This window comes from Tasmannia lanceolata, unplaced genomic scaffold (assembly GCF_043159265.1).
Source record: "Tasmannia lanceolata isolate RefF3 unplaced genomic scaffold, GAP_Taslan_0.1 ptg000018l, whole genome shotgun sequence".
Classification (NCBI taxonomy): Eukaryota; Viridiplantae; Streptophyta; class Magnoliopsida; order Canellales; family Winteraceae; genus Tasmannia; species Tasmannia lanceolata.
The window spans coordinates 6,986,269-7,111,490 of record NW_027518695.1 but is presented as its reverse complement, the minus strand read 5'-3'; the positions used below and the strand labels follow the sequence as shown (position 1 = coordinate 7,111,490).

The 125,222-nt window shown below is 38.4% G+C and overlaps 9 protein-coding genes, 1 long non-coding RNA gene and 1 pseudogene across 16 annotated transcripts; 5 read left to right on the top strand and 6 right to left on the bottom strand.

Annotated features, from left to right (window-relative positions):
* Nucleotides 1-6,827: 6,827 nt before the first annotated feature.
* LOC143850951 (glycosyltransferase BC10-like) lies at nt 6,828-19,589 on the top strand. The gene is made up of 11 exons (XM_077360248.1): nt 6,828-7,057; nt 8,068-8,582; nt 11,298-11,396; nt 13,887-13,987; nt 14,095-14,166; nt 14,405-14,495; nt 16,287-16,367; nt 18,096-18,158; nt 18,259-18,381; nt 18,480-18,518; nt 19,357-19,589. The coding sequence occupies exons 2-11, from the start codon at nt 8,208-8,210 to the stop codon at nt 19,483-19,485; spliced, it is 1,173 nt and encodes a 390-aa protein (XP_077216363.1). The 5' UTR covers nt 6,828-7,057; nt 8,068-8,207; the 3' UTR covers nt 19,486-19,589.
* A 2,663-nt stretch (nt 19,590-22,252) lies between these two features.
* LOC143851224 (Ribosomal protein S16 family protein) lies at nt 22,253-50,697 on the bottom strand. Of its 2 annotated transcripts, none has more exons than XM_077360573.1 (4): nt 50,620-50,697; nt 32,379-32,592; nt 27,014-27,059; nt 22,253-22,765 (listed from the first exon to the last, which is right to left on the bottom strand). In XM_077360573.1, exons 2-4 carry the CDS (start codon nt 32,509-32,511, stop codon nt 22,534-22,536), a joined length of 411 nt encoding a protein of 136 aa, XP_077216688.1. In that variant the 5' UTR covers nt 32,512-32,592; nt 50,620-50,697; the 3' UTR covers nt 22,253-22,533. The 2 variants fall into 2 exon arrangements, with proteins under 2 accessions (XP_077216688.1, XP_077216686.1); XM_077360571.1 differs by lacking the exon at nt 50,620-50,697 and adding an exon at nt 33,719-33,909.
* Nucleotides 38,797-43,391, bottom strand: LOC143849961 (nucleolar GTP-binding protein 1-like). Its single transcript, XM_077359282.1, has 4 exons — nt 43,234-43,391; nt 40,418-42,489; nt 40,246-40,305; nt 38,797-39,014 (listed from the first exon to the last, which is right to left on the bottom strand). Exon 2 carries the CDS (start codon nt 42,466-42,468, stop codon nt 40,426-40,428), a length of 2,043 nt encoding a protein of 680 aa, XP_077215397.1. The 5' UTR covers nt 42,469-42,489; nt 43,234-43,391; the 3' UTR covers nt 38,797-39,014; nt 40,246-40,305; nt 40,418-40,425.
* A 2,359-nt stretch (nt 50,698-53,056) lies between the features above and the next one.
* On the top strand, nt 53,057-60,028 carry LOC143849708 (nucleolar GTP-binding protein 1 pseudogene; annotated as a pseudogene). The gene is made up of 4 exons (XR_013235789.1): nt 53,057-53,196; nt 54,488-56,559; nt 56,672-56,731; nt 59,897-60,028. The product of XR_013235789.1 is annotated as a nucleolar GTP-binding protein 1 pseudogene (transcript).
* A 4,972-nt stretch (nt 60,029-65,000) lies between these two features.
* On the top strand, nt 65,001-71,750 carry LOC143849530 (uncharacterized). Of its 2 annotated transcripts, XM_077358588.1 has the most exons (6): nt 65,007-65,122; nt 65,484-65,576; nt 67,791-67,888; nt 68,052-68,228; nt 68,651-70,566; nt 71,346-71,750. In XM_077358588.1, the coding sequence occupies exons 3-6, from the start codon at nt 67,861-67,863 to the stop codon at nt 71,496-71,498; spliced, it is 2,274 nt and encodes a 757-aa protein (XP_077214703.1). In that variant the 5' UTR covers nt 65,007-65,122; nt 65,484-65,576; nt 67,791-67,860; the 3' UTR covers nt 71,499-71,750. The 2 variants fall into 2 exon arrangements, with proteins under 2 accessions (XP_077214702.1, XP_077214703.1); XM_077358587.1 differs by having other exon boundaries at nt 65,001-65,576.
* Nucleotides 71,751-73,358: 1,608 nt separating this feature from the next.
* Nucleotides 73,359-80,052, bottom strand: LOC143849531 (uncharacterized). The gene is made up of 5 exons (XM_077358589.1): nt 79,896-80,052; nt 78,362-78,579; nt 75,488-75,712; nt 75,079-75,224; nt 73,359-73,770 (listed from the first exon to the last, which is right to left on the bottom strand). Exons 1-5 carry the CDS (start codon nt 79,986-79,988, stop codon nt 73,577-73,579), a joined length of 876 nt encoding a protein of 291 aa, XP_077214704.1. The 5' UTR covers nt 79,989-80,052; the 3' UTR covers nt 73,359-73,576.
* Nucleotides 80,053-81,685: 1,633 nt separating this feature from the next.
* LOC143849600 (putative ATP synthase 24 kDa subunit, mitochondrial) lies at nt 81,686-90,268 on the top strand. Its single transcript, XM_077358670.1, has 7 exons — nt 81,686-81,917; nt 82,860-82,953; nt 84,383-84,527; nt 88,425-88,535; nt 88,891-89,037; nt 89,572-89,694; nt 90,028-90,268. Exons 1-7 carry the CDS (start codon nt 81,879-81,881, stop codon nt 90,089-90,091), a joined length of 723 nt encoding a protein of 240 aa, XP_077214785.1. The 5' UTR covers nt 81,686-81,878; the 3' UTR covers nt 90,092-90,268.
* A 924-nt stretch (nt 90,269-91,192) lies between these two features.
* LOC143849601 (uncharacterized) lies at nt 91,193-94,475 on the bottom strand. The gene is made up of 3 exons (XM_077358671.1): nt 94,024-94,475; nt 92,746-92,861; nt 91,193-91,726 (listed from the first exon to the last, which is right to left on the bottom strand). The coding sequence occupies exons 1-2, from the start codon at nt 94,421-94,423 to the stop codon at nt 92,779-92,781; spliced, it is 483 nt and encodes a 160-aa protein (XP_077214786.1). The 5' UTR covers nt 94,424-94,475; the 3' UTR covers nt 91,193-91,726; nt 92,746-92,778.
* Nucleotides 94,476-94,955: 480 nt separating this feature from the next.
* Nucleotides 94,956-99,617, top strand: LOC143850999 (uncharacterized). The gene is made up of 2 exons (XM_077360311.1): nt 94,956-95,398; nt 99,425-99,617. Exon 1 carries the CDS (start codon nt 95,103-95,105, stop codon nt 95,373-95,375), a length of 273 nt encoding a protein of 90 aa, XP_077216426.1. The 5' UTR covers nt 94,956-95,102; the 3' UTR covers nt 95,376-95,398; nt 99,425-99,617.
* A 2,628-nt stretch (nt 99,618-102,245) lies between these two features.
* On the bottom strand, nt 102,246-105,621 carry LOC143851015 (uncharacterized). Its single transcript, XR_013236164.1, has 2 exons — nt 102,703-105,621; nt 102,246-102,491 (listed from the first exon to the last, which is right to left on the bottom strand). It is a non-coding gene; the product is annotated as an uncharacterized LOC143851015 (long non-coding RNA).
* Nucleotides 105,622-106,363: 742 nt separating this feature from the next.
* On the bottom strand, nt 106,364-121,549 carry LOC143851013 (uncharacterized). 4 transcript variants are annotated; one of them, XM_077360331.1, is made up of 7 exons: nt 121,396-121,549; nt 115,757-115,908; nt 114,126-115,535; nt 111,946-112,006; nt 109,766-109,884; nt 107,221-107,311; nt 106,364-106,450 (listed from the first exon to the last, which is right to left on the bottom strand). In XM_077360331.1, exons 2-7 carry the CDS (start codon nt 115,825-115,827, stop codon nt 106,379-106,381), a joined length of 1,824 nt encoding a protein of 607 aa, XP_077216446.1. In that variant the 5' UTR covers nt 115,828-115,908; nt 121,396-121,549; the 3' UTR covers nt 106,364-106,378. The 4 variants fall into 4 exon arrangements, with proteins under 4 accessions (XP_077216446.1, XP_077216447.1, XP_077216444.1 ...); XM_077360332.1 differs by having other exon boundaries at nt 121,356-121,509; XM_077360329.1 differs by having other exon boundaries at nt 114,126-115,908.
* Nucleotides 121,550-125,222: the final 3,673 nt, after the last annotated feature.

Sequence of the window (125,222 nt, the reverse complement as noted above, 5' to 3'; positions counted from 1 at the left end):
ACCATTTCCCTATATAATAATAATAATAATTATTATTTTCTATCATCGTGGTCCCCGAGTAATCAATCCGAAAAAAAGAAGTAACAGAAGATTTCAAATGGTGTTTGGATCTAGTGAAAAAATTATAGATAAAATTCCATGTAAAACAAAACTCTATAGCAGGTTTGCAATTTTCCTTAAAAACAGGGAAGATTTTATATTTTAGAAAAAAATTCTATGGAAATTGAGTTTACCAAAGGTGATCGAGTTCGACCTATTATCACAATATGCATGGTAGTGCCAATAACAGTAACCTAATTTTATTGTGTCATGCACAAAAAATCCCAAATGTCTCTAATGGAACCTGTTATCCATGGGATAGCAAGCCGGGGTTTGTTATATCCAGGGGCGATGGCACATGAAAGGGAAGGGGGACAATTGCCCCCCTTAATTTTTTGGAGGAAAAAAAAAGAGAGGAAGTCTAGCGTTTTGGGACTCTATTGGCCAATAGGGAAGGGGGACAATATGAAGCTATTCGGAACTCTATTGGCCATAATGTGCCTTGCTGGCTTTCCCTTCTAAAACTACAATTAATACATCAACAAAAAAATCGCCCATCTCCTCTTGACGCTAAAACTGACAGGCCGGCATTGTTTTTGAAATAAATCCTTCCTTTAAATACCACCAATAGAATCCTAAATAGTCGGCATTTTCCTCACAATCCAAATCGTTGATTTGTTGCGCCCTTGCCCATAAAATCATCTCCATTGGATGATCCTAACTCTTCAATCTATATATATTTCTTAATGTAATTTATCTACATATTAGAGGGTTAGGATCATCCTATGGAGATGATTTTTTCACCTGTGATTCCTAAATCAAAGTGTACTAATAGGACACACGCAGAATCTAATATTTGCACTCCATTTAATTGAAAGGTCTCAGATCCCTTAAGAGTTATCTTTCAGAGAGGGAGATTATATGATGGCCGGTCATGTATGAGGGTGCAGCCCAGACCCACATTATTTGGGTGATCCAAACTGTTCATTTGTTGGGCCCTAATGTATATAAGATGTGCCCCAAAATATCTTCTCCATTGGATGATCCTAACCCTCCAATTTATGGAGGTTTAAAATTGACGGTACAATATAGAAATCTGCACATAACAGAGGGTGAGGGTTCGAATGACCAGTATGGAGAAAGTTTTTTGGGATACACCCTATCTACATCTACGTAAGGCCCAAAAATTAATGGTTTTGATCAGCCAAACGATGCGGGGCGGCCACCATATATAATCTCGTTAGAGAGGGGTTTTTTTGGTGACTCAAATAAACCCCAACAAGTTGACACGTGATAACATAGAAGTCTCAAGTAACTATATTTACTCCGTCAATGCCCGTCAAGAATAACGCTATAACGAGAAAGGCTCATTAAATAATAGAGCATGGCCGACTATTTTGACCGATTTTTTTTGCCGATGTATTAATCGTAGTCAGAGAAGGGCAAACCAGCAAAGCGTATTATGGCCAATAGAATCCCGAGTACAAAATAAGTTTAAAATTTTAATTTTACCATTTTTATATCCCTTCCTTCTAAAAAATATCTTTTTCTCTTCCCAAGTGAGGGTTTTTCCCTTCCTTTTAAAAAAATATACCCCCTTTTAGGGATATAACAATGAACATATGATGGTTTTTTTTTTTTTGTAAACTATAATAATGCTTTCTTTTGTTTGGAGAACAAAATTACTATAATTTTTGCCCCCTTGTGCAAAATTTCTGGCATCGCCCCTGGTTATATCCTTGGATTGCTATTCACACAAGAACAGCGCCATTAGGCTAATCATTCCTCTTTTTTTAAATAAACCGATATACATTGTTCTGTGTAAAAGCCTACTTGCATGGGTGCACAAATTAGAGAAATTTTTAGCATGAGCAAGAACCAAAATTACAATAATAAATCCCCTTTGATAATCTATGTAAAACTAATATTAAGTGACCCATATATGCAATCCTTTCAAATCATCTTGGTCTCTTCTTCTCCTTTTTACACAAGAGCCTCTTCCTTTGTTTCCCGACAAGAAGCTTCTTACTTTTTCCGTATCTCCTATTCTCCCCTCGTTGTCCACGACTCGAAGAAGACACAGTCTTATCTTGGTTTAGAAACCTATTTTCATTTGGTCTTTTAAAAAAAAATTTATAAGGAAATGATTTCAGCACAACTATATTTTTATATATGCGCTCATGTAACTTGTCTTTTTAGTATTTAATTGTCTCTTAGGTGCTTTTTGGGAACCATAATAACACTTTTAAGCTCTTTAAATAATAGAAGACAAGATACATGAGCTCATATTATCAAAATATGTTAATACAGAAATCATTTCCCTTTTTATAAGGTGTCTCCACGTATATGCACACGTTTTAAAAATATATATATTAGGGCCCACATTTTTCAATGATCCAAAAAAATCATCCCTATGGATGGTACTAAATCCTTCGATTTGTAGAGGTTTCTTTAATGTGTCGTCCCTCTTCAGATCGTAGCCCTAGGATCATTCTATTGAGATGATCTTTGGAGCATTCCTTTCGATTTGTCTTGGTTTCTATAATGCCTCCTTCCTCTTCATATTGTACGGCTAGGGTCATCCTGTAGGGAACAAATGAACGGTTTGGATGATGAAAAAAGTGTCATTTTTTTTATAAAATGTTTACAAAGATTTACAAAGACACGAGATTTTATATCGTGTGCGTGTGAAGTCCAGTATTTTTCAAAAGGTACTGTGGGGCCACTTCATGTGAAGATCCAAAATGTTCATTTGTTGGCCCACAACATAAATAGGTCGTACCCTGAAAATCATCTCCGTGGGAGGGTTGGGATCAACCTATGATTTTTAGGGTAAATCCTATTGCCTATTGAACAAATGAATGGTTTGGATCTTCCTATGAACTCGGCCCCACAATATTTATAGAAAAATATTTGACTTCCACGCGCACACACCATAAAAAAATCTTTACGGACCCTATAAAAACTCCTCTTTAAATCTCTCTCTCTCTCTCCTTTCTGTTTTGGGTATTACCAACTCCAAAACCTAACTTAGTTTGGCGAGGTAGCTCAGTCATAAAGATAGACCACATGGCATGTGAAACAAGACAAAACTCAACCTTGTTTTTGGGATGCAGAATAGATGGAGTACGACTAGGAATACAACCAGTCAACCACCTTTGGGACCAATCCGAATGATCAAATTTTGGGTCCCACACACGGACATATTGATCATGGCGAACATCTTCTGGCAACCCACATGAACATAATGTTACGCCTAAAGAACGTCCCATCCTTAAGATAGAAAGCAATAAAGACCCTCAATTTAGCTCACCTTGGTCAAGGACCTAGGATCATCCAATCAAGGTGGGTTCAACGGCAATCGGACGGACTTTAATTGCTGGTTCGACCAACCAAATCCGGTACATAGGGTCCAAAAAAGGTTGTTAGGAAATATCTTGAAGTGAGGTGAGGTGGGTGGTTGACCAAACAAGATAATGTAACAACATTGTTTACAAGCCTTGGAAGCGAGCCTGTCTCTCGAAGAGGCCCCTTTTCTGAAGATGTGGAAGGCATGTCATCGCGGTGTTGGGATAGTACCGCAGTACATTCCTGCCAAGTACAGTAGGTCCCACTTCATAGGATGATCCAAACCGTTCATTTGTTGGGCTACAATGTAAATAGGCGGTACCTCATAAATCATCTCCATAGGATGATTCTAACCCTCCGATCTGGAGAGGTTTCTATCTGTAGTCCCTTCACAGATCTGAGGGTTAGGATCATCCTATGGATGAATTATGGGTACCGCCTATTTACACTGTAGCCCAAAAAACGAATGGTTTGGATCATCCTATGAAGGGGTCCCACTACTTTTTGAAAATTACTAAACTTCTCCTACACCGTATAAAATCTCCTCTTTGGATATGAACAAGTGGGCTCACTCATGAAGATCCAAATAAGTGGCAGTGTATCAAAACCCAATCTCATCGAATGACTCTAACCTTCCAAATAAGTAATATGGGCTCTAAACCGTTGCTTCTTTGTTTAAAGGGTAATGAAAAGCTCGTAAAACCAGGAAAATAAAAATTCAGTTTTTAATAGGTATTTTGTTTCACTAGTTTTTAAGGTTTTGTTACGCTATCTCAACTCGATTTAACTCTTGTTGATTTTTTGGGATTCAGGTTGAGCTTTTACCATAAAATGGGGTTTAGTTCTGGTTGATTTAAATTCATTTTTTAGCAAATGCTCAGTTGGACTTGACCCATGTTGCACCCCTACCCATAGCTACTCCTCCACTTCTTTCCTACAATTGAGCCAATAAATATTCCAAGGAATTGTTTTTTATGGTTGCCAAACATTGCCTTAATAAACTCATTTTTATGGATATTTTTCCCAAAATCAAATCGTGTTTTGATGATGGGGCGAACTCACCTGTCTTTTATTATTTAACCAGCTGTCAAAGGTTACTAAGATTCCCAAAAGGGGAGTGATAAATCGACCCCCAAATCTTAAATCGACTTCCCAATTGTCTATCTCTCTCTTCTTTCTCCCTCTAAATCGACCCCCAGAGGAGAGAGAAAGACAAATGGGTAGTCGATTTAAGATATATGGGAGTCGATTTATCACTCCCCATCCCAAAAAGCTCTTATAAGCCAACTAAAAAGAAAAACAAGGTGAGTTTCCCACATTATCAAAACATGGTAGTGTCAATAATAGTAGCCAATCGAAAATTCTCCTTATTTTTAAGAAAAATTACAAACCTGTTAGACCCCGGATTTTTTTTCCTTGAAATATTACTTTCCGTGAATATTTTCCCCTATGTCCAAGCACCTCCTTGGGGATGTATTTAGAATTTCAGATCTCAGAAAATTCTTCTCGTTCTGTTTTCAGGAAATAAGAATCCACAGTCAAAGGGTATTTTTGTAGTTTTACATAGCAGAAATAGCGTAAGCCCATTCGTACACGGTTCTGCCACTGAAACAACGTAGTCTCGGATAAGTAATGTGGATAAGGAAGAACTTGTAGCAACCCAGACCCAGGATGTGGGGCCCACTGGCCATTCTTGCTTGCTTGGGGGACAGACACGTCAAATGCATTATCCACCGTCTAATCTTGATCTGATAATGATTAGGTCTCACGCTCATGTATTTTTCGTTCTGAATATGAGTGTAGGGGCCCACTTCATAGGATGATCCAACACCCTACTTATGTTGTGGCCCAACAAATGAACGGTTCGGATCATCCTATGAAGTGGCCCCCACATTACTTTTTTGAAAAGTACTGTACTTCGACGCACACGGCACGTAAAGTCTTAGATAGATAGAAGAAAATTGAAAAGGAAAGAACAAAACTTCTTCATGTTGCTCACCAAATGGGTACCATCCTTTCTAGTTTCTAGAATAAATGAAATGCTTTTAGACGTTGGGCCCGCACAGGCCACAACACATTTGATAACCTACTACAAAACGGCAAGCGGGCCCACTCATCTTCAGTAGTCAAAACCGACACAAAATCAACTTCCCTTTCACGTGTTTGACAAGAACTTATTTTGTATCATAGATTTATAAAAAAAATTACCAAAATAATATTACCATTTTAACCCTCTTATCAAGTAGGTGATACGTTTTGAGAAATGACCAAATCAGCTGTCTATGAGGAAAAAGTCTTGTAAACCCTTTCGACGTAAAAATGGGTTTTTACGTCGAAAGAAATGGAGCCTATAAAGAACGAAGAAGAAAAGAGAGAATACTCCCTCTCCCTCAACGATTGTTTTCTATCATTTGTGTGGCGTCAAAATGCTTTTTTAGAAGTAGTGTTTGAAAGCACGGATGCGAAGAGTTTCGAGAGTGTCAAAAGAGTTTTTTATTGACTCTGCAAGGACAGAATGTGGCCAAGGTAAAAGAGACTCGACTCGGGGGAGTTATAAAACTATGATAAGAAGTAGTGTGATCGTTCAATAACCTAAAACGGTGTAAAATTTATACTCAGGTAAATTCCTTTCATCATTAAATCTCTATAGAGAGTAATATAACCGTTTGAGCATCCCGTCGATGTAGAATCTCAAACGAAGCAAATATGAGATAAGTTTTCTATGTACATAAATCCCTATCGATGTAAAATCACCATCGATGAAAAATCCCTATCAACGTAAATCTCCATCGACATGTACTTTTTCGCTAATGTGTCCGATTAAGTTGGTCATTTGTTATAACTTCTATCTCTTAATTAGTACTTAGTAGGAAATAGTGTATTATTTTGGTAAAATTTTCAAAATTTAAAGCATTTTTTTTGAATGATTCCTAAATTTAAAGCATAAACTTGTAAAAAAGTAAAATAAAGGATAAAGTTTAAGAATGACAACACAAAAAGTTTTATTTTTTGATGTTGATCCCTGCTCTTAGTATCTGTCCAAATTTTAGAATCTTTAAACTTTATAAAATTACAGGGATATTAAGGCATGAGCTATATATGCTGGGCCCAACGAACGAACGGTTTGATCACCCAATAATGTCGGGCCCACTATATTCGTCCCCCCTTTTTTTCCCGTCTACAAGTGCGCCCATAAAAAAAACATAGACTACAACGGGTGGCCCGGGGAAGAAAAGGGGGGATATATGTCATTTTCACTTTTCACTCGATTATTTTACCGTATTAGTTATACCCCCCACAATCTTGGAAGATTAACCAAAGAAAAAATGGTAACACCTATTCCTTCAAAAAATACGTAGAAAATACGGTGTACGGTTTCCTGTCTCTATATAATAATATAATATTGAAGTCGCCGTCTGAATTCTTCTTGTTGGAACGAGCGAAACGACTGCGAGAGAGAGAGGAGCGAAAAAGAAGAAAAATTGGACTTTTATTATATGTATATATATTTTTTATCTTTCTTTCTTCTTCTTCTAAGCGAGTTCTCTCTATTCTGCCCTAGATCTCGAAGAGACATTATTTTGGTCAAGATCTTTGACGAATTCTTTCCAATTTTCTTTAGATCTTTGGATCCATCGATCTTCAGTACCTCTACGCTTCGGATTATCTGGTATTCTTTCTCTCTTTCTCGAGATCTTAATCTTTCTCTCTCATTAATTCGCGCATTTTGATGAATTCGAGTCCTTGATTTGTTGAGGTAATGAATTTCTTGAAAGGATGAATTTTGGATCTTTAGTGGCGCAGAGAGTCCGATTTTTGTGTTGTTTTTGTGATTGATTGGATTTATTTTCTTGTGTTTGATAGAATATTAGGTTTTGATCTGTTTGTGTGGGATTTTCGTGGAGAGGTTTAGGTTTGTTTAATTTTGAGAGAGTTTGAGCTGGATATTACCTTTTTTGGATGGTTTTGTTTGGTGTTTGTTTTGATTTTTCAGGTTTTGAGTTGGATTTTGTAATTTGAGAGCTGGAAAAGCGGGAAACGGCATTAATTTTTTTTTAATTCGTTTTCTTTTTAGATATCTATTTTTGATCTTTTTTCTTTTTCCCCGCTTTTAGAATGTGATTTAGACTTCTCACTTTGTTAGCTGAAACTTCTGGGGAATGAATTTGATTATTTTTCTTTTTCTTTTTTCTTTTCCAGTTATTTTGATTTGTTTTAATGAATATTAAGTTATTAAGTATTTCAGTTGGATTTTTTGCGGTTTGGCAACTGATAATTATGGCAAAAATGGAACAAAGCCTTTGGCAGTCCTTATCTTCAAATAAGATTTCTACCTTCTTTTATTTTTTCATGTTAAGGTTACATTTTTTCCAATGTAGTAGTGGATATTCGGATTCTGCGATTCATAGTCTCTGGTTTAATTCATTTTCAAATAAGAAGTGAATATGAATTCTTATCCATAAAGTGCCCTTGTAGGAAATGAATCCAAATCTGTACATCAGATCTGTTGATCCAGATCATCTTTTTCTTCCTTTTTCAAATCGTTAGGTTTCCATTGAATTGGCATCTTTTTTTAATTATGTACTCTCTTGATTTTCAGAATGAACCTTTTGGTTTTAAAGGGTTAAATTTACAGTTACACCACAGCTAACAGATGCATTCTCCGTCTCATTGTTTCAGATTCTTTTGCATATCACTTGAGGGAAATTCAGCGGCTGAATTCATTGTATGGTAACCAGTCCTACTTAAGTCACATGGGTCAAGGATTCGAGGACAAGGAATACAGATTGAGTAAATTCTTCTTTGATGAGCTACATTAGATGAAGATACCTAAGGCGTGGCGGCTAGGCATTTCAGATATGCAGGTGCCTCGCCACAGACCTCCTTCTAAGAGACCACTATGGATCATTGTCTTGGTTTCTTTGGTTTGTGTGTCGCTGATCGGGGCTTATGTTTACCCACCCCGACACTATCCCGCTTGTTACTTCTTTGCTACAAGTGGTTGCAGTCCATTTACACAATGGCTTCCACCTACTCCTGCCAGGGTCTTTACTGATGAAGAGATCGCAGCTCGTGTTGTCTTTAGGGACATTCTGAACACACCTTCTCTTCATCCAAAGAATCCCAAAATCGCATTCATGTTCTTGACTCCGGGTTCGCTGCCTTTCGAAAAGCTGTGGGAGAAGTTCTTCCTTGTAAGATGCTTTCTTTATTTGATTATATGCCTAGTTGTGTTCTTATCAGCTTTTTTCATTTATAAGATTCTTTGCAGTTTTGTTTCATGTTTGTTCTGTAGATTCACAGGGATGTTTTCAGGCCTTCAGATAGAAAGTAAACTGGAATAACATTATATCTTCAGTAAATGTGTCTATAGTTAACATATGTTCAGTAAGCATATGGTCTTTTGATTTTACAAATCGAGTAGAAATCTCCTTGAATGCAACCGATTAGTTGGCAATCTACTTCATGCTCTGTCTTGTCAAGAAATATTGAATTTGATTCATTCTCTTCATCATATCTTTTTTCTTCTGAAGAAAAAATTTGATGAGATGTGCATGGTTGTCTAATTGTCACAAATTCACTCCGCAGTCACTCGGAGGGGCACCTCCTCTCCTATTCCTATATACAACAAAAAAATTTCCTGCAATGTAGAATTGAAACTAAATGCAATCTTAAAAGAATTGCACAATTTATGTCCAATAGAATGAATAGGAATCAGATGAGCTGGAACTTGCAAAGAATATGAGATCTTATTGGTATTGGTAGCATCACACAACCAAAACATGTAGCATTACACCATATTGATCTTGAGTCTCTCTGTCAAAAAAAAATTGTATTCTTCATATGTGAGTAAGACCCCTTGAAGCTTGAGTTCAATGCTGATCATTGGTTTTTTTTAAGAGTGTTCAAGGGAATATTGGTATATGTTGGAGGGTATTGTAGTCTCTGTACCATGTTGCCCTACTTTGGGCCTATATATACATCAAATTCATGAGAGGACTCTATGGAGACTCTCCATCCTTTCCATTCCTCTTCTTCTTCCTCTCTACCTTATCATCATTTCTAACATGGCATCAGAGTCAAAGGTCATGAGTTCAAACCTCCTTGATAGCAAAAATCCACATGCAATGGCCACATCCAAAAGAGGGGCTACATGTGCCACATATAGGGCAACCCTAAAAAGAGGAGGCCGCACGTGAGGGGGAGTGTTAAAGTAAAAGATTAAATAACGCCTTCTCCAATAGCTTAAGCTTTTGGAGTAACTGGTTGTTTCACATAACTGTTCGAGTTGCTTGATACTCCAACCGAGCACTGGAGGAGAGAAATAAAATAGTAAATCGCCTTGCTAAGAGCGATTCTCCCCCTAAAAGATCGACCAGGGGAGAGCTTCGTTTTCACTCTTTCAATCACGTTATCCCACAGAGCTTTGGGAGGCTGCCCAATACAAACAGAATCCCTAAATAGGAATTAGGGATCAATTCTGCCGTCCAGCTTCGATCGGTAGCCAATCTGCCAATGTCTCTATATGAACCCCTAAACACCGACTTGAGATGAATCACTTTTCCCTCATCTGCACAACTGAAAAGCAATGTGTCGTCCGCATATTATAAGTGAGTGATCCCAACTCTCGGGGAACCCAATCCGAAGCTAGCAATAAGGCCTAAGCACTTGGCCTTGTCAATCATTTGACTCAATCTCTGTCTCAACCACTATGAACTTTTGAAGAAGCCTCTAGGAGACCCATTCAGATGCACTGAATGCCAACCAAACAAAGGACACCCAAGAATGCATCCATTCTCTCGGGAGTTTTTAAAGTGAGTTGGCTTGGGCTAGTTGATAGTTGACTCGGGGAGTTTTTAAACAGTGAGACAAAGATCCTGATTTCTTCACCAAGTTTCTGATACTTTCTTATTTTCCGATGGAACTTTGTATTCTTAAGAATATCCCGCGGGTCAATGAGTGGAGGGAGAGTTGGTTAATGCAATCGCATGGACCTTCTAAGCAATAATGTGTATGAGCGATTGGTGAATGCCATTTTGGGAATATAACTTCTATCACGAGCTAGACATATCTTTCAAGCATATTCCAAGGCACGCAAATGGTTCGGCAGATACTCTGGATAGGGATGGTGTTGGTAGGGTGGCTTTAATTGTGGGCCAGGCTGTACTGCTTCAAGTTGATTGCTTGGTCAAGGGTGTAACATCATTGCTTGGTTGGATTTATTTTTTTTTCCCGGGGCCAACCCATGCCTTGCTTATGTTTGATGTACTTTTTAATATAGTTTGTTGTTTTTTACCTCGGAAGGAAAAAGAAAAGAAAAAAGAAGATTTAGTTTTCTTATGGGCCATCTGGTAGTACTTGATTTTCACTTTCTAGATAAAAAAGAAGGTTAGAGATATCAGAGGGCATTCTTGTAATTCAAATTTTAGCAGAATCTATATCCCATTGGAGTTCAATGTAAATATCGCATTAACTTTGAAATTCCTGTAAATTATCCCGGGCATCCCTTAGTGTTAATTCATTTCAACTTTCAAGTCAATTTAGTTATTAAGTTATGCAGGGTATTACAGTGGTACTGTGATTTTATTTTCATTTAAGTCATTTTGTTTGAATGGCTCATTTGAGTCATAATTATATACTCGCCTCTTTTGATCATTGATGAAATGAAACATAGCCCTCTCAGAATTTCCCCCCCCGAAAATGGTGGTTGTAGAGTAATTTTAGAAATTCCGCAGAAGTGTTGGTTAATATGTACTTCTTGCTGGTAGAAACCTTCTTGTTGGCACTTCCAACTCTGGTTTATGGAATATGAAGCACCATAGTTTTCAGTTTTGATGAAAGATTCTGATTAAGTGCTGATGCAATGTTACAATTATTCTGAATATGCATGTTTTCATCCATATTTCCAGGGCCATGATGAGAGATTCTCCATCTATCTACATGCATCTCGGGAAAAACCTGAACACGTGAGTCCATTATTTATCAATCAAGACATCCGCAGCGACAAGGTACCTTATTTTTTTCTGTGCACCTGATTTTCAGTTCATATTTGTGTGGACTCCCATTAGTTCATTTATATGAATTCTCTGGAACTCATGTTTACACATTAACATTCCTGTATTGTTGAACGCATGAGTACTGGATGAGTTCTGGTGCAGATTAGGAACCTCATCCTATTAAAAAAAATGTTATCTGATAATCAGTAATTTAAATGGTCTAACTTATTTGAGCCATGTCCATTTCACTGCATCTTTGTGTTGTTGAATGAAGCACTTTGAAAAGATTTGTGGCCTGTTTGTGTTCAATTGCAAATAAGATATTTTGTTATGACTGTGAAGTCACAGGCTACTGTCTTTATAAATCTCTGAAGAAGGGTAATGATTTCCGTAAATGTTTTTATGCATTAAATGATGTATTAATTTCACTACATCTACTTCAGATTTTCCAAGAAAGGCTTAAGCAACTTATATGGGTACGCAATCACATCAAAGAGGTTGGCTTGTTCATGATATTTCATTTAGGTGCTCTAAAGCACCCATGGATAGAAGCATACTCTCGCTGGTTTGTCATCTAGCCTAATTATATACTCCTCTCATGGGGGTCAATGTACCAATCAGTTTGTTGGTCATCACACTCCCATCATGAATGTGAAACCCCAGCGAGGTTACTCTGGTTTGTGAGCCACTAAAGAAACCAGAACAGGTTTTATTAGGAGATCCAAAGCCTTCGAGGATTTTATGAACTCCCCCGATAAATCTATATGCCCAAACTATGGATGTCTGTGAGACTTCTTTGTTTCATAATCAAGGCTATAAAAGAGGCATTGAGCAACTAAATAGAACTTTTTATATTCATCAAACTCCTCTTTACGAAAGTAATTTTCTGTTAGAGAATATCTTAAAAATCCAGGGAGAAAGCCATAGTGGAACCATATTTCATAATAAAGGGCACAATTTTAACATCCACCCTAGAGAAAGGGATTTCAAGTAGATCCCTAGCTTCATCAATCAAACATGGTCATCACTTTAAATTCGAGACCAAGATTTGATTCCATTTTGATTTTCGTAGTTTGGAGAAAAAATTGGATATAGCTTCTACCAAACTTTTACTAGCTTTGGAAGAGATACTATGTACCTGAATTTTCTCAATAGGTTTCTTTCTACCTTAGATGTTGTTATTGTAGAAGTACTGAAGAAGATGAAGTACGAGAATAAGAGGAAGAGGAGAGGAAGCACGCATTTCATGTGGTGTGTTTAATACTTTTATTCAATAATAATGAAATAATCATGTTATGTCACACACACACGCACACATATATGCGCATGCATGTGTGTGTGTATAGTTTTTATAAGGTTATATAGTCTTTATAAGGTGTCCGCACGCGCTTGCACACATTTAAAATGATACAGTGGGGCCCGCATTATTCTATGTTCCAAACCATTCATTTTTAGGCCCAATGTAAATATGCCATACCCGGAAAATCATATGATGATCCTAATTCTCCGATCTGTAGACGTTTCTATAATGTATCATCCCTCTACATATCCGAGGGTTAGGATCATCCTATGGAGATGTTTTTGTTTGCACAATTATTTATATTGGGGCACAACAAATGAATGATTTGGATCATCGAATAATGTGGGCCCATTGTATTTTTTTAAAATACTTGCATTTACACGAGGACACGAGTGTCAGTTTGAAGAATTCAGATATAGGAGGAAAGAAATATGGGCTTTTGAATTGAAGGATTTCGAGAGTATGATGCTTACCTTTTGATCTCGATGAAGGAAAGCAGATTGTACTGCAATCTTGCTTTAGTACCATGTAAAAATAATAAAATATTGAAGAATATGAAACATACTAAGAAGAAGAGGAGTGGAAGCACACACTTAATGCGCTGTACTATTCAGTAATAATGAAATAATCATGTGGCATCACTTATGTATCAATGTTATGAAAATGACCAACATAATGATTTCTAATGAAAATTCTATGAAGAAAGCCATGTTTCAGTCCCCTAGTCTTAGCCATATTGCTTTCAAGTCTTGACCCAATCTGTTGCTTCTTGATTGGTAATTCTAATCACTCTTGATTCACGTTGATTTCAGTTTCACTTTCGGGGCCGCCTGATAACAAACATATTTATTTCCTCCTGATCCAACATCCATGTCAAATTCTTTAGAAATCAGCATGTCATGATTTTGTAATCACTGGTGGTTGGCCTGGTTTATTATGAGAACTACTTAAACACTGGAATATTTGTGGTTGTGGTCGTTCATATTATTGTAATTAGTACTCTATGAATGAATTTATTTTAATGTTTTTGTTAAACATTTGTGGTTGTGGTCATTCATATTATTGTAATTAGTACTCTATGAATGATTTTTTTTCCCGGTTTGGTGGGGTGGGGGGTTGGCCTGGTTTAAAGTTCTATGTTATACTTGTTTGGTAGCTAATATTGAATTGGCAGATTGATGAAATGACCAAAATATCCGCAGGTGGTCTGGGGTAAAATTTCTATGGTTGATGCAGAGAAAAGGCTTTTGGCAAATGCACTCCAGGACACTGACAACCAGCATTTTGTCTTGCTTTCTGACAGGTGGTCAAGCTTATAGAATTGCATAGAATCCCCTCACATCTTGTTGAATTGCTGTTATGATGCTATTATCAACATGTTGAATAATTCTTTTTTTTCTTTCATTGCAGTTGTGTGCCACTACATGATTTTGATTATGTGTATAACTATCTGATGGATACGAATATGAGCTTTGTTGACTGGTATGCCAGCTGTGCTTTTGACTTGGAACCTATCTTGGTTTTGTTTCCCTTGTCATGTTTGCTGGTTCAAAGCGGTGACACTGCTTCCAGTTAATTATACTACATACTTCCGTGCTTTATGATGTTTGGGATATTTCAGTGTCAAGATCTAATTTTTCCGGTCTTTTGCAAAATTTTATCGTTTTGGATCTAAGGAACAAAATTATGTTTCCTCTAATTGAAGCATATCCCTTTTCAGCTTTGAAGATCCTGGCCCACTTGGATCAGGCAGGTATTCAGAACAGATGTTGCCTGAGGTTGAAATCAAGGACTTTAGGAAGGGCGCCCAGGTAATCATGCACAGTTACATTTATTTGATATAGAGACCGGTGGGTGCAATGGTGCCAGAAAAGTCGATATCTGTATGACTGTCAGCCAGTTGATATTTCCCAGAATGCAAATAAATTGATAGCTGAAAATATATTTACCAAAAGGAAAATTAAAAATTAATTGTTTTTATCGCAGTTTGACTAGGTTTGCACATCCCGTTGCTTTTAAGTTCCATGCTTGATTTACTTGGCAAGGCATCTGTCAGTCTACTGAGTACTAATATGATATCCTTTGATTCAAGCATGTCTACTTGTGTCGAATATAACGATTGATGGTCTGATGCATCAATGCCCAGATAGATCAATGTTTATGCATGCCTAGGAGATAGTCGATTGTTTTGAAAAAAGTACAAACAAATAAAATCATAGAATTATTTGGAATGTTAAGGACCAAACATGAAATTTTGAGCAGTTTGGCAATCTTATATGGGATCTTATACCCAACAATAAATCCAGTTTGCTAAGTAAACAAAAAATGTGATGTTAAACTCTCTATAGATCAATGTTTATTGTCGCTTTACGCATGAGCTGTGGTACTTCATCCTCTTCAGAGTAAGTTGGCTTCTCCCTGGTCATATCGTTGATCATTTCTAGTCGTGGAGTTTTACCCAATGATCTAGAGTTAGGACTCTGCGGAGCATATTCTTAGCTGCCACTATTTGGCTTGTTAAAAGGAATGGAACAAGAGAGTTTTTAAAGGCGTATCAAGAGGAGCACACAATATCCAGGGGTAAATTTTTTCTATAGTTGTTCTGTGGGCATCAAACCTATCTACTTTCAGCGGAATTTCAGTGACATTCTTCCACAAGTCTTGTGAGGTGATTGGGCTGTGGTGTTTTCATTCTGTGGGTCCCCACCCCAGATGGTACCCAGCCCCTCCTGGGAGGTTGAAGCGGAACTGTAATGAATCGAGTACTGCAACTCAGGCCCAGCTGACAAAGGGGTGCTTTGGGCTTTTCCGAGCCCAATTGGGGAGAAGGAGTCTAATGATGCAGAGATTTAGGCACTCCATAGTGGGATTCATTTTGCTAATCAGTCTCAACTAGATCATATCGGTCTCAGATTAGCTTTCCATGGAGATTCACAGACGCTAAGAGACGATTCCAAGACATTCTGGAAGACCACGCCATAAAGATTCGACATGTATGGAGAGTTGAGATTGGCTAACTCGGAAGTGTATTCATTGCTTGATCAAGTGTTGCCAGAGAGGTGGTTTTATTATTAAACCACTTGTATCCTTGAGAGTATTGTCTTTTGCGACGGTTTCTTTAATTGTTTTATCTTTCTTTTCTTTTTTCTCTTTATTTGCTTTTGTATTAATCCGCTCGACTGCCTCATTCATTGGGCTTTTGCCCCTTTTCTATAATAAAATTCTTGTCATTGAAAACCCAAACACAGATCATTCTGTAGATTATCTCAGATACAAATAGGGTGTTCGTCATGGTACGTGTTTACATGAATAACATTTAAGATGATATAAAGCTATTTCCAGTGTATTATATAATCTGCTTTTATGTGGGAACTTATCCACTATATTTTCTTCTTTTAGATAATTAAATTCTTTCCCCTAATTCCTGTGGATAATGGTCTAAAATATAATTATCTTTTTTATGCATGAATTCTTTTGCCCATATTCTTTCCAGCTTGCAATAGTTTGTCTTGACATGGTCCTACCATCTAAAAGAAATATTTGATTGTGGCAAGATTTTGATTCTCAATTGACTGTTGCTCTAACACATATCTGCATTGCAGTGGTTCTCCATGAAGCGGCAGCATGCTTTGCTAGTTTTGTCTGACAGCCTTTACTACAATAAATTCAAGCAATTTTGCAAGGTATGCCTAAATATGGTATTATTCTCTAATTACTTTTAGTTTGTTAAGATGATATTTTATTTCCCATGGAAAATTGCTTAATCTCTGTAGCTGACTAACAAAATGGTCAGAAATGCTTGTTTTTTATCTATACTGTCCTGGGTAATCTAGAAACACATGTTATACCATTTTGCTTTCCTCCAAGGTTAAAACATAATTCCCTGATTACCTTTCTGTACTCTTCAGATCTAAGCTAAATCTTGATATAGCTGACAGCAAGATAACTTTAAGGGTTTTCATGGCCAAAGGCTGTGAAACAATTTTGTATCAGGAAGCAAACTGGCGATATATCTAAATCTGCTTGAAGTTCTACTAAAAGCATTTTTGCTGATAGCCTATGGTTTCTTTTCATACTGTTCTCACGAGAAGCTTTATGACTTGGGCCTTCCATTTAACATCAACTATGCCCCAAATCATTGTATGCTCCTATAGTTCTAGTTGTTTCTTTCTCCTTTCATGCTTCCATTTTCTGGTTGATTCTATCTTCTTCTTTTTAATGGTAAAATATCATTAATAGGAGGAAGATCGAGATGGTCCACCCCGGAGAAGAATAGAATAGAAGAATATTACAAGAATAGAAACAACAAAAAGGAAAATTCTGTCAGGGGGGCAAGAAGTCAAACATCTCTAAACCTGATCTTGCAACCCCATCCCTTGCTAGTTTGTCAGCTTCGCTATTAGCATATCGCCTAACATGATTAAAGATAATGGAAACTCCATCGATACGATCCTGGATCTCTTAAAAAAACGCTTGCAAATCTCCAAGGGGGCACAACCGATCCTCTAAGCCACCGAATTGTGTTTAGAGAATCTCCCTCTACAACCGTGGAATCCAATAGAGCTTGGTCTAAAATCTTTTACCTCTGATGAACCGCTCTAACTTCAGCTTCACTAGCATCCGGGTGTCCTACGGTCCCCGAAAAAGCCCAAAGGACTCTACCACTAGAATCCCTCAACAATCCACTGATGCCTGCAGGACCAGGGTTTCCTATGCTAGAGCCATCAAAATTAAGTTTCACAATGCCTTCCGGAGGGCATTTCCAAGTTTGATTGATCTTTTGGCGGTTTTCCCTGCTAGCACACACCTCCTTCCATCCTTCCCAAAGATCGTAAGCCAAGACAAATTGGAACTTAGGGATGGATCGAGCCCACGCAATGACTTTGATACAGAGGAAGTGAGGAGATTTGGCTTTGCCCTCAAAGATCCTAGTATTTCTCTCTTTCCATACGATCCATATAGTTGCTAGCAAGCATAGGTCCCACAAAACTTTTCCTTCTTTTTTCCATGGATTTCCCGCCCAATTTTGCACCATCTCAGAAAATGTTAAAGGGAAAACTCATGAGATGCCAAACCCAGGTAAAATACATCCCCAAACCACGTTCTCCTTTCTAAGCTCTCTCTCTCTCTGGCTGCACTTTTCTTCTTTCTTAAAAAAGTTTTGATTGCCATGTAAAAAAAAGATTCTTTGCTACGTGATCAGCATTTTGTGTTGAATCTCAAGTAACAGAGAATGTAAGGTGTGGCTTTTCAAATTTCGATTAGCAGCATTTTTCACTTTTCAGTGCTTTATGTTGTATACATGTAGAAGGATGCAACTGAAATAAAGAATTTTTTTTAAATACACTAAGATTAATTGAGTATCTTGAATATTGTTCTGTTGTTGATATTTTTATGTTACTTTTTTGCAGCCAGGTATGGACGGCCACCGGAATTGCTATTCTGACGAACATTATTTGCCAACTCTTTTACATGTCAGCACATAAGACTTTGTACAGTAGTCTTCACCAAAACATATTATCTTTTCTCCTAAGCTTACTGGCAATCGCTGAATCTTTCTGTGGATATTTTCAGATGATTGATCCCAATGGAATTGCAAATTGGTCAGTGACTCATGTAGATTGGTCCGAAGGAAAATGGCATCCCAAAGCATACAGGGCTCAGGATGTTACATTTGAACTCATCAAGAATATTACCGTAAGACTCTGTTTTGTCCTTAAAATATACTATCTCGTTGTTGCATATAATTTGTTACAGTTTATAGATTTAGTTTCTGATATTATTGTTATTTGCAGTCTATTGATGAGAGTACGCATGTTACGAGCGACGAAAAGGTACACATTACACTTCCAATTCAAATATAATGCTTTCTCCAGCTTCAATTTTCGAAAGTATTGTGCATCAGGGTTTTCCTTTGATAGTAATTGTTGAAGAGAAAAATCCATATATATATATATATATATATATATTACAGTATTCATTATTTCTTGACCATTTTTCATTTTTCTATTTGTTCTTATTGGTTTATTTTTCTTTATTGCTTGTTTAATCTTGCATCTATTATGGACATCTTCGATGGTAGTCATGTTGTCTACAGAAACATGCCACATTTTAATTGGTTTCTGTACCATTGCATATTTTGATTTGTATGTGCATGTTTTTTCAATTGACAATTAAAAATTTCTGTAATTTTTGGATATCACCATCTGTAGAAACTAGTGCTTTTAAACTATCTCACTAAAACTCAACTACGCATGTTGTTGGATTTTGAGAATTATAAGGCCCTGTTCGTTTGAGATTGTGAAAACTGATTGTTATCCCCAAACCTATTATCGAACTTAACTAAGAGTCCATAACTGATTATTGGACTTAAAACTGCTATTAATTTTGAGTTACATATTCAGCTTTGGACTGAAAGTTCAAACCAAACAGGACCTTAAATTTGAGTCCAATAATCACTTTTGGACTCAAAATCATGTCTAAATATCCAACAGGGCCTAAGGAAAATCCAAGCATTCTGGGTCAATTGAAGTGTCCAATATTTTTTCTCGACAGTAGAATTTATAAGAAAATCTAATTCTACTGTATGTATTTGTTATCAATTGGAATGCTTGTATTTCGCTCGGAGATAAAAAAAAGAAAGATCACAAGTATATTTTTATGCACCTGCAGAAGGAAGTCCAACAGAAGCCGTGCTTGTGGAACGGGGTGAAGCGGCCATGTTATTTATTTGCGAGGAAATTCTACCCAGAAGCGCTCGACAACTTGATGCATCATTTCTCTAATTACACGACTATCTGAGCCGCAGCCACCCGGTGAAATATTATTCTTTGGTCGATCATTGTCTTTCGGCCACCCACGGTTTATTTTATATCAATGTTGTAAAATGAAATATTACAGATTAGCTCGAAGGGGGTGAGATTGGCAGAGCGACCGGGGTTGAACAGACTCCCAAGTGTTGAGCAGGGCAAAGCCCCGACTTGGCGCTCTTTGCTCTGCTCACTCTTGGAAGTAATTATTTTCCCCTTTTCATTTCTTGTTTCGGACTTTTTATTTTTATTTTTCCTACTGTGTTATCCTACATTTGAAACAGAAAATTTTTTGGTTACATGTTTCAACTGTTTTAGTGTTGATTTTTTTTTCTTTTGGTAATAGAAGGAAGTTAAATTTCACCTGTTCTGGATTTAAGTGTGCAGCAGTAAAGGGAATTCATATTTCAGGGATTGAGGACATGTTTGGCAACCATTCTCCTTCTCCCACTGCCCACTGGAGAGCGAACTAAATAAACAGGTAGTCTGAAATGAGAAATTGAGAATCGCTCGAATAAAATCTGTGTGGCTTAAAAATATCTGGCATCATTCAAAAAAAAATTGGGGAAAAAAATCCTTCTCCGCCACAGTTTTTGCAGTGATCTGGAGAAATAGGCTGAAACTGTATGGTCTAATTTTACGTCTTTTCTCATTCTCTGCGCGGCAAAAATGAGAGAAGCCCGGCAGAAAATGGTTGCCGAACAGCTTAACTGGTTGAGGTTTTTATTGAGGATGCAGGTTCAGTACCAGCTTACATGCCGAAAAATAAAATAAAAAATTATTTATTGGAAAATGAATTAAAAATACAAATCATTGGCACTAGAGAAATAAAAAGAAAAGAATTCAATAGCAGTTAGAAACTATTCTTGTTTTCTCATGAACATGCAGTAATTTTCACTTATTTATGTGTTTGTTTTAAAGGGCTGCCAGCAACATAGGGATGGTGACATTTTTTAGTAAAAACTCTGCTATGTTAGATATTTACACCCTATCTTTCTGATAGATTAAGTGATTAACCCTCCTTTGGTTTTAAATATTTTCTATTAGTTGTTACCGAGGTTTTGAATTTCAGTTTCGATTTTGATTTTTGACTTTGGTTGCCACAAAAATGGAAACTTTCGTCTTCATTTGAAAATGTCGTAAAATACAGTTAATAATACTGATGATATACTATAATACACTCATGATTTTAATTTGGGAAGTGATATATCCGCCCCCTATTTTTACTTGGGACAGCCAGCAGTAGTGTATCTATGTTCTACTTCACCTGGGAAGATTCAACGATTGCCACTCTGTCCCATGTATTTTTTTAATGTTAAAACTCCGCTACGTAAATATTAAGGTGCAAGCAGATATTTGCACCCCCCCTCTATATGACCACCTATGTTATTGAACATTAGAATTACATGACTGCCATGGGGGAATCAAACCAAGGCGTTTAAAATGGACGGCACAGATAAATCTAAGATGGGACCCACTAAACCGTATTGGACACATTACAATGAGGCCTTAGCACCCTATGAGCATTCCTCTTTGCATATAATCTTAGGGTTCAAATATGCAAATAATTTTATGTCTGTCTTTGTTAATAATGGGTCTTTAGAAGCCATTTGTAAATAAATAATTTTATTTGAAAATAAAGACTGATTTTGGTGGTTTCCAAAGGCGACCTTAAATTCTCAATGAGCTAAGTGTAGCTTGAATCCCAACACTTTGGCCGCAATCAAGCCGGAATTGCCCGCTCCGGCAAGTGTCCCGGGCCATATTGTATCAGACCATTTGGGATAGGTTCAAGAGGAGAAGCCATTGCTAGATACTGTAATCTGGGGGTTTTCTTTGAGGCAAGTGGCTCCAGTAGCAATCATGGAAGCCCAATGGATTAAGAGGTTGCTTTGTTGAGTCCCACAACTACTAGAATATGACAACTTTGGATTTAGTATTTCTCTAGTCTGGGTGGCCTCTCTGAGAAGCAACTTTCATTGTCCATGCAAGCAAGAGATTGGTAGAAAGAAAATAAAAATGCAAGATCCTAGATTACATAATGCAAAGCATTCTCTGGCTAGGGTGCAACATAGATTATGGCATTTGTGTTTGGGTTTGTTTGTGTGTGCATCTATAAATGAAAATGCCACGCATTCCATCAAGTGAACGGATTAATTGGGAGCATTTAGTCTCCTTGAGTTTCATCAATAATTTATTGTATGTACACATGTAGGCTGATTGACTGGATTGGTGCATGGATTCATGGTTGCAGACACAAGAGAATGCACACATATATAAAATTTAGGGAAAAATACACTTAGACCCCCTGTGGTTTTTGACACATTCAACTTAACCTCTAACGTTTAAAAAGTTACAAGCAGACCCCTGTGGTTTCAATTTGTGTAAGGTAGACCCCCTCAGTTGACGGTTCGTCCAAAGATTGAAGGGTTAGGATGATCCTATGGGGCTGACGTTTTGGGCACACCCTATCTATGTCAGGGCCCATCAAACGAACGCTTTGGATCATCCAAACAATGTGCGCCCACTATGTTTTTGGTAGTGTTTGGATTCGGGTATGGGGTTTGGAGGGGTGTATGGGGTCTTCATTAGCATTGATAGTGTTTCAAAAGAGGGGGGCTACCTTACACAAATTGAAACCACAGGGGGTCTACTTGTAACTTTTTACACATTAGGGGTTAAGTTGAATGTGTCAGCAACCACAGGGGGTCTAAGTGTATTTTTCCCTAAAATTTAATAGAAAATGGGGTCATTCAAACTTCTGCCAACTGAATAAAATTCCTTATTGAAGGTTCTAAGCTCAAGTACAAGTTTTTTTAACACTCCTAACTTTATAGAACTATATTTACTCCATGCCCTGCCATTTCTTAACAAAAAAAAGATCAAATTAAACCCACGCCTAAAGTAATCTGAGCACGAAATAAGGTAGACTGGGTAATGGTGCAAGAAGTTAAAGAGATTCAAGTGCAAGAAATGAGAGCATCAACTAGCATATAGTCAAACGATAGAGTTCTACTAGGTGCCCATGGGTAATGGATGCTCACGGGTCACGTTCAGCTTCATCACCTTCATCATCTTTTGGTTGATCATCAACAACAGCAGGGTCTTCCTTGGGGGATACAAAACGGCCGCTCATAGGGTCAATAAGACGGGTGTCACGAGGCCCACCTTTGTGAGCCATTGCAAGCATTGGAGGTGGCGGCAAAAGCCCTGCCCTGAAAAGAATGCGTTGGACAGGATCTGAAGGCTGCGCACCAACTGATAGCCAATATCTGCATTACCATCAAAGTGAAATTGGTGAAGAAGAAACAAAAGCTACAAGAAAGAATTGCATGAGTTCTAGAATTCATGTACACTAGAGTATAATTGTAGGTTGATGAAACAGTTTTCGATTTTTATCAAATACTTTCTAAAGACTGCGTACATCTAGCCCTCCCCAGGTGGTCAGGGGTGGTTGCGGGTTCGAGTCACTGAAACTCTCTGCAAAGTAGGGGTAAGGCTGTGTACATCTAGCCCTCCCCAGACCCCGCCATGGCGGGAGCCTCGTGCACTGGGCCGCCCTTTACTTTATAAAAACTTTAAAGCATGAAATTTCCCTAAAAAAAAACATAAAGGAACCAACAAACAACAGTGTATTACATAATCACCACATGGAATAATTTTCAGGTTGAACTACAAACTATGTTGACAAGAGTGGGGATTTTTTCTGTTAATCCTGAATTGTTTCGTTCTTTTTGTCATTATTTTGCCTCCTAAAAAGGAAAGACGTCAAGATTGAAATTTGAAGAGAAGATATTAGGAGATTTTAAAATGGGACAACAAGTACTAACGTCGGAATTCATAAAGTAAATGGAAGAGACATTGAGTAGCTCGAAAAATTCAGAAGAAGTACATGGAAGAGAGATTGAGCAGCTAGAAAAAGCCCGGGCTCGCTTATGGAAAGTGGAAATCCACAACTTGCTCCATATTTTGCCAACCAGTCAAGAGTTGCCTTTCCATTGATATGTGACATTCGGCCAATATTATGGAAAGGACAAAGTGCCTCATATTTGTCGACTCCGATGCGGTGTGGAACGCGGCCGTATAAAATCCTAGTCGGCCTCGATTAATGTGTCTGAGTACTCGGTTGACGCGACCATAATTCGAGGGAGTCAAAGGAGCTTTTATTGACTCTATAGGGCAAAATGTGGAAGGCAGATGCGGCGCAACTCGGAACGCGGCCAAGGTAAAAGGGAGTCGACTTGGACGCGACGTAGTTTTAAAACTATGCATTAAACCATGCAAGTATATAGCCTCTTCATGAAACTTCAAGAATAGTTTTCTACTGACATTCCCAGATTAATACAGACAACCGCAAACATATCGCATTAGCCAAATGCCTTGGGCGGGGCACAAATACACAAAAACCTTAGCCGATTCTCGTCCCTTTCTTCTTCTCTTCCCTTTCTTTCTTCTTTCTCCATCTCTTCTCTAGGTTAGATCTCTCTAAACACTTTCAAATGATAATGCCAAAAGAGTTTATTTAAAATTTAAAACTCGTCTTTTTTCAAAAAATAAAAAACTTATGTGGATCTTTTTCTTGAAACTAATATTACATCTACATGTTTTTTTATTTGCATGGCAAAAGATCTACTAAATGAGAAAGAGACTGAGATGGTCAATACAAGACAGGAAGAAATAGCAAAAGAAAGGGAAAAACAGATCCGAAAATAGAAAGAAAAAGAAACTCTCGGGTGGTTGGATTGGGTTGGGGGGGGGGGGGGGGAGGGGGGGGAGAGATAGTCGAACATTTCCAAAGATTCCTCAGTCACCCCTCCCTGGCCAGGCTATTGGCCAGGCTATTTGCAAATCTTCTAATGTGCTGAGAGACGATAGAAGGGGATCCCACCCAATCCTGAATCTCGTCAAAGAAGCACTCAAATCTCAATGGGTGGTGTTGAGAACAACTAATCCAACGAATTACAGTTAGTGAATCCCCTTCCACCACGACTATATCCGGGTTAGATCTACATGAATAAAACATATAAAACTTTAAATCCGTAAAACTTGTAATTCTAATCTGTCACAAATATCTCCGATATTTTCAAAATATAGTGTTTTTATCGCGAGATTTTGATAAAACAACAAAATCCCGACCGAATCCCCAGATTTTAAAAAAATAGCGATATTTTCGTTTTATCATAAAATATCCCGATATTTTTACGATATTTTCATTTTATATTTTTTTCTTAAATTTAACTTTTTTATATATTTTTTACATAATTTTATTTTTACCGTTTATTTCCCGATATAAAACCGAAAAAATTAATATATCCCGAGATTTTCCCTTGCCGAGAAATTCCTGAGAACGACATTTGTGACATAGATTCTTATCAGCCACATGGTTGACATTTTTGCTCCAACTTGAGGGAGAGTATTGTAATGTAGTGGGAGATGTACATTGTAATGTTAAGAGGCGCATATACATATATAAATTACATAATTATCCCTTAAGTCATAACTTAAGTGATTGTTAAGTGAGTGTGGGGTCCATTTGCAATAGATGAGTTTTCCCTCCTTTCACGATGTCAATAAATAGATAGTCGTGGGTTGTGCACAACATGGCCATATGAAAAACTCACCTCAACTCAACTTAGCCTTTGTCCCAAACTAGTTGGGGTCGGCTAATGAGTCCCTTAGAAAATTTCCATGAAGAAGGATTCAAGGAAATTTTCATGAAGAAGGATTCATGAAAATTTTCATGAATCCTCCTCCACTTTTCTATGAAATAAATCCTATAACATGACCACATGAACGCCTTCCCTTATTCATTTCCTTTCTTCTTTCTCCTTTGTTGCTTTCTTCTTCCTCCATCCTCTCTTCTCTAGGTTAGATCTCTTTAACCTCTTTCAATTGATAACACTGAAGGAATGTACTTAAAATTTAAAACTCATCTTGAGTTTCAAATAAAACTTATGTGGATCTTTTCCTCAAAACTATAATTAAATTTACATGAATAAAACATATAAAACTTTTAATCCATAAAACTTGTAATTCTAATCAACCACAAAGTTCCCTCTACTAATAGTAATCCTAAGCTACATTAAACCTTCCTCTCTAACCTACGATAACTCTTATATCCTTCTATACGGTTCACTTCCAATGAGGCTTATTACATGTTTCATTTTTACTTTCCATGGCACTCCTCACACTTTCCTCTTACTTTCGTTAGAGCTTTTTGTTTCCTACATTTTCTCTTTTCTAGATCTCTCACTTCCCACTTCCCACTCTGGCAGCTATGGTTCAAACTAATTTTTCCATAGATGTAGTGAAGGCAACTAGAGGAGAGTGGGTAGAATTGATTATAATAGCATGTGAACTCATGAAATGCTACTTGAAGTAAACACAACTGAAAAAGAAATTAAATAGCTCCTCATAAGACAGGCGCGGATTGCAAACTTATTTTTGTCTCCCTTGTAACTAACCGGAATTATCGGGTTACCATAAGGATCCACCTTGACCATATGCAGTTCAAGTTCACTGAAAATTCAGATTGCATGGAATGATTGCAAATATCCAAAATAATAGGAATTGTCGGGTTACCATAAGGATTCACCTTGCCCATATGCAGTTCAGGTTCATTGAATATTCAGATTATATGGAATGATTGCAAATATCCAAAATCTCTTATATCCATGGAGAAGGAATGTTGGTACCTGCTGGTCTACGGTATTCTATACAGTTTTTTTCTGCATAATATATCCACTTTTATGCTTTGTTTGGGGCTGAATATAGAAGCAAACCATCAATGGAGCAATTGAACTAACTTACAAAATAAAATTCCAAAATTAATTCTTCATAGCAATTGAACTCGCATGATTCATGTGCATGAAAGAAAAATGGCATCACTTGCACCATAGTCGGTGCAAATAATGGGATCCATATTGCAATACGAGGAACATATTGCTTATATGAGTGGAAGCAGAATGATGCACATTTTTTATCTGTGAAGGTGACACTAGCATCATGTTTTAGACTCCAAATTAGGGAGACTTTCACCTCCGTCACAACTAAGTGTGTCACCAAGAAATCAACTTTTCACTATTTTGTGAAGGACTGAAATTAAAAACGAAAACAGTTCACAAAGTGTATTTTTTTTAGTCTTGTCCCAGCACATGCCCTGCCAAAAGCAATCGGTGTTTGATGCCGAAGTACAAAAAGGTAAGTAAAGACCGTTCAATTCTAAAGTGAATTCCATGGCCTTATTAATAGGTTCTTCATCTATGCCATGGTGGTTAGATTCAGATAACTCCGAAAGACTAGCAACTAAGTGTAAAGAGGATGAAGGATGAAAGCCAAACGGGAGGAGCTCATCCCTTCACAGAAGTGTGAATGACTGGTTTCTTGGCTGACACACTTACTTGCAACGGATGTGAAAACAATCTCTCCAAATTATATTTCCATCAAATTAAAGTCTTAAGCACACAATATTGATTTGGAGAATTACAATGCACAAAAATTAGACTAAAATCAAAGCTTACTTCACTCTGTCGAAATTCAGACCCATGCGCTTACCACCATCCTGCCCTGAACAGTACCACAGGAGCAATCACAAGTCAGAATTGAGATTTCCGGAAATCGAATTGAAATGAAATCTAGAATGAATTGCAAGGCCCATAAAGTACTTAAAGATTAAAGAGAAAATAAATAATGAAAGAATTTTTTAATGGCATTAAAAGTGAAAAAAGGGTATTATTATTATACCAATAGACATAATAAAAAAGTGAAAAAGGGATTATTATGCCAATAGACATTGGAAAAATCAAATAACAAGCAAGAAAGTTAACTTAAGGCCTTGTTTGGATTCCAGGAAACTTCTGAAAAAGTTTGGCAAGGAAAATATTTCTATAATTTCGTACTTTTTTTTTTTTTGAAATGGTAGGATAATATCATTAAGAAAGGAGAGGGACGAGATGGACCCCAACCAAAAATACAAGAGAACAATACAACAAAAAACAAAAACAATACAATTCTTAAGGAGGAAGGAAGTCAAACCAATCTAATTGCAACCTCCTAACCCCACTCCTAGCCAAATAGTCCGCCTCTCCATTTGCGGACCTCCGAACATGATTAAAAACAATAGACGATTTCATAAAAAATAGAAGAAAATCTCCAAGGAGGCACCACCAACCCCTACAACCATCTAATCACATTCTCTACAATAGTGCTATCCATACAATCTCTAGCAAGCCTTTTTATGCCATGATAAGCTACAAACACCTCGGCCTCCGAGGCATCACAAACTCCAAGAGGGCCGGAGTAAGCCCATACAACTTCACCACGATCGTCCAGACACTCCCCCAACACCAGCCGGACCCGGGTTCCATAATGTGGAGCCATCAAAGTTAATTTTGAACATGTCACTTGGCGGAGCCTCCCATCTCTGAACGGATCGAGGCCGGATCTCCCTACTTAAGCAAATAACTCTCCAACCCTCCCATAAGTCAAAAGCCAATACAAAACGGAAAGCCGGTAAACTTTTCACCCATGAAATAGTGAGCGTTGTAATTTTCATATAGAGCCAATAAGGAGATTTTGCGACCCCTTCAAAGATACGAGAGTTCCTCTCTTTCCATATCACCCACCAAGTTGCTAGAAGACACAAATTCCACAAAACTTTACCTTTCTTCTTCCACGGCACAAAGGACTAATGAAGCATCAATTCCGGAATAGAAAAAGGAAAAATCCAACTAATACCAAATCTCAGAAATATCAAACTCCATATCTGACGCGAAAAAGAGCAATGCATGAAGAGATGGCCCACAGATTCACCATCCTTCAAGCAAAGTAGGCAATGGTCGACAAGCACCATACCACGCTTTCGGAGGAAATTAATCGTTTGAATTCGATCGCGACATACTGCCCACCCGAAGATACCAACTCAAGGCGGGCAATGAAAATTCCATACCTTGGCTGAAATAGAGGATACACTGCAAGGCAATAAGTTAAAATAGAAAGATTTGACAGAGAAAAAACCAGAAGATTCCACAGTCCATACTCTTTTGTCCAAACCGCTTCTCTTAATATAGCACCCATCTAAAAGCTTAAGAAATTGGACAACCGAATCTAACTCTCGATCAAAGAAGTTCCTTCTAAACCTAGGGGACAGACTATACTACCCCTCTCTCGAGTAAAATACTCAGAAACAAAAATATCTTTCTCAACGGCAACACTAAATAACTCCGGGAATAAAATCATAAGAGGCTCATTTGCCCACCACACATCCCTCCAAAATTTAATTCGCTCCCCCGAATACACCTTAAACCTAACCCTCAAATTAAAATCATAAGACATTTTCAAAATGGCATGCCAAACAGTCAATCCTTGTTTTTTGTATTGGTTATCAGATTCCCACTAACCCGGCTTGCACCCATATTTACTCCCAATAACTCTAACCCACAGCTGAGATTTTTCCTCTCCAAACCTCCATAACCATTTTCCCAACAAAGCATGGTTAAACTCTTTCACTCTCCTAATCCCCAAACCCCCATTCTTCACAGGAAGGCACACTTTCCGCCAACCCACCAAACAAATGCCATTTCTCTCCTCGTTGCCTCCCCATAAAAATCTGCGCCTACACTAGCCGGGCATTTGAACAAAGATAAAAAATAAATGGGAATATTGGCCCACACTGACTTAATCAACACTGCAGCCAATGCCCTTTCACCTCTTTTTTGCAAGGGCTCCTTTCAGTAGATCTTAATTTAAATTTTTTACTATTTTCCTAGTATAAAAAGAGGTCTTCAGTGGTCCTTTTACCACTCAAGAATCCCTCAAGAATTCCCTTCGTTTTTATCTATTTTCTTTCGAATCCTTTCAAGTAATGGCTTTTAGTTTGAAAAACGATGATTAGGACCATCACGACCAACCTCACTCTTTGTCGCCCCTTTTCGAAGGGGAAAGGTAGAGGAAGTCCTGGGAAAGATTAAAAAAATGAAGTTATTTAAAAAGAAGAGGGTAAAGGTGTATAAATGTCTGAGTTGTATTACTCGTAAGAATCGGCAACCGCCAGGGTTCTTCAACTCTGGTGGGTTAGACCAACATATTAAGCGCAAACATTCCTTTCTCACTTCTCCTTGTCCTATTTGTGAGAATGGCTTTGCTAGCGAGTGGCATGCCATCCTAGAGAACCACTTTTGCGTTCCTCCCGCCGAGTACAGGTATATTTTTTATTTTTTATTTATTTTTTTCTATAAACTTATATAATTTTTTATTAAGTTTTTTCCTATAAACTAATACATTTTTTTTGTAGGAGACTATTTGAGGAGGCAAAGGCAAAGGAGGCAAAGACATCGACGAGTCATGAAGGAAAGGTGGATGAGAAAAAGGAGGAAGGGGACCACGCGAAGAGGACTGGGGGAGAGGAAGCTGGGGAAATTGAAGAAGAACTTGAATGATTGTTCCTAGTTTTTTTTTTGTTCTGCATTGTAGTTTCTTTTTTTATGTAGTAGTGGAAACCTTTGGAGTTTGGATTGAAAAGGATTAATCTTCTATTATAGATCTCCTAAGAAAGGTTCGTTTTTATCTCTAATTAAAATCGTTTCCAATTTTTATCCTTTGGAAGTCTCTCCTCTCTCTCTCTCTAAACGTTTTTTACACTATTAGCTTACCCAACGATGAAGGTGGGGGTGAGAGACTTGAGAGGGACTGAGTGAGGAGAGGACAAGAAAAGGCTGAAAAACAGGGAAAAAAAACTCCACTCAAAAACATAAAACGGACCCTCCTGCCTGAAATCGAACCCCCCCCAGTTCGCCACCGGTATTATCTACATCCTATCGACAAACCCAGGATTGCTCCTTTCGGTCGAATCGGACATAACCGAGCTCAGATAAGCGCTCCTTGACGCCTAAAGTCTTATAGTGGATGGTCTTCATCATTTCTCTGATTCATTGAATGCTATCTCTTCGCCTGTGGTGTCATTTGTCGTTCAGGAAGTCAATTACCTTTTCTCTTCTATCTTTTTCCTTACCTTTGAAAAAGATGATTAGAACCATCACGACCAACCTCGCTCTTTGTCGCCCCTTTTCGAAGGGGAAAGGTAGAGGAAGTCCAGTGAAAGATTAAAAAAAAGGAAGTTATTTAAAAAGAAGGAGAAGGTGAATAAATGTCTGAGTTGTATTACTCGTAAGAATCGGCAGCCTCCAAGGTTCTTCAACTCTGCTGGGTTAGACCAAAATATTAAGCGCAAACATTCCTTTCTCACTTCTCGTTGTCCTCTTTGTGGGAATGGCGTTGCTAGCGAGTGGCATGCCATCCCAGAGAACCACTTTTGCGTTCCTCCTGCCGAGTACAGGTATATTTTTTTATTTTTTATTTATTTTTTTCTATAAACTTATATAATTTTTAATTAAGTTTTTTTCTATAAACTAATACATTTTTTTGTAGGAGACTATTTGAGGAGGCCAAGGCCAAGGAGGAGGCAAAGACATCGACGAGTGATGAAGGAAAGGTGGATGAGAAAAAGGAGGAAGGGGACCAGGCGAAGATGACTGGGCGAGAGGAAGCTGGGGAAATTGAAGAAGAGCTTGAATGATTGTTCCTAGTTTTTTTTTGTTCTGCATTGTAGTTTCTTTTTTCTCTTTTTATGTAGTAGTGGGAACCTTTGGAGGTCAAAAGGTTTGGATTGAAAAGGATTACTCTTCCATTATAGATCTCCTAAGAAAGGTTCGTTTTTATCTCTAATTAAAATCGTTTCCAATTTTTATCTTTTGGAAGTCTCTCTCTCTCCAAACGTTTTTGACACTATTAGCTTACCCAACGATGAAGGTGGAGGTGAGAGACTTGAGAGGGACTGAGTGAGGAGAGGACAAGAAAAGGCTGAAAAACAGGGGGGGAAAAACTCCACTCAAAAACATAAAACGGACCCTTCTGCCTAAACTCGGACCCCCCCCCCCCCCGATTCGCCACCGGTATTATCTACATCCTATCGACAAACCCAGGATTGCTCCTTTTGGTCGAATCAGACATAATCGAGCTCAGATAAGCGCTCCTTGAAGCCTAAAGTTTTATAGTGGATGGTCTTCATCATTTCTTTGATTCATTGAACGCTATCTCTTCGCCTGTGGTGCCACTTGTCGTTCAGGAAGTCAATTACCTTTTCTCTTTGCTCGGGGAAGAGAGTTTTAGCTAACTTTCCTTACCTTTCAACTTCATCAAACATGGGGGCTCTTCTATTTTCACGCCAAGCGAGAGTGCCACCTTGTTAAAATTAGCATTCATGGAAGCTAGGTGCCTTTTGATCTCCCTAATCGTCTCATCCCAAAGATCCATTGCTCCTTCGATTTTCTTCTCTACGGTGCCGGATCGTGCTACTCTGCTACCAATTGTTAAAAACGCGGATCGGTTCGCAACGGTTTTGATCTTCTTGGAGGGAAGATCAGCCTCTTGACCCACTTCGAGGGAAGGGTCCGTCCTCCTTCGTGTGCAGCGACACTGTTTAAGGTGTAAAATACTTCATTAATGGTGATAATAGAAACGTTACAATTAATAAACCTTCTAGGAGTCAAACGGCCAAACCTATCACTCCTAAAAACTAGGACCAATTCAAAATATAAGCCAATGAAAACTTTCCACAATCTTTATAACAAAGATTCCTTCTAACTAGTTAGTCTTATCATATCTTCCAAAAAAGATCCTATCAAATACTAATTAACTAATCTAATCTTTGTTCTATGCACGTAACAATTACCATCATGCAGATTCATGGGACCTCCAATTTATGATACTATCACTCTAAAATAACCATAATCATATCAGAAATGTTTTTCATGCAATCCAAACAGGGAAAAAATGAACAAATGGGCATAAATAAAATAAATAGATTGTGAAAAAAAAAAGAATAAAGACCTGGGAGTGGATTGTAATAACCCAAGACCTCCAAATGCTTCCCATCTCTTGGAGCTCTGCTATCAGCAGCCATAACTCTATAAAATGGTCGGTTTTTGCACCCAAATCTCGATAACCGAATCCTAACAACCATTTTCTTGAGTTTTGTTTTCCTTTTTTTCTTTGATGGGTGTTTTTCTTCTTCTTCTTTTTTCGTTTCTATAGGTTCTGATCTCTGTAAATAAATGGGAAAAATTAATAAAACGAAAAATTAGATAAACCCATCTGGAAAATAGATTGTATTCGTAAAATTACAGCAAGAAAATAAATGGGCTCAGTTCACGAAATCTTGGTAGGTTTTGTTTTGCTTCTGTAAAAACGCCTTTTGTGTGTGAGCTCTTGAGAGTTGCTGCTATGACGAAAATGCCCTTATGTTATTTTACACGACGAAATGCCCTTATGTTATTTTACATGACGAAAATACCCTAAATATTTTTAAAAAGTCCAACACAATCCTAACCCTACAAAAGCCTAAAACTCAATCAAGTATCAAATAGACAGAGACTTGCATCAAACGGTTTTAAAACTTGGAAAAAAAACACCCACAAAATACTCAAGCTAATATGCTAAGCTAAAATACATGGAGAGTTCAGTGTGAAGTGTTTCCTTCGTAGAACAAAAATTAGTCCAAGAAAAGCAACTAAAAAATACATGGGCCAACCAACAACAGGAAGACATTAGGAATACATGAAAAAGACATGGAGAGATTTGCGAAAAATGAATGAAAAAAATACAACTGATTTTGTAATAACCCCACAAATACAAATAACCAACTGATTTTATCATAGCCCTACAAATAACCAATTATCACTACTATAAACTGATTGTAGCAACCCTAGCATCCAAAAAATGGAGAGGAACAATCAAAATCCTAATTGAATACACAAAAACATCAAATGGAGAACTAGAATAAGTTGATTTTACAGTTTTAGAAAGCCTTAAATCTGTTTTAGAAACCATAAAAACAAAAAATCAGATTTCTGATTTTAGGGTTTTAGTTTTAGAAACCCTAAAATCAGATTTCTGATTTTGGAGATTTCAGATTTTCCATGGGGTATTGCTCACACCCATACTCGTTCAGAAAATCCGAAACCCTACAAATTCTGAAACCAAAACCCCAAAAAATGAAACCCTCAAAATCCGAAATCCTAACGCCTCAAAATATGTACATAAGAAGAAGGGGAGTGTTGAAAAGAGAAGAATAAGGAAATATCTCTATCGAATCGACCGAATCAGAGAGAGATAGAGCGAGAAAGAGAGAACCAGACGAGTGTGTGTGAGAGAGAAGGACAGAGTCTTACCGGAGAGGAAGGCCAGAGGCGACGAGGTGCAGCGGTGGAAAGGAAGGAAGGCGAGAATGAGAGGGTCTCTCGTGAGTTTTTGTCAAGGGAAACTATGGCAAAAGACAGGTTTCCGATAGTTGAGCTCGGAAACGGGCTTTCCTTTCACCCATTTACACGTATTCTTTTTCGTTTTCCACGTCGATTAAAAGAGTTTGCCGGTGCTGTGTTCTTTTGTTTTCCTTTCTCCGTGGTTTCCACATAAACCCAGCTTATTTTCCGTGGAAAACCAAAAAAAGCGTGTTTCTTTATTTTCCTAGAAACTTTTTTAATCTACGTGGAAAATGAAAAAAAATACGTGCCAATGAGGTTTCCTCGAGTGAAAGGAAACCCCATTTCCGAGCTCAACTATCGGAAACCCGTCTTTTGCCCTAGTTTTTCTTGACAAAAACTCACGAGAGAACTGCTGCACCTCCTTCCTCTTCGGTAAGACTCTGTCCTTCTCTCACTCTTTCTCCCTTGTCTGGTTCTCTCTCTCTATATATATGATTCGGTCAATTTTTTAGAGTAGAAGTCACACTATTGTTTCAACTGCTTTCCTTTTTTTTTGGTTGGTCCCCTGGAAGGGTTATTAAGATAAGTCTGTGAAAATGGGATTCAGCCTGGAAAGGGGTTATCATATATGAAAATTGGGTTATAAGGTCAAGGAAAATGGGGTTATCATATATGAAAATTGGGTTATAAGGTTAAGGAAAATGGGGTTATCATATATGTTCAGTCTGGAAAGGAGTTAGTAGGTCAAGGAAAATGAGGCTATCACATATGAAAATGGGGTTATCACATATGAAACCGGATTTATCATATCTGCAAAATATTCGGCTTTTGCCTGTTGAACCTAGAAGGGGTTACTAGGTCAAGGAAAATAGGGTTATCACATACGAAATGGGGTGACCAAGAGATGAAATGAGGTTATCACACCTGTAAAATTTTCGGTTATTGTCTGTTGGGCTTGGAAGGGGTTACCAGTTCAAGGAGAATGGGGTTATCACATCTGCAAAATTTTCGGTTCTTGCCTGGAAGGAGTTACCAGGTCAATGAAAATGGGGTTATCATATATAAAAATGGGGTGGCCAAGAGATGAAATGGGGTTACCACACCTGCAAAATTTTCGGTTATTGCCTGTTGAGCCTGGAAGGGTTACCAGTTCAAAGAGAATGGGGTTATCACATATGAAAATAGGGTTCTCACATATGAAACCGGGGTTATCAAACCTGCAAAATTTTTGGTTCTTTTCTATTGGGCCTGGAAGGGGTTACCAGGTCAAGGAGAATGGGAAGGGGTTACCAGGTCAAGGAGAATGGGGTTATCACATATGAAAATGAGGTTCTCACATATGAAACTGGGGTTATCACACCTGCAAAATTTTTGGTTCTTCTCTGTTGAGCCTGGAAGGGGTTATCAGGTCAAGGAGACTGGGATTATCACATATGGAAATGGGGTTCTCACATATAAAAAGTTCGCACTGAAGTCCATGCACTCTCAAGATTTCCAAATGTCCGCACATTCAAAGTCCAAGTCCCCAAAGAGGTGGCGGCGCCAACAACTAAATGGTTTAGTTGAAGTAATACCCCTTTTCTTCCTGTGGACCGGTCACTTTTCTTCCTCGGGCCACCCTATATTTTGTTTATGACTCCTCTTTTTACACTAAAATAGGGTTGCCCGTTGAAGAAAAGGGAGCGGATATATCATTTTCTTTGTTTAAATCACTTGGGCCCCAATGTAAATAGGCCTTCGTCTATCAACAGATTGGAGGGATAGGATCATCCAATGGAGATGATTTTTGGGACATAGTCTATTTACATTGAGGCCAAACAAATGAATGGTTTAGATCTTCGAACAAGTATGATGAACGCCATATAATGTCTCCTATTGGATGCGATATAATGGGTGGGCCCCATCTTGCTCAAAGGCCTTTCCACAGCAAAAATAAAGTGAGCACATATGCGCAAACGTCATGTACAGTGGACCCACCTATTATATGTGCACCTAATTGCGGACGCCATACAGGATCCAAACCATTCACTTGTTTGGCCTCTTAAGTAAATAGGTTATGAGCCAAAGGTTGATATGTGGATGAACGACGCTGTATATAGTTCTCTATGCATCGAAAGAGAACTCTTAATTTGAATCTACCGATCTTCGTTTGAATTTTAGTTAACTTACTCAATGTATCTTAGTAGGGATTCATAAGGGCAAAGAAGGATCAAGCCTCAAGGTAATCCCATAATTAGGAACAAAGTAGTTATTCTATCTGAGGTTATTTAAGTCCTTTTACTGCAGATGAGGGGGAACTCTAGAGTGTGTTGAGTTTATGGTGCACGTTTTGTATTCATTTTTTAGCTGACTTATTTATTCATAATGCACGCATGGACTACTGTGGAAACTAGACTGAGCATCACATATCACGATCTAAGTGGGACCCACCTGATTGACGGTGGAGATCGATGGAAAGATTTCCCACCTTTCGAACTGTTTATTTCCACCGTAATACAGTGCACACGAGTTGCACGGATTATTCTCTTCTATTTTATAAAACCACTTGTGAGTGAGAAAAGAGAAGCCCTCAGAATTACATAAAATATGGACGAAAACAAATTCACAAGCCAAATAATAATTCTCAGAAGAAGAACACAAAGAAAATACAATATTAGCAAATTCATAACAATATTACTCATCTTGGACGTCCACTTATACATAAGAGTTGTTTCTTATTTGGGGTATAACGTGCCAACTGAATCCAATGCATTCTGAGAGCAAAATCGTGAGAGGCCGTTTGGATACGCGGATTTTAGAATCCTGGTTTTTAGTTTGAAAACAGTGTAAAAGAGGGTTCATGATCAAGGTGCTGTATGTGTATGTTGTCCTGACAGCATTTCTTGGATTTTTAGTGAGAACTTCAGGTTTTAAAAATCTCTCTTGCATCATAAGATTTCTAAAACTTGAAAATATAAGAGGATTTGCGACTCTCTTGCTGACGGAAAGAAGGGCGAGAAGTAAAAAATGAATCAAAACCGAAGGATTGTCCTGTTCTTCTCTTGTCTCTTAACTACAGTTTTGAAGAAATTCTGAATTCTAAAATCCGCGTATCCAAATGGTCCCTGAATAAATTAAGAGGCTACGAATAAGATCATCCTTTTATGGCTGAACAGTTCACCTCATTGTCGAGACTAGGAATTCTATTGGCTATAATTCAAAGTGGGGTGTTTCCTACCCAAACCCAAAGGACTTTCCTAACTAATTTGTCCTTTTGGTAAAAACTGTAATAATCTTTGACAGATGTTTAAATAATAAAAGACAAGATGAGCTAGTGCAATTAATTATCAAAACATGTTAGTGCCAACATCAGTAGCCTATATTAAAGGTGGTATATATACTACTACCCATACCATAACTTGTTTTTTTGGTTTGGAAGAGAGAGAGACACCGACACCAAATACATTTCTTGCTCTCTTCTTCCATGTTTTTTGGATGTTTTTGTGCAACCCCATATGGGCTAGGGCCATTTTTATTGTCCTTTCCTTTTCCTTTAAAAAAAATAGATTAATCAGATGGAAGCTAAGATGGCACATCAACTTATTGCTTTTAGGATTTGAGAATGGAGAGATACCCCTACCAAATCCAATTTTTTATGGTGAAGAGCCCACTTCTACCAACCCTTCTTTCTCTCTTTTTGCTTGTATTTGGGATCTTGCATGTCTGCCCACTAATTTCTAGCACTCAATTATTAAAGTTCTTTTGCTGTGTATGTCTTCTATCTAGTCTCTCTAGTAACTCACCTACCAGCAAAATAAAAAATAAAAAATTATAGGATATGGAAATACATATTTACTATGAAAAGTAAGCAATAAAAAAAAATCTATATTTCTTTGTATGTTGCATATGTTTTATAGATATTTTTTGACCCATATGGTTAACATATTTTTCATAGCATTTAGGACTTGAGGTTCTTAACGTCAATGTTTGAGCTCGACCAAAACTTAGCTCTCTAGAAAGAAAGGAATAAAGAGGCTTTCATCATGGACAAACTGAGTTCAAGTTTGTCACACAAAGTCTGGCTCTTTCTAATTCATGGTAAGCAAAATTTAGTCAATTTCTTAAAGTGCGGCTCTTTCTTTGTAATTCGTTTATTTTCCGTGGAAAATTTTTATTAGAAAACTTTTTTCATGAATTTTGTTTTTGCAGTTCATGCATAGCAAGAGGTGGGTGGGGCTCACCATTTTACACATCATGTATTTATATGATAGGGCCCACCTTTCTCTACTCAAATCCATGCACATGGTTGCACCCAAAATCCAGTTTTCACACATCCCTTTTATTTAGGAATAATGATAGATGCAAGGGCGCCCTTGCATAAAGGGCCAGAAAAGGGCCCCTGATTGGATCCACAGCATCATTTGCAACCGATTTTACTTTCTCCACCATTTTGGGAGCTTGCATGTGCCCACTTGTGTTAGTACCAGAGAAATTAAAAATAAAATCTTTAGTCTGTGTGTTCTTATTGACACCGCACAAGAGAAACAAAAACATCAAAGAAATACAGAACATATATTGAGAAGAAAAGAGGAGAGAGCTGGGCCGTCCATCGTAAGGCCACAAGATCAACGATCATCCCATAAACATCTTAAAATTTTAAACAGATCCACAATGAAAATTACAGCCTAGGTAGATTTTTGGTATAGAGAAAGACCTGAGACGGATTGAGTGAGGAGAAGGCAAGAAAAGGCTGAAAAACAAGGGGAAAATACGATTTATTTTTTCCCAGTTTTTAGTCATTTCTCATCGCCCTCTCTTAAGTCTCTTCTCCCACTCTCCTTACCCTGCTCTTACCACTTGATAGACAAACATTCCATGGAAAAAAGTTTCATGGTTGCCAAACACGGCCTAAGTTAAACAAAGGTAAAAATACTCGGTGCCATTTCAAGATGACCTTCAGCCCTCCCTATGCTGCCATCTTATCAAGGATGCATTTTTTCATGACAATGGTAAACTCCATCTTCTGATAAAATGACAAATATATCCATGCTTTCATAGGTTGGCAATATTAGGAAGGCCCTTCTCATCATTTTTTTATTTCATAATAAATACCCAGAATTGAAAATCAAACCAGAAACAGGATGAAGAGTTATATGAAATCTTTCACATAACTATTATAGTTAAACAAAAGGTTACAAGTTACCCAGATAGAAAGTCCACCAAAACTGAAACAAAAAAAAACTCAACGGCACCGCACCAACTATTACTCGATTTCCTGTAACACCTGCAAAACCATGAACAAGGAGCATAAGCAAAACACACACACACACATGAATCAGGAAAGTGTCAGCTAAAGCATAGCATATTTTTATCTCTTTCCTTCAGCCATATGGCCTTCTAAGTCTGCCATCAGCTACCTCATGAAGCTTCAACGAGTCTCCTATTTCCTTCCTTAGCCCCACTCTTCTAGTCATCTACTATATGGCAAAATACTCTTCAAATTTTAAAAACCATGCTTGACTACTAATCATTGAAGGAGTCCACTAGAATTTTTGACGGAGTTGCAAAATCCCCATATTTCCTATACATCAAAGTAATAGCAATGGTTATTGCATGGGTGAGAACTCTTCCTACGTTCTGTTTTGTTTCGGCTTACTAGTCATGGGAGGGGTGGAAGGTGGTGTGCGCTAGTAGTGAGGGGCGGTTTACCATCACCAAAAAGTGGGAGGCACCCCTAACCGGCTTTCTAAATCTTAACTTTGATGGTTTTAGTTTGGGAAATCCGGGACAGTCGAGTATGGGGGAGTCCTGGGGGATTCTTTGGGAGAAGTTATACGGGCTTTTTCCAGCCCTATCGGGATGACAGATGCTACCGAGGCGGAGGTTAGAGCCACCCACCAAGGTATAAAGTACCTAAACAAAGAAACAATGGACTCAGCGATTGTGGAAGGAGATTCCATGAATGGCATTCGATGGCTAAAAGGGTCGATTGTGCTCCCTTGGAGATTTGTCCATTTCTTAAATCCAAGATCGGATAGGCGACTCATCAATCATATTCCATCACATAAGACGATTGGCTAACTACGTGGCGGATAGTTTAGCTCGTGGTGGTGTGGGGAGGCAGGGGTTGCAGATGATTGATTTCATCCTCCCCTCCCCCCATGATTGTATTGTTTTTTTTCCTTTTCTTTTTGTTGTTTCGGCTCTTTGTAATTGTGGGCTTGACTCTCGGTCTGCCCTTTTCTTTGAATGAAATTGCAATCATTCCAAAAAAAATAAAAATTGAAAGAGTCCACTAAAGATTACTTTAAAACATAGCATATGATTTTTATAAAGATCACTTTAAACATAGCATATGATTTTTATAACCCCCAAAGCACCCAAACATAACAGAAAAACAACAGAATGCACAAACCATAACAGCATCAAAATATCAGAATATGACTATAGTTCTTTCTATCACATAGATAATTCACAATTTTCTATAGTTTTAAAATGGAAGATTTTTGTCTTACCTAACTGAAGCTCTCAACATACCAGCTACAATCTCAACCAATGTATCTGAAGCCCTTGACCTTTGGAAAGCAAAAAACAGAAGAATTAGTAAATCGCTGGAACTGCTCCCCCACCCAAAATGAAAACACAAAGAAGCAAAACTCAGGCCTTGAGACAAAAGAAGGCCCATACCTTAGCTACTAGCGCCTATCAGTCTTTCCGTTCGAACGTTTTCCAGAGTACAAATGTTTTGGTTTCAGGGTAGGAATGACTCTATCTGCTTCTCCCCGGCGAGCAGCCTTATTTCTCAACTTGAATGAGTTCTTCGCAAGTTTCACTGCCTTCAGCTTTTGAGCTGAGTCCTTGAAGCCCTCTCCAGGAACAACTTCACCAGGTGGTCGTCGTGATTGCGACCTTGACCGTGACAGCGACTGTGACCGAGACCTCATCCTTAGCTTTTTGTTGGACTGGTCAGTGTCCATATCCATAGCATCATTCTCATCACCTCTCCTGGCCGGAGATCTCTCCCTCTTGCGTCCTCTTCTAGCAACTGACTGGCTGCGAGCTCGGTTAATAGCTTTAGTGGGGTCCAACCCCAATGCAGATAGCTGCCTACCCATTCTATCCGAGGTAAATTTCTTGTCTTTGTCAAATTTCCTCGGTACTGTGGGACGGCTTTCAGCGGTGCTTTTCTTAATTCTATGCTCCTGAATAAGCAAGCTTTTCTTTTTCCTAATCTCAGCCAAAGCTTCCTGCTCCTCAGTGGTCAAATCTTGATCATCCATTTCAAAATCATCCTCTTCAGCCTCTCCCCGAAGCCGAAGCCCCTCTTCGCGCTCCAACTCTTCAAGCCTCTGTAAGATATCAGCGTCAACGAAATCATACACATTGTGCCCATCTAAAATTTCAGGCATTATATCTTCCTTCCATTCATCATCAGCTAAGATGTAATTTTTCCTCAAATTAGCAGAGTATACACCGGCCCCACCATTCTCATTTTCTAAATCTTTCTCGAGCTTCCTCTTCTCCTCTGCATTCTTTCTTTCTTTGGCTTCCAAAACAGCCTGAGGTACACATGGAGGTCGTTCTTTCCCATCCCGCGGCTTTGGCATTGCAACATGAAACCGATTCAAGCAATCATTTATCTTTTTAGATTTCATTTTCAGCTCCACCCTTTGGTTCAATAGCCTCTCACAGGCTGCATTCTTTACCGCAATCACTCCATCCTCAGTCAAAGTACTCATGGTTAAGAGCACCCCACTGTCATCTGGTTCACCGCCTTGACCTATCACAGTCTTGGCAGCTTCGGCCTTCATCTCTGAAATTAACTTTGTGTCTTCCTCTGATAGCCCATCCAGTGGCTGCAAATCGATCTTGTTGCAAACTATAATCAAAGGCTTGTTCATAAACAGTGATTTGATGCTATGAAAGAGTGCCGCCTGTTGGGCAATACTGTACCCGCAAGACCCTGAGACATCCAAAACAAACAATACTGCAGCTCTCAAATGTGCCAGAGCTGTAATACTGCACATCTCAATAATGTTCCTATCCTCAAACGGCCGATCCAAAATCCCGGGCGTATCGATCACTTGGTACCTCAAGTACTTATAATCAGTGTGACCCACAAAGAGAGATTTCGTGGTGAACGCATATGGCTGCACATCGACGTCGGCCCGAGTGATCTTATTGATGAATGAGCTCTTTCCCACATTTGGATACCCACATATCAAAACCGTCCGAGTGTTGGGATCAATTGAAGGAAGCCTAGCCATATGCTGTCTAATCTGCTCTAAGTAGGCCAAACTAGGACTAATTCGCTTTACCACAGTGCACATTCGACCAAGCGCGGCTACTTTCAAAGACTTGCAACGATATAGAGAATCACCATACTTGAGAAGCCTCACATAATCTTTGCAAATCTTTCCAATTATGTTTCGCGCAGTGTTGATCTGGCCTAGAGCGAGTTTGTAATGATCCTTGTTATATAAGACGTGAAGGAGATCCCCATAAAAAGGGTGAATATCATCAAGCCTAGGGAATTCATCGATGATTGCAGATAGCTTTTCATGGAAATTCTGCTGTGTATATTTGACCTTACGCATATAGAATTGGCGGAGACGAGAGATTGCATAGCCCTTGTGAACAACAGTGGGTGTCTGACGCTGAGTGCGTGAGAGGATGATGTCTATGAAGTCCTTTCCAGAGGGGACCACTGTGATCTTCTTGAAGTTGTATTGAACCATCTTTTACAGAAATTGGAGAACCTATTTTAAATTCAGTAAAACAAGAGAGAAAATCAGAGATAGAGATTACAAGATACTGCAAAAACTATATGCTCGTGAATGAAATCAAAATCTGCAAAAATCAGAGATAGAGAATATCAAATACTGCAAAAACTATATGTTGGTAAATGAAGTAAAAATCCGCAAAAATCGAGATAGAGAATATCAGATACTGCAAAAACAAATGCTCGTAAATGAAATCAAAACCCACAAAAATCAGAGATAGAGAATATCAAATACTGCAGAAACTATATGCTCGTAAATGAAATCAAAATCCGCAAAAATCAAAGATAGAGAATATCAAATACTGAAAAAACTCTATGCTCGTTAATGTAAACAAAAATCCGCAAAAATCAGAGATATAGAATATCAGATAATGCAAAAAACTATATTCTGGTAAATGAAAGAGATAGAGAATATCAGATACTGCAAAAAAACTATATGCTAGCAAATGAAATCAAAATTCACACAAATCAGAGATAGAGAATATCGGATACTGCAAAAAACTATATACTAGTAAATGAAACAGATAGAGAATATCAGATACTGCAAAAAAACTATATGCTAATAAATGAAATCAAAATCCACACAAATCAGAGATAGAGAATATCCAATACAGCAGAAACTATACGCTCGTAAATGAAATCAAAATCTGCAATCGAACACAGGAGATTCAAAAACAAGTGTAGAAAAAAGAGATCGGAAATCTAAGAGAAAAATCACTACCTATTCGAATACGATATGATTTCCGAAACGTCGAAGAAATCGAGCAGAAGAAACAACTGTAGCTTCTTCGAAACCCTTGATCAATTTCCGCTACTTCCCTCAGAGAGAGCGAGAAAGAGAAAGAGATTTTAGGGTTTTAGGTTTCTAGGGTTTTAGGTTTCTGTAGGGTTAGGATTGTGTTGGACTTTTTAAAAATATTTGGGGTATTTCCGTCATCTAAAATATCATAAGGGCATTTTCATCATAACAGTAACTCTCAAGAGCTCACACTCAAAAAGCATTTTTTCAGAAGCAAAACAAAGCTCTAACAAGATTTCGTGAATTGTAAGCCCATTTATTTTCTTGCTCTAAGTTTACGAATACAATCTATTTTCCAAATGGGTTTATCTAATTTTTCGTTTTATTAATTTTTCCCATTTATTTACAGAGATCAGAACCTGTAGAAACGAAAAAAAGAAGAAGAAAAACACCCATAAGAGAAAAGGAGGTACCAATGGGGGACCAAAATTAGGTGAAATTATCAACAGGACCCATGCTTTTCAGAAATTATCAACGGGGGACAAAATATGTCTTGTCATTAAAAGCTGGACGAAAATGCCCTTTTCTTAAGCAACACGTTTTGCTTTTCCACTTTTCCATCTCCTCTCTTATTTCCCTCTTTTTTTTTACTTTTCCATTTTCAACTCTGTTTGTTTTACCCTACCAGTCATCATCTTCATCGCTTAGCCACCATTGGAGGCAAGAAAGCTCGAAAACTTGAAACGTGAGTTCATTTCCATCCATCTCTCTATATCTAGGTTTTGTTTTTCATTTCTTTTAGGGTTTTGCATTTCTCCTCCATTTCAATGGTGGATAAGGAAGATGAATAGTAAAGTAGAAAGAAAAAACGGTGAAAATGAACGGGTGAAAAAAACAGGAAGTAAAAAGGTGTTCATAAGAGACTTGATAGGCCCATTCGAAAATTGGTAACCTCATTTTGATACTGGATAACCCCAATCTTAGAGACTTGAAAACCCCCTTCCAAAACTATAGTACCTTCTGCCAATTTTTAGGGACTTGATAAGCCCATTCGTAAATTGGTAACCCCATTTTGATACTAGATAACCCCAATCCCAAAGACTTGAAAACCCCCTTCCAAAACTCCAGTACCCTCGGCCAATTTTCAGGGACTTGATAACCCCATTCAGAAATTGGTAACCCCATTTTGATACCTGATAACCCCAATCATAGAGACTTGAAAACCCCCTTCCAAAACTCCAGTACCCTCGGCCAATTTCAAGGACTTGATAAGCCCATTCAGAAATTGGTAACCCCATTTTTATGTTAGATAACCCCAATCCCAAATACTTGAAAACCCCCTTCCAAAACTCTAGTACCCTCGGCCAATTTTCAGGGACTTGATAAGCCCATTTTGATACCTGATAACCCCAATCTTAGAGACTTGAAAACCCCCTTCCAAAACTCTAGTACCCTCGGCCAATTTTCAAGGACTTGATAAGCCCATTCAGAAATTGGTAACCCCATTTTTATGCTAGATTATCCCAATCCCAGATACTTTAAAACCCCCTTCCAAAACTCTAGTACGCTTGGCCAATTTTTAGGGACTTGATCACCCCATTCGGAAATTGATGACCCCATTTTTTATACTAGATAACTCTAATCCTAGAAACTTGAAACCCTCTTCCAAAACTTTAGTACCCTCTGCCAATTTTCAAGCAGCACTTGATAAGCCCATTTTGATACTAGATAACCCCAATCCCAAATACTTGAAAACCCCCTTCCAAAACTCTAGTACCCTCGGCCAATTTTCAGGGACTTGATAAGCCCATTCTGAAATTGGTAACCCCATTTTGATACCTGATAACCCCAATCATAGAGACTTGAAAACCCCCTTCCAAAGTCAAAACGTGTTGTATATGCTAAAGGGTATTTTCGTCTAGCTTTAACTGACAAGACCTCTTTTGTCCCCCGTTGATAATTTTTGAAAAGCATGGGTCCTTTTGATAATTTTGCCTAATGTTTGTCCCCCATTGGTAATTGGTCCAAAAAAAATCAAAAAAATGGTTGTTAGGATTTGGTTATCGAGATTTGGGTGCAAAAGCCTATCATTTTATAGAGTGATGGCTGCTGATAGCAGAGCTCCAAGAGATGGGAAGCATTTGGAGGTCTTGAGTTATTGCAATCCACTCGCAGGTCTTTATTCTTCTTCTTTTTCACAATCTATTTATTTTATTTATGCCCATTTGTTCATTTTTCCCTGTTTGGATTGCATGAAAAACATTTCTGATATGATTATGGTTATTTTAGAGTGATAGTATCATAAATTGGAGGTCCCATGAATCTGCATGATGGTGATTTGCAGCCATTGGGACAGCCTTTCACCATCATACTAGGTCAAACATGATCGTGATTTGCAGCCAATGCCCTTTCACCTCTTTTTTGCAAGGGCTCCTTTCAGTAGATCTTAATTTAATTTTTTTACTATTTACCTAGTATAAAAAGAGGTCTTGGGTGGTCCTTTTACCACTCAAGAATTCCCTTCGTTTTTATCTATTTTCTGTCGAATCCTTTCAAGGTGCTCTGCTCTCTTGTCGGGAAAGGAAAGGAAAGGGAAGTGAAGGAAAGGAAAGTGAAAGAAGAGAAACTTGACAGAAAACATGTCAGTTGAGTGTTTCGTTGCACAAAAACTTAACAGAAAGCTCACAAAAACTACAGAAATATGCGTTTCGTTGCAGGGAAACTCAATAGAATGAAAAATGGACAGTAGGATGATCACTTGCAAAAGAAGAAAAAAAAACATGAATAACATGAAAAAATCATATTTGTGGAACCCTAAATCCACCCAAAATCAAATCAAATAGATCAGGTGTTCAAATTGATAAAACTAATTGAGTGTCAAATGAACTCAATCAAGTATCAAATAGACAGAGACTTGCATCAAACAGTTTTAAAACTCAGGAAAAAAAAAACACCCACAAAATACTCAAGCTAATATGCTAAGCTAAAATACATGGAGAGTTCAATGTAGAGTGTTTCCTTCATAGAACAAAATTAGTCCAAGAAAAGCAACTAAAAAATAGATGGGCCAACCAACAACAGGAAGACATTAGGAATACATGAAAAATACATGAAGAGATTTGCGAAAAATACATGAAAAAAAATACAACTGATTTTGCAATAACCCCACAAATACAAATAACCAACTGATTTTATCATAGCCCAACAACAAATAACCAAATATCACTACTATAAACTGATTGTAGCAACCCTAGCATCCAAAAAATGGAGAGGAACAATAAGAAATCCTAATTAAATCCCCAAAAACATCATATGGAGAACTAAAATAAGTTGATTTTGCAGTTTTAGAAACCCTTAAATCTGTTTTAGAAACCATAAAAATAAAAATTCAGATTTCTGATTTTCGGGTTTTAGTTTTAAAAACCCTTGTTGAGAGGAGAGGAGATTAGAGAGAAAAAGGAAAAAGTTAGGGTTTACTCCCCCTTACTTTAGTATTTATATATAAAGAGAACATACAAAGACCACTATGCCCTTAGGCTATGCAATACACCTTTTAACACTCCCCCTCAAGCTGGAATGTATATGTTGTACATTCCAAGCTTGTTACATATGTCACTCAATTTTGTATAGCTTAAGGGCTTTGTGAACACATCTGCTAACTGATCAGCAGATCTCGTGAAAGAAACATGAATCTCGCCTCTTTGTATCCTTTGGCGAATGAAGTGGCAATCAACCTCTATATGCTTGGTTTTCTCATGAAAGACTGGATGGGTAGCTATATGAATTGCAGCTTGATTGTCACAATACAGCTGAGCTGGAGCAGATGAAGAGAAACCAATCTCTGAAAGGAGAGAACGTAACCAAATAAGCTCCCCGCTGGTATGAGACATAGCACGATACTCTGATTCGGCACTCGACTTGGAGACTATGTCCTGCTTCTTACTTTTCCACGACACTAGATTGCCACCAACAAAGGTACAATATCCAGTGGTAGATCTCCTATCTGCTGGAGATCCTGCCCAGTCTGCATCACAGAAGTCTTCTACCCAGGTATGACCCTGCTTCTTGAATATGAGTCCTTTCCCTGGTGCTTCTTTCAAGTAGCGAAGAATCTGAATCACTGCTGCCCAGTGAGAAGTACGGGGTGAGCTCATATGTTGGCTGACTGAGCCAACAACAAATGATATATCTGGATGAGTGACTGTAAGATATATGAGCTTACCCACCAGCCTCCTATATCTGCCAGGGTCATCTAATAAATCTCCTTCTTCTGGAAGAAGTTTCCCATTTGGGTCCATGGGAGCAGACGCAGGTTTCACTCCAAGGTGACCTGTCTCCTCAAGAAGATCTAGTACATATTTCCTCTGTGAGAAGGAGAGACCTCTAGTAGAATATGCAACCTCAATGCCAAGAAAGTATTTGAGACGACCCAAATCTTTGGTTGAAAACTCGTTCTGCAAGAAGGTTTTCAACCTGCGTATCCCCTCTGAATCACTGCCTGTAATGATGATGTCATCGACATATACTATCAATAGCACACAACCAGTAGTGGAATGAGAACTGAAGACGGAGTGATCATCTGCACATTGCTTCATGCCATAGTGCATGATAGCATCACTGAATCGTCCAAACCAGGCTCTAGGAGACTGCTTGAGACCGTATATAGACTTCCGCAACCGACATACTGAAGAGGACATCGCCCCCTGAGCAACATACCCAGGAGGTTGCTCCTCCTCAGTAAGCTCACCATGTAAAAAAGCATTCTTGACATCTAACTGATGCAGAGGCCAGTCATGTGTAACTGCAAGAGATAGAAGAACACGAACAGACGGAATCTTAGCGACCGGCGAAAAAGTCTCTAAATAATCAACACCAAAGGTCTGAGTATAGCCTTTTGCCACCAACCGCGCCTTAAGGCGCTCAATAATACCGTCAGGTAAGTGTTTGACGGCATAAACCCAGCGACAACCAACTGGTCGAGCCCCAGGAGGAAGAGGAACTAACTCCCATGTCTTATTGGCCTGGAGGGCCTCCATCTCAAGATCCATGGCCGCACGCCATCCCGAATGATCAAGTGCAGCTGGTAAAGACTGTGGCAAAGAAATAAAGGACAAAAAGGAAACAAAACTCCGAAACATCGGGGTGAGAGAATCATATGAAATAACAGAGGAAATCGGGTGAGCAGTACTGTGAGAACGAGTACGAGAAGCAATGGGAGAATCTGAAGTAGGAGTAGAAGAGATAGGTACCTGAGATGTGGGGGGTGTGATCTCCGACTGCAAGGACGATGGCGCAGGCGGAGGAGGATGAGCTGTAGATCTCGATCGACGAGGATGAGCTGTAGATCTCGGCCGACGAGGATATGTCTGCGGAGGAGCGGGAGGAGGAGCCTCAGGAGCCTATAGTGAAGAGGAGGGATCACAAACAGGAATAGTCTCAGGAACTAATACAGGAGGGGAGAGGAGAGGAGCCTGAAGGGTGGGGAGGGGAAGAGGAAGGTCCGAGTCAAGACCTGTGGAAGGAGCCTCATGAGAAGATACAAAGTAGGACTCAGACTCGAAGAATGTGACATCGGCAAACACAAAGGACCGACGCAGGCGAGGACTGTAACAGTGATAACCTTTCTGGGCACGGGAGTACCCAAGAAAGATGCATTGTTCAGCCCGAGGGTCCAGCTTATCAAAGCCAGGACCAAGGTGGTGAACAAAACACACACACCCAAAGACCCTAGGGGTGATAGGAAAGGGGTCATGACCAGGGTATAACACATCAAAGGGGGAAGAGCCACCAAGAACCGAGGATGGAAGCCGGTTGGCAAGGTGGCATGCAGTAAGAACAGCATCACCCCAATAGCTCTTGGGAACTCGCATCTGAATAAGAAGAGAGCGAGCCCTATCAAGTAAAGAGCGCATCTTCCTTTCAGCCACACCTTTCTGCTAAGAGGTGTGAGCACAGGAAGATTGGTGGAGAATAACCCGACTGGAAAGAAAATCCTGGAACCCATGGGTAGTGGAGAAATATTCTCAAGCATTATCTGTGCGCAAGCATTTGAGGGTACAATCAAACTGATTTGTAACCTCAGAATGAAAAGTACGAAAAGCAGAGAAAACCTCAGAACGATCGTGAAGCAAATACAACCAAGTCATGCGAGAATAGTCTCAATGAAAACAACAAAATATCTATATCCAAAAATAGAAGGAGTTCTCAGGGGACCCCATACATCAGAGTGCACTAAAGCAAAAGGGTGCGAGGCCCGACTAACAAGCCTAGAGGGAAAAGACACATGGTGGTGTTTTCCAAGTTCATAAGCCTCGCACTGAAAAGACTGAATAGGAACATAAACCATAGAGGTGCGCCGTAAGCGCTCAATGCATGGATGACCAAGGCGGCAGTGCCACTGGTAGGCGTCGACAGAACTGTGTAAAATGGTACCGGGGGGGGGGGGGGGACCTCCATCCAGACGATACAACCCATCTACCTCACGTCCTTTACCAATCGTCCTCCCAGTCGCAAGATCCTGTAATAAGCAATAAGATGGATAAAATGAGACATAGCAGTTACGATATTTAGTGAGCTGACTGACTGAAAGTAAGTTAAAGGGAGACTGGGGAACACAAGGCACAGAGGAGAGGGGTAAGACCAGGGTAGGGAGAGGTACTCCCTGTACCAGAAATGGGAGTAATACGGCCATCAGCGAGGGTCATAGACTGAGAGGAAAGAGGGTGAAAAGACCCTAGGGGTTTTTGTGCCCTAGGGACCATTGGAGAAGCTCCCGTCTCCTTCTTCTCTCCTCCCTCCCTCCATCATGCTCCTCCTTTTTCTCCTTCTTCTCGCCCACCCTTCCTACTCGCCCCAGCCAATTTTTTTTTCCGCCCCTGCTCCTACTCCTCCTCCCTCGCTCTGATACTATGTTGAGAGGAGAGGAGATTAGAGAGAAAATGAAGAAGTTAGGGTTTACTCTCCCTTACTTTAGTATTTATATATAAAGAGAACATACAAAGACTACTATGCCCTTAGGCTATGCAATACACCTTCTAACAACCCTAAAATCAGATTTCTGATTTTGGAGATTTCAGATTTTCCAAGGGGTATTGCTCACACCTATACTCGTTCAGAAAATCAGAAACCCTACAAAATCTGAAACCAAAACCCCAAAAAATGAAATCCCCAAAACCCAAAACCCTCAAAATATGTACATAAGAAGAAGGGGAGTGTTGAAAAGAGAAGAAAAAGAAGATATCTCGATCAAATCGACCGAATCAGAGAGAGATAGAGAGATAGAGCGAGAAAGAGAGAGAGAGAGAGAAAGAGAGAACTGGACGACAGAGAGAGAGAGAGAGAGAGTGTGAGAGAAGGACAGAGTCTTACCGGAGAGGAAGGCCAGAGGCGACGAGGTGCAGCGGTGGCAAGGAAGGAAGACGAGAATGAGAGGGTCTCTCGTGAGTTTTTGTCGAGGAAAACTAGGGCAAAAGATGGGTTTCCGATATTTGGGCTCGGAAATGGGGTTTCCTCTCACTTATTTACTCGTTTTCCATGTAGATTAAAAAAGTTTCCCAGGAAAACAAAGACACGCTTTTTTCGGTTTTCCCCGAAAAATAAGCTGGGTTTCCGTGGAAACCAGGGAGAAAGGAAAACAAAAGAACACAGCAATCTTGGGTTTGTCGATAGGATATAGATCGGTGGTGAACCGGGGGAGTCCGAGTTCAGGCAGGAGGGTCCGCTTTATGTTTTTGAGTGGAGTTTTTTTTTTCCTCTGTTTTTCAGCCTTTTCTTGTCCTCTCCTCACTCAATCCCTCTCCAATCTCTAACCCGGACGGGTGTGGCTCTTAAGCTAAAGTCATGGGTTTGCTCCCCAATGACGAGTGTTCAAATCCCACCCGGACTTACCCGATGCGCGTGGTCTACGGGTGCCTGCGCGCATCCGTGGGGAATAGTCCTTTGGGGGGAAAAATCCTTCTATGCCCACTGTTTTTGCAGTGATCTTGAGAAACGGGCGGAAACTATATGGTCCAATTTTACATCTTTTCTCATTCTCTGCACGGCAAAAATGAGAGAAGCCCGTATTCATGGTTGCAGACACAAGAGAATGCACACACATATATATATATATATATATATATATATATATATATATATATATATAATTTAGGGGAAAATACACTTAGACCCCCTGTGGTTTTTGACACATTCTACTTAACCCCTAATGTTCAAAAAGTTACAAGTAGACCGACCCCCTCAGTTGACGGTTCGTCTACAGATTGAAGGGTTAGGATAATCCTATGGAGCTGATGTTTTGGGCACACCCTATCTATGTCAGGGCCCATCAAATGAACACTTTGGATCATCCAAACAATGTGGGCCCACTGTATTTTTGGTAGTGTTTGGATTCGGGTATGGGGTTTGGAGGGGTGTATGGGGTCTTCATTAGCATTGATAGTGTTTCAAAAGAGGAGGGCTACCTTACACAAATTGAAACCACAGGGGGTCTAAGTGTATTTTTCCCTAAAATTTAATAGAAAATGGGGTCATTCAAACTTTTGCCAACTGAATAAAATTCCTTATTGAAGGTTCTAAGCTCAAGTACAAGTTTTTTAAAACTCCTAACTTTATAGAACTAAATTTACTCCATGCCCTGCCATTTCTTAACAAAAAAAAGATCAAATTAAACCCACGCCTTAAGTAATCTGAGCACGAAATAAGGTGGACTGGGAAGTGGAAATCCACAACTTGCTCCATATTTTGCCAATTACAAGAGTTGCCTTTCCATTGATATGTGACATTCGGCCAATATTATGGAAAGGACAAGGTGCCTAATATTTGTCGACTCCGATGCGGTGTGGAACGCGGTCGTATAAAATCCTAGTCAACATGATAGAGTACTCGATTGATGTGTCTGAGTACTCGGTTGACGCGACCATAATTCGAGGGAGTCAAATGAGCTTTTATTGACTCTGTAGGGTATGCGGAAGGCAGATGCGGCGCAACGCGGAACACCACCAAAGTAAAAGGGAGTCTACTCGGACGCGGCGTAGTTTTAAAACTATGCACTAAACCATGCAAGTATATAGCCTCTTCATGAAACTTCAAGAATAGTTTTCTACTGACACTCCCAGATTAATACAGACAACCGCAAACATATCGCATTAGCCAAATGCCTTGGGTGGACCTCCAATTTATGATACTATCACTCTAAAATAACCATAATCATTTCAGAAATGTTTTTCATGCAATCCAAATTGGGAAAAAATGAACAAATGGGCATAAATAAAATAAATAGACTGTGAAAAAGAAGAAGAATAAAGACCTTGGAGTGGATTGTAATAACCCAAGACCTCCAAATACTTCCCATCTCTTGGAGCTCTGCCATCAGCAGCCATCACTTTATAAAATGGTCGGTTTTTGCACCCAAATCTCGATAATCGAATCCTAACAACCATTTACTTGAGTTTTTTTTTCCACCTTTTTCTCTTATGGGTGTTTTTCTTTTTTTCGTTTCTACAGGTTCTTATCTCTGTAAATAAATGGGAAAAATTAATAAAACGAAAAATTAGATAAACCTATTTAGAAAATAGATTGTATTCATAAACTTAGTGCAAGAAAATAAATGGGCTTACAATTCACGAAATATTGTTAGGGTTTTGTTTTGCTTCTGAAAAAAAGCTTTTTGAGTGTGAGCTCTTGAGAGTTACTGCTATGACGAAAATGCCCCTTATTTTATTTTACATGACGAAAATGTCCTTATGATATTTTAGATGACGGAAATACCCCAAACATTTTAAAAAAGTCTAACACAACCGTAACCCTACATAAATATTAAAATCTCTTTCTCTTTCTCGCTCTCTCTGAGGGAAGTGGCGGAAGTTGATCTAGGGTTTCGTAGAAGCTACAGTTGTTTCTTTGGCTCGATTTATTCGACGTTTCGGAAATCATATCGTATTCGAATAGGTAGTGATTTTTCTCTTAGATTTCCGATCTCTTTTTTCTACACTTGTTTTTGGATCTCCTGTGTTCGATCTCTCTGTTTTATTTTTGCGGATTTTGATTTCATTTCATATAGTTTTTGCTGTATTGGATATTCTCTATCTCTAATTTGTGTGGATTTTGATTTCATTTACCAGCATATAGTTTTTTTGCAGTATCTGATATTCTCTATCTGTTTCCTTCACCAGCATATTCTCTATCTCTTTCATTTACCAGCATATAGTTTTTTGCAGTATCTGATATTCTCTATCTCTGATTTGTGTGGATTTTGATTTCATTTACCAGCATATAGTTTTTTTGCAGTATCTGATATTCTCTCTCTTTCATTTACCAGCATATAGTTTTTTGCAGTATTTGATATTCAATCTTTGATTTTTGCGGAATTTTGTTTTCATTCACGAGAATAGAGTTTTTTCAGTATTTGATATTCTCTATCTTTGATTTTTGCGGATTTTGATTTCATTTACGAGCATATAGTTTCTGCAGTATTTGATATTCTCTATCTCTGATTTTTGTGGATTTTGATTTCATTTACGAGCATTTGTTTTTGCAGTATCTGATATTCTCTATCTCTGATTTTTGTGGATTTTGATTTCATTTACCAACATATAGTTTTTGCAGTATTGGATATTCTCTATCTCTGATTTGTGTGGATTTTGATTTCATTTATCAGCATATAGTTTTTTTGCAGTATCTGATATTATCTATCTCTTTCATTTACTAGTATATAGTTTTTTGCAGTATCCGATATTCTCTATCTCTGATTTGTGTGGATTTTGATTTCATTTGCTAGCATATAGTTTTTTTGCAGTATCTGATATTCTCTATCTCTTTCATTTACCAGAATATAGTTTTTTCATTATCTGATATTCTATATCTCTGATTTTTGCGGATTTTTGTTTTCATTAACGAGCATAGAGTTTTTTCAGTATTTGATATTCTCTATCTTTGATTTTTGCGGATTTTGATTTCATTTACGAGCATATAGTTTCTGCAGTATTTGATATTTTCTATCTCTGATTTTTGTGGATTTTGATTTCATTTACGAGCATTTGTTTTTGCAGTATCTGATATTCTCTATCTCTGATTTTTGCGGATTTTTATTTCATTTACCAACATATAGTTTTTGCAGTGTTTGATATTCTCTATCTCTGATTTTTGCAGATTTTGATTTCATTCACGAGCATATAGTTTTTGCAGTATCTTGTAATCTCTATCTCTGATTTTCTCTCGTGTTTTACTGAATTTAAAATAGGTTCTCCAATTTCTGTAAAAGATGGTTCAATACAACTTCAAGAAGATCACAGTGGTCCCCTCTGGAAAGGACTTCATAGACATCATCCTCTCACGCACTCAGCGTCAGACACCCACTGTTGTTCACAAGGGCTATGCAATCTCTCGTCTCCGCCAATTCTATATGCGTAAGGTCAAATATACACAGCAGAATTTCCATGAAAAGCTATCCGCAATCATCGATGAATTCCCTAGGCTTGATGGTATCCACCCTTTTTATGGGGATCTCCTTCACGTCTTATATAACAAGGATCATTACAAACTCGCTCTAGGCCAGATCAACACTGCGCGAAACATAATTGGAAAGATTTGCAAAGATTATGTGAGGCTTCTCAAGTATGGTGATTCTCTATATCGTTGCAAGTCTTTGAAAGTTGCCGCGCTTGGTCGAATGTGCACTGTGGTAAAGCGAATTAGTCCTAGTTTGGCCTACTTAGAGCAGATTAGACAGCATATGGCTAGGCTTCCTTCAATTGATCCCAACACTCGGACGGTTTTGATATGTGGGTATCCAAATGTGGGAAAGAGCTCATTCATCAATAAGATCACTCGGGCCGACGTCGATGTGCAGCCATATGCGTTCACCACGAAATCTCTCTTTGTGGGTCACACTGATTATAAGTACTTGAGGTACCAAGTGATCGATACGCCCGGGATTTTGGATCGGCCGTTTGAGGATAGGAACATTATTGAGATGTGCAGTATTACAGCTCTGGCACATTTGAGAGCTGCAGTATTGTTTGTTTTGGATGTCTCAGGGTCTTGCGGGTACAGTATTGCCCAACAGGCGGCACTCTTTCATAGCATCAAATCACTGTTTATGAACAAGCCTTTGATTATAGTTTGCAACAAGATCGATTTGCAGCCATTGGATGGGCTATCAGAGGAAGACACAAAGTTAATTTCAGAGATGAAGGCCGAAGCTGCCAAGACTGTGATAGGTCAAGGCGGTGAACCAGATGACTGTGGGGTGCTCTTAACCATGAGTACTTTGACTGAGGATGGAGTGATTGCGGTAAAGAATGCAGCCTGTGAGAGGCTATTGAACCAAAGGGTGGAGCTGAAAATGAAATCTAAAAAGATAAATGATTGCTTGAATCGGTTTCATGTTGCAATGCCAAAGCCGCGGGATGGGAAAGAACGACCTCCATGTGTACCTCAGGCTGTTTTGGAAGCCAAAGAAAGAAAGAATGCAGAGGAGAAGAGGAAGCTCGAGAAAGATTTAGAAAATGAGAATGGTGGGGCCGGTGTATACTCTGCTAATTTGAGGAAAAATTACATCTTAGCTGATGATGAATGGAAGGAAGATATAATGCCTGAAATTTTAGATGGGCACAATGTGTATGATTTCGTTGACGCTGATATCTTACAGAGGCTTGAAGAGTTGGAGCGTGAAGAGGGGCTTCGGCTTCGGGGAGAGGCTGAAGAGGATGATTTTGAAATGGATGATCAAGATTTGACCACTGAGGAGCAGGAAGCTTTGGCTGAGATTAGGAAAAAGAAAAGCTTGCTTATTCAGGAGCATAGAATTAAGAAAAGCACCGCTGAAAGCCGTCCCACAGTACCGAGGAAATTTGACAAAGACAAGAAATTTACCTCGGATAGAATGGGTAGGCAGCTATCTGCATTGGGGTTGGACCCCACTAAAGCTATTAACCGAGCTCGCAGCCAGTCAGTTGCTAGAAGAGGACGCAAGAGGGAGAGATCTCCGGCCAGGAGAGGTGATGAGAATGATGCTATGGATATGGACATTGACCAGTCCAACAAAAAGCTAAGGATGAGGTCTCGGTCACAGTCGCTGTCACGGTCAAGGTCGCAATCACGACGACCACCTGGTGAAGTTGTTCCTGGAGAGGGCTTCAAGGACTCAGCTCAAAAGCTGAAGGCAGTGAAACTTGCGAAGAACTCATTCAAGTTGAGGAATAAGGCTGCTCGCCGGGGAGAAGCAGATAGAGTCATTCCTACCCTGAAACCAAAACATTTGTACTCTGGAAAACGTTCGAGCGGAAAGACTGATAGGCGCTAGTAGCTAAGGTATGGGCCTTCTTTTGTCTCAAGGCCTGTGTTTTGCTTCTTTGTGTTTTCATTTTGGGTGGGGGAGCAGTTCCAGCGATTTACTAATTCTTCTGTTTTTTGCTTTCCAAAGGTCAAGGGCTTCAGATACATTGGTTGAGATTGTAGCTGGTATGTTGAGAGCTTCAGTTAGGTAAGACAAAAATCTTCCATTTTAAAACTATAGAAAATTGTGAATTATCTATGTGATAGAAAGAACTATAGTCATATTCTGATATTTTGATGCTGTTATGGTTTGTGCATTCTGTTGTTTTTCTGTTATGTTTGGGTGCTTTGGGGGTTATAAAAATCATATGCTATGTTTTAAAGTGATCTTTATAAAAATCATATGCTATGTTTAAAGTGATCTTTATAAAAATCATATGCTATGTTTTAAAGTTATCTTTATAAAAATCATATGCTATGTTTAAAGTGATCTTTATAAAAATCATATGCTATGTTTTAAAGTAATCTTTAGTGGACTCTTTCAATTTTATTTTTTTTTTGGAATGATTGCAATTTCATTCAAAGAAAAGGGCAGACCGAGAGTCAAGCCCACAATTACAAAGAGCCGAAACAACAAAAAGAAAAGGAAAAAAAACAATACAATCATGGGGGGAGGGGAGGATGAAATCAATCATCTGCAACCCCTGGCTCCCCACACCACCACGAGCTAAACTATCCGCCACATAGTTAGCCAATCGTCTTATGTGATGGAATATGATTGATGAGTCGCCTATCCGATCTTGGATTTCGTCAAAGAAATGGACAAATCTCCAAGGGAGCACAATCGACCCTTTTAGCCATCGAATGACATTCATGGAATCTCCTTCCACAATCGCTAAGTCCATTGTTTCTTTGTTTAGTTACTTTATACCTTGGTGGGTGGCTCTAACTTCCGCCTCGGTAGCATTTGTCATCCCGATAGGGCTGGAAAAAGCCCACATAACTTCTCCCAAAGAATCCCCCAAGACTCCCCCGATACTCGACTGTCCCGGGTTTTCCAAACTAGAACCATCAAAGTTAAGATTTAGAAAGCCGGTTGGGGGTGCCTCCCAATTTTGGGTGATGGTAAACCGTCCCTCACTACTAGCGCACACCACCTTCCACCCCTCCCATAACTTGTAAGCCGAAACAAAACAGAACGTAGGAAGAGTTCTCACCCGGGCAATAACCATTGCTATTACTTTGATGTATAGGAAATATGGGGATTTTGCAACTCCGTCAAAAATTCTAGTGGACTCCTTCATTGATTAGTAGTCAAGCATGGTTTTTAAAATTTGACGAGTATTTTGCCATATAGTAGAGGACTAGAAGAGTGGGGCTAAGGAAGGAAATAGGAGACTCGTTGAAGCTTCATGAGGTAGCTGATGGCAGACTTAGAAGGCCATATGGCTGAAGGAAAGAGACAAAAATATGCTATGCTTTAGCTGACACTTTGAATTTATTGGTAATGTGTGGGGCTAAGGAAGGAAATAGGAGACTCATTAAAGCTTCATGAGGTGGCTGAGGGCAGACTTAGAAGGCCATATGGCTGAAGGAAAGAAATAAAAATATGCTATGCTTTAGCTGACACTTTGAATTTTTTGGTGACACATGTGTCATGCGTGTCCACATGTGTTGACAATTCTATATGTACCACTAGAAGTGTTAGCCTTAATGTGGGCATGTCGCCACATTTTTTTACCTTGTCAAGTATGATATTCCGTTTTGTTATTGAATATCGTGTTTACCTCTTTTATTATTCACTTTTCTTGTATAATATCTTCTTTTAGCTCTTCTTTAATTAATATTTGTTGTTGGATCACCTCTATAAATCCAACTCTTATTCCAATATTATATTCATTGTATCGTATTTGTCTCCCTTTCTCGCTGCATATTTAAGACGGAAGAGAACTAGATTAAATTGATGAATGTGTTGTTATTTGATTATCTCATGTTTGTTTTAGACTATAGTTGATTAATCCTAAAATTTATTAGTTTGTTAAATGATTGTTGTATTTATATTATTGCAAATTATGGTAGTAATCCGTAATTTTATATGTTTGTATTTGTATTGGTGTGTCACCATTTCTAGATTTTTAGGGTTTGCCATGCCAGACACCTCATATATGTGTCGAAACTTGGCAAACGAACCCGTGTTCACAAATCATAACTATACACACTTTCTATTTTAGGCATGCCCCCATTTCTAAATTTTGGGGGTTTGTCGTGTCTGACACTCCATGTTGGTGTCGCCACGTGACACTCATGTCAGTGCCCACAAATCATGGGAAATATGACACTTTTCCATATGGCGATATTAGTGAGAAGAAAGAATCAGATAAGTTGTCTAAGGGTGAATGTGATATAGCGTAGGAAAGGAGGAGAAGGGGTTGTTTTTTAATTACAGGAATCTCTACTCTAGTCTAAGGAGTTAGGAGGTGGAGTGGAGACAATTATTAGTGAGTATTAGGTTCTGCAGTGAAATGGATAGCAGTTTGAAGAGGGAATTTGCGATCAAATAGTTGTTTCAAACTATTTTTTTTAACCATTTTGGAGGACAATTGTGGTCTGAATGTGATAACATTTAAAGAGTCCCCTTCTACTATCACTTTGTGCTGCACGAACCTCAGCTTCTGATGCATCTGCCACCCCTATGTGCTAACGAAGGCCCAAAGTATTTCCACATGATCATTCCTTAAGCCCCCCCAATACCTGCCGGACCTAGGTTGCCCAAACTCGATCCATCATGTTGGTTTAGGGTGGTACTTGTAATTGGCTTTTTTTGAAGATTGAGCCAGATTAGGTCTTGGTCGGGGGTTGATTCTCCTAGGTAAATTCCAGGCAAATCTAATGCCTCTCCTCCCTGTTGTTGACTACTTATTTCACTATGCTGAGCCTATGCCACGCTACCAAACAAGACTCTTGGGGTGTTAGCGAGTACTTGTGTGCATGTTGTTTGTGTCTGTTTTTGGGTCTGTGTGTTTATTTTTTGGTGAATATATGTTCAGGTAGAGTAGTGACTGTTTTAAATGATTTATGACAAACAACAGATTAACGTGTACTGTAAACTTTCTATATTCTCGATTTGAAATTATGGCGAAAATTGATCAGCACTGGTACCGTGGCAATATGCTTAATGCTATCGGCAGATATCCTGAATACTGAGCTGATATTAGAAAACATTGAGAGACATTTTTTTATGAGATAGGTTACCAAGACGATCTGTCTTGATCAATGAGAAACAACCATGATTCAAATAGTTTTTCTCTTTCCTGACTCATTTGTGTGTGTGTGTGTGTGTTTTTGCTTATGCTCCTTTTTCATGGTTTTGCAGGTGTTAAAGGAAATCAAGTAATAGTTGGTGCAGTGCCTATGAGTTTTTTTGTTTCAGTTTTGGTTTGACTTTCTATATGGGTAACTGGTAACCTTTTGTTTAATTATAATAGCTATGTGAGTTTTGGACTAAGATTTTCATATAACTCTTCATCCTGTTTCTGGTTTGATTTTCAATTCTGGGTATTTATTATGAAATAAAAAAAATGATGAGAAGGGCCAACCAATGAAAGCATGGATATATTTGTCATTTTATCAGAGGATGGAGTTTACCGTTGTCATGAAAAAATGCATCCTTGATAAAATGGCAGCATAGGGAGGGCTGAAGGTCATCTTGACATGGCACCGAGTATTTTTACCTTTGTTTAACTTATGCCGTGTTTGGCAACCATGAAACTTTTTTCCATGGAATGTTTGTCTATCAAGTGGTAAGAGCAGGGTAAGGAGAGTGGGAGAAGAGACTTAAGAGAGGGCGATGAGAAATGACTAAAAACTGGGAAAAAATAAATCGTATTTTGAGTGGAATGTTTTTCCCATGTTTTTCAGCCTTTTCTGGCCTTCTTCTCACTCAATCCGTCTCATGTCTTTCTCTATACCAAAAATCTACCTAGGCTGTAATTTTCATTGTGGATCTGTTTAAAATTTTAAGATGTTTATTGGATGATCGTTGATCTTGTGGCCTTACGATGGACGGCCCATCTCTCTCCTCTTTTCTTCTCAATATATGTTCTGTATTTCTTTGATGTTTTTGTTTCTCTTGTGCGGTGTCAATAAGAACAAACAAACTAAAGATTTTATTTTTAATTTCTCTAGTACTAACACAAGTGGGCACATGCAAGCTCCCAAAAGTGGGTCTTAGGAGAGACCCAAACAATTTTGTTTTTTTTAGGCAAAAGAGCCCAACAGATAGTCTTTTCAGCATCTTCCCCACAAGTCAAGCTTTATAGTCTTATCTACATATTTTTAGAGATCATCCCTTAAAAAAAAGTCTGAAGGCCATGGTTGGATTGCAGGAATTTTCTGAAAAAGTTTGGAAAGGATAAATATTTCAAAATTTTCAAAAAAGATAACTTGAACCAACCTTTTTCAGTTTTTATTTGAAGATACCTTAAATTTAAGATGATATCCCTCGAAATTAACTATAAATATAAATTCTGGAAAAAAATATTAAATAAAGAGGAATGATAGATGAAAGGTCACCATTGCATAAAGAGCAGTAAAAGGGCCCTTGATTGGATCCACATCATTTTCGGTTACCTTTTAAAATGGTGGAGAAAGTAAAATCGGTTGCAAATGATGCTGTGGATCCAATCAAGAGCCCTTTTCTGGCCCTGTATGCAAGGGCGCCCTTGCATCTATCATTATTCCTAAATAAAAGGGATGTGTGAAAACTGGATTTTGGTGTAGATTGTGGGTGCAACCATGTGCATGGATTTGAGTAGAGAAAGGTGGGCCCTATCATATTAATACATGATGTGTAAAATAGTGAGCCCCACCCACCTCTTGCTATGCATGAACTGCACAAAAAAAAATTCATGAAAAAAGTTTTCTAATAAAAATTTTCCACGGAAAAAAAATGAATGACAAAGAAAGAGCAATTGACTAAATTTTGCTTACCATGAATTAGAAAGAGCCAGGCTTTGTGTGACAAACTTGAATTCAGTTTGTCCATGATGAAAGCCTCTTTATTCCTTTCTTTCTAGAGAGCTAAGTTTTGGTCGAGCTCAAACATTGACGTTAAGAACCTCAAGTCCTAAATGCTATGAAAAATATGTTAACCATATGGGTCAAAAAATATCTATAAAACATATGCAACATACAAAGAAATATAGATTTTTTTTTATTGCTTACTTTTCATAGTAAATATGTATTTCCATATCCTATAATTTTTTATTTTTTATTTTGCTGGTGGGTGAGTTACTAGAGAGACTAGATAGAAGACATACACAGCAAAAGAACTTTAATAATTGAGTGCTAGAAATTAGTGGGCAGACATGCAAGATCCCAAATACAAGCAAAAAGAGAGAAAGAAGGGTTGGTAGAAGTGGGCTTTTCACCATAAAAAATTGGATTTGTTAGGGGTATCTCTCCATTCTCAAATCCTAAAAGCAATAAGTTGATGTGCCATCTTAGCTTCCATCTGATTAATCTATTTTTTTATAAAGGAAAAGGAAAGGACAATAAAAATGGCCTCATTTTCTTTTTGGGCAGGCATGTGGTGATTGAGCCCTAGCCCATATGGGGTTGCACAAAAACATCCAAAAAACATGGAAGAAGAGAGCAAGAAATGTATTTGGTGTCGGTGTCTCTCTCTTCCAAACCAAAAAAACAAGTTATGGTAAGGGTAGCATATATATATACCACCTTTAATATAGGCTATTGATGTTGGCACTAACATGTTTTGATAATTAATTGCACTAGCTCATCTTGTCTTTTATTATTTAAACATCTGTCAAAGATTATTACAGTTCCCAAAAAGCTCTAAAACACCAATGACAAGCTGAAATTGTCGTATTATTAAAACATGGAAGTGCCAATTTTAGGTAGTTAGTGTGGGTTAGATGTAGCTAGTGTTGGACGTGGATTAGAGAATATTAGGTAGGAAGGTTTAGTGGTTTTTACCAAAAGGAAAGCCCATAGAATTCCTAGTCTCAATGTGGTGAACGGTTCAGCCATAAAAAGGATGATCTTATTCTTTAGCCGAATGCATTGGATTCAGTTGGCACCTTGTGTCCCAAATAGGAAACCCCTCTTGTGTATATGTGGAAGTCCAAGATGAGTACTGTTGTTATGGGTTTGCTATATTGTATGTTCTCTGTGTTATTCTTCTAAGAATTATTATGTGCCTTCTCAATTTGTTTTCTTCCATATTCTATCTACTTCTGAGGGCTTCTCTTTTGTCACTCTCACGAGTGGTTTTATAAAATAGAAGAGGAGAACAATCCGGGCAACTCGTGTGCACTATATTACACGTGGGAAATCTTTTCATCGATCTCCACGGTCAATCAGATGGGTCCCACTTAGAACGTGATATGTGATGCTTAGACTAGAAAACGAAGATAACATGATAAATTTACATCTCTGACATCCTACGCCCAAACCAAACTCTTAGGAATGAATTGAATTAAAAAAATGTGAAGAATGAAACGAGCTCTCATAGCAATATCATTAAAAATCGGGCGATATGCCTTGTATCACCGGCACGTAGAAGGTTTCGGGGCTTCAGACCGGTATGAAGGCCATATTGTTTCCCACTAAAAAGGGGACAATGAGGCCCACTTCACAGGATGATCCAAACCGTTCATTTATTAGGCACAAGGTAAATAACCCCAAGATCATCTCCGTAGGAGAAGATCCTACCCCTCCAATCTCATAGGTTTCTATAACGGGCAGTTCCTCTATAGATGGGAGGGTTAGAATCATCCTATTTAGATGGTCTGTGGGGGGCGGGGGTACTGCCAATTAACGTTGTGGCCCAACAAATGAACGGTTTAGATCATCCTACGAACTGGCCCCGCTGTAGGCACTAGGCAACAGGGAGAGGGAGAGGGAGAGGGAGAGATCTTCCTTTTTGCTAATGAGAATATACCAAGAATATTATTATATTGTTCATTTATTTTATTATTGAATGAAGTGAAGTGTGAGGAATATTTAGTTGGTGAGAGAAACCAAGTCATAAGTCATAACAAATCAAATTTTCACTGTCATTCTGCAGCCACTTTATTAATGCTCTTTAATTTATCCTTTGGATGCCACTTTACGAAAACGCTCTTTATTTATTCCATCCCATGACCAAATTTTTCATTATTAACTTCCAATTTACACTTTTGACCTACCAAAATGAAATTTAGTTTTCCCTTGGTTGGCAAGATTTGTTTGGAAAAGTTTGGAAAGGAAAAATATTTTATAAATTTTTAACATTTTTTAAACATGAAAAATATAATTTCTAGTTTAGGGTTTGTGAAATGATGAGATTACCTTGAGGCTTGATCCTTCTTTGCCCTTATGAATCCCTACTAAGATACATTGGGTAAGCTAACTTAAATTCAAATTAAGAGAAATCAATGGAACTGACCCAATGGATTTCAAAACAAATTACAATTGTTAAGTGCTTAAAACATATGTAAGTTATATTCTACAATTTCAAGTTATACTAACCATTAAGATTTGGAATACTAATAAAGATTATATGAAAAGAAATGGAAGCTAACTATGGAAATGAATCATCTAATTAGAAATCCATCTAAGTGTTAGGGGCATTTAAGTAATGTCAAATAGGGTTGCTTTGTAATTTTACTAACTCATACATTTGAATGAAAAAGAGAGAGAATTCATCCAAGGACATAAGGTGGCAAATCACATCACTCATTAGAAAGTAGGAAAGAAAAATTAATTACTCCTTTAATCAATTACTTTATTTGCAATTTTTAAAACATTTTTTTAAGGGAGATGATTTTTTCACCCCCAGTAGGATTATGCGCCCCATTGTTAACATGATTTGACGTCAAAAAGCGTGCCGTTTGGATACGCGGATTTTAGAATCTTTGATTTCTTCAAAATTGCTGACAGGAGACCAGAGAAGAAAGAGACTATCCGTCGTTTTCTGATTTCTCGCTCTTCTTTTCGACAGCAAGAGAGCAACAGACTGTCCCATGTTTCCAGGTTTAGAAATCTCATGATGTGGGAGAGATTTCTAAAACCTCGATTTCTTACTTCAAATCCAAGAAATGCTGTTAGGACAGCATACAACAACCTGATCATGAACCCTCTTTTACACCGTTTTCAAACTAAAATCTGGATTCTAAAATCCGCGTATCCAAATAATTTGCCCACAATTCTGTTAACAGGGGGGGCATAATCCTATAAGGGGGTGAAAAAATCATCTCCCTTTTCTAAAGGGGGTATGATATATTCTCTCCTTTTATTCGGAGGGCCAACCCTTGTAGTGTAAGAACTAAAAAGAAAAGAGTAGTAGTAATAAATTCACCTGAGGGATGGCCATGGGAAGAAAAGGGGGCGAATATATCACTTCCCTTTCAAAATATTTTGTCGTTTGTGGTAAAATTTTTCTTTTTCTTCTCCACCTTACCTTCCTTCCCTCCCCTTCCTTTGTCTTCATTTTACTCCTCTCCGTCTTTCTCCACACATTCCATCATTTTCTCATTCCGAATTTCTCTGTATAAATTAATTTCCAGTCTTTCCCCTCACTTTCCTCGGAAGAAACAAGGTAAAGCACAATATACTCTACTCCATTCCTCCGTTGAAATTTCTTTATCTCTTTCTTCCATTTCTCTTCCCAATTTACGTAGCAATTTCATTTCCCAATATTTTGATACGATTTTTCTCCATACTCATTGTTTTCCCCTCTCTAATCCTCCCCGGATTAAAAACCTATTTATTTCTCCACCTCTGTGACTTCAATTTTTTCTATCCTTTCCTCCATAAATTCTCCCAACCTTTCTCCATAAATTCCAATTTAGGGCATCTGAGTCTCCAAGAAATCGCAGGAAAACCATGCCCACGTCAGCCCTAGCCGAGCTAATATTGCCCGATTCTTCGTCTCCTAATTCTCGTTTCTCCCATCTTAGGGGTGTTCAATGGCGTATAAATCTAGGGATCTTGCCATCTTCCTCTTCTTCGATCGAAGATCTTCGCCGTGTGGCTGCTGATTATCGAAGGAGGTATGATTCGATTGATCCCCATTTCTTTTTTCCATTTGGGTGCTTGTAGATTGTAGAGTTCTTATTAGGGTTTTGATGCTTGAAAAATTATATATAAAGTAAGTTTTTTTTTTTTTTTTTGGGATTGTGTAGTTCTTATTAAGGTTTTGATTCTTGAATTATTTTATTTTTAATCCGCAAACTTTGGTATATACCAAATAGTATTTCTAAGTGGTGGAGATTTGATTATATGAATTCCGTTATTTCCTTCTGTTATTTTTTATTTTCTCTATCGGGTACTTTGTTTCTATAGGTTTTTTTTTGTTTTTTTCAAGGTGAGATTCTTGGATTACATAATGGAACTGTTATTATTTTAATTTGTTTGGTTTGATGCATGCAAAGAGTGGTGTTTCTTTTTTTGTTGTTGCAGTTTGCCGAAGGATATAGGTTCTGTTGAATTCCGTAATATTTTCTTTAGGGAGTGTTTGGTTTTGTAGATTTTTAGCGCTGTGATGCTTGAATTGGACAAAGGGGGTATTTTATTTTATTTTTTAATTTGACTTTTGTATGATTGGATCTATGGAAGATGCGCGTGTGGTTTGGTTTTCCCGGAGATTGGGATTAGTGCCTTGTATTTTTCCCCTCCTTTTTGCCTATTTTCTGTACTTTTATTTCATGTGTTTCAGTTTGCCTTTGCAAAGTTCCTTTTTTTAAAAAATGGTTATTCTCATTTTTGGAGATTTTGTTCTGGTTTTGTAGTTGGAATTACATGGTTTCAGTGATTTGGTTGCCTGTTTTATTTTATTTTTTCCATTTGAAGTAGTTTGTTTCGCATTCAAAAGGCGGATATTTGATTTTTCTTAAGCTTGAGATTTAGTGGTTTCAGTTCTTCTTCTTTTTTTTTTCAATTTTGAATTATTTTTTTGTTTCTTCTTTTTTGTTTCTTTGTGATCATGACATTTAATGGAAAACGTGTTTAGTAATGGAATGTATTTTTCTTGCTTTGGTTGAAATAATAGGAAATTAGGTGAGAGATAGGTCTTTGAGTTGCTGATTTTGTATTTTCTGTCTGACTTGAGATCTCTATTATACAAAACTGTTTTCTTTAGAGGAATATGTTATCTTATTGTCTCCCAAATTATTAGCCTCTTTCTCGTCTTCATAATCATATTTTGCTTAATGGCTGCAAGCTTCTTTCTCACAATTAAAATGTGGCTTATTAATGCAAGAGCAGCCGTCAGACATGTGCAGACTCCGAAATAGGAGAATGAAGAGAAGGAAGAAGGCACAATGAGCGTTTGATTTATCAATGGAAATCATTTAACTGAAATGTGGGCCCTATCATTTGCATTTTTTTTGGAGAAGAGAGAGAGAGAGAGAGAGAGAGAGAGAGAGAGAGAGAGAGAGAGAGAGAGAGAGAGAGCCATGAGTCTGTTTTAGGTTTGGTTTTATGTTGTTTTTTGGATTACGAGTAGTTTAGGTACTATAAAAGTTTTACTTGAGTTGTTTTAACTTTTAAGTTATTTGCTACAGGTTTTATCATTCTAAAACATGAAGTATTTCTGGGTTATATAGGTTTCTGTTGGGTTAGAATGTTAGATCTCCATAGGAGGCTTGATGAAAGATTAGGATTAATTCAAGAGGTGTCTTTTGGGTTAAGTTAGGTCCAGATGTAGAGCTATGATTAAATCAAGTATATGCTATGGCTTTGAAGAGAACACACATGCACATATTAGAGAGAGAGAGAGAGCATTTTTTATGTATTTCTAGAGGCTTATTTTAATAATGAATGGGAATTCTTCTTTGTTTGGGTGTGATACCCAAGATCTGGTCGCGGTATGGTGCTTCAATCCCTGTCAAGTGATTCCTACAAGATGAAAATGGTGTGGCATTGTTTTTTCTTCTTCCTACTAAGCATTCCTGATTGTTATCTCAGTTTCTTCGGCTTTGAATATAGGATTTTTATTTTATTTTTTAATTTTCCATATTTTTATAGATACTCGTTGATGAAATTACATAATAACAGTGAATTAAAAAAAAACCTCACAGAAAATGAGAAATTGATTTTAGTTTATGATATTATATTGTTCGAATTTTTCCCTGCATCAGTTTGGAATCTTTGGATCACTTCAAGTTCGAATTCCTTGTAAAGAACTTGAAGTGAATAATTTTGATTGATGGAAAAATTTCCTTGCATGATTTATCTTCTGTCTAAACCTAGTCGTGTCTTCACAGATATGCTGGCTTGCGAAGACAGCTTCTGATTGATCCTCCTAAGGATGGAGATAAAGTTCCTGATCTTGTCATGGACGATCCATTATCACAAAATCCAGGTAAAATTTAAATGTTTCTTACCTTATTAGAAGAGCCGATAGATTTATTGTTGTCACAAGATTTTTTATTTCAAATGCCTATATGACTCCCAAGCTTTTACTAATAAAAATGTTATTGCCTTGAGAGTTTATGTATTTAATTCCTTGCAAATTGTCCATGCAGATAGCATGTGGGGCCGATTTTTCCGGAATGCTGAGCTGGAAAAGATGGTTGATCAGGATTTATCACGTTTGTATCCAGAGCATGGAAGCTACTTTCAGACAGCAGCGTGCCAGGCCATGTTAAGAAGGATATTGTTACTTTGGTGTCTTAGACGTCCAGAATATGGTTACCGACAAGGCAAGTTCCGTGTTAGGTGTTAGTTAAAACATGATAGACAATCTCTTCAATTGTTTCTTTAAATGGCGATGCATTGTTAATAAATAAAAAGAGAGCAAAGCCCCACGACTGAGATGGTCAGGAGCAACCACTCATCTGGATCCTAGTCAGGAAAGGGTGAACTTCACCTCATTTGAGTCCTCCCAGTCAGACGAAAAAAACCAATTTAACCTCATTCTTTGAACTACGGTTAAGATCCCTGATACCAGTAGAACCTGGATTTCCTAAACTTACCCACCGAAGTTCAGCTTAAGATAATAATTGAATTATATGGTACTGTAATTTTACTTGTTCATCTGAATTCTCTTGTGGGGGTTTTCTATGTTTTGTCCGAGATGCCATCTTTTCTAATGATATGCAATGGGTGTCCTATTTTCTCACAGGGATGCACGAACTTGTGGCTCCTTTGTTATATGTTCTTCATGTTGATGTTCAACATCTTTCTCAAGTGCGGGAAGTTTATGAAGATCAGTTTTGTGACAAGTTTGATTGTAATTCTTTCCTAGAAAACAATCTGGCTTACGACTGCAACTTTACAAAGACCAGCTCCCCAGTTTCATCAAAGCGGCCATTGGGGAACAATGGTGATACCAATTTTCAGGGAAGTTCGGCTAAAATTAGCAGTCTGGATGAACTCAATCCCAATATTGGGACCATTGTGTTGCTAAGTGATGCCTATGGAGCAGAAGGTGAATTGGGAATTCTCCTATCCGAGAGATTTATGGAACACGATGCGTATTGCATGTTCGATGCTTTAATGAGTGGAGCTGGTGGTGCAGTGGCCATGGCAGACTATTTCTCTCCCTCACCACTTATCAATTCCCTGACAGGCTTACCTCCGGTTATCGAAGCATCTTCTGCGTTGTACCATTTGCTTTCTATTGTTGATTTGTCTCTTCACAGTCACCTCGTTGAGCTTGGGGTCGAACCTCAATACTTTGCACTCCGCTGGTTGAGGGTTTTATTCGTACGGGAATTCTTACTAGATGATTTATTAATCATTTGGGATGAAATATTCGCATCACCCAATGGTAGATCATTTTCAGGGTCCGAGGATGACATGCAGTCTAATTTCAGACTCTTAAGTTCTCATCGAGGCGCGTTCATTGCAGCAATTGCAGTCTCCATGATTCTTCATTTAAGATCCTCACTTCTTGCAACTGAAAATGCGACTTCCTGCCTCCAGAGGTTGCTGAATTTCCCGGAGAATATAAATGTGAAGAGGTTGATAGATAAGGCAAAGTCGTTGCAGGCTCTTGCACTTGATATGAGTATCTCTGCGTCTCCTTCACAGGGCGACTTTTCCAGAACCAAATCAGCCGCCGACCGAGGTTATAGTGTTTCACCTGTTCCAATTTCTCCGAGAACGCCCTTAAATCTGTTGCCAGGGAGTTACTGGGAAGAGAAATGGAGAGTGTTGCACAAGGTGGAAGAACATAAAGGGAGTGAGAGCAGTCTGATTTCATCCAGAACAAAGGGGTCATCAGATAAAGAAAAATTTAGCCTGTCTAGAACAGAATCAGACCCATCACCAACAAAAATTGTGAGTGGAAAAAAGAACACTCGATTCTCTATTAGGCGAAGGCTGCTGGACGATCTCTCCCACGAGCTTGCCTCCGAAACAGATTTTGAGAAGTCAAGCAGTAGTGAAGTTTTGAGCTCTAAAGATCCTCTCTCCATTGAAGTTGGGGTGGAAAAGGGTTTACTCGAAAGCCAAACCGAACAAAATGATATAGAGAACTTTATTTGTACTGAAGAGACATGTTTGACTGGACATGTGGCCATCGAAGATAATTCCTCGCTTTTCTCCTCTTCTCCAAGTCCTTGTACCAGAGCTCATGACCATGAAAATGACTCTGAGAAGAGTAGCGTCATCTCACATTTGTCTATTGATGACAATGATGAAGAAACTAATAGCATGGAGGAGCAATGCAGCTCCATGTTTGAAAATCCACCACTTACAGACTCTGAACCCACAGAAACAACCATGGGTAAACTTGAATCTAACACAGATCCAGTAGGGAATCAGGGTACCGCCTTGAAGGAGCGAAAGGGTAAATTTCAATGGTTTTGGAAGTTTGGTAGAAGCACCAGTGAAGGTGTATCTGATAAGGAAAGTCATACAGAAACACAGAGAACTGCGAACTTAGCAAGTAATAATACCACTCCCTTCTCCGGCCCCTCAACCACGGACGAGTGCAGTAATACACCCATATTTAGCAGCGCTGCAGACGTGGCAGACAAATATGGGATTGGTACTTTGAAGAATCTCGGACAGTCCATGCTTGAAAATATTCAGGTAACACATTTTATTGGATAATCCATTAGTATTTTGCATTATTACTGCATGAAATTATATTTTGCCTCTCTATCTTCATCTGAAAATTTCTGTTTGCAGTTGTTTAAGCCATGTTTGGCAGCCATTAATTTTTTTTTCTCATGGAATATTAGTCTGCCAAGTGGTGAGAGAGGGCTAGAAAGAGTGAGAGAGGGAGAGAGTTTGAGAGGGCAGGAGTGTGGGAATGGTGCTAAGTGGTTGAAAAACAGGAAAAATAAAGCTAGGTTTAAAAAATAGAAAAAATAAAACTCTATTTTGAGTAGAGTTTTTCTTTTCCTTGTTTATCGGCCACCTCTCTTCTTCTCATCCTCTCCTCACTCGTGCCCTCTCAATTCTATCCCTCTCCCACCCCTCTTGCCCCTCTCCCACCACTGAATAAACCAATATTCCATGGAAAAAAAATAATCATGGCTGCATTAGAGGTTGAAAAGCGGTCATTTTTCTATAGCATAACGCATGGAAAAGGGAAAAAAAAATGTTGCGGCAGCAATCATTTATTCATATTTTTTTCATATTTTGTGATGAAAACGATCCATGTAGACGAACCCAACTAGTCTCAGGATTAGACTTAGTCAATTTGAGCCGGATAGATCCTTTCACCTTCTTCATGAAAAATTTGTCATGGATTCATTAGCCGACCCCAACTAGTTTGGGACAAAGGCTTAGTTCTGTTGAGTTGAGTTGTGATGAAAATTTGCCACTGATTTTACAAATTATCTGAACCCATCATTGTTTGGCAGGTGATTGAATCAATCTTCCAACAAGAAGATCGGAGTCAGGTTGGCTCCTCGGAGAACTTATCTAGAAACATCCTCAGCGGCAAAGGGCAAGTTACAACCATGGCAGCTATCAAGGAGCTTCGAAAAATCAGCAGGCTTTTGTCTGAGATGTGAGTTTAGCTTTTATACTGTGTACATACATTATACAGTTTGTAATTATTATTCTATATTATATATATTGTAATTATCATTCCATATTATACATTTTGTAATTATTATTCCTCAAGCCCAAATAAAATGGGCTTTTGGGCTTTTTCAGCATTCATTTCTTTTTTAATCAATGGCTGGAGAAAGATTGAGATGTGAAATATCTTGTATCATACTTAATTATTATTCTTTAAGGCAAATCATTATGCGAGTTCTATATGGTGAATAGTTTAAAATGGAGAAGACTACGTTGGGACCATGGTTTCAAATTTCGGTTTATGAATGCGTTTGGGTCCTCACCGAAACCGAAATTTCGGCCGTGACGAATCAATTAAAATAGTATTTTATTTCATACAAAATTTTGGGAAAATATTATTTAATTAATAAAGTTGAGGTTTTTGGGCGGATTTCCTTGAATTTCAGCCGAAAAGATATACTGTTCAGGGTAAATCCGATTTCGGTCGAAATTTAAAACCATGGTTGGGACCCAACAAATGAATGGTTTAGATCATCCAATTGTTTGCCCCAGTTAATTTGTTTTTCTGTTTGCAGGTGACTCCATGGCCGATCCATTGCATTACGCTGGACACACTATAATATCAAAATATCACCTATTTTTAGCAAAACAATCTAGAAGACATGTAGCTTTTTAATTGGCATTTATGGAAAATATGCCGTAGATTTTGTCTTATTCATTTAATTCATCTGTGGTGGCTGTTCTCACATGCAAAAGCAAGCCGTGAAATGGTTTTCCCTGGAATGGGCTAACAAATCCCGACCAGTCGACCACCATCTCATGATTTAATTGCTACTTAGAGGATTAATGAAGAATTTGCAAGGTATTAACATGTCATGGGGTGGTGTCAAGGGGCCCAGGCGGTCCCATGGATCAAAAGGACACGATCATTAATGGACAGGAGCCAGATCAGCTGGATCCGAACAGTGTCCAGTGGATTTATATATGGACCTAAACATAGCCACAAAATCAGATGGAGCATCCTAGGTGGGAATAGAGGGTGCTAATGGAGAAACTATCAATCATATTTTAGTTCACAACGGGTATTTTCATAACATTAAAAAAAAACTTGCTAAAAACAGGATCTAATTTTCCCATTTTGTCGTTTCAACAGCATTATCGTCTCGAAATTTTTTCCTCTTCCCTTCCCCAACTCAAACAATCAAGTTCATGTCATCCAAAAGAAGTTCAGGTTCCCTTCCCCTTTTCACTATTTCCACTCCTCTTGATCAAAGACAAACAAGAATTAATACCTCCTCGTTCATAAAAATGAAAGAGAACAACAATGCATAAGCAAGGCCAACAAGCTAAAAGCATTATTAAAGAGATCTTTATGCCCTGAGCCACTACATGTCTACATACTTGAAACAAAAATTGAAAAAGAAATTTGAAGTCCTTGCACAAGAAACTATTACGAGGAACATCATTTGATTAATGAAACAAGAGATTACTGATAGCTAATGCCCTCTAACAACCTGGAAGATAGCTTTCCACCTCGAATATTAGTTATTAGACAGAGCCTACTGTAGTAAGTAGGCAATCCCTATAACTTATTACCAAGCAACTCATGATAAAGAACGAAATGCATGTCGTATATCTCTTGTTGATTGATACATATATATACCTATCTTACACTGACAAAACTTGCAAGCAATTTAGAGCTAATAACATGGGTAAAAATGCAATCTTAAGTCACAATTAAGGCCAGACAATCCACCACTCAGTAGATTCCAGGTAAAATCCTATGGGGCACCCTTTTGCACTATACTTTCCAGTATTTGAAATTTCAGGAAATTCATGGCAAGACAGCATAAAAATGTCCCATTATGATAATTTAAAGCCTTGATTGGCAAACCAAATCTGGAAACTAATTCAATTTAATATAACAAAACAGTGATTAAAAGAAAACAGAAATAATAACAATTTAAGACAGTGTATGTGGGCAATAAGTATACTGTGTTATTTTTTACTGAAAAATTATTCTCTTCTGCTCTCGATCAGTTCCAAAAAGTGGGGGACAAAGAACAACTTAATCAACATGGGCGTGAAATCCGGGAAGAAGAGATGTGATGAAGCCAATGACGATCATTTGGATCTCTTTGACGATCACCCAAAAGTTGATACCGCCACCATCTCTACCTGGTTCTGGCTGGCCTTCGTTCTCGCCTGGCTGGTTTGCATCGTCCATCGGCTGGTTTTCATTCTGAACTCCAGGATGTCCCTCTACACAAGATAACATTTACTAATTACAAATGAGAATGGAACATCTTCAGCATTTTGGTTATATTGGGTGCGTAAAGCAATTGCATTTTGGGTACTCTAATGGTCAAGATTGGACAAAAACGGATCTATATAAGGTATGTCCAACCATTCAATATATATATATGGTGTGTCCATCAAGATAGCCACTCCACCCCCTTTCCCTATTCTTAGGTAGTTAGTTCTTTTAAAAAATGCAGGAATATGTATGGCTTCCTATCTCTCTCTGGAAGGTGTTGCGATTGAGCTCTTGACAGTGAAGGTAACACCATAGGAAATGGGCCTTGTAAACAAAGACGATGTTGACATTGCTGACAATGGCATCAGAATCAAAGTTTCAGATTTCCTAGCAGAGAGAGGATTAAGGATAATTTGAGAGTGACAATGAGTGTTAGGCTTGGACAGTCAAACACGTGTTGGGTCCTTGAGATAGATGATTATGAGAGGGTGGGAAAGAGAGGCAGACAGAAAAAGGTTTTTTATGGTCCTTGAGTTATTTGTGTGTAGAATGTTCGAGTAGACGTATCAGAGGGGCACTTTTCAGTAATTGGCGATAGCTGCTGATAACCGTTCTCCATGAACTTGGCATCTGAAATCTCAATGAAGAGGCAGAAGCCTCTCAATTCTTGTTGTGAAAGATCAAATTACTCATGCACATGCCATGTTTACATCCAAAATTTCCCACAAATGAAGGGCTCTGAGATCCTCTTGCAGAGCTATGATGGAAATTATCCAAGAACTGGAAAACAAAGGGGTAATGAAATAGGGTCTACATTCATAGGATGGAATCAGCCGGTCTTTCCATTAAAATCCAGGGAGACCATTTTGCATGAGAGAGAGAGAGAGAGAGAGAGAGAGAGAGAGAGATGCAATAGGTTTTTATTTATTTATTTATTCTATTCAAAGAAGGGTTACAAGGTAGGTCATCTAGGAGCACCTTAGCCATTCTTTAAAAAAAATAAAAATGAGTGGGGTGTCAATTTTAGGGGTGGGAATATTATTTGCCGTGATCCCAGGTCTTACTGGACTGAGATTTCTGTTATTGACAAATACACATGCTTGTGCATGTGACCACATTAAGAGAAGAGATGGCCCCCACAATGGATAGCTCCTGATCCAAGCATCTCAGCAATCAGTCCTAGCCATTTAAGCAATGGCCAACCACCACCAACATTTGATAGCAATGCCTTTGACCGGACATGTGGCACATATGGAGAGAGAGAGAGAGAGAGAGAGAGAGAGAGAGAGAGAGAGAGAGATGGAGAGAGTTACCTGGCTGAGGGGCATTATCATCCTCCGCCGTAACAGCAGGGCGATTCTCTGCCCTAACAGCTGGCCGTGGCTGTGGAGGCGCTGCCGCCCTCTGCATGCCTTGTGAAAGCCATCTTATGAAAGGTGTGAGAGCTCCAGTCTGATATCTGTAGAACCACAAAGTCAACAAACATTAGTTTCTACAATTTAAATCCATGCTATCACTACCATTATTCTGAAATCTTTTAGCATGATTTGGACGAGAACAAAAAAATTTGTCAACTTCAATAAAGAACATAAATATCAAAATCCAAAAAATTGTCAACTCCTATGTTCAACTGGACATTAGTAGATACTACCTAAAAAAAGCATTCAGAGATTATGAGAACAGTATTAACTCAAAGTGAAACTTCCATGAACGGGTGCTTACAGATAAATAAAAGAAGCAAAGAAGAGAAGAAGAATGAGCCTTTGTCTTGATCCATCTTGGTTGAACAAAAAGATCACAGCTGCCAGCTTTAGTATGAGAAACAAGTCGAGCTGAAATCCAAACTGAAATCTCCTTACAACAACTTGTCTTTGTATTGCATGTTGTTGCCTTCCTGCTTGCCCATGCTCCTCCCCAACTGCTCCTCCCTCAGCAGGATTTGGCCTTCTGATGGAACACATGCAACCATACAATGACATTGTCAGCTTCATAAATCTATATATCAAAATCAACATCTTCCGGAAGAGAAATCAATGCATCTAATGCTAGGCTACCAGGAATTTTGGATCAAATCTCAATTTTTGAATGAGAAGAAACATATTACTTTATTCTAGTCACATAATACTTTATTCTAGTGTTCCCTCTCATAAGTACAAATTACAAATACTCACAAGTTGTCTTATTTTGTTGTATTCTGATCATCTCAGCCCTGGCATTAGGACTTTTCTCTCTCTTTGAATGCATACCACCAGTCAGGAAAAAAAATAGTCTAGTCTCAGGAATTTGGCTCCCAAGCTCACTTAAGAATAAAACCAGATGTATTTCTGGCTCGTATCAAAATAAAAGGCTATTCAAAGTTTATGACAGCAACACCCATTAAAATTTAAGCAATCCTAATATTGGCATTAACCTCCTTGTACAGCCTAAGGAGTTCTTGTATGGAAACATGATAATAGCTCAAGCAAACATCTCTATTAATCACTCTTCCATAAACCATGATGATAGCATTATTAGCATCCTTGTATAGCCTAAGGAAAAGGAATTCTTGTATGGAACCACGATAATAGCTCAAACAAGCATCTCTTAAGCACAGACATGTGGCATAATATGTAAACTCCATCTGCATCTATGATTAATACAAGCCATTGGCATTAACCTCAATGGAGTTCTATTGCTTCTTTTTCTTTAAATAGGTTTCATACAATAATTTTCATTAAGAAAGAAACATTGGGCAATAAGAACAGGAAAATGAAGCGCTCCAGAGCGAGTAATTTCTATCCGCATTCACTAAATCAAATGAAAATACATTTCAAGAGATTTAAATTTAATACAATTTACTTGGTTGCTTGATTTCCTTATGATAAGTTTTTGTTGTAGACATGGAGAGAATATCCAAACTTCCCCATTCAATGGGAAGCATCTATAAAATATCCAAACTACGTAGTTTCAAACATCTCAATGAACTCCATGTGAAAACACATTGCATGGAATATTTTAATTTGTTACCGAAGCCAACAAATGATATAAAAACATCGCACTCAAGAATAAAGGCATAAGGGAATAGAACAAGATGCTCACAGCCCTAAGGGGTGCAATAATTTCAATTGCCACATGGTCAACCGCGAAAAAACTCACTACCGAGTCACCTTTTTGGCTAAAGGCTCTCACACTAGGATACCTTTGCCACATAATTCAAGCTTAATCTATTCAGTTGAGACATTTTAGAAATGGAAGACACCAAATGACCATTGCTCTACTTTCAGCCTCCCTATTATTTGCACACCCTAGCTGCTGATGGATGAACCGATGAAGTACCATATGCCAAGTTGGATGGGAGAGGAAAGCATATCCAACATACAGTAAAGAGTTAGTTCCACTAAAAAGTGAATGTGAAATGAGATAAGTGGAAAAGGCCTCCATTCCTTACCTTTTGGAAGGGACCCCGCAAATGGAAGATCAGAATCCAAAAGACGATTGAACCAAGAGGAGCATGATGTTAATGAAAATAAACCAATGATCTCCCTATAATGGGCAAAAAGGAAACAATCAAAGAGAAACCAAGTATTGTGTGTGGCTCATTTCCAAAGGAAGCTATGTGTACACCCCACAGGAGAAGATGATCAAAGAGACTTTCCACTGTGGGGATATGCAGGAGTATGGAGGATGTGATCTATACAGCACTTATATACAATTGGAGATGAGCATTGTGGATAAGTGTTAGTTGAAACCAGGATGCAATAAATTCTCTCATAACTTGGGAAAGGGGAATGAAGTGCAGAAAACTTAAGTTGCTCAAGTGAAAGATGCCGGGTAGTCTAGGACAGAAGCCATACAAGAATGAACTAGAAAATGTTATCCCAAACCTAAGTGGCAAACTGAAAAGGAAAATATCCAATAATACATTACTCTCGAGGCCAACTAAGAAAGAACATTCATGGATTATCCATACAAGTGGCATCATAATTAAGCGCCCGTTTGGATACCTCATATTTTGTAATTGGATTTGGAATTGAGTTTTGAATACAAAATGAATAGATCTGCCAGCTCATGTAGAGGGAGAGAGAGAGGGAAGGGGGTACTTCCTAGTGGAGGGGAGAGGTTGAAGAGCAAAGAGGGTGAAGGAAACTGCGACATCTGTGGATTTCCAATTTCTTATTTCCACAGCATATTTGGAAATTTGCTTTTCTTTCACTGTCAGCCGCTAATTTGGAAATTGAAGGATTTGATCTGGATCCAAATCACAATGCAAAAAGGGCTACAAATGTGAGAAATCCAAATCAAATTCTTCTGGGCATCCAAATGGGCCCTACGAGATTCAATATCTTCTAACTCATCATCAATTGCAGAAATTCCATTATCAGGTCTGTAACAATCAATAAATTCCAAATATTCCTTGAACTTGTTTCACATCATAACATGCCCACAATTTATCATATCGAGCATTTTGCTGACAAACTCTATAAATCCTTCTAAACCTTACTTCAGACACAAGTAAAGAAAAAAGATTAAAAAGAGTAAAGGTAGTAACAGATGATCTATTAATAATAAAGAAAGAACAACTGATACATACAAAATTTAGTACTGGAAAGTACTTACGTGGGCACATTGTATGTAAGAGGAATAAGGGTGTTGGAAGGAAGTCCAGTCATTGGCCCCATGAATGGAAATGTAGGAACAGCATAAATTCCTGCACCGCGGTTATTCTGTTCCTGGTTTTGCAAAGGAATAAACCCTGGTACCAGTGCAGGATACATGATTGGAAGCATTTGGAGATTGGAGCTAGGAAACTCCGGGAAAGTGGGTGATGCGGGTACCTGAAATACCGAATTCAACAAAAGAATGCTGATGAAATAGATGTAATAAAAAAATGTCAATCTAAATCTATGCTGTATTGACCTAAAATATACTTTAGTCTATTGCAGAGAGAGGGAGAAAATAAATCCAGATGCTCTTGCTATATTTTTGCCTTTGTTGATAGTGATACAAGTTCTCTTGTAATGTTATTCGCTTTTTTTAATCATGATTGTGATGAAATTATCATTCTTATCAGTCAGAAAAATTGACTCAATAACATAAAACCAAACTCTCATTGTCATCATCTTCTTCTTTGGCAGAGATTTGGAAACAAATGTGTTACGTGCCTAATCGGCCGTAACGGAAATAAACAAAATAAAAAAATAGAAATGAGGGCGAGAGAGGTTGATTCGAGGCAACCGGACCTCCTAATGGCTCGATTCGAGAGGAACCATGACTCTCCTCAAAACAAAGTTTCCTATGCTGTTGCAAAATTCTCTTTTTCTCCATTTTCATTGAAATAAAGTTACTTAAATACAAGCACAAAGAGAGTGCCACATCATCAACCCATTTACCCACTAACATCACATTCAATCAAAACTAACATCACAACCCTAGCCTAAGTAACTATCTAATAACTAATTTGTAGCTACAGCACATACACAAAACAAGTACGTATCAAAATGAGTTAACTTCTAGTTGTAGTACAAGAACCTTAAAAACACAAAATTCATCAAAGGCAGCAGTAAGAGATCCCTGGAAAGTGTTTCATAATGAAAAAACAGAAAATATTCGAGACTTCAACGAAAGAACCACAATGTAGCGACTGGTTTGCAGGAATTGAGAATGAAAACATACAAAATAAGCCCTAATTGAGAACCCTAAACACGAATTTACCAGAATTAAAAAAAACAAAAAAACAATTCCCCCGTGTGTGTGTGTGTGTGTTTATTTTTTTGCAACGATCACTAATAAAATTATGGAAAATCTTAAATTGAACGATAGAAACCCTAATCTCTAAAATCCGGTGAACGAACAACAGAAACTTGTTTTTCTCGTGCAAAAAATAAGAAACACTTGGAGAATCCAAATGACAAAACCTACTTGAAAATCCCTAAGTTATATATCAGGAACCCTAAAAAACAATTTCTAACAGAGAAAGGGAAAACAAAAGGAAACATATTTAGGCAGTTGATGATAAAATCACTAATTATAACAGATTGATTTAAAAATAAAATATGTCTTCGATAGAATTTTAAGAACCCTAGCCACAGAAATCGATTCATTACAGAGGAAAAAAGAATAAGAAACTTGTAAAGATCTTCAGATAACGCACCTGTGATTGCTTAGCATTATCATCTGATGATTTTGGTAACGAAGAAGGGCCGTCCGATTGGTGAATTTCAGTTTTTTCAGTTTCTTCCGCCATTAGATTACCCTGGAATCGACTCGAAAGCTCTCACCACAACAGCCAAGGGGTTTAAAACTAATATGACTCGCGAGTCATATTTTACTTAAGGAATGACTGTTGCGGCACGTGACTAGATGGGTCCCAGTTAGTGTGAAATAAATTAGTTTGGATATTTGTTACTTAAGGAATGATAGATGCAAGGGCCCTTTTTATGCCCTTATGCAACCGGACCTTGCATAAAGAGGGCCCTTGCATTTATCATTCCTCTTGTTATTTTTAGATTTGCTCTCTTGTATATTCAGTAGAGGCAGGAGTCTTAAAGGTAAAGGTTGTTGAGATTAGGATTTTATATAAATAACATGTACTTAGCTTTTTTTGAATGAATGACTGATATTATTCTAGAAACTGTGTTCTGTACACAAAGGTCTCAAATGAATAAAGAATATTGTTTCAGAAATTGTGTTTTGCAGACGAAGGAGGACCGACCCTTACCTCGAAGTGGGTCAAGAGGATGTTCTTCCCTCTAAGAAGATCAATCTCATTACGAACGAACTAATTCAGGTTCGTACTAATTAGTACCAAAGCAATTGATCTTGCGTCATGGCTGCATCTTGAGAGATTTTTTTATTTTTTTATTGGCAAGCCAGGGTTAGGCAAAATCCCTACCAGATATACTGGGAAAAAAAAGCCATTACAATCTTAGGTGAGTAGAGCCACTAGCATCTTTTACAATAATTTCATATAGCTGGGAGGGAATACTAGATGGATCTATACCGCCTCCTTTGATCTAGAGCCAAGTTTTTTTTTCTGCATTGGGCCTGTTTGTTTTATATTGTGAGCCCCAAACCCAATGCAATCAATTTAAAGGTAATTTGGGGTCTAACCCGTTCTGGGCTCGCAATTGGCTCACAGTCTCACAAATTGACTGCTCACTCAGTAGTGGACTCGCCATAGCACACTAAGGCAGAATGAACAGGACATGTAACCAGTATAAAACGAACGAGGCCTTAGGTTTTGACAATCAGACTCAATTACTCAAAATCACGTTTAATTTTGAACTGTGACGGGCCGTTTGGATGCGCGTATTTTAGAATCCTGGATTTCCTCAGAATTGTAGTTGGGAGACAAGAGAAGAAACAAAGCAGCCGTCGTTTTCTGATTTCTAGCCCTTCTTTCTGACAGCAAGACAGCTGGCGATCGTCTCATGATTCTAGGTTTTAGAAATCGCAGGATGCCGGAGAGATTTCTAAAACCTGGTTTTCTTACTTAAAATCCAAGACACGCTGACAGCATACCAGCAGCTTGATCATCACCCTCTTTTACACAGTTTTCAAACTAAAACAGTAAAAGCCGGATTCTAAAATCCGCGTATCCAAACGACCTTGAAGGTTTGAAAATGTGGAAAGGACTCAAAATCCGCAGAAGGGGAAAGTCCAAAACCGTTTATCGGACTCAAAGTAGGGTAGAAGAGGACATGTGGAAAGGGCTATAGTACTGTTGGCCTGGTTCTACCCTCATTGAGTGATCATATCCATCGATCAAAGGTCATAACATAAGGATGTCTCTTGAGCCATTGATTCTTCGCACTCCTCAATTCTGCCAATGAAATCTCCGTTCGACTTACTGGGTCATCTTGTAATGCACATCAGATCAAGGGTTCTGATCACCCCAAACACGTTTAAGGTGCATTTGGTTGTATTCGCTCACGAAGATCATCTTGCTACTTGCTAGTGAATTCCTCCACTAAGTTCTAAGCACAATCTGATATGGGTGGAAGCGCCTAATTTCTTGGGTGGCAGTATCCAGAGCTGCTTTGTTTTTTTAGTTCTTTGGGCGAATCTAGGCTTTTCTCATATACCAGAGAGAGAAGAGAGAAGAGAGAAGAGAGAAGAGAGAACATTTGTGATCATGGCTTTAACATCTCGTCTCTTATCCCGATCGAGACAAGTATTTCTTTTCCTCATCTAATCTTTCAGTTCAACTGATTTAGACTCTCTGCGTTTCAATTCCTGTACCAATCAACTGATAACCTTGACAGATTTACATTCATGTTTTTTCTTTCCTCTGTGAAACCCTAACCCTAACATCTGGTGTTGTTGGACTTTTCTGTTTCTGCACATTGTCTTTGATTTATCAAGCTTAAATATGTTGGATGATCAGAACCTTTTATTGATTAATTGTGTGTCTTTTGAGTAGAATAGTCCTTGTTTATTTATAAGAAACTGTGGAGATTTTAGTAACTTTTGTTTGGCTTTTTGCGTCTTTCTTGGAACTGGAATCTCCTTTTTGTCCATCTAAAAATGGTTGCATAGAACCTTGATTAATGGTGATCTAAAAGTGAACCCATCAATGGAGGTGAAATCAATGGTGATATCACATTTTTATTACACTGCCAATGGATCTTAGTGTAGAATTCTTATGCTTATTCTCAAATGAAATGCCAGCATTGCCGATCACGTAGGTTTTAATATGAAAGAAGATGTGTTACAGTTGAATGATATAATCGTTCGACAGTTGAATGATATAATCGTTCGAGTAAGCTATACTGTTGTAAGACCATTGAATTGTATGCAAAAACTCACGGGATGGAGACCTAGAGTCATTTTTTTTTTTCCAAACCCTGCATAAACCATTGTTTCATGATGAAGGAAATCATCTTTTTATCGTCAATGACAATTATAATTAATTACGGATACTGGCAACCGACCAATGCATTACTATCTAGCCCTTAAAAACTGAAATTTTCTTCAGTCCTATACTGAATCACATATTTGAACACATTACTAAAGCTCTGTTTGTTTTTGCTATAACCTTTCTCTGTTTATTTTGGAACATGCTTTTTCTGTCTTGCTTCTGATCACATTTCTTTTGCTTCTTGCGGTTTTACAGTTGTATTCTAGTCACATCATTCTACAACACGAGTCTGTAGTTCCAGTGCGTTTTTTTGCTAAAGAAGCTGCTCCTCCTGCCCTCAAGGGTGATGGTGAGTGGACTGATGAATTTTTCTGTGCTTTATGTTTGTCAACGTTTCTAGCTATAAATGGTTGCCTGCTGTGGTTGGAATTTAATCTGACCAATTGTATAATAGTTGTTGTTATAGATCCGTAATTGTTGCTATAGATCTTAAAAATGGCTATATGGATATGAAAATAACGACCCTAAGAGAAATTAGGCAAGGGTTAAAGGTATAGTGATAAGCTTGCATTCTAGATAAAACATGCATACAAGGAGAAATTAGAGGAACCAACAATCTAGGTAAAATAGATCAGGTAGTTTTTTTTGTATTGATGGCAACGTTTTATGATTTTTTTTTGAGCAATGAAAACATTTTATGGTATCATTAAAAAAAACATTTTATGGATTTAGAAAGAGAAAAAGAGCATGTAATGTCCAATTCATAATCATTATTATTGAACGTGTGTGAAGGTCTTTTCATAGCATCTTTGGCAATTGAATCCAATCTGCTTGGCTTCTTTTTCAATGTAGGTAATTGGGAAGCCTCCACAAAAAAACCAACCCTTGCTCCTTTCCTGAAAGATTTTACTGAGCGAGTCCCCTTCCATGATTAATGAATTGAACATGGAATCGAAGAAAATCTTAAAACCCTCAACCAAAGCACATTCTTGCCTGATTAGTATTCTTTAGTGGCAGAGAAGATGATGATCACAAAATTCATGAACAAACCCATAATTTTGGCGAACCTATAAAAACAGTGGGTACCTTGGGTAAATTATAGCCATATGCATATCTCTACACAACAACACAGAAGTATCTGAAAGTATAGTGACAATAGCAGTACAGGAAGTAGGCAGGTTCACTAAATCACAGAAAATATTGTACGCAGATTTGGATTAAAAGAACAATAGATGAAAAAAATGAAGCTAGAAGTAATCATTCCAGACTAGGCTCCAGTTTTTTCTCCTCATGGAGCCAAGCTATTCAAATCCAAATTTACCTTGGAAGCAGGATACCCCCCATATTCGGGCTATATCTCATACTTCCAAGTGATGGATGCAAGTTTTTCTTTTTTTGAGTCTCATGATGCATGTTTCTGTGATAAATTTGATGGGTAACAATGACCATGAAAATTAGACTTCCTTGTACCTCACAGTTTACACATTTCTCATAGGCCTAATATGAATATTCTTTTAAGATTGGTTATTTTTAGTTTGATATGCTAGGTCATTTGTGTGCACGAGTGATACATACTATTGGTTATATTGCTAACGTGCTACGTACTAAGATTACATATGCATGTTTAATAGATTACTTAATCCATTTTTACTTCCTACCTATTGATCTCATGTGTTTTTAGAATTTCTATCAATAAACACTAGGTGTTGTGTAATTGTCATTTTTTATCACTTTCTATGTTCAATTTCTGACAATGGCATACCCATTTGGGCTGGAAGAGATGTTGAAGAACATCTTTTTTGAGGTTAAAAACAAATTTGAGACAGCCATTGGGGTACTTAAGAAGGAGAAGATCACAATAGACCCAGATGATCCTGCTGCAGTAGATCGTTATGCCAAGGTTATGAAGACTGTAAGAGAGAAGTAAGTCTCTCAATTGAATTTTTAATTTTTTTTTCAGTTGATCAGTTTATACTTTACTTCTGCTGGAGTTATATAGCGGTTTCTCTTTTCTCTAGTTCCATTCTTTGTAAAAACATGAAACTCATTTATGGTTTACATTCAAAATAGCATGCTAAGAAAACATTCAAAATAGCATGCTAAGAAACTTTATTTTAGTAATCCCATTTGGGAGATCTGGTGCTTTTTAATATTTATTTAATTATGTGACCATGCGATTCAGCTTTCATAATTTCCCTGGGATCACTCCATAATCTAAAATGTATTCATATTGTTGCTATGTACTTGTGCATCTTGAACATAATGAGTACTAAAACATCATATTTTATAGATAATGTTCCAATTAAGGCTTTGAGTAATCAATACTGGCATGCATATCAGCTAAGGACCAGAGCAAAGAACAATATGGTGTTGACTGATGCAACTAGGGGTGGTTATTCGGTTTAAACCGAACCGAATAGACCGAAATTATCCGAAACCAAACCGAAACCGAACCGAATAAAAATTCGGTTATTCGGTTATGATTTTTGACCGGAGGGCTAGGATCATCCGATCGAAATGATTTTTTGAGCACAACCTAATTAAGTTGTGATCAATGAAATGGACGGTTTTGATCATCCTACGGAGTGCACATATAGCACTTTTTTTTTGGAAAAAAATGGTTTTCATCCATAATTTCGGTTATTCGGTTAACTGATTTTCTTTTTGAGAATACCGAAACCGAAAAACCGAATTTCCAAAAAAAAAAAAAACCGAAACCGAACTGAAAAGAAAAAAACCGAACGGAACCGACCAATTCAGTTCGGTTATTCGGTTTTAACCGAATAATGCTCACCCCTAGATGCAACGATTATGTCATTCACATGATTGTAAAACTAAGCGATACATATGGATTCGACTACATTGTCCTATGCTGTTTTATTTAGTGATTTTGGCACATTTTCTAGAACAATTATATATGTTTTGATAATTTATGTACTCTATAATCTGCTGGTGAGCCTTTTAGATCTGTCGTAGAGTTAGCTACTTGTTTATTTTCCTATCTTCTAAGTCTTGGTGATGCAGAAAAACCAAACAAACTAGTAGAAAATAAAAATTCAAAACTTTAGTTAATCAAAATTCCCTGCACATTTATTACGAAAATTTTAAGGAGAGGGTTTTTACGTCATTAGATTAGAGGGCATTTGATTACGACAATGTTAGGTTTAAGGTGTGAGGCCTTGACCCCTTAGTGCGATACCTAGGGCCCCTAGGTGCAATGCCTCGGCATTGCTAGTGCGATTCTAGTACAACCTTTCTTCTCCAGGTGCAAAGCCTTGAAAACTTGAGTAAGATGCCTAGGTAAGATCTGGAGTGATCTGGAGTGATTTCAGATATGATCTTTCTCTTGAATTTTTTATATTTTCAGTTCTTAATCTCTCATATTACCCTTTGATCCTGCGTCCCATAGTCTCACAAAAAAAAAATCTTTGTCTACACCTTCTCGACTGATGTCTGTATCTTCTCGGCATACATATGCACATCCTCAGCATGCACTTGCACCCTTATAAACCTATCGTAAACCTAGTAGAAATAGTTTTCCAATCTAATCATATATTTTAGGATATAAAAAATCCTAAAATAACCCCCTCCCAAAAAAAAAGAGGACCCGAATAACTGGTCTGCAATGTCGTTGGCCAGCCGTTTAATGTGCTGAAATGTATGCACAAAGGCACTAATCTTTGCATCAAACCATAGCCTCATTGCTCCATTTAAGCATGAGCACCTCATTCCTTGTTTGACTCCTTATGGCAAATAAGATCCAAAAAGTAAGAGTAACCTCCCCAAGACGGCCCCTGATGATGCTGCCAACTCCAGCCACTCCCAGATTCCTAAGGTTGGATCCATTGGAATTCAGCTGATGTAACCTAGGAGGATCTTCCCAGAAGCTACCAAGATGATATTAATCCTGAGACCTCCTAAGCTCCTTAGTAGAGACACTAGAGAAAGCCCTCGGGAAAGGTAAAACAAGAAAGCAAAAGCAATAGTTTGTCACTCGAGGAGTTAGCCTGGCCCCCGCTTTGTAAAAAAAAAGTCATTGAGTTAGAGAAAGGAAAGTCTTGACCATAGTAGGGGTCAACTAGTGATAGTGATGAGTACCACTTATGATCGAGAGCGAGAAGCTTTTGTAGTCAGGGCTAAACTCCTACTTAGATTGAATGTAGTTCTGTTTAGTCAAGGTAGAGGTATAGGTTTCAGGTTGGCTCAAGCTTGGCCATATCTCCACGAAGTCAGCTTTTAGGCTGCACATTGCTGCTGGGCGTACTGATAGAGAGTGGAGTTCCATCAACTAGGGCACTAGGCGTGACTTGAAAGGATACAAAGGAGGAGGGAGGGAGGGAGGGAGGGACTACTCTTGCTTGACTGGATGTTGCCCTATTAGCTTGGTACTTGGCTCTGTAATTGCCTCTTTTTGCTTGCTTGGCCCCATTAATTGCTCTGCCACTGTATCTCTTTCAGATCCTCTGTAGGGCACTACTGCTTTTCAACCCATATTTGCTCTAGGTCCTTCTCTTTCACTCTCACTCTCTCTTTCATCTCATAGCTTGCTTGCTTTCAGGCATGATTTTCCCACTAGTATCGAGACCATACGACCGAAGATAGGGCAGGCAAGATATTGATAGGCTTGAATGGACTGGTAAGGGATATACTGATTGCACCTACTAGGCTCAAGACTTATTGGCTTAAGTAGCAAGCCATGTGTAAACCCTATGGTTAGGAGGAATGAACTGAAGCTTTGGAACCATGCCCGAGGGGCTTGCTTGAGTCCCAAAGCCGACTGATTTCTCTCCTTCATGTTCGGCGGCTTAACTGGCTTCCTTCGGTTCCTCTGTTCGAGCCTGCCTTACTACACTAAACTTGATAGGTGTCCCAAGGCTTGGCCGCTCTATCTAGTGATGTTCCTAAACCGCATCCCGAAAGCCCATCTCCTTCTAGCCGACCTGCCACTCCCACTAGGCGCTATAAAAGTTGAAGGAAATACAATTGATTAGGTTGGCCAAACTACTACCTCTACATCATCTTCCTTGTGCACAACAGACCACTGAATGATGGATCCAAAGTTCCCACTATGGCGAACACTATCAGGTTTTTGCATTCTCATCGAACACCATTCCGCTTTGCTCCTTTCCAAATTTCCAAAGAACTTCCTGCAGGCTAATGCACTGAAAGAGTCTACCCCGGGCGCACCAAGGAGCATAGGAAGGGTGAAACACCACAACTGAGAGGCACTTGGGCAGTGAATCAACAAAAGATGAAACATATTCCACAGATGCACCCCACATGAAGCAGTGATTGATGATAACCCTATTCTGATGGATAAGGTGATCAAGGATATAAACTCAAGAATATCCCACTCTTTCATAGATATGTAACTTAATTTTTCATGTCCCGGAACATACAGTTCCTTTTGTGTTCTGGATATTCGTCAGTGTTTAGGAAGTGCCACACATTAGAAAATGAAGATTAGGCCAAACGGCTGGCTGCACATAATGTTTCAAAGGTTCCAGGCATTTGAGGATTAGAAATTTAATTTTTCAAAAGGGTTCTTTTATATGCTAAAATATAACTGATTGAGTATACAGTTAAATTACTTCAATGTAATGTCACTATTCTTGTCCATGAGGTACTCTTTTCAATAATTTTCATGTGGATCACATATATGCATTAGAGATAAACGCTGATTAATCTTTGCATTACATATACTTCTATTAAGGAAACTTAAAACTTGTACTCATCATTTGTTTTTCCATGAATTGTCATCTATGTTGTGCCATTTTTTTGATTTAACACATTTGTATGTGTCATTTGGTCACCTTGCAGGGCAGACCTATTCTCAGAGTCCCAGAGAATACAATACACCATCCAGACACGAACAAAAGACATCCCAGATGCTCAGACCTATTTGTTGACATTGTCAGAGATTCGAATTAAGTATGTTCTGCTTTCGAGTTAAATTTTCGCATTGAATCTTGTAGCTTTTAGTAATAGTCACGATCTTCTAGAACATTTCACACAATTGAAAACTCCTCTAGACCTATCCTTCAGATTCCCACCTATGTATTGGTAGTTTGGGAACATAACACATATTACATGTCTCACATAGAGATCATTTGTGATCTTTATCATCGGTGTGCTTCAGCTCTGCATTGTTATATTGATTATAATATATATTTGCAGAAGTGCTTGCTTATGACATTGACATCTTTATATGTATTTGTATGGAATGTCATTTCTCATATTTCTCTTTAATAATACAGATCTCCTATGTAATATATCTGTCTTATAGGAGAGGCCTCCCCGATGAACTTGGTGTGGAGGCTATGATGATGGAAGCATTGGATAAAGTTGAGAAAGAACTTAAGAAGCCACTTCTGAGGTCTGACAAGAAGGGAATGTCTCTTCTTCTAGCCGAGTTTGATAAGATCAATAAGAAGTATGTATCACTTTGGATGTTGAACCAACATATTGACCCCCTTTTAGCCTTCCAGTGATGCATTTTTTTTGTTTTATCAAAGTTATGTCTTAGTTTGAAGTTGTTTTATCAAAGGCACAAGAAATTTTGGTCAGGTTGAATAAAACATTTCAGTCTTTGGAAGTTACCTTTTTGTGTTATCACATGTCCCGCCACATTGACTATAGCTAAATGGCACTCTTCCTCATCCGTGATGAGGAAATATTCAATTTAGTGCTTTGAATATCGAACTTACCCAATTTAAGATCATCCATGTGGGCACAATCACACTTATGCATTGTCTAGGTTGCAGGTCTTGAATGATCGTGGTTTTGATTATGATATGATTTCTTAAACATGCACAGTTTTTTTTTGGACATGGAATATGCACAGTTTTTTCCCCTGGAAAACCTACGAATGAGGATGTAAATACACTACAACATGCAGACAGTTCTCAGCAGGGGAGTAAACGCTATATTCTTATTCCTCTTCCTATCTGCTATGGATTTAAATTAGGCTGGGCATTCGAAGGGAAGATCTGCCAAAGTATGAAGAAGAGTTGGAGGTTAAAATTGCAAAAACTCAGTTGGAGGAGCTGAAGAAGGATGCTCTGGAAGCAATGGAAACTCAGAAGAAAAGGTCAGTTCCCAATGCCTTAAAACCTATTTTGCAATTAATGTCCTTCCCAATCTTCTTTCCACTGAAACTTAGGGGTGCAACTCGAGTTGATTTTTGGGAATTCGGGTTGAGCTTTTTACGAAGGCCGGGTTCGGGTTGATTCCAATTCATTTTTCAGTGAAATCTCAATCTGAATCGAACCAAGTTGCCCCCCTTACTGACAGTTCTGGTGATGATTTTCTCTATCTACACTTACACCATCTTGTTAAAATGACAAAAATGTTTAACTTCTGAGATGTTGTATCCACGTTTTTTTTCCTTTGGCCTTATATCTGTTCTTTTTTCCTTTATTAGGGAGGAGTTCAAGGATGAGGAGATGGTCGATGTGAGGCAATTGGACATCCGAAACTTCCTCTAAGACTCAAGTTTGCTTTGGTAATATTTGCTTAATCTGGTTAAACTGTCACCATCTGATGTTTGTTTTGTTAATTGCTGAGTTGAGTTATCTCGAATCAGGAATTGGGTTCTTTGGACTGGATCTTCTAAGACAAGTTGTTTTACTTTACCTTAAATAATGTCATCAGTTTGCGGGATCCACCAATTGTGACATCTGATTATTATTTTCGTATTTCCCATTTGATCTTCGAACAATATTTAAGCTCACTGGGGCCTGAATATGTGATACCGATGTTGCCACCCTACTGTCTGCACGTGGGCATCAGGAACTTTGATGATGTGGATACAATGGGGACACCCCTTCGACGCCCTTCAGCTTAGCAGTCCTATTTGTAAATTCTTACTTTTTTTTGAATGGTTAAATTCCTACCTACTTCGAAGTAAATTTACCTGTAAAATTTCCAGTGCCTCTAAAATGGCCCTGCCACCACTTCATTTCCAGATCAAGCTCAACTAAGTTCTGCTAAACCTATCATGATCAAGTTAGCTGTTGTTTTCAGAGTGCTTGTCACCGATGCCATAGCTAATTTGAAGCAGTGAGCTTTTGTTGAATGTTATGTTTTGACAAATGATAAGATCGTCGAACAATATTTACACACTTTTAGAGAGACGAGCTTCTCCAAAATTTCTCATCTTTAGCCATTTTATCTTTTGCTACTTAAACCCGTACTGTTATAACTTCTGCCAACATGCGTTGCACAGTGAAGATGCTTTTGTTTGTTAAGTTTGATACATGGGTTGAGGAATCTTTTTTTAATTTCCTCAATTTGGTTACTAATATTGGCTCTATGATGTTTTGATAGTTGGCCACTTAAAGCTTTTTGTTAACTTTAATAGCTTCTGAAAGCTGTTTAAATAATAAAAGACGAGGAATTAGTGCAATTATCAAAACATGGCACTGCTAATATCAGTAGCCAACCTGTAAATAAAACTTACTTCAGCTGTTCAAGTCAGCCTTTTTTCATGAGTAAACAAACAATTTGAAAAACTTGAGATTTTGGATAAGTTTTTCTTTTCCAAACTTCTACAAAAAAAATTCTTGCAATCCAAACAGGGCCTGGGATTCTGTAATGATTTGGGGTTCATTGTATGGGATTCACCTCCTCTCTAAACATTACACTCTGCAAGTTTTTCAGTCATAACAAATACATGATATGGTAAAATGAACCGATCATAACAAATACATGCTACATATCACAGCTGAGGCACGGAATTTCCTCCACTGTTTAAAGCTTACCAAGAGGGCTCCCTTCATGGGATCTAAACATATTGATTTTCTTCTGTCCTGACTGAGCATTTACAACCTTGTATAAAACTCCATATTTGGCAGGTTTGGCAGAGCGATATGAGCCCAAATCATCTGTTTATGAAAGTAGAAGAGCAATACATCTAGAGAAATTAATCTGGGTACCTTATATTTACGAAAATAAACATGCATTCATACAGCAAAACAGAACTAGTCCTTTTGGGGCCATATTAGATGGGTGGTCTCTGAATTTGTGGGAGCACACATGCTACACGCCATTAACTTCATCTGTACAACTTATTACCATCCCCTTTGCTCTCCGACAAGGCTATCTACAAAGTCAAACCGAGCCTGCAAATAAAATTGGTTAAAACCCGGTGTCACGTTGTCGGCATTTTAACAACTGTCTTACAATTCTTACAGTAGGTGTCAAAGAACTGCAAGACAATCTGCTTAGAATTAAGATAGTAAGTACAATGAAAATAAAGGCAAACTCACGGACAAAGTTCTATTTTCCAATGATTTTAGCCCAGATTTTAGTCCTCACTAGTTGAGTGACAAGGTATTCTGTTATTGCTTTTCCCTGCCTGGAGTCAAATAACATTCACAAATCTTTCACATCACCTGCCTGGGGAGGATTGGCAGCAACAAGTGAAACGCGAAGTACATTCATGCTCATTTGTTCAGCTTATCAGACGCATTTTTTTTTCATAATCAGATACATTGAAGTTCAATTCCTTGTCTTTGGTTCCAATTCAGTAATACTAAAAGGAAGTCAGACAACCCATGCTGACAGCCTTTGATCCAATGCTTTTGTGGAAGGCTGGATTTGAAACGGTGGGAAGGAATGGTTTGCAGACGAGAAGGCATGTCTATTTGCTAGTGGAGGCACAGAACCCCTCCCACCCATGAGCGCTCCATTATGCAGTAGTGGTTTAAAGCTTTTTTTCTTCTAAATGTAAAGTTATGTGTTAAGTTTTGGGTGCTACAATTTTTTTTGTTCATAGAATAGTATTTACAGTATTTGTATGGGGATTGAATAATTATATTGCTCATGGAGAAAAGTGGTTTAAGGTGGGGCTGTTCGGATACGTGGATTTTAGAATCTTGGATTTCCTCAAAATCCCGGATGGGAGATGAGACAAGAAGGAGACCGTCCACCGTTTTCTGATTTCTTGCCCTTCTTCCTGTTGAATGAGAGAATAGGAGATCGTCCCGTGTTTCCAGGTTTTAGAAATCTCAGGTTGAGGGAGAGATTTCTCAAACCTGGATTTCTTACTTAAAATCCAGGAAATGGATTGTAAGATCCAGAATTTAGATGCTGTGGCTAGTACTGAAAAATTTAGATTTAGGCATTGTATCTCACTTACCCATGATGCCATTTTTCAGTGACACAAGACAACCTATTCATCCTCAGATTCTTCTTCATCCTCAGATTCAGTTGTTGTCGTCTTTGAATTTGTCTCTCCATACTGTGGAGATGCACCTACAGCCAAAATTTAAAATTACATTATAAGACCTTTTTTCCATTCTCACCTGTGCATTCAGATATTGGCAAAGCAAACAATTGGGATGCGCCAGGACAACCACTTGCAATGTAGTACATAGTTTTAGATTTATGGTGAAAAAAAGAAGAAGAAGAAGATGCAGACATACAAACATGTGGATCCTTCCCCAAAATATGCAACTCTCCTAGGGGAAAATGAAATTGGATCTTTTTTATAAATAAATACCACACATGTGCATACATCTAATGTATCCAAAAGATTTAACACAAATAACAGCAAATACTAAAACAGTTCCAAGCAAGATTTCTGCCATTGATTCCTTTATTTATTTCCAGAAGTAAATGTGTTCGACAAGCATTCACTCTCAAAAAACCCAAACATGGGGTTTTGTTTTTTTGAATGGACAATTGCAAAATTTCTGCACAGGGAGTGAAAAACCAGAGATATCTCAAAGGGAAACATTATCAATAAACCAAGGACTGAATCACCTGAATCTGTCATACTACAAGTGCATTAAATCCTGCATAATAACTTTAAAATGGAGTTTCTCAACCTTGAGGTCTCAGGTTCCATCCCAGCTTACCTACCAAAAAATAACTTAAAAATGGAAACTTTCCATCGGTCAACTAAATCGCCTTAAATCAACACCTCCCCAAAATATTTCCATTGCAAGACAACATAAAATCCAAAACTACACACAAAAAACCAAATCACTAGAAATCTTACGAAAATTTCACAACAAATGAATCAACCAAATCAATTAAAACACACGTGTCACATGCATCGACCTTGCACCTGCAGCTAGAACTCCCCCCCAAAACCCTAGGAATTCAGATGATGCGTGCTATACCTTTGACGAAATCTAAACGTCAAAACACTATAAATCCAAACGTCAAACTAGCAATCAAATGAAAAAAAAAAACGTAGAATCCAAAATTGCACATAGAACAACGCATCAAAATTCTCGGCCAAATCACTAAAATCCGACACCAATCCACGCATTTCAAAGAAAATCAACATAAGATGCAAAAACTGCCCGCGGCTCAAAAGATCGAAACCACCAGACACTCGTAACAACCAAAATAACAAAAAGAAAAGAAAATGGAAACCCTAGGAATGCAGATCTGGCATGATCTATACCTTCCACGAAGTAAGAGGAAGAAGGCCAGGCTCGAACCGAGGATAAAGCTAGGGTTTCCTCTTCTGTGAACGGATTTGCTAACTTTCGCACCAATTCTACGAGGCCGAGAGGGCTTTTCCGTGGCGGAACCCAGTAGGAAGAGCCAGGAAGGAAGGGGAGCCATTCTGGAGCCGATCTCTGTGCCATGATTCCGTTTATGGTGTCTTCCAGCCTTCGTAATCCCAAGATCTCGACATCGCTATTGTCTCCTTCTAGATCGATCTCGATCATCTGCGCTTTCTCTGATCGATTCGAACGGTTCCGGTGGTTTACGAGACGAGAGCAAGAAGAAAGATGATGAGATTTTGAGGATAGCGATGCTTCTCGGATTAGGGTTTGGGATAGTATTCGAGCCATCATCGATCAGATAGAGAGGGCGAGGGAGGGAGAAAGACAAAAGATGAAGAGAATAGACGGTATTCATAGCTTTATATGCTCTTCGTGTGTAGAAAATACGGGAAGGAAGTGGGGTCACGTGTGCATTGAGAGATGAACGGTTTAGACCATCCCATCCTATGCCAAAGTGAGTGGGCCCATCGCTTAGTCTCCAGATCGTTGAGAGATTTGACGTAAACGTGACTTGAAGGATCAAGGGTCTAGATCATCTGATCAAGATATTTTCAATAGCATTTTGGCCAGACTCCTTTTGTTATTGTTCGAATCAACGATCATCCAAGCAGACAGATGTGGGGCCCAATAAATATCTTGCTATTTTTCTCCAATTGAGGCGATATTTTGGGTTATTGGAGATCTAACATAAGGCTAATTGAAATGGACGGTCTAGATTAACCAAAGGTCAAGTTCCCACTCGGGTGTAGACTGTAGTGTAGGGGAGGTGACTGATTTTATTAAAATCGACCACCGTACCGTATCCTTCCTTCCCCCAATAATAAATAATAAATAAAAAAAAAGCGTCACATTTTTCCGTGGAAAGCGCAAGGAGAAGGGGAAAAGAAGTACAGAACCAAGAGAAAGAAAAACTAGGGTTAGGGTTTGTGGGTCTAATCTCTCTCTCTCTCTCTCTCTCTCTGTAGCTCCAATGGCGATGAGGAATTTCTTCAACGAGATCAGAGGACTGAAAGTGAAGGATCTTCCTTCCCATCTGAAGCCAATGTTGTCGATCGATTACATGAAGAAAGGAATCAGCCGAGGGCTGGATAATTACCACGCCAAGTACATCCAAACGAGCTCGGTCGATCCACTTTTCCACGTCTGCTTTGGCGGAATGATCTTCTCATACCTGGTCGCCCTCCCCGAGGAGCGTCGCCACCTCGAACACCAGCAGCACGCCATGGAGCATGGCGACCATTGATTTGTCTCCGCAATTCAATCCAGGTACGCCCGCCTTATTATAATTTCAACTGTTTATGTATTCTTATTTCTTATTAGGATTATGTTTTGAGATGTTTTTTTTTTCTCTTCAATTTTTTTGATCTGTGGTTAATTTGATGTTTATGATAAGAAATTTTTTTGTGTGTGTGATTCTTCAATATTGATGTGATGGTAATGTTTGGAATCGATTTGAAAAAAGTTTTTGAATTGTACTCAGTGGCATGAAATCAGAATTTATTGAAAATTGATTTTGGGCCCAAATGATTTCTAATAGAGTGGTGAGAGAAGGGTAGATGATATGCTCAGGATATGGTGTTAAGGGTGGCAAGGGTAGAGCTGATTATGGAAAATTAGGGTGTAAAAACTGATGGGAAAGGTTTAAGGGGATAGGCCTAGGTCTAGTCACAAATGTCTCGGACTTTTTCAAAATATCATGATTTTATCACGACATTTTGATAAAATGACAGCGAAAACATTCCGAGATTTAAAAAATATGCCATATTTTTATTTTTACCATTTATTGTGAAAAATATCAAGATAATTTTACTTTATATTTTATTTTATTTTGCCTCAAAATTATATATTTTATCTATTTTTAACATTCTATTTTTCCAGTTATAACATTCTATTAAGGGCAGGGCAGTGGCAACAAGCAAGTCGATAAGGAAGAGGAGAGGAGAGGAGAGGGAGAAAGGAAAAGAAAAGAAAAGAAACGGATGGAGGAGAAGAGAGGAGAGAAATATATTGCCTGTTATCTTAGTTGTGGAGTTGAGGGATAAATAAGTGGAAGGGTGGAAGAAAAGAGAGGGAAGGTGCTGCTGCACAGAAACAAGAGAGGAAGGAAGGAGGTGAAAGAGGAGAAGAAAAGGGGAGAAGAGTGGTGCGTACCCCCACATTTTATATAGGTGGAGCTTTGGACTTAAGTGGTGGGTCATAAGATTGACTCATAGGATGTAAGTTGGGGTAAGAGATGGGGTATATGAACTTTAAGTGGTGGTCCAGAGTAGAGGGTCAATATGAGATAAGGGTTTTAGGTTTGGGTTTAGGTGGTTTTAAAAGGGTGGGTGGGCCATAGGTAAAGGGAGTAAGGCCGGCCATAGGTTGATGTGGACACCCCCCACATCTAGGCTAAATAAAATGCCACTAAATTAAAATAAAATCCCATAAAAAATAATACATGTCCAACAAGCAATAATAACTAAATCCAATCTTAAGTCTATTGGATATCAATTCTCTCCGAATGGGAAGAATTCAATTCCCCCAAGTAAAGTCTGCAACACGCTGATATGGATCCTCTCAAAGTCTTTGTAGCTCAACGTCATCAATGCACCAAAGGAATTTGTTATGGTTGAGGTGACCCTTAAAATCCCCATTGTCGACTCATATGTTGTGAACTCTAGACCTCTCTATCCTCAAAGTGAGGCATGGAGCCATCATAGAATGGCATTGCCTCATCATAAGGTTCAAATTCATCATCTTGATCTGACCATCTATCTGAGGAATTGTCGTGATCTAACCCTCGACTACCACCATCGCCTAATAGCCATATATGCTTCACTGAGACCCTGATCTTGGCCAACATATTCGAATGCTAATCAAATGCGGCATGTGTGCTCTGTTACCGGTTCCCTTAGGCGCAGGTCTTAAGATTTTATACGGGTGGGGGTTTGGGCTTAAGTGTGTGGAGATGAGATTGGCCAATAGGATCTTAGGCCACCAAACACCGTCAACTTTCACTCAAACTTCCACTACACTTCTACACAATAAAACAAACAAGGAAAAGAACAGCAAAAAGTTATTCCATCTCCACCCCTCACGCCCCACCCCCCAAGGAAAAAAAATCTAATGATGTTTCTTGAAGTAAAATCTTGGTCAAGGTCACAATTAAGGTAACCAAAAGCCCTTTAAAGGGAGGGGAAATACCCCAGAGGGTTGGAACATCACCAACATGTGACGTTTCCAATGCGGACTTTTAGGGGCATATGGAGCACCACAAACTCTACAACGTGCTCCTGTTGTCTTTAGACGATAGGTGAGACTGAATTTGAGATTCATAAACTCACTGACCCGTTTAAGCATGGGAGCGACAGCTACAAAATTAACTAACACAGCTATCATACGCATTGAGACGGTACCCAAATCCAGTGTCATTCCGGATGAAAAAATATTTAGCAAATTAAAAACAACCGACTTTCAATATCAAGGACTTCTCCTTAGATATACGAACATCTACACACACATCTCATGATGTTTCTACAAGTGAGATCTTGCTGCTGCAAGAAAAATTCGGCAAAGCAGAGGACTTTTTCAGAAGTTTTTTCTGCAATCAGGAAATTTTGCTTTCCACATAAAAACTAGCAATCTGAAGGCACCTGCCTCACAAATAACTATCACTTCAGCAACCAAACCCCTAAAATTATTAGAGGGCTTCTTTACTGCATACTTCTTTACTGCGAACTTTATTCTTTTAGGCAACCTTCCAAGCAATTAGAGGGGCAAGGCTCAGTAATCACTTGAATCTATGGTTTGAAATTTATTAGAAATCCTGTTATTTTTGTCCCATCCATCGAATCTATGTACAACAAACGGTTTATGAAGTATAAATCAATTTGGCTTCATTTATCAGCAGAATATGTTAATTGGATTGGTCCAACCATGTAGATTACATGAAATGTTAAGGATTTTGGATATCTTTAGTTGTATCAGCTGGCATATTCGTATGGTACATACCGTCCATTTAGAGTTGAACATCTATTCGTGCCTGCTATGGTATTATTCAGGAAATTCTGATTGCCTTCAATCAAATTGTGGGACTAATTTACACCTTTAGCACACATTATCTCATATTTCTAAAGAAGTGGAAAGAATAATGACAGCGGGAAGGACAGGTGGTTGATAATCCTATCCCTTAAGATGCTGTGACAATTCTCAAAAAAAAAAAAAAAAAGATGCTGTGACTTCTCTTCTGTTGATGATGAAATAGAAATGCCATTTGATGACAGCACTAGGTCTGAAAAAGGTGTTCACTCCAAGCCGGATTCTATATCAAGGGTGAGTTCATTCTTTCAATCTTGAGGATCCCAAGTCAAGGTGGGTAGAGCTATTCCTCAAGCACCATTCATCTTTGTCTATCAATCCATACTATGTTTCCTTCTCTTCCTTACTATGATTGGATTTATTTCACTACCAGTGGATTAATGTTCACCATTGAGATTTCTTTTACTCTCTCTACTGCAACATGGAAATTTCAATACTTCAAACTAGTCTTCCCTTGTTTCTTACTCAAACCAGCTCCTTGTCCCCTCTCCCTTTCTCTTCTCTTGCAAACCTAGCTTCTCTCTCACTAATTGGATAGGTCGACAGCTTTGGATTTTCTTTGGTCTCTCTCTGTCCACTCTTAACAAGAGACACCCCCATTCCCTTATCCTGATGGCTGGATTGAGAGGCCAGTATAGACAAATTTTCATATCCAGAAATGGCCCAGTCATCGTTAAATCTGCCATGAAACTTATCCATCTCAAAAGTTCTTCTGAATTCTAAGGCCCTTTTGTTTTGTATTTTAAGAATCAATTTTAAGTTCAAAACTGATTATGGGACTCAAAATTTTGAGTCCGATAATCAGTTTTTTTCAGCCCGATAATCAGTTTTGGACTCAAAATATTGTCAAAATCCAAAAACAATCACGGTCTAACTCTTTCTCCACCATACCATTAAAGGAAAAAGTGCTCTCTTTCCCCCTATCCCCACCTTGGGTCACGCACTAACATACACGATTTAATTGAAACTGATAATATCAGTTTTATTCAAATATATTATATTTTGATTGGTGGTTGTGTCTATGTTTGAAAAGAAAATCCAATCGCAAAAAAATGCCGTTTTTTTTCCATGAATAATGTGAATATTAGTCTTATGGATTCATGAGGTAGCAGACTTAAACTAGGATGATATAGCTTTAGCAAATGGCATCATTCAATGTTGAGCAATTGAAGCCTAACACTGTTTTTCATTTGCCTTCAAACATTTTTGCAGGGTTGACGAGCTTTTCTGAGATCGATTTGTGTAAGGAATGCCATATGTGATGGTTGATTTGTTTTCTCAAGTAAAGCAGATACAATATCCCTGTTAACTGTTTGGCAGCATTGACTGATGTAATAAATCCAATTTGCTATGGATCAATAATTCAGTTCCTCCTAATATCATGTTATTTTCCTTCTTCTGTTCATCTTACCCCTCCAATGTGTGGAATTCTATGGTAAAGACAAAAAAAGAGCGGGTGGAAATTCTCTCTCTTTTTTCTTTTTTTTTGGTGATAGGTAAGCTGGGGTTAGGCAGGACCCCTACCAGATATATTGAACAAGGAACAAAGATACAGCATGAAAGCCCAGAGACCACCCCTAGCACAGTGCACAGGGGGAAACAGAAAAAAAAGGCAACAAGCTCAGAGAGCAACGAAAACAACATAAATCAGAAATCACTCTAGCATTAGCTAGAGCAAACAGACCAAAAGGACCAAGCAAACATAAGCAAAACAAACATACAAATAGGCCCACAAAGACAAATCCACAGCATCAGAGTCTCATATGCTTCGTCCAAGGGAGAACTTGGAGAACGATGGGAGAGCAGGAAGGAAGCTGAAGGTCGATCTGTTTTTTTTTCTCTGGACCTTATGCCAAACACCTTGATCCGATGAAGGGGACTGAAAGTCAGGATGGTCATCATGGCCAAATTGAATCTGTTTGCCATTCTCATTAGCATGCTCGATTTCATCCTCTAGAACTGCAAATTTGTTTGGATGGATTTGATCTAGAAGAGCTGAAGATAAGGCCACAAAGGGTTGAGAAGTGAGATTTTTTATATGGCTTTCAGGTTGATGTGCAGATGGGGGCGGTAGGGACATCTACTGGACCAACAACTGTCTCCTTAGGGGGTTCACTTTTCGGCCTTCATTCATTATTGGGTTGGGGTTGGGGTTGAATCGATTGGAGATGACAGTAATCTGATCCATGGCTGAAATCCAAACAGTGAACACAAGCTTTAGGCTTCCAGACATACTCTATTGGCTGAGTGATCTCTCCCGAGGAAGAACAAAGTTTGATAAAGTCAGGGAGAATTTGCTCGGCATTGACTAAGACGCACATTCTAGCATAATTCAGCCTAGAGGATTCAGCCGTTTGAGTGTCCATGTAGAGGGGCTTCCCAATCAAACTAGCTATTCTACTAAGGCAGTGAGAGTTCCAGAACTTTAGGTGAAGGCCATGAAGTTTGATCCAAATCGGAACTTCCGATATTTTCTTCCTTTCCATCAAAACATTCGGATCCCATCTTTGGAGAACAAGGATCTTGCTCCATAATTTTGGCCATATGTGCGGGTGGAAATTCTGGTAAAAGGGGGTTTGTCTATTCCTGGTTTCCATATGTACTACCCGCAATCCCTTCTTTCTTCATCAGTAAATTCTCCCAATCCCGTCTTTCTTTGTCGGTAAATTCTTGTACCTCTTTTGACTGTAATGAAAAATTGGAGGTGTCAATCATCGACTTGCACTCCTTTGTTGCCGTCACTTTCTCGGTCGGAAGCCTTTGTAATAAAATCTCAACCATTTTTTTTTGAGTGAGTTCAGTATGGTCTGATTACCTTGTAAGGGACCTGCCTGTTGATGCTCTTTAACACAGCCAGAGATGTATAAGACAAGCAAAAGTCCATGAGAGTGGCCCTGATAATCTGAGCCAAAATTATAAAAATAAAAGCAATGGAAAGAGTTACAGTATTTTATACAGGGTATTAAAGATTTGGGAGATGATTTTTTAACCCCCTTAGGATTATGCGCCCCCCCCCCCCCCCCCCCCCCGCACGGTTAAAGTGGCACTTTAACTCCTTTTGATGTCAAATCCCGTTAAAAGGACCCCATAATCATACAAGGAGTGAAAAATTCATCTCCCTAAATATTATTGATTATTAGATAGGCGTTGTCCAACACCTCCGCCTATTACCCCTAGCTGCATGGCACTTCTTTCGTCAAAACTTTATCCTTCCAACTACCCACATTTTTGGTACACCAGATGTTATGCTTGCATGTGGCAAGAAGAAAACCTAATGATCTCCTACACCTGTCATTGGTGCCGCTACTACTGTTACATCTGTGTACGTTTCCTATGTACCTATATACAATATGTACTTACATATGGTATATAGTATGTACTTTGAAGAACATTAATGTTCACATATATGTATTATGAACATTTCCTACGAAAGTAATCTACTATGTTATGTCACAGAATTTTGTTAGAAATAAGAGTATAAATGATTGGCATGGGAACAATGATGGTTCCTAGTCAAAGCAATAAGATATAAGAGATTATAAATTTATGGAGCATTGATTTATATAGCACAAACTGTATCTCAGTTGTCCATGAAGGCCAATGACCCTTATTTTCTCACCTCATTACAGGAGGAAACTAAACTTGTCTTCCTCAATTTTTCCACTAAGGTAAAAAAAAAAAGAAGATAATTTGTCGTTTGCATAACTAATCATAAGTGTAGTATTTGAATCACATGGCACATTAATGGAATTCAGAAAAAAAAAAAACCCAACTTGCAATAGTGAATATAAACAGTATCTGAATATTTAAATATTTATAGGTTTTCTGTTTCAGTTAATGTAGGATGGTCGGTAGTTCAGTGTTTCTTACACAACCAAGGTGCAACATATTAGAAATGGATTTGGCATTTCGCAGATGGTCTGTTGCATCTGTGAGCAGCCGCAGAGGCTCACTTTTCAGCAGCTTTTGTCTTCATTCACGATCTGGCTGCTGTCAGATGCAACAGACAATCTGCAAAATGCCTTCTACGATGGACGCTAGCAAATCCCTATTAGAAAATAATGCTGTTACATCAGTTGAAGAAACTAGAATCTTTACAATTGAATATAGTGCCAAAAACTGAAGATTCTTCCCAACAAAGTTTTCAAAACTTTTCAGAGACCAAGGTAAACATAACTAGTTTTCCCATGACATGGAAAAAAAAAAAAACTTCAGGAGAGATCCACATTCCCGTTTCCGGGCGGATTCCTTTTTCTTTACAGGTCCAGCACAAATCTGTCTGCATAAAGATAAAACAATTATAAATTCTTATTTGACAGCTATATTATTGAGAACGGCTACAGAACAAAGTAAATTAACGCAGTACAAGAGACTCATGATGTGGGTGTTTAGATGGGGAATTAAAAGAGACTCATGATGTACCAGCCTTAGATTACTGTGATAGAAAGGTAAATCATACATGATGAGCCAAGATGTATGTGTATACTTACACAACCATGCTTATGTTACATTTCTACTTCCCTCATGAACTACCCCGGACCATCACTTCTGGTGTGAGTTGAGTATGGCTTTTTTAGAAGCCAGTCGAGGCCTCAGCTACATGTCAAGAACAATACAAGGAATGACAATCAGTGAATAAATAGAAATAAACTAAATGACGTGTCAGTATTTTATTTTATTTTTTAAATGGCACAACAGAAATTCCTAGGCACAATGATTGGAAGTTCATTTTCTTTTTGTTTTGAAACGGGTATATTTTATTCATAAGAAACAGCAAACAACAAGCTACACTGGGGGTAGAGATTGCCCCACATACAAAGCATCAATGTACAACCCCCATTTGGCTAGTAAATCATCGATAACATTGCACTTCGGAGTGATGGAAAAGCAAAAACAAAAAAAATGAAACCGGTTGATGAGGACCCTAGTTCCGTTAAGGGAGGTGATATATTCGCCCCCTTTTCTTCCCTGGGCTGCCCCCTCTAGTGTATTTGTGACTGCTCTTTTTACACTGCAAGGGTGGCCCAGGGAAGAAAAGGGAACGGATATCAATTTGCTTTCTTTAAGGGCCCGTTTGGATACCTCCCATTTTGTATTTGGATTTGGAATTGAGTTTTGAATACAAAATGAATACATCCGGCAGCTTATGTAGAGGGAGACAAAGAGGGATGGGGGTACTTCCTAGTGGAGGGGAGAGGTTGAGGAGCAAAGAGGGTGAAGGAAACTGCCAGATCTGTGGATTTCCAATTTCTTATTTCCACAGCAAATTTAGAAATCTGATTTTTTTCACTGCCAGCAGCTGAATTAGAAATCCAAGAAGTTGATCCGATCCAAATTACAATGCAAAAAGGGCTGCAAATGTGAGAAATCCAAATCAAAATCTTCTCGGCATCCAGACGGGCCTTAATGGTGTAAGCAAATCTCCATAGCCCAAAGAAGAGCCGCTGGCCCAAGGAATGACATTGGACATGTTGCCATCCACTAGAAGTGGCTGACCACCAAAGTGAATCGAATAGAGCCTTAATTCCAAAAGCTTTGCACACACCCTGGCCTCGTTGGAATTGCAACTCCCAATCGGTCAAGAAAAAGAAAGTCTTACCTTGCCCGAGTGATCCCTAAAGGTCCCTCCAATACCAGCTGGGCCCAGATTATCCAAGGAGTCCCCATTGAAGTTAAGCTTTAAAGAATTAACAGCCGGTGGATCCCACCTTGGACAACACATCTTCGATAACTTGTCCCATAGAAGGCCAATTATGAATTACATAAGATGCGGAATTCCCTCTAAACTCTTTTCGCCCGCTTGCCCATAACATGATGAGGTGCTTAACTTCACACACAAGCCAGCTAATATTCTTCCCTTTGTCGTGAAAGATTTCTCTGCATCCAAAGGCATCAAATCACCACAAAGGAGTTCAAGCTCCACAATATTCTACCTGCCTGGACGAAATGTCTACGATTCCAACCCTCTAAGAGACAGGTGAAGGAATTTGGTCGATCCCAAATGATACCAAACCATCTCAAGGATGTGGCTCCATATAGTCCAAGGCACCTTACAGTGAATAAGAATATAATTCCAACTCCCTTCGTCTACTTTGCAAAGGGATGCATTTGTTCACCAGTGTTAATCATCAGTTCATCACGAACCACCTCTAGGACCGATGCCCAGATTCCACTATCATCAATACAAGGCACGATGAAGACTAACAAGATGCTCAAGAAGATTGGTAAAGGCTTCAATATCGTCGTCCTTAAAATGGCGATGCCACCTCCAACCCCAAATAACCCTTCCCATGCTCTCAAAACAATCGGATACTCTAACCCCTTGTCATAGACAAGCCTATAGAGGCTCGAAAACTCAAGACAAAATGTATATGACCCAGCCGCGCATACTCTCAGAATCTCAACATACCCCTTTTTTCCCACCCTGAACATGGTGAACAACAAGAGCAACTCTCTAACACTACATATAAGATTTCCAAGGGCAACCTTCATTAAGGTAACCCTGCCACCAAGAAACAGATATGATTTCTTCCAGTTGCCCAGTTTTTTTTAATACGATCCAGAACCAGATCCTAGAGGGCCATATGAGGTATCCAAACACCAAGAGGAAGGGCGACATAAGAAATGGGAAGCTTCTCAACATGACAACCAAATGAAGCAGCAAGATCCCTTACTCTCAACCAGTCCGCATTAACTCCTACAATGAAACTCTTTAAGACATTCATGATTCACCTGAAGCCCTAAAACCTCCTCAAACCACCAGAGAGTACCTCTCACCAACACCAAGAGCACTCTCCTCCCCAATTCCATCCCACCTTTCGATATCGTTCATCAACCTCTCTTTCATACAAACCTCACTTCCAAAGACATTAGACTTATAATCATTGACTTTCACCTTAAGGGCCTTAAGTTTCCATCCAAATTTCTTAGACCCCCTGTTTCCTTCTCCTATCTCCTATCTCCTATGACCAAGAGCCGAGGAGCTTGGGGAACCCAGGCACCTTAAGCCGAAAGTTCTCAAATCTGAACAGGCCCAATGAGAAAACTGCCCCATTGGTGATAGGAACGATTGGAAGCTCTTCAAATAGGAATTCATGTATTGCTTACTGGAAATGCTCACTCATATATGTCATCACCCAACATTTAGAATTTAGACCAATCTGAGAAACTCATATTTCATCACCCAAAATTTAAAATTTAGACCAATCTGAGAAACTCATATTTCACCACCCAACATTTAGAATTTAGACCAATCTGAGAAATTCATATTTCACCACCCAAAATTTAGAATTTAGACCAATCTGAGAAACTTATATTTCAGCACCCAAAATTTAGAATTTAGACAAATCTGAGAAAATTTTGTGCTGGACATTTGTAAGTTGTGAAAAGGCATCCATCCTAAATGACTGTTGAAATATTCAGATTGTTATATGATTACGTAGAAAATATGATACAGATATTAGTTAATAAAAGTGAAAATATACAAAAACAAACCAAGATTGGTACATAGTAAAATATAAATAAAAAGCAGATAAATCAAGAGGGAAGAAAGAATAAAGTCATGTCCTAATAGTTGTGTCAATGTTGTCAAAATGCAAGGAAATTTTTGCAAAACCAAGTGTCTTATTCTTTAGGTTCCTGGCATTTATTTCTTACGTATATCTAAGGGCAACATGAGACCATCGCATGAAAGTGGGTGACTTATCATTGAAGTCATTGGTCACAATTTGATTCATAGACACTAGTGTGACAATTATATGGCTATCTGGATATGCTTTACTGTAACATTTCAAGTGAAAAAGCAATTCAGATTGTCTCTGTTTAGAAATCCATGATGCGGCTGGTATTAAGTTTAATTTAGGTAAAGTTACATTATCGATTTACTTGATAACTGCAACTGTACAATCTTATTAACTAATTTGTTCAAAAGAGAATCTCGATTTGTGTATATAAAAGGGCGGCCCAGTGCATGAGGCTCCCGCCATTGCGGGGTCTGGGGAGGGCTAGATGTACGCAGCCTTACCCCTGCTTTGCAGAGAGACTGTTTTCGTGACTTGAACCCGTGACCACCAGGTCACAATGGAGCAACCTTACCGTTGCGCCAAGGCTCGCCCTCTTTATAGGTGACTTAAAACTTATAATGCATGTTGCAGCATACTAGAAGCTTCAAAAAGGGTTTCTTAGACATACCGACTGTACGTATTTTAGATGCATCATAACTTCATCAGTTCCCAGCTCCTATAGACAAAAAAATGTATCATGGTAAGAACAGTAAGAACAAAACAATGTTGAAAGAGTCATGGTTTTAAATTTCGGTTTCGGTATGTATTTCGTACTTCACCGAAACCGAAGTTTCGACCAAAATCACGAAATTTTAGCCGAAATTCGCTACACCAAAAAAAGCAATATTTTATTCATTACCGAATTTCAGTAATTTTGGCCTAAATTTTGGAAAAATACAATATTATTAAAAAAAATTGAATTTGGAGAAAATTCGCCTGAAATGGGCGAAATTTCCACCGAAATTTGATAAGTCCGAAATTTCAGATTTCGCCAAATTTCAGTTTCGGTCTCAACCGAAATTTCGGACGAGGAACAATATAATGAAAATCACGGGATCATAACGAATAGGAGGGAGAAAGCAAGGGCAGACTATTGAGAAAATAAATTAACTGCATTGCGTCCCATTCTTTCAGTGACATGCAATGAGACCCAATAAAAAATATTAGGAAACAATTTCATTGCAACACCTGTTTATCACTAAATTATGTTATTTAACCATGGTTCTATTATATGTTAATATAATTGAGTTTCCACTTTTGGAACTCTTTTTAGTTCCACTCATATAGCTTGCCAAGATTATTACATTTCCCAAAAAGCTCTCAGAAGACAATTAAAAAAGAAAAGACAAGCTTGAATTCGTGCAATTATTAAAAATGGTAGTGCAAATATCAGTAGCCCTAATTTAAAATACCGCATAAACGAAATGATTCGAGTAAGAATTCCACCTGAGGAACATCACAATCAGAATGGATAGGATCCCAAAGAACACAGCAGGAGCAATCCCAATCATCAGTTTGAACTTCAAAAAGCGGTGCCCTGTGAGAACCGCCAAACACTTGAATATTCATTTCATGAGCATAAGTTGGAATACTTTTTTTTTAATGGCATAAATTGGAATACTTGTATATAAAACAAACAAGAACAATGCTAATTTTTAAATACTGTCTTCATATCATGTGAGGAATATGCTCTACCACAGCAATCCAACATTTTTTTTTGAAAATTATAAACGTAATTTACGATGATTTAGGGCAGTTCCCTGAATTGAAACATGATAAAAGCATGTAAAACCTTGAGGCTGCCACAATAAATTTAGGCCGGGTGAAATAGAGTACTCAAAGATTTGATTTTTTTTCATGCAAGACCCTTTGGATTGGCCAACACAGCAATCCAATATTATACTTCAAAAAGTAAGTATCGTGCTCCAAGAACAATATTTTATGTCTAAGCATATTCGAGAGCTCACACTTATTGACGAGCTCGTCCAGAGGCAAAACCATAGTTACCGGATTCACCATCCGCCCTCCGATCCGCGATCCGGGGTCCCACGATCCGAAACGTGGTTCACTAACGACCCGGATCGCCAAAGATGACGAACCGCGGCGACCCGCGGGAGAGAAAGAGAGAGAGATGCATATAGACTAGAAGAGAGATGGAGAGAGCTACAAATTTTATATATTTTGGGTTGAATTGGAACTAGAACTTTATTCTGAAAAAAATATGTAGGGCATACATGAGGTTTTTTTATATTTTTTTATTGAATGGATGTAGTATTGACTATGGAAGGATATTCATATATTCCAACTGGAACTTTCTTTTTGAAAAAATATGTATGACATATACGAGGTTTTTATATTTTGTGTATTAAATGTGTGTAGTGTGTACTATGGAATGACATTCTTGTAAAAATATATGAAATAATATATATATATATATATATATATATATATACCCTCATCGTACCGCGTACCGGACTACCATCGTACCCCGTACCCGTTCCCGTACCGCGTTCCAGGTAACCTTGGGCAAAACTGGGTAGACTTGGACGAGTCAATGATAAACCTCACATCTTTTTCCATTGACTCGGGTGAATCAAAAATGTTTTTGATTGACTTGGTAGGGTCAAACCCAGTCAACTCGGGTTAGCTGATAATTGACACATTGAATTTTTAAACATTGTATCTAGGATTGTATGGATAAATATCCATCTAGAGGACTAATGTCATAACCATAAATATTATGGGGCATTTGCTAAGGACCATCACACTAGGCATTTTATGGGCGGCTGTTGCATGAGAGAGCAGCCACCTCATTAATAAGACAATTTGTTGAAAAGTGAGCCTATGTGGCTGCTCTCTCATGCAACAGCAGGCCTGCGAAATACCTTTTGAGTTTCACCTTGCCCAAGTTCTCAACAGAGTCGGAGTTTTTAAACACTAGTTGGTTGTTTTAATCAAGAAACAAAAAGCATCAATAGCAGTTATAGACATTGTGTTTGAGATGTTCAAGTCTGCTACTACTCCCAATTCTTAATCAACGGTTTTAGCAATTACTCCTGGTTTTATATCCTTGCTGATATCAGTTAATAAGAACATTTGCCAATCACCTCCAATAAAGCCCAGAATAAAGGAATCACCATAATTTAAGTTACACAACATGAAGTCAACTATCACCAATAGATATCATTTTACTCTTACTAAGCATTAAACCTCTACTATGAAAACCATATAAGAGAATGTCATCTTTGGTATTGTTTAAGTTCCTAAAAAAATCTTCAATAGTACCAGCTATCCCAAAGCATTACTAATAGAATCTCTAAGACAATGTCTGTCATCACCAATATGTCCATGAATTTGACTTTTACGCAAGTATAATTGGCTGCACAAAGGTCTTCACCTACTTCCAATCATGGTTTGAAATTTCGTCCGAAACCAAAACCCCCCAAAACCGAAATTTCGGTTGGGACTGAAACTAAAATCCCCGAAACTGAAATTTTTGGAAATTTCGGTTTCAATTTCAGAAAAATGAAATTTTTTTTCCAAAATTTTCCTAATTTTCCTAAATTTTGCAATAAATTTGTAATTCATTTTTCTTTTACTGAATTTCGGCTGAAACCGAAACTGAAAACCTTGCTTCCAATAACTAAGATTTCAAGTTTTTCATCTTCTTCCTTTTATTGTTGAAGTTCCCCTCCACTTTCTTATGGTCTTCTCTTTCTCTATTTTCCCTCAATTTTTCAACAAAAATAGAAAAAGATCATGCCAGTAAATATCTTAGCAGGATTTTTTATTTAGACTATGATCATGTCCCTGGTACATTCATTCTTGATTAACTTAGGGGCTGAATCTGAATGTCCAGTCAAAATATCTTACATCATAATCATAAAATTCATACCCTTATGTTACATTATGCAATGGCATTAGAATTGATGATAGACAACTGACACAATTTCCTAGATCATATTTTCAAAATGATTCAAAAATAATTTACCTTCGCCACTTTCCACAAATAATTCCTTCATCATCTCCTATGTTTCCATATATGACCTCCCGACATTGAAGCCAATTACCTATAGAGTTGTCTGTACATGACTGGTTCGAATTCCACCCCTAGGAATCAAAGGTAGGAATAGTTATTTTTCTAGCAAAAAAGTACCTGCTAGAAAGATATCACAAAATGCAGAACAACAATAATAAAAGCAAAAACAATTTTTGGCTAGTGAGAGAGGCGATTTTTTGGCGATTCAATTGCTCCTTCCCTAGGTCGATGGAAACCCTAGGGAGGGAGGCGATTTCATCTCTCTCTCTCTCTATCATTTTTAGCATCTTTTTCTCCCCTCTCTCTCGCTGGTCTCTCTCTCCGATCGATCGATCTCTCCCTCTCTCCTTTCCTGATCTCTCTCTCTCTCTCTATCATTTTTAGCATCTTTTTCTCCCCTCTCTCTCGCTGGTCTCTCTCTCCGATCGATCGATCTCTCCCTCTCTCCTTTCCTGATCTCTCTCTCTCTCTCTCTCTCTCTCTCTCTCCTTTTCTTTCATTTTTATGATCTCTCCCCGATCTCTCTTTCTGCTTTTTCTGACCCCCCCTCTTTCTATCTCTCTAGTCTCTCTTTCTCTTAGATCTATCTCTCCTACTTTCTGATCTTTCCCTCTCTCTCTCCCTTGATGGGCAAGGGAGGTGTTGGTGGCCGGATGATGCCCGAAGGTGGGCAAATCTCGCAGGGGATGCAGCAATGGTGGCTGGAGGTGCGGAATGGCCAGATTTGGGTCTGAGTGGGCTAGATTTAATGGCGAAAGGATCGAAACTGGGTAGGGTGGATGGAGAAAGTAGGCTGGTGAGTAGTCGGAAGTTGTGCACGTGGCAGGAGTATGAAAAAGGGTGGCCGGATTCGGGGGAAAAAGAGGAGGTTGGATGTGGAGGTGATGATGGTGGTGGTGGTGGTGGAGAAAAAGTTTGATGGAGGATGCGGACGGTGGTATTGAGACGACCGGTTATTCCAAACCCTCTCCCTCGTGAAACGCGGAAAGCACGTCGGATGTCAGAAATGGTGCAGTGGATGACCAGCAAAGGGCTTTGGGATGCCGTGGGTCGCCGGATCTGGGGGTCGTGTTGAGTGGTGGAGGCGATGGGTAGCCGAAGATAGCATTGGGTTGCCGTCTGGAGATTGGGGGGTAAAGATGGGTTTGATCGAGGTGTAAGGTTGGTGCTAGAAGGGCTGAGGTATTAGGTTAGGATAGATGTTTTGGGTTGCAGGCAGTTAGCTGGAGTGGTGGAAGGCGGTGGCTAGAGAGGTAGTGGTTGAGGAAGGAGGTAAGACTAGGGTTAGGTGGAAGGTAGGGTAGGGTTAGGGTTTTAGGATTTGATGGAAGTGAAGAGGAAGAATGTTAGGGTGAACAATGATGGTCTCTAGGGTTAGGTGGAAGGAAGGGTAGGATTAGGGTTTTAGGTTCTGGTGGAGGTGGAGAGTAAGAAGTTAGGGTGAACAATGGTGGTCTCTATGGTTAGACTAGGGTTTTTGGCTTGATGGTTTAATGGGGATCCCTCGGGATGGGCGGTGGCGCAAGGTGAAGGCCGCCAAAGATCGGATTTGACGGGTTGGCTATTGTGCACGGTAAGGGGCGCACAATAGCTTCAGGCCTTTGAGCGGAATTTTTGAAAATCGAATTCGCCGGCTAGAAAGTGGTGGAGAAGTCTGTGTGACGTGGCAGGTCATAGCTATGACTTGATGGGCCCCACAAATATGACACTTTTTGTTGGATTCGATTCAATTGAGACCATTGGGCAATGTAAAGGAAAGGAAGGGGGAATGGTGAAGGCACTCTCGGCTGCGGTAGTAGATGAATAGTTCGAAAGGGAAGTGACATAGTTATTCGGCATGGTGGCAGCGCATGGAAGTGTAGACCTCACTGTAGCGGTTGACCCAGAAGATTACTTCTTTTGGTTTTTTTACTGGCCTAGGAGTATGCTCCTGGCCATCCTTAATTGATTCTATGTAATTGATTCTATGTAATGCAAGTAGGGAGCCTTGGTCCCCAATGTAATCTTCATAGTATCAATGAAATTGTCAATTTTCAAAAAAAAAAATAATAATAATAAAAGCAGAACAACAATAATAAGTTGTATATATTAAAAAAAAACAATATTAAGTTGTATCTGTAAAGAAATCTCACATCCAAACTAGCATACTCCGAAGGATCCATCTCGAGGGCTTCACCAAAATTATCAGTGTCACTACAACCAAAAGAGAGGAATGTCAAAGGAGCAAGAAACAAACCATAGCAACATGACCAGTAATGTACAACAATGAAAACTAAACAAGAGAAGCTGTACATATACATGTACATTATCCTATACAAATAGAACCCCTTCCAAAAACTAGGCATAAATTCTGATGTCAAAGAGAGATGTCATATCCTTAATGGCACAAGAATAAGCAGGAAGTTTTAAAGAAAGGAGAGTGATTTTCACATAATCCTTTTTCTTAAATGATAACAGTTTATAAAGAAAAGAAAATAGAAGTGAGAAAATGAGATGCAAGGGTCAGAGGGATGACATAGCCCCAAATTAAAAGTAATCAATATTGACGAGGGAATGATTCCCCAATGCATAGGGTCGGTTGATCTACTTCTTCCTTTTCCAACGCATTCACTAACTCATTTGCACTTCTAAAAATATGACAAAAAGGTGGCAATTCTCCAAAGATGAATTATTTTCAAAATAATATTCGCTACTATCCACGTGCCTAAATCTTTTACCCTAAGCAATCTCTTTAGAAGAGTTCCACCATCAATTGACAAGTGTTACTTCAGAATATGCAACCCGGTGAGAAGAGCCAATCCTGCTTCATTAGACTATTTCACCTCAATTGGCTTGAAAAAGATCATGATAATATCTCCCAAATACAAGATGAGGAAAGCAATTGTAGCTACTCTGACACCTATTGATTTTGCACATTCTATTCGAGTCGGGAATTCTTGTTCCTTCACTATTTCCTGGATTCCTCGTCTACTCCCCACGTTCCTTTGATTGGGCATATTGAGAACTTGATGAAGTGCAAGACCCCACCTAAATGAGATTGATGTAAGGTTAAAATGCCTTGTATCATTAGTAAGGCAAAGCACTTTCATTTTCTTTTTTAAGGTTGGTTTCCTTTCTTTTTCAGAAAGCAAGTGTTCATCTTGCATCATTTCTATTCAATTGAATGATATAATTCCAATTGGCACTCTTCTAATCCAGTGAGGATGGCTGCAAGAAGACTGGTGGATATGGAGGATCATGCTTTGACCCTTTTCTTTATAAATATATCAAAATAGCCCTAAATGATGCTTTTTTCTTTTTCTGAATGTGTAAATAAGTCCTATGGATGCAACAAATAAAAATCAAGTATGATTCTTTTTAGTATTTCATAATTAGTATGTGGTATGCTTCAATCATATGGCTTCTGTGGGAGTGATGGGTGCAATGGAAAAACTCCGTTGAAAATTGGGATCAAGTTGAATTCCTAAATCGAATTCCTACCTGACTTTTTTTTTGTATGACAATAACTATCAATTGAAAAAGAAATCTCCAAGAATCTGCTAATCAAAATAGCATTCTATTAAGTACATATAGCATTGAGATACTAATATTGAATGTTTTTTTTTTAAAGGCAAAGAGAATTTATTAACAAATTTATTAACAAAAAACGATAGGAGAGGAAACAACGACCAAGGTGGTCGAAAACAAGAAGCACAACACAAGCCTACCAAATAGATCCACAAACAAAACACCAGTACATAAAATAGCTTGAGGAAGGTGATAAAAAAGATCCACTCGGGTTTCGCTCACGCCATGTCTGACCAATCCACCTTGGCGTTTACAGATCTCCTAACATGTTGAAATTTGACCTGGTGACCCTCCAGCCCCTCATGGATTTCTTCAATAATATCTTCAAGTCTCCATGGAGCTCTAGTTTTGTGGTCAAACCATCTAATCACAGTCACATATCTCCTATAACCAACCGATCTAAGAATTTGCTATCATATAACCGAATACCATGAAGTGCCACCATCACTTAAGCTTTGTCGGAATCCTTCATCCCAATCGGACCCGAATACTCCCACTTAGTAAGACCGATTACATGGTTTGATTACCAGGCAACATCCATATGCAAAATTATCATGGATAGCACTGAGTTAGTCACATTTACAAAATTAGAGAGATACGCATGATTAAATTTTTATGGTTTTAATTTATAGGCAGTGCCTTGTGATTTATATTTTTGACCAAACGAAGGTAGACCACATGTCCATGCCCACAAAGCCAGTATAGAATAGCAAGACTGAAAAAGAGTAAGATTGAAGGAACGTACTTGGGGATTGGATCGGACCAGTCTGGAACTTCTGCTTGGAAAGCTTTACCTATCCGAACCCCAGATGTATATGGTTCCTCGTCTTTCAACATGAATGATACCAGGCTAGATTCTCCTCGAAATGTTTTTTTCCTATATTCAGAATTTTCACTCATGATATTTGATGATTTTTCAGTGGTAATCCCCAGCAAAGGTTTTGGCTTCTTTTTCATACAAGGTTGACAATACCACTCATCAATTGGAACCTCTTTTACTCTGGGTTTGCAACAAGACAGATGAAATGCTTCTTCACAAAGGTCACATATTAGCATCTTCAATGGATTTTCTGAAAGACCACATATTTTACATTGTTGACATGCATCGCCATTAATAGCCGGGATGTTTACAGAAGCTCGGGCTCTAGTGGAGACAGAAAGTTCCTTTTTAGAAGGACGTTTTCCAAAGAGCTCTGTGGCCACAATATCAGAGGAGGAACACTCCGCAGTGTCATCAGAATCGGACTTAAAGAAAACTGAACCATGATCCATGTTAGAAATCGATGAAGAGCGCCTATCATTTGCACTGGAGTAAGATTCTAAAGTTGATTTTTGAACGTTACTGTTACTGATAGATGATACAGGAAACTTTTGTTCTTCTCTAACTGAACATTCATTAATGAAGTCTGGTTTTGAAACATCTTCCAAACTCCTAGGAATATTAATTTGTGTACTGAAAACATCTTCACAATTTTGTGGACAATGCTGTATGTAAATGGATGTGTTTCCATTATCCAAAAGATCTCGGTTACATACTTCAACAGGCATAACAGGAGCTCTAACAACATCAATTTCTCCCTTGATCTGTGAATACGACTGGTCATGCTTCTGTTCTGACTCAGAAAGATATTCGGAACTTTGACACGAAAGAAAATGACTATAAAGCCATTTCTGCGCCTGGAAAAGAGGAACAGAATTCTTATGCAGCTTTCTTCGCCGGTAGACAGAATCATTTCTCTTAGATTCGGAATGCAGCTTCAGCTGCCGGTACACATATTCATTACTTTTAGGTTTAGAACTAAGATCTCTGCCACCTACTTCAACTGGCATAACAGGAGCTCTAACAACATCAATTTCTCCCATTAATTGTGAATATGGCTGATCATGCTTATGTTCTGTCACAGAAAGGCATTTGGAACTTTGACTCGAAAGCCTTTTCTGCGCCTGGAAAAGAGCAACAAAATTCTTATGCAGCTTTCTTCGCCGGTAGACAGAATCATTCCTCTTAGATTCAGAATACGGTTTCAGCCGTCGGTACGCATACTTATTACTTTTCGGTCCAGAACTTGCACTCATAGCCTTGCTAGTCGATAAATCCACAAAGGTCTGGGGCTGCCTTATGCGACCAGTATAAGCAGCATTGTCTTTGGATTTTCTGCAACCACCCCAAGGACATTCATCACTTCTTCTTTTTTGAATGGTACATTCATCACATTTTAGAAACTTGGAATCATCACATTTTGGAAACTTATTCCAAGTTCCATCACAGTGAATCCAATCACAAACCAGGTCTAAATTTTGTTGTTTCCCAGCCATATAGAAAAACTAGAGGTGTTCTAACGCAACTAGGAAGGGAACTCTGGATCAGCATTTCACCTGGAATAATACTTGGAGGAAGTATCTTGCACCATTCCTAGATCAAAACACCTGCTGATTTCCACGTACATATTTCAAAAGAAATGCTTTAAATTGGGCAAAAAAGAACCATCCAGGGAGCTTCTTCAAGTCCATGAACTGCATAAAGTAACCTGAACCATGAAAATGAACGTCACACAGAATAATGGTGGCAAGAGGAAAACAAGCCATAGAAAAGTAAGAGGCATTATATCCAGACGAAGTTTGCTCCTTCCTAAAGTGTACTCTTTCTAAAAAAAAGGCTGACTTTCCAACATACTAGAACACCAAGAAGAGATTATCTCAGTCTTGACAAGCATCTCACAGACTAAGGCTAACTCGAATGGACTCTCATACGAACAATGGTATACGCAAATATGGTGCAACTATGGTGTACACATGAAAACTACAGTGTACATGTCGAATTATCTGCCAGCAAGCATTGTGACGATAAAATCACTAGACAGTCCATCAATGACTCATCTATGTATTTTTGATTCCTCAAGAAATAAACTTGAGATAGTTGAATCTAGTTACATGCGCACACACCGTTACATGTGGGTGTTAGTGTTACATGCACACATACGCCATTACATGTGTGTATGTGTGTGTGTGAGTGAATAACATAAAACAAGTTCAAGAAATGTAAAATGCTGCTAAAATTTTGCTTTCAAAAGACACAACATAGAAACTAGTGTGATAGTCCCTAGCAGTAGATGAATAAGGTAAACTTCAAGCGGATTGAATGCAGAGTGCAGACAGATAAGAGAGTCAAGGTGCAGACTAGAGAACACAAGAGAGAAATCCGTTGTCGTCTGACCATTCAAAAAAAAATCCGTCGTCATCCTCTCCTTCTCTTGCAAACTAGAGAACCCAAGAGATCTCCTTGGAGAAAATCTTCGCAAGCCCCTTTTGCCTTTTTTCTTCTCTCTCAATGCTAAGAGAGTCAATGTGCCGTCCGTTTTACTCATCTTTTCTTTTGGTCATATGAGAGATTCACATACAATTCAGTTTTCCTAAAAAACTTCATGTCACTTTCTATCCAAGGTTTTAAATTTTAGTTTCGGTTTCACTGAAAATTTCGGCTGAAATCTTGTAAAATTTGTTGAAAAAAATCGGTATTTCTAAAATTTCAGTGGAAATCTTTACAATTCCAGTGGAAATCTGGTAAATTTCAATGGAAATATTGTAAATTAGCATGAAAACGAAATTTCGATTGAAATTTTGGCGAAATTCGGGAAAAACTGATTCATTGTGGATTTCGTTTCGGTCCCGGCCGAAACCGAAATATCTCGGCCACCCCAAACCCACAACCAGTGTCCTAATTGGTTTAGGAAACATGAGGCGTGGAAGCAAGGTAATTTCCCAATGTTGAGGTGATCCAGTTTATGATGTACAAATGATGCAGTCCAAAAATCCAGACGCTCTTCGAAGCATAGCAGCGGAGGAAAAATAGATAAATAACAAAAAAAAGAGGCATTCAATCACCATCGTAGGGAATAGAATACTTCGATCACCGTCGAAGGGGATGAGATTTACTTCGATCCCATAGAAGTCGAGTTTCTCATAACGAAACTAGAAAATACACACAAGTTCTGAAAGAACTCAGAAGCCTAAAGGCAAATTTTCATTCAATAATCAAAAGAAGTCCATTGCATTGCTTTGATGATAACTATTTATAAGAAATAAAAACTCAACTCAACTAAAGAGTAAAGAAAGATCTATTACTATTTATTTTTCCTATTGCATTCCATTCCATTTCTTTCGTTCTTGTTCTTCTTTCGCATAAGATGGGATTCTAAAAAAAATAAAGGATTACTTCGTTCCTTTACTATTCATAACAGTGTGAAAAGAAGGCCTGGCTCCAAGTTGGTCAGGAATTGCTTTAGGGGGTTGGTTCACAGGTACAACTTTTGTAACTTCATGGTATACCCATGGATTGGCCAGTTCCTATTTGGAAGGCTGTAATTTCTTAACCGCTGCAGAATTAAGCCTTTGTCCCAAACTAGTTGGGATCGGCTAATGAATCCTTTAGAAAATTTTCATGAAGAAGGTGAAAGGATCTACCCGGCTCAAATTGACTAAGTCTAATCCTGACACTAGTTGGGTTCGTCTACATGGATCATTTTCTTCCATTCTATCATATTCCTATCTAGGGTCATGTTCTTTGTTATGTTCCTAGCCCTCAAGTCTTTCCTCACTGTTTCTACCCAAGTGGTTTTCAGTTTGCCCCTACCTCTTTTAACTCCATCAACTTGGCACAAGTCACTTCTTCTCACTGGAGCATCCAAAGGCAGACGTTGGATATGCCCAAACCATCTTAGGCGGTGCTCTCATCTTCTCCTCAATTGGTGCCACCCCCACCTTTTTACAGATGTCTTCATTTTTAATTTGATCTAACCTTGTGTGGCCGCACGCCCATCTAAGCATTCACATCTCCGCTACACTCATCTTATGCACATGTTGCTTTTCTTGGTGGCCCAACATTCTGAGCCGTACATCAAGGCTGGCCTCACAGTTGTCTTATAAAACCTTCCCTTCAACTTGGTAGGTATTTTACGATCACACAGAACTCCTGAAGCATGCTTCCACTTCAACCAACTTGCTCTTATTCTGTGGTTAACATCCTCTTCAATCTCTCCTTCCTTATGTAGGATTGAACCAAGATAGAGAAAGATATCCCTCTTAGGTACTTCATGTCCAGTCATATTTACTACATCATCGCCCCGTCTCCTTACATTACTAAAGTTGCACTCCATATACTTTGTCTTAGTTCTGCTCAGTCTAAAACGTTTGAATTCCAAAGTAGTTCTCCATAACTCTAACTTAGCATTAACTCCTGCATTGGTTTCATCAATTAATACTATGTCATCGAAATAACATACACCACGGCACCTCGTCCTAGATACCCTCCGTAAGTTCATCCATAACTAGAGTAAAAAGATAAGGACTTAGAGCTGATCCTTGGTGCAGTCTTATTGTAATTGGAAACTTACTATTTATAAGAAATAGAAACCCTAAAAGTTAAGCTAAGGCCTAAGCAGCTAATATTAGCCGTCCATCTAAACTTACTGTAATACAACCTAAAAACCTAAACTAAAACAACCCAACTATAGAAATCCCGTAATAGGCATGTAGCACATCTTAAAAATGCATGTAACTTCCTCAAATCACATCCAAATCACATGATCTTAGGCTCGTTAGATAGGTAATTGAAAAACATTTCTAAAGATACCAAAATCAAGCCAACAGACAAGATTTGATGCCTGAAAAGTAGGGTACAATTAAAATGACGTAAATACAAATTAAAAAATACGAAACATGTTTCACGTCATTGAACCAAACTTTCTTGGTGATTTTGCCCGCATCATATTCCCCTGGTTAAAAAAAACTCGTCCTCGAGTTTTGAAGTGCCAAAGAATGTTTATCATATGAAACTCACGAGGATCGAATCCCTACTGCATAATCCCGAAGATGAAAATATGCTATGTCTTAAACTTGAACTTGAACATGCTTGGAGTCATTAATATCCATTGTAGGCTTCAACGTAAGATCTAATAAAAATGGATCTACATAAATTGATGAAAAATTGATGTAATGTTTTCCACTGACCGGTACTTCAAATCTCTATTGGCCCACCTAATGTGATGTCAGATCCAATTTCATTTGGTTCTTCAATCATGATTTCAACGCACATCATCCATCTCTTCCAGCGAATCATTGATCGTTTTGTCATCGTAAAAAATAAATTGCTCATCATCTAAGCTTTTAGCAACGATTAAGAATTTGTCTTCTGCATATTCATCATATATTAGTGGCGAATCCCAATTTATGATTTCCTGCTCTAAGTAATAATAAAACGATTTCAAGTCCCGGGTTACCTCCCAATCTTGGCATTCAACAACTCTCCTTTGAACTGATCGAAGATACTCTGTAGCCATCACGAATCCACGCAAATTTTGTACCAAACTTCTTCTTCTTCTTCAACCCAAGGAAAGAGTTAGCTCTGATACCAACTGATGCAGTCCAAAAATTTGAATGCTCTTTGTTGCGCAACAAGGGAGGAAATAGATAAAATAACAAGAAAAGGGGCCTTCGATCACCGTCGTAAGGAATAGAATACTTCGATCACTGTCGAAGGGGATGAGATTTACTTCGATCATGTAGAAGTCGAATTTCTCATAGCGAAACTAGAAAATACTCACGAGTTCTGAAAGATCTGAAAAGCCTAAAGGCAAATTTTCATTCAATAATCAAAAGAAATCCATTACATTGCTTTGATGATAACTATTTATAAGAAATAGAAACCCTAAAATTTAACTTAAGGCCTAAGCAGCTAATCGTAGCCGTCCATCTAAACTTACCGAAATAGAACCTGAAAACCTAGACTAAACAACCCAAATATAGAGATCCCGTAATAAGCATGTAGCACATCATAAAAATACCCATAACTTCCTCAAATCACATCCAAAAATCATGATCTTAGGTTCGTTAGATAGGTAATCGAAAACCTTTCTAAAGATACAAAAAATAAAGCCAAACGGTCAAGATTTGATGCCTGAAAAATAGGCTACAAATAAAATGAAGAAAATACAAATTTAAAAAAAAAAAAAATGTGTTCTACGCCATTGAGCCAAACGTTCTTGGTGATTTCCGCTCGCATCATCAAAGGTAGTTTCCTTCTTAAATTTATGTACTTGATGTTTTAAATTTAAAGATTTTGGTGTGAAAATTTAATCCTTTCTACAATCTTTGAAATTAGTCACTATCCAAAGCCAGACATTAACAACCCGACCCAAGAAACTATCGCGGTAGGGTTAGGTGCATAGTTGCCGGAAACTCCTTGCGCGGGTGGGAAACCCGTTTTCCCTAAAACGAGTTTCTCGCGGTTGGGAAACTCGTTTCCCCTAAAATGAGGGAAACACGTTTCGGAACATTTCCAAAATATGATACAAAATTGGAGAAATGTTTCTGAAACACATGGGAAACATATGGAAAACTTATGTAAATAATGTGTAAATGCGTGATAAACGTATGCAACACTCGTAGAAAACGCATATGAAACATGTAGGAAACATGTGTGGAACTTATGCCAATCATTTTGGAAAAAACACATAATTTCCTAAGACGTTTCTCGTACGATTTTCTATTGTTTCTCGTTTCTCGTTTCCCCTGTATTTTTTTCATGCGTTTCCCGTTTCCATTTCCCGTTTCGTTTCCAGCATTCGTTTCCCACCCTGGAAACTATGGTTAGGTGTAAGAACCTTGGGTTCCCTAGGGTTGGGTTTATGAATCTTGGGTTTTCCCATAAAAATATTTAAAAATTTTGGTGTGACTATAGATAACCATGACCCCAAAACATCACAACATACGAATTAAAGAACTCAAGTGATGAATAAGGAACACCCAACACCCAGAAAACAAATCAATCAAACAACCAATAATCCATGTTGCTAGAAGATTAAAAAAAAAAAAAACTGATGACCCATAAAAGATACATGAATGGAGTGCAAATATCAAATAAAATAGTAGACATATCAAATAAATCAATAAATATCATCTAATGAAAGAAAAATCAGACATGGAACGAGCAGATATGCAGAGAAACGTGTGAAATTCACCCAAGTTAAGCAACTCAGCGTTGGAACTAGACTTTAGGGCACCAAATAGGACTAGGCGAGAGCCTTTGAAGGATACAAAAAAGAAAAGAATCTAATAAACTATGCAATTTTTTTTTTTTGAATAGGTCTATTTATAAGAGAAAGATACATATAAGGCCCCTAAAATTTGCGTGCACTTTCCCACTTTTGTCGACACGTGAATTGGTATCTTTATTGCTGTTATTTCAAATACAAGACAGCAAGAAGGGAATCCATATTGACTGAAAAGGCTAGTTTAGTAGTCCTGGGACTCACCCAATTTGTAATTCCCTCCGTCCAATGTGAATAGGCAAAGAAGGGAATTTCATCAAAGTTGTTTTCTTTTTGGTCCTTGGACTAACTGAAATTGTAATCCTCTTCCCAATGTGAATAGGGAAATAAGCAAATTTCATTAAGTAGTCTTTTTTTTTCTGTGGTGTTGCATTGTGGTGGGCAATGGTCCACAAGATAAAACTACTAACACATTCCTATGGATGCAATATGTTAGGTTGGGCCATAGTTTTAAACCCCCCACCCCCGGCGCATCATCGTGGACTCCCCATAGTCGACTCCTTTTTTCCTTGGCCGTGTTCCGCGTCTTGCCGCTTTGTTCCACATTTTGCCGCCGTGTTCTACATTTTGCCCTACAGAGTCAATAAAAACTTCTTTGACGCTCCCGAGTTATGACCATGTCAACCGAGTACTCGTCGTGTCATGCCGAGTCGACTAGGATTTTCTTCAACCACGTTTGAACTGCATCCGCATTTTGAAACACTGGTTGGGCCATTCTGTGGTGGGTCCCATTAGATGACTTTTTCCAACAATCCTACGAGTTTGGATGATCTGAGGCGGTGTTTCAAAACGCTGCTGAATAGAATCCTAGTTGACTCCGCATGATGAGGTTGAGAACTCAGTTGATGCAGTCATAATTCGAGAGAGTGAAATGAGTTTTTTTTAATTGACTCTGTAGGGCAAAATGTGGAACACTGCAGTAAAACATGGAATGTGGCCAAGGTAAAAGGGAGTTGATTCGGGGGAGTCCACGATGACGCGAGGGAGTTTTAAAACTATGATATGAGGACTACTATCTGATTTGAAAAATTACCATCTTTGTGTCTCCCTCCCTCTCTTTCTCTCTCTAGGAGTGTTACAGAAATAGTCCCAACTCCCAAGTTCAGTTATTTTACCTCAACCGTCACTCTTCCCTCATAATCCAATCTTTTCATACTTGGATTTGTATGAATTATTCCTTTGATTATTTGGATTATCAGTATTCTTTTGTAAATTTTCCATCCTTCTTCCTTGGGCTTTTGCAGCATTTTTTTCTGTTGCTCTAGGGCCTCTAGACACCTCTAAAATCAATTTGGATATAATCTTAAATGCAAATCATTTCAAAGTTCATAATGACAATATGAGAGTAGTGGTTATAATAGCATTATAAATGTTACAGCTGATGGCTTCCACAGAGAGACCTCAGTGTCCTATTTGCAATTAACATTAAATCAAAGTGATATTATTTTCAAACAAGGATCAATTTTGGAGGCATCCAAGAATCCTTAGATTGTAGGATTCTCATCCTTTTCATTAATGCATCTTCATTTTAATCCTTTCTGTTGCTTCATTGTATCATCCATTTAACCAAAATATCTTCATTTTCCCCACTAACTCAACTGCCCTATAAGGCTTGAACATGGTTTCACTTTTGCTTCACTTTGTCTTTCTCAGTGGCTGTCTCTGCTATTCTGTCTATAACTGAACTCTTACTTATAAATTCATGTGAAGATTCTGCAATTGAATTGCTGATGTCTGGATAAAACTCGGAGTGGTAAGCCATTATTCTATTTCATTACTTTAGTAATTGAAGCCTTGAATTTTATATCTTCACTTCATATGTGCTACATGGGCATGAATAGGTGAAAATAATTTGGTCCATTTCTTTAAAAAAGCAGTGTTTGGCAAAACTTTGTTTACTGATAAGAGCTCAGTGTGCAATTGTTCAAAGAACGCAGTTGTCTCTGCCAATCTGTTTGGCAGAGATTATCGAACGAAAGAGCATTTGGGAAATTCAATTGAGGGTATTACAATGATAAACATTATTAAACAAAGTCATCCGTGACATTAAAGTTGTGGGCAACTGATGGTCAAATTGGAACGCCTTCGGGATCGACATGAAATTGTTTGAGCCTTGGGAAGATAAACAACTATATTTTTTAATATATGGACTAATCAATGATTACATCAGATAATGCTCATAAATGATGCCACAGCATGTTCACATTTTGTAATGTTAAAGAACTGTAATGGTAAAATGGATGCGCAGTGCCTTAACCATTGCTTGTCTTGACGAAAGGCGGAAAGTAAAAAATAGAGTTTGCATTATCACATCCACGGAAAATAAGAAGCTTCCTTGTCCGAATACAGGTGATGGATCTGTCCTGAGTTTTGGTTCCCTTCTTGTGATTTTATGTCAACAATTGAATACAGGTTATGGATCTGTCTGAATTTTGACTCACTGCTCATGATTTTACGTCAATAATCACTTCCAAGTTCCAAGCCCATGCTGACAACTATTGTACTAAACTATCTGATCTGGGAATAAAGGAAAAAGCATTTGCAATGCCCCTCAAAACTAAACATTACCCAAACAACAATGGATTGCACAGTACAAAGTCCATCTCATGATTTTCGATGAGCTTCCTACTCAAGTTCTCCTCCTCAAGTCGGAATTCTAATGTCCACGCCTTTTCTCACAGTCCATCTCATGATTCTCTCTTACTGAAGTTCCAGGCCCCCATGACATACTATACGCAGAAGGGCGTGAGAGGGGGCTTCAATTTTGAGATCTCTGGAACTGTAGATCATGAGAGCAAGGTCATGAGAAAACCATAGTCTCGTTCGTAGACTCGAATAGACTCACTCTCTTGGATGTAGTCAAATTCTCATTCTAAGATCTCATCCTTTTAACCATTTGTCAGGCTCAACTGCCCTGACACTCACTCACAGGCTCACTCTACAATGGATTGCACAATGCAAATTTATAATTCTCAAGACCCATTTGCATTCCTTTATTACAATGGCAATATCCCAATCAGGGGAGAAGAATACAACATGAATGATTGTTATGGTCGTGAGTGGGGGCCGCCTAGGTATGGGACTGGGTGGGACCCAGCCTGGCATGGCACAGGTTTCAAGAGCCTTGCCTAACGCGTTCCATCAGCTCTGGAGCTTTTGGCATATTGGTAAGGTACCTAACAATGACACCAAAAAAAAAATCTCTCTGTTATCCAGTACACTAAGCTCCTGCTATGAAATACATAGTAAATGGTCTTTAGGTGTTAGCTGTCACATATAGCAGGTGGGTACAACAAGTAAATAATCATCCGTTGTAATCATGTTGCCATCGTAGATGCTTTACTGCAATGATATAATCTGTTATGTTAGTTCATCAGTCTTTGATGGAGCCCTTGTATTCAGCATGATCTCCTAATACACATCTTCTGGGTTCGATAATGCAACAATCACCCCTCCAGCTCCTATCAAAGCTTCACCCTTGTTTATAACAATCATTCGAATCACTATGTTCAAATCAAATGTCTGATTGTATAAGAGCAGTTTTCTAGAGAATCAAGAAGTTTCATTGATCTCAACTTTGGAGTGGTCAGTTTATGGATATTGAAAACTAGAGAGGAGGACGAAGAAAATATGTAGAGAGAGAGAGAGGAAGAGAGGAAGAGAGGAGATACAGTTGTTTTTGGTGGAAATAAGCCGTACGGGCTGTTTGGATATGTGGATTTTAGAATCCAGGTTTT

Coding starts and splice junctions, on each gene's coding strand:
- LOC143850951 (XM_077360248.1), top strand. CDS start 8,208: ATGAAGATACCTAAGGCGTGGCGGCTAGGCATTTCAGATATGCAGGTG. Junction 13,988..14,094: donor TTTGTCTTGCTTTCTGACAG/GTGGTCAAGCTT, acceptor CTTTCATTGCAG/TTGTGTGCCACTACATGATT. Junction 16,368..18,095: donor AATTCAAGCAATTTTGCAAG/GTATGCCTAAAT, acceptor ACTTTTTTGCAG/CCAGGTATGGACGGCCACCG.
- LOC143851224 (XM_077360573.1), bottom strand. CDS start 32,511: ATGGTTGTTAGGATTCGGTTATCGAGATTTGGGTGCAAAAACCGACCA. Junction 27,060..32,378: donor TTATTACAATCCACTCCCAG/GTCTTTATTCTT, acceptor GGTACTGTTCAG/GGCAGGATGGTGGTAAGCGC. Junction 22,766..27,013: donor CTGAATTTCGACAGAGTGAA/GTAAGCTTTGAT, acceptor ATGGTAATGCAG/ATATTGGCTATCAGTTGGTG.
- LOC143849961 (XM_077359282.1), bottom strand. CDS start 42,468: ATGGTTCAATACAACTTCAAGAAGATCACAGTGGTCCCCTCTGGAAAG.
- LOC143849530 (XM_077358587.1), top strand. CDS start 65,410: ATGCCCACGTCAGCCCTAGCCGAGCTAATATTGCCCGATTCTTCGTCT. Junction 65,577..67,790: donor GCTGCTGATTATCGAAGGAG/GTATGATTCGAT, acceptor GTGTCTTCACAG/ATATGCTGGCTTGCGAAGAC. Junction 70,567..71,345: donor CCATGCTTGAAAATATTCAG/GTAACACATTTT, acceptor ATTGTTTGGCAG/GTGATTGAATCAATCTTCCA.
- LOC143849531 (XM_077358589.1), bottom strand. CDS start 79,988: ATGGCGGAAGAAACTGAAAAAACTGAAATTCACCAATCGGACGGCCCT. Junction 75,713..78,361: donor CTTACATACAATGTGCCCAC/GTAAGTACTTTC, acceptor GTGTTCCATCAG/AAGGCCAAATCCTGCTGAGG. Junction 73,771..75,078: donor TGATAATGCCCCTCAGCCAG/GTAACTCTCTCC, acceptor TATCTTGTGTAG/AGGGACATCCTGGAGTTCAG.
- LOC143849600 (XM_077358670.1), top strand. CDS start 81,879: ATGGCTTTAACATCTCGTCTCTTATCCCGATCGAGACAA. Junction 84,528..88,424: donor ATGAAGACTGTAAGAGAGAA/GTAAGTCTCTCA, acceptor GTCACCTTGCAG/GGCAGACCTATTCTCAGAGT. Junction 88,536..88,890: donor TTGTCAGAGATTCGAATTAA/GTATGTTCTGCT, acceptor TCTGTCTTATAG/GAGAGGCCTCCCCGATGAAC.
- LOC143849601 (XM_077358671.1), bottom strand. CDS start 94,423: ATGATGGCTCGAATACTATCCCAAACCCTAATCCGAGAAGCATCGCTA. Junction 92,862..94,023: donor TTCCTCTTACTTCGTGGAAG/GTATAGATCATG, acceptor TTTTGGCTGTAG/GTGCATCTCCACAGTATGGA.
- LOC143850999 (XM_077360311.1), top strand. CDS start 95,103: ATGGCGATGAGGAATTTCTTCAACGAGATCAGAGGACTGAAAGTGAAG.
- LOC143851013 (XM_077360329.1), bottom strand. CDS start 115,696: ATGGCTGGGAAACAACAAAATTTAGACCTGGTTTGTGATTGGATTCAC. Junction 109,885..111,945: donor CGGAGTATGCTAGTTTGGAT/GTGAGATTTCTT, acceptor TTTGATTCCTAG/GGGTGGAATTCGAACCAGTC. Junction 107,312..109,765: donor ATTTGTGGAAAGTGGCGAAG/GTAAATTATTTT, acceptor CGGTTCTCACAG/GGCACCGCTTTTTGAAGTTC.